This window comes from Aotus nancymaae, unplaced genomic scaffold (assembly GCF_030222135.1).
Source record: "Aotus nancymaae isolate 86718 unplaced genomic scaffold, 86718_ANA_hifiasm-v0.15.2.pri h1tg000064l_1, whole genome shotgun sequence".
NCBI lineage: Eukaryota > Metazoa > Chordata > Mammalia > Primates > Aotidae > Aotus > Aotus nancymaae.
Window position 1 is genome coordinate 19,732,334 of NW_026988479.1, and position 144,179 is coordinate 19,876,512.

At 36.0% G+C, this 144,179-nt stretch overlaps 1 long non-coding RNA gene across 1 annotated transcript; it reads left to right on the top strand.

Moving 5' to 3' along the window:
- Window positions 1–25,130: 25,130 nt before the first annotated feature.
- Window positions 25,131–99,847, top strand: LOC135270645 (uncharacterized). Its single transcript, XR_010338779.1, has 3 exons — window positions 25,131–25,179; window positions 70,488–70,551; window positions 99,791–99,847. It is a non-coding gene; the product is annotated as an uncharacterized LOC135270645 (long non-coding RNA).
- Window positions 99,848–144,179: the final 44,332 nt, after the last annotated feature.

The following is a 144,179-nucleotide window of genomic DNA, read 5'->3' on the forward strand; positions in this document are numbered from 1 at the left end:
TATTCAGTATAGTATTGGAAGTTCTAGCCAGTGCAATCAGGCAAGAAAAAGAAATAAAGGGTATTCCTTTAGGAAAGGAGGAAGTCAAAATGTCTCTATTTGCAGACGGCATGATTGTATGTTTAGAAGACCCCATTGTCTCAGCCCCAAATCTCCTTAAACTGATAAGCAACTTCAGCAAAATCTCAGGATACAAAATCAATGTGCAGAAATCACAAGCATTCCTATACACCAAAAACAGACGGAGAGCCAAATCAAGAGAGAACTCCCATTCACAACTGCTACAAAGAGAATAAAATACCTAGGAATACAACTAACAAAGGAAAGAATGTAAAGGACTGCTTCAAGGAGAACTACAAACCACTGCTCAAGGAAATAAGAGAGGACACAAACAGATGGAAAAACATTCCATGTTCATGGTTAGGAAGAATCAGTATCATGAAAATTGCCATACTGCCCAAAGTAATTTATAGATTCAATGCTATCCCCATCAAGCTACCACTGACTGTCACAGAACCAGAAAAAATCACTGTAAATTTCATATGGAACCAAAAGAGAGCCCTCATAGCCAAGACAATTCTAAGCAAAAACAACAAAGCTGGAGGCATCACGCTACCTGACTTCAAACTAAGGCTACAAAAATAAGAACAGCATGGTACTGGTACCAAAACAGAGATATAGACCAATGGAACAGAACAGAGGCCTCGGAGGCAACGCCACACATCTACAATCATCTGATCTTTGACAAACCTGACAAAAACAAGCAATAGAGAAAGGATTCCCTGTTTAATAAATGGTGTTGGGAAAACTGGCTAGCCATGTGCAGATAGCAGAAACTGGACCCATTCCTTACACCTTACACTAAAATTAACTCCAGATGGATTAAAGATTTAACATAAGACCTAACACCATACAAACCCCAGAAGAAAACCTAGGCAAAACTATTCAGGACATAGGCATAGGCAAGGACTTCATGACTAAACCACCAAAAGCAATGGCAACAAAAGCCAAAGTAGACAAATGGGATCTAATTAAACTTAAGAGTTTCTGTACAGCAAAAGAAACAATCATTAGAGTGAACAGGCAACCAACAGAATGGGAAAAGTTTTGCAACCTACCCATCTGACAAAGGGCTAATATCCAGGATCTACAAAGAACTAAAACAGATTTACAAGAAAAAAACAAAGAAGCCCATTCAAAAATGGCCGAAGGATATGAACAGACACTTTTCAAAAAATACATATATGAGGCCAACAAACATATGAAAAAATGCACATCATCACTGGTCATTAGGGAAATGTGAATCAAAACCACATTCAGATACCACCTCACGCCAGTTAGAATGGCAATCATTAAAAAATCTGGAAACAACATATGCTGAAGAGAATGTGGAGAAATAGGAACACTTTTACACTGTTGGTGGGAGTGTAAATTAGTTCAACCGTTGTGGAACACAGTGTGGCAATTCCCCAAAGACCTAGAAATAGAAATTCCATTTGACCCAGCAATCCCATTACTGAGTATATACCCAAAGGATTATAAATCATTCTCTTATAAAGACACGTGCACATGTATGTTCATTGTGGCACTGTTTACAATAGCAAAGACTTGGAACCAACCCAAATACCCATCAATGACAGATTGGACAAAGAAAATGTGGCACATATACACTACGGAATACTATGCAGTCTTAAAAAACGATGAGTTCATGTCCTTTGTAGGGACATGGATGAAGCTGGAAACCATCATTCTCAGCAAACTGACACAACATCAGAAAACCAAACACTGCATGTTCTCACTTGTAGGTGTTGAACAATGAGAACACATGGGCACAGGGAGGGGAACATCACACTCTGGGGTATATTGGGGGATGAGGGAGTTAGGGGAAGAATAGTAGTGGGTGGGCGGATTGGGGAGGGATAACAATAGGAGAAATCCCTAATGTGGGTAATGGGGGATGGATGCAGCAAACCACCATGGCGTGTGTATACCTATGTAACAATCCTGCACAATCTGCACGTGTACCCCAGAATTTGAAAAAAAATTACCCATAGCTCCATCTAAAAGTCAACAACTCTTAATATCTTGGTCTAGTTCTTATTATTTTTGCTGTATCTATGTTTCATATAGTTTTATCATATGTCATAAAAACCGTATATATATATGAATTTTAAAATAATACATTTTTATTGTCATAAATGAAATACATATTTAATATGGTGTGATTAGGACATACAGAGAGATATCAAAAGGAAAATTAAAGTCATTTAAAATCTTTAAAAAGAAGCATAAAGGAAATAATCAAAAATTTCTTAAGGAAATAAAAGAAAAATTATTCTAAAGATAAGATTCCAAATATTTTAGTCTTTAAATTCATTTAAAATAAGTTCTGGTGACCAGTGTCTCTTACTCACTGAGGAGAAAGTTTGGTGAAAGAACTTGTATTTGACTTTATGATATAGGCACACATGCACACACGTGCATGTGCAAACAAACAGGTAAAGTGACTTAAAAATTTTGTTTTTATTTATTTTCTTTTTATTTTCTAGTAAAATCCCTGGCATAGCCTTTAACAGGCTGAGACACCCAAGCAAGTCACTTAACTGTTTCAGTTTTACTTGCTTCAAAGATTAGTAAAATTTTACCTACTTCATAAGATAATTATGAGAATTAAAATAGAAAACCTAGTACTCAGATTAAATAATACAGTAAGCACACTCCGCCTCCCAAGTTCAACCAATTTTCCTGCCTCAGCCTCCTGAGTAGCTGAGATTACAGGTGCATGCCACCTTGTCCAGCTAATTTTTTGTATCTTTGGTAGAGATGTGGTTTCACCATGTTTTCCAGGCTGGTCTCAAACTCCCAACCTCGTGATCCACCCACCTCAGCCTCCCAAAATGCTAGGATTACAGGCATGAGTCTGTAATTATAGGCACCTGGCTAGCACACTCTATTCTATTTCTTCCATTGATTACAACTAAAAATCCTAGAAGAAATATATAAAGCAAAGATGGCTCTGAAAAACAAATAATAGCAGGCCAACTAAAAAGAGAAAAGTAGACCTGTGGAATGAGACATGTGGCAGTGAATTCTTTGATTACTTCTAATCTCTACTCTCTTTGCTTATATAATTTCTGATGAGATGTCTGCTATGATTCTTATCTTTGTTCCTCTGTAGGTAAGGTGTTTTTCCCCTATCTGGCTTCAAGATTTTCTCTTTGATTTTAGTTTTCTGCAGTTGAAGTATGATATACCTACATGGTTTTTATAGTTTTGGATTTGTCTGTGTTTTGTTGTGGAAAGTTATATTTATCCTACTTTTATTCTCTGAGCTTCCTGAGTCTGTGGTTTTGCATATGTCATTAATTTTGGCATACTCTCAGACATTATTACTTCAAATATTTATTCTTCCCAGTTCTATTTTTCTTCTCTTTCTGGTGTTTCAGTTCAGAAATGGGTATGCCTTACTTTTGGCAATTGTCCCCCATTTCCTGGATGTTCTGTTTTTTAAAAAAAAAACAATTTTTTTATTCTCTTTGCATTTCAGTTTTTAAAGTTTCTATTGACCTATCTTCAAGTTCACTGATTCTTGCTCAGATGTGTCAAGTCACTGACAAGCCCTTTGAAGGCGTTCTTCATTTCTGTTCCTGTGTTTTTGATTCTTAGCATCTCCTTCTGATGATTTCCTACATTTTTATAGTTTTCATTTCTCTACCGGCGTTACCCAGCTGATTTTGCCTGTAGTCTCCTTTTTACATTAAAGTTCTTAACATATTAATAATAGTTATTTTAAATGATTTGTTTATAACTCCAATATCTATGTCTTATCTGAGTCAGGTTCTTATGCTTGCTCTGTCTCTTAAGACTGTTTTTTTTTTTTTTTTAATTTGTCCTTTGGTTTGTTTTTAATTTGGGGGTAAAGTTAGACACAGTTTAGTCAATAAATGGTAGTGAAGTAAATAGATTTTTAAAGAAAGGATTTTATCAATATGGCTAGGAGCTGGGCTGTGTTAAACTTTTTTAGATACAGGTGCCAAAGCCTTCAAATTCCTCTAATTCCTTAATTTTTGTCTCCCTTCCATTCTCTGGGGATTTCCCCTGCACTGCTCTGCAGAGAGAGACTGTCTTGCAGCTCTTTCAGGTCTAATCCGTCATTATTATACTGTTTGGTGTGGTTGGAGTGTGTGGGAAAAGAAGATCTTATAATCTTATTAAATGTTGATTTTTCCATGGGCCTGTGTCACAGAGATGTGACCTTCACAAGTGTTCCCATCCCTACTCCAGGAGTAGACCTGGAGGAGGAATCTCTCCTTTCCTCCTCGTTCTTTGACTGCGTCATTAATCCATTGTCTTGAAGCCTCATTGACTATGGATATTCTCTGTCTTCAGGTGAGGCTGGAAGTCTATAGCATGCTAAAGTGGGGTAAAATTCAGAATTCTCTGCTAGAGAATTCCTTACAATAGAGACCAGTTCTTTGTTATAAGGAAGAGTCTGGGAGGGTCTCAAGAAGGTTTCTGCTCTTGCTGCCACAATACTTCTCAGATCACTTCAGGAGAGGATGGTGGGGTTCCAGGAAATAAAACTTTGTGAAATGAGGAGGAGCTCCTTATGACTGTGGCTTCCAATATTTCTGACTCTCATGTTTAGTTTCCACTCAACTCCAATAAATTCATCAAAACTCCTAGTAAAGTACATGCTTTTAGCAGTTTACAGTATACGATGAGTTCTCCAGGTAAGCAAATCTAAAGCACTGTATCTTTCTGGATGTATCAGTCTCTCCAGATTTTAAGGTGATGGTTTGTCCCAAGACCTTAGTTTTCTGATGGGTTCAACAAAGCACGTTTTTTTTGGTTTGTAAGGATTTTTCTTGTTTTGAGGGTGGTAATGATAACTTGCAAGCTGTTTATATATCAGAGGTAAAACTCAAAGCTTCACAGTTATTCTTTATTTTCATGTGTCTTAAATTCTAGGATACTCAGAATCCTAGAGCTATGCACAAGGCATAAACAAAAAAGTACTCTCTACCTAACAGGTAAACTCTCCCTCTTTATAGCTAGGGAACCAAGAAAAGGGTGTCTATGTGGGACACAGCTTCTTTAACTATTCAAGATTGACCTGAGGGAAGACCCCTAATGAAGCTGCATCTCTGTAGTGGTAGCAATGGCATTGGCAGTAATGGTAGCAAAACCCCTATAGGCTCTTTTATCTTTCTGCTTTGCCCAGAGGCAGTTACAATAATGGGAACTGCACAATAGTACCCGGAGTATAAAAGCTCAGCCTTCTAGCTAGGGCAGGAAGAAAAGTGACTGCTGAAGAGAATGGTGCTAGATAAACGATCCTTTAAGTTTGTACATAAAGTTGATATGTTGTTCATCTATGTATCTGATCAACATAGCAAATGCTACGCTAAAACATATTTTAAAATAACTGAAAAAATGAATAGATATTCCATGTATATGAATTGAAAGACAGTATTGTTCACATGTCAGCACTACCTAAAGCAATGTGCAAATCCAATTCAACCCCTATCAAAATTTCAGTAGCTTTATTTGGCAAGAATGGAAAGTCGTTTCTCAAATTCAAATTCATTTGGAATTACAAGGGACTTCAAATAGCCAAAACACTCTTGAAACAAAAGAACAAAGTTGAAGGACTTACAATTCCTTATTTCAAAACTTACCACAAAGCTACAGTAAGCAAGACAGATACTGGCACAAAGATAGACATATTGATTCATAAAATAGATTTGAGGGTCCAGAAAAAATTCATGTATTTTGGTGAACTGATTTTTTTTTTTTTTTTTTTTGAGACGGAGTTTCACTCTTGATACCCAGGCTGGAGCGCAATGGCGCGATCTCGGCTCACCGCAATCTCCGCCTCCTGGGTTCAGGCAATTCTCCTGCCTCAGCCTCCTGAGTAGCTGGGATTACAGGCACGCGCCACCGTGCCCAGCTAATTTTTTTGTATTAGTAGAGACGGGGTTTCACCATATTGACCAGGATGGTCTCGATCTCTTGACCTCGTGATCCACCCGCCTCGGCCTCCCAAAGTGCTGGGATTACAGGCTTGAGCCACCGCGCCCGGCCTGGTGAACTGATTTTTTATAAAGGAGTCAACACCATGCAATGGAGAAAGGATAATTTCTTCAACAAAAGATGCTGAGATGAAAAGATATTCACATGCGAAAGAATAAAGTTAGACTGCTACCTTATACCATATACAAAATTAACTCAAAATGGTTGTTATCTCATATAACAGCTAAAGCCATGAAACTCTTAGAAGAAAACATAGAGGCAAATTTTCACAGCTTTGGATTTCACAATGGATTTTAAATTCATCAAAGCACAAGCAACAAGAGAAAACAATAGATAAATCTGACTACATCAAAATTTTAAAAATTATGTATCAAAGGATTATCAAGAAAGTGAAAAGACAGCTTTCTGAAAAGGAAAAGTATTTGCACATCGTATCTCTGATAAAGTTCTAGTATATAGAATGTAAAAATAACTCACAATTCAACAACAAAAAGATAAACAATTCATTTAAAAAATGAGCAAAGGAATTTAATAGACATTTCTCCAAAGAAGATATGCAAATGGTGAACAAGCACATGAAAAGATGTTCAACATCATTAGTCATCAGGGAGGTGTAAATTAAAATCACAGTGAGATATCACTTCGCATCCATTAGAAGGACTATTATCAAAGCACACAAAAGTAAGTGTTGGCAAAGGTACAGAGACATAGAAACACTTGTGTATTACTGGTAATAATGTAAAGTGTTTCCACCAATGTGTAAAACAGTTTGACTGTTCCTCAAAAAATTAAGCATAGAATTACCATATGGCTCAGGGATTCCATCCCTAGCTATATATCCAAAATAATTAAAAGCAATTACTGAAATAAGTACATGTGTGTGCATATTTTTTGTAACAATATTTACCGTACATAAAAGGTATAAAAACAGCCCAAATGTCTATCAGTGGATGAATGGATAAGCACATTGTGGTATATAAAAACAGAATTATTCAACCATAAAAAAATGAAGTACTGATACATGTTATAATGTAGATAAACTTGCAACACAGTATGCTAAATGAAAGAAGCTGAAAACAAAAGGTCACACACTGATTACATTTATGAGAAATATACAGAATAGATAAATTTATAGGGATAGAATGAAGACTGATGCTTGCCAAGTCCTAGAGGGAAAGAGGAATTGGAAGAAATTGCTTCGTGGGCAAGGATTTTTACTTTAGAGTGATAGAAATGTTTTGGAACTAGAGATATGTGATGCTTGCACAACATTGTGAATATACCAAATTGTACTCCATTTTACACTCTAAAATTGTTAATTTTAATTTTGATATTATTAAATTATTAAAAGAAAACAAAAAATAGATTATAGATGTAGATGCAATACTTAAAATTGTAAAATAATTAACAGAAGTCTTTGTGACTTTGGATTAAGCAAAGAGTTCTTAGTTATGACATAAAAATCATTGTCTATGATATAAACATTAACACATTGAATTTAATCAAAGTTAAATAGCTTTATCTGCAAAAGACACTGCTTAAAGGATAAAAAGACAAGTCACAGATTGTGAGAAAATATTTGCAAATCATATATTTAGCCAGAAACTTGTAACCACACTGTAGAAAGGCCTCTCAAAATTAAACAACATTTTTTTAAAAGGGATTCAAAAGTGTGAGCAGTCATTTCACAAAAGAAAATAGCATGGCAAATTAGCACATGAAACATGTTAAATGTTATTAAGCAAATATCACAATGAGTTACCACTAGATACCACTAGATATCTATTCAACTGTCAAAAATATACAACAATAATAATAGCTATAAACAGGGGACAATGTTTTGACTAGGAAGTAGAGTAACTGGAAATCTTACACAATGCTGGTGGAAATGCAAAATAGTATGGCCACATTGGAAAATAGTTTGGCATTTTCTTACATAAAGTTATACATATGCTTACCATAGAATCTAGCAATCTCACTTCTAGAAAAATGAAAATGCATGCTATACAAAAACATGCTTAGGGCATCATTACTCCTAATCTCTAAAAACTGAAAGCAATGTAACTTCTTTCAATTGGATACTACTTAGAAATAAGAAATAACCAACTAATACAAGCGACAATGTGGATAAGTCTTAAATGCATTTTGCTGAATGAAAAAAAAACCTCCAAAAAAACTAACAATCTCAAAAGGCTGTATATTGATTCCATGTATATGACATTCTGGATAAGGTAAAACTATTATATGGAGAAAAGACTAGCAATTGCCAGTTGTGAAGGGTGAAAGGAGGGTTTGTCAGGAAAGTGCCAGCCCAAGGGGATGTTTTGTGGAGATAGGATTGCTCTGAATCTTGCTCGTGCTGGTGGTTACATGAATCTCTGCATGTGCTACATCTCGTTAGAATGGTGGTACATCACCTGAAAGAGAAGTGTGTTGTGTGTAAATTTAAAATAATTAAAAAATAGAATAATTAAATGAGAAGATGCCTGTAAAATTGACTTGTAAACCATAGAAAAGTATGTATAACATTTTAGTAATACTGAATCGTCATGTGGATTGGAGATACACATTTTTTCTTCAAGGATTTTAGTGAGAAGTTTTTTGTTTTGAGATGAATACCGTCCAATCTCCTCTTTTTTTTCTAGTAACAGGGCCATGATTTTAGTGTAGGTATTGATCCCATCTCCAGTTTGCTTGTACGTTTCTGGGACACCATCACAGATTGGTTCTGAATGACTTAAGCCCACCTGCCCATGCCTTCCATTTGAGATTGATACATAGCTCTTTTTAGGCCAAAGATACTCAAAGATACATTTGTTCATGGTTTATGAATAAAAAAGCTTTCTTGTTTTTACTCTCCACATCATTGGAGTACTTTACTGTCTCTTTGTCTGGGTAGTGAATATGTGTATGTGAGATCCAAAACTTATACAAGCATCTTTTTTCCATAGAAAAGCCACTCAGATGAGAAAGTGAAAAAAATGGGAGAAATGCTGAATTATTTGCCGAGAAATGAGAAAGGAACCTATTCAATCTGATTCTTAATCTCTCACCCTAAGTCTGGATTATCCAATTAAATGGGTCAATGCATTTCCTTTATTATTAATACCAGTATGAGTTTATTTTCTGCTCGTTTCAAATAATAACATACCAATTGGTGCAGAGAAAATCTTCAGGTAGTTTTACTTTTTGTTTATAAACAGGGCCTACCAAACATTTAAGATCAAAAGAGGATATATAATATTGTCTAATCTATTAATAGAATTACTTAGCCTGGTAGGTACAATGTATAAGTTTAAAATGACATTTAAGAAAGACTACAAAATGACATAGTCAAAAACTAAGGCAAATTATTGGCCTAAGTACAATTTGTGATAATTTATTAAATTTTGTAAGATAAAATAACATCTATTGAATGACTGGCCAGAGTTACCAATTGTATCTATAGTTGACCCTTATATGGGATGTAACATTAGGAGTTTCATAGGTGAAGATTCCTGGTGTTTGATCTTCCTAAATCCAACCAAATTCTCCACTCATCTAAGAAGTGACAGGATATTTTGAGTGTGGGTGACAGGAAGGCTAACACTAACCATGCTTTTAATATGATGTATGCCTTTGAGAAATATTTCCCTTTGTATGTTCAAAGAACCACTTGCTAAACAGGATAAAATAATTTATTTATAACACACAATGTATGTGTAATTAGATATGAAATGATAATGTGAAATCAGTTGTTAGGATCAATAGTAATGCATATACATAATAACTTTTAGGAAGCAATAACAACACAATTATTTAGCCTTTAGTTTTCACCAAATGTTCTTATCCCATGAGGTAATGCGTTTATCTAAATGGATCCCCTATAATTCATGTGATGAAAACTTAGTCTCCAATGCAACTGTGTTAGGAGGGATCTAATGGGAGGTGCTTAGGTCATGAGGGCTCTGCTCTCATGAGTGGATTAATGCATCTATAAAAAGGGTGTGGAGGTGAGTTCACTGTCTTCTACCACATAAGAAAACAGTAGTTGTTGTTTCCTTTGGCCCTCTAGGCTTCCACTGCAGAGCCTGACCAGCAGACTCTGTCTGAGTGACGGATGACAGAAGTACACAGCCACAGATGTTTTCCTGTGTGATTGTGGTCAGGGGACCCCCTGGCTCACAGAGCTCAAAGAGGGAGTCTGGGAGAGGCTAATATTTATTTTAGAACAGATTTCATGACAAAGGTCTAACTCAAACACCATTAGTGGGTAATTAACATTGCTGCCCTCGCCCCCAGGGAGTAGAGGGCAGTTCTGCATGCAGATGATCAAAGGTTGGTTGTGGGGGGTGGGGAATAGGTAAACAAGCTGTTTAGATAAGCTCCTCTACATTCCCTTGTTATCTGCTCTTTGTTATTAGATCAAGGTAAGAGGATTAGGCTGCCTTCAGGCATAACTCTCTCCCAGGACTTTTGCAACACCTTCCGGCATTCCAAGAAGGTTGCATCTTTCTTATAATTTTTCCCACCACCCTGACCAATCTCCTACATTCCACCATATGAAGATGAGCAAGAAGGCCCTCACCAGATGCCAGCATCTGATCTTGAACTGCCCAGCTCCAGAACCATTAGAAATACATTTCTATTCCTCATAAATAAGGATCCAGTTTTGGGGGCTTATGCCTTTAATCCCAGCACTTTGAGAGGCTGAGGTAGGAGTACCACTTGAGGCCAGGAGTTTGAGACCAGTCTGATCAGCAAAGTGATGCCCCATGTCTACAAAAAAATAAAAATAAAAATAAATTAAAAATAAATTAAATAATAACTGTAGCCCTACCTACATGGAAGACTGAGTTGGGATGATTGCTTGAGCATAGGAGTTAAAGGCTGCAATGAACTATGCTCACACTTCTGCATTCCAGCTTGCATATATATATAGATAGATAAAATATATATATATTATATAGTCTCTACTATAGATTGTGTATACATTATATATATATTATATGTAGATACTATATACTGTAATATAATGCATATATATAGTAATATATAGTATATATATTTTATATATACACAGTCTGTAGTATAGACTGTATAATATATATATATCATATATATTATATGTAGATACTATATACTGTAATATAATACATATATACTGTAATATGTATGTATATAATATACAGATACTATAGACTAAATATAATATCTATATTATATATTATTATATATATTATCTATATTAGTATATATATTATCTATATTAATATATATCATCTATATTATAGATATTATATAGAGATAGATATATAGAGAGATATAATTTATATTATATATTATATAGAGAGAGATATTAGATATATGTATGTAAAGTACAGTCTATAGTATTTGCTATAGTAGCATAAGATGAACTAAAACAGACAGGTACTATGATAATAGTTGTTATATTTATATAAACATGGAAATAAACTTCAAGCAGTTGAATCATTTGGAATACTGGGCATCTGTTGCATTTTCCTTTCTAACACTCCTGAAAGCACACTTCTTTCCTTAGGATAGTAATAACATTCTGATTTTCCCTGGGGGAACAAAACCAACAGCATTCTGTGTGGTTTAGGGAAAGATGACTCCACCTGTCTTTAGTATTAGACCTGTAACCCAGGCCTAACCAGTCAGCATTGATACAACACAGACCACAGTGATTGGTGTAGGGCTGGGAACATGTCTAAATTCTAGGGGCACTTTCAAGCTGCTATAAACAAAAGAAATGTATTTTTTCAGCTGAGACTGCTAGCAGTAAAGATGATGTACACAGAAGAAAATGCAAGAAACAGACAGACCAGTTGCTGATGACATCCTTTCAGCCCTTGGATGTAGTCATACCTGAAACAATTTTATCCTCAACCTCTCCTTTAATTGTGTTCATATATTTCCTTAAGTTGTTTGAATTGGAACTCTGCCCCTTCCTTGCATACAAGATTGTCCTGACTAATAGATTCAGTCAAGGCAAGAAGTTAATCAGTGGGAATTGGGATTTGAAGTGAGGTACTGTTTTCAAGTGACTGTATATCAGAAACCGTACATGTCACAACTTTCTTACCAAAGCTTCTCTGCTGAAATTTCAACCAGCAGGTCCTGAGTTAGGAAATTATCTTGCCAACTTGCATGGGCCAAGAGGAGAGGTAAATGTTAAGAAATGTATTTAGTTCTCTATTTCCGTGGGTTGACTCTGGATTATAATTAATTGTGGCTTTGGGCTAATTTGTTGCCTAATACTCTTGTATAAAACTGTAAATGCCATATTAGATTTAACTAGGAGAAGCAGGGGGTTGTCTTCCTGTAAGCAGAGTTGTAGGAACAATGTAAATGAGTAGTCACATAAGTATGCCATGTTTATCTTCCTCATTGCTGCTTTCCCTGCAGGGTAACTCTCACTAATTTAGTAATTAGTGGTAGGAGGCTTGCAAATCTGCAAGCTAATTTACACATAAGCAAACTATGTTTAAAATGACATTAACTCACAGGGTTTCTGTGTGTGGCCTGACACACAGCTGTTTCATCCCCCTGGCTATATCCCCCGTGGTGCTTTGAGATGGGAAATAATATTAGGGACTCGTTTGGAAAAAGAAACACATAAAGGGGGAGGAGGTCAACACAGAAATTGTTCTCTTTGGTACACCTAAAATCCTAACGGGCTATACCACAGAAGGTATTATTCACAGTCAAGCACTAAATAGTAACGATGGTATTTCCTCTCAACGGTTGTTTTAGGCACTGCTGTAAATTCTCTATGTTATCACATTTATTCCTTTAAAAAGCTCAACATCATCTCTGTATTATGGATAAGGACACAACGGTTCAGAGTGCTTACTAACTTGTCTAAGCTCATACACTTACCGAAAGCAGGGTCAAGATTCTTATGTGGGCCTAACATTTTAATTACACAGTGTGCTGGCTACTATAATACTAGACTTAAGCAGAGAACACTTCATACAGGATGTCACCAACATTTACGGTATAGTCAACCCTATTATAATAAAGCCTATTATTATTATCTCAAATCCTATAGACATGCAAACATCTTAATATCGATTTTTCAAAAACTCACTTTTCTGTTTGTGTTCAAAGCAAAAGTCCTTTAAAGAGCCTCTGGCTCCATAGCTTCAAACCCTCTTTTCTCCTTCACCTATTCCAGTAGGACTTTTGTCCTGATAATAAAATGGCTCTTATTAAGGTTATCAGTGATCTTTAATCCTCTTCCTTCTCCTTCCTGTCAACTTCATTTGACATAGTAGATCCTTGCTTCTTAAAACTCTTTCAATACTTGGCTTCCGATATCACACCCTCCTGTTCTGGCTCCCTAAGAAAATCTACCTAATCAATGTCCTTTGCAGACTCTTTTCTTAAGCATTAAGCATTGGAGTGCCACCCTGGGCTTGATCCTCAGACCTCTTCTTTTCCACTTTCACACTCTGTTCCTTAATACCTGTCAGCTTAGTCCTCAACACATGTTTCAAATCCAATTATTTCACATACTTCCTGCCACTTTCGTTGCCCCAGCCACCAGCTCTCTTGCCTGGACTCTTGCTATAGCTCCTTCACTGGTCTTTCCTTTCTTCTTTATTCCCCTAAAATTCATTCCCCCCATATTAGCTAAAGTGAGCTTCCTAAAGCGCACATCAGATTGTAGGTTTTCTCATTAAGGTTCTCCAATGCCTTTCTATGGCACACAGAATTCAATCCAAACTCCCTTTCATGGTGAACAAGAGCTATTTTAGATTTGCACATCTTTCTCTCTCTCTCTCTCTCTCTCTCTCTCTCTCTCTCTCTCTCTCTCTGTCTCTCTTTATTTTACTTTAAGTTCTGGGGTACATGTGCAGATCTTGCAGGATTGTTACATAGGTATACACATGACATGGTGATTTACTGCCTCCATCCCCCGATCACCTACATTAAATATTTCTTCTAATGTTATCCCTCCCCAATCTCCCCACCCCCTGCTATCCCTCCCCTAGCCCCCCACCCACCAACAGACCCCTATGTTATTTTTCATGGCTTTCTTCTTTGCTTCCTGCATTCTTGCCATACTGACCTTGTTCGCTCTTCCTCAAATACTACATTTATATTTTCAAACTATGATCTTTAGCACAGCTAGTTTCTATGTTCAAGTTCTGTATCCTTAGGTTTTCAGATAGCAGAAAGTTTCTTATTATTCAGATTCATTTTTAAATGCCACTTCTTCAGGGACTGTCCCCAAACCCAAATAAAAGATCTTCCAGTTTTCACCTAAACTCTCAGTTTCTTACCTTGCTTGATTTTCTTTATGGTAATACCTCTATCCAAAATTGTATATGCATTTACTTGTTAATTGTCTGTTTTCTCCACTGCGACCCTACCATCTTCTCCTCTATGAGAGCAAGAACTTTGCTATTCACCACAATTTCTTCAGTGCATAGAATGATAATAAACATTTAAATAATTATTAAAATTAAGAAATGAATACTTTTTAATAAAAACAATTTATATGTGTTTCATAATCAGGCCTTCCTGAAATCTCGAATGCCCTGCTTATCTCCTCTATGGTAAATTTCTCTCCCCTCTGTACCATAACATTTTCATCAACCTTCCTAGACTATGCTTTCATTTCTTTCCACCATTAAGTGTACCTATTATATTGCAGGGATAAATGAATGATGGATGAAGCAAACATTTCATGCCGTAAATAAATATTCATTAACTTCTTAAGTTAACTCAGAAGAAGGGGTGGAAAAGGAAGGCAAAATAAAAGGAAATATACCCCGGGTTAAATTTGACCGTTTTATGAATTTCTGAATTTAATTTAAAGGTTTTCAGGACTACTAAATGCTTTTTATTAGGACATTTGTAACATTATGTGCTTACGTGATAAGTAGTGAAAGATAATTCTATTATTAACAAGGAGGGTGGCTATGGAAAGAAAGAAATCATAGGCAGGGAACCCAGGTTGTAAATTATTGTTGTAAATAGGGATTTAACCCCAGAGCTAAAACACTGCTGAATAGAACGAAAATGGAAAATGAAGATTAAGTCAAACCATCTTAGGGGTAAATTGTGCAGGACTTAGTGAATAATTGGATATGTGTGCTATGAATAGAAGATGTTGAGGGAAGCTCTGGGTTTCCAACCTAGAAATTTGATTGCTATTAATCTAGACAGAAGACACAGAAGATGTTATGGAGGGGACTCTTTTTGGTACAGAAATTCAGTCTGACTTAGTTTATATACACAAAGGAGAAATCATTTCAAGAACACTGAGTTTGGCAAGTAGAAAAATGGTTCTCCAAAAATGTCCCTGTCTTCATTCCAAGAACCTATGGACATGTTCCCTGGGAAAAGAGACTTTGCAGATGTGATTATGGGTAAGGACCTTGACATAAGGAGATTGTCTAGGTAGGCCCAGCCTAATCACATGAGTCTTTGAAAGCAAAGACTTTGGGTAACGTTGCGAGTTTTGAGGATGGGGAAAGTGGCCACTAGCCACAGAAAACATAGAGCCTCTAGGAAAAAAGCAGGGTCCAAGAGCCCACAAAAAGGAATACAGCCCTGCAGACACCTTGATTTTTTGCCCAGTTAGATCTTATCAGATTTCCAATGTGGAGAATTTCCTTAGGAAGCCCAAGTATAGGATAGTGACTGGACCTCAGGAGTAACTACAGCCTAGACTGAAAACAGGATTATTTTTCCACACATCTCTATGCATGTGTACTTCATCCTTTTTCCTCTGCAGAAGGAATTTCTTTACTTTGTCAATTGTTAAGTATGAACAATGGCTGCTGACAGTTCAGCAGCCTGTGTGTTTATCTATTAGATGAATTGCCTATTTATCTATTAGACCAATTGCCTAAGGAGAGACTGCCTCTCTTTCTTGACCTTATTTCTAAAACTTTTGTACAAGAACTATAATTGCCTTTGCTTTGACCAATTCAACTGTGGTCTAGAGGGGGGTTTGTTAGAGATAACAGGACAATACCCAAGGTAACCATGTAAATGGAGTAAAATTTGGGAGAGTCTGTCTCAAGAAGAGGAATGAGACCTAGACATAACAGCAATGAAGCAATGTGGAAGGACACACAGTTAATGATTGAAATGGCTTCTTTTTGCATACATGAAATCAGTCAGTCCATGAATACTTATTAAATGTCTACTTTGTGCCAAGCACTGAGATAGTCACTAGTATGTTGTTAAGCGTCACCAACATCAGTCTCTACACTAAGCTTATACTGATACTGGAAAAGACAGTGATTTAACCAGTGTTTACAAAAATAAGGACATAATTATAACTGTGTAAATGGCAGTGAAGAGTGCAAGTTTTAAAAGATATATCTAATTGGGGTGGGACGGTGACTCAGAGAAATTAAACCTACCTAATATAATTGATGCATTAGGGAAATATTTAAGTTGAGATCTAATAGGAAGGAGTTGATTGGACAAAAAATGGGGGTTATAGGTAATGTGGTGTTATAAAGATAGAAAGAAACATGCAGCTTTATAGGAACTAAATGACATTCAGTGTAGCTGATGTTAAAGCAATGAGGACTCAGTAGTGTCAGAGGTTACCAGGGAGATCAGAGCCAGGACATGTTCTTATCAGGTTGTAATGAGCCAGATTAAAATATGGGGCTTTATTAGAAGGCAACATTTTAAGTAGAGGCTACCTCACTCTTTACATCCAGATACTGAGTGTGATGGTTAATATTGAATGCCAACTTGATTGGATTGATACAAAGTATTTTTCCTTGGTGTGTCTGTGAGGGTGTTGCCAAAGCAGATCAACATTTGAGTGAGTGGACTGGGAGAGGCAGACCCACCCTCAATCTGGGTGGGCACCATCTAATCAGCACAGCTAGGATAAAAGCAGGCAGAGTAACATGGAAGGACTAGACTGGCTGAATACTCTGGGCTTCATCTTTCTTCTGTGCTGGATGCTTCCTGCCCTCAAACACTGGACTTCAAGTTCTTCATCTTTTGGACTCTAGGACTTACCCAGTGATTTTCCAGGGGCTCTCAGGCCTTTGGCCACAGACTGAAGTCTGCACTGTTGGCTTCCCTACTTTTGAGGTTTTGGGACTTGGACTGGCTAGTCCGAGTCAGACGGCCTATTGTGGGACTTGTGATCGTGTGAGTCAGTACTCCTTAATAAAGTCCCCTTCATCTATCCTATTAGTTCTGTCCCTCTTGAGAATCCTGACTAATACACTGAGCCTTATCTGTAAACTCCTGAATCAATATATTTTTGGGGGATGGACACTTAGGAATTTTCATTTTAGCATTATCCCCTCATAATTCTTATACATCTCAAATTGTAATAACTACTCTTAAAAGAGAAATGAGAATGATAATCTTTTGTTATATTGTTTTTAGAAAATTCAAGGTGAATTTCATGTATCTATTAAAACTGACATAAGTATAGTGAGGTATATTTTTCCGAAATGCAAAAGATCAAGAGTTAGTGAGTTATAAAATCATCAGACTTCATTGATGCTTCCATCAGTTTATCCTGTTTCAATTAACCTGTTGACCTTTAAGTCAATATCAAAATGAAGAATGCATGTAATGGAATATACTGTATATGGGTGTTTCCAACCTCAGTCCCCAGGAAATACCTGATACTTTGTTTTTATTTATTTTAAAATATAAAAATGACTTTTATACTAGGGAGAAGATAGGGTGTGTGGATTCACTTGTGCTTTGTTGCTCAATTGTACTTATCTTATTTTTACACAGTGTAAATTGATGTGACCTGAACAACTGTTGGTTTTGTCTTCGCCAGTTCCAGCTGCGTTGGCATTCAACTGTAATAAAGACATACACAGTATCTACTGATCACAAAGCACTTATTATCTTAGATGTTAAAATATCATATGGACTTTAGAATGTGTTAAATATCTCCTGCATTTTCATTTATCCATAAAGAGAGGAAATGGGCATTGTAAAAATCCTCTGAACAATTGCCTGGAATCACTGAACATTCTTTACTGAACTCTCTCCTATGTCTCTTGAGCTACATTGAAAGGTGACCCTGCAAGGCACTCCACTTCTTCATGTGCAAGGCAGTAGTTGCTAAAGTTTAAGCATAAAGAAGAGGAGCTAGGTTTTTTGGGTGCAAAAATCTGAGGGCAGGGCTAGAGAGCACAGAGAACTCCTTAGCAACCAGAAAAGCTAGAAGATGGTTAGTAATATATGAAGATTTCTGGAAACTCATCAGCACTTATATCTCAATCCCTGTTGAAAGTAAAGTCCTGATTCTTTCCTGAAAAAAATTTTAGTTCAGCAATGAACTTAATCTTAGTAAAGCTACAATAAAAACCAGACACAGATAAATCACAAATTAGCAACCTGGCAAAAGAAAACGTATGTCCTTTTCTGAGTGTAATATTACTTACTTCACTTCTATTGTTCCTTGACACATAATAACCAGCATTAAATTTTTTTTAACAAAAAAGCATATGGCAGAAACAAACAAGAAAATGTAAAACTTGAAGAAAAAAATGTCAACAGAACTGACAGACAAATAATTTAGATAATGATAATTATAGATAAGGATTTTAATATAACTATGACAATTATGTTAATAAGTATAGTGGAAAAAGTGGACAAAATCTGCAAATAGATCAAGAATTTTACCAGAGTAATAAACTCTAAAAAAGTGGCAAATTAAAATAGTGAAATAAATACTTGATAGAAAAAATGAAGAATTAATTTGATAATCTTAACATACGACTGGACATAGCAGAAAAAGTTAGTAAGCTAAAGTTTACCTAAACAGAAGCACAAAGAGAAAAAAAAAGTGAACAAGAAAAGAACCAGGGAAATTGATGCCACTAAGGTAACATCAGCCAACTAACATATCTAGAATACTATAAAGAAAGGGGAGAGAAAATGGTGCAAAAAAAGTTTTTAAAAACAGCCACAAAGTATCTCTCAAATTGATAAAATAACAGTAATAATTATCTTAGGGCTCAAGAAACATCAAGTACACCGAATACAAAAGCAAACAAATAATCAATCTATATCTAGACACCATACGATGGAAGTGCTTAAAACCAGGTATAAAAAGCAATATATAAATATTTAAAGCCATTTAAGGAAGAAACATTAAAGGATAGTGATAAGAAATATGGCTGACTTTTCATCAATAAAATAAAGGTCAGAGGTTAATGGAATGATATTTTTAAAGGATAAAAAACAAATAGATATATCCACCTTAAAAATGGTAAATAAAGCTGATATAATTCATCTCTAATAGTTCTGCATTACATAAAATGCTGAAATAAATTTATTAGGTTGAAGGGATGATACTAAATAGAATCTTGGACCTACAAAAGGAAATAAGGAATACTAACGAGGAAACATTTAGAAGTAAATACATTAATTTTTCTCTAATTTTAGAATACCAGCTTAAAACATTTATTCCAACGGTTAATGACTAATACAAACAAAATTTATAAAAGTGTATTATAGAAATTATGTATGTAAAAGTAAAATGTATGACAACAAAGAAAAACGATAGGAGGTAGAAAAATGGAAGTATTATATATTCTTATAAGATTTATACAATTTTCACTAAGTAGAAAAATGTTATATGAATATAGACTGAGATAAATTAAAGATGCATATTATCATCTCTAGAGTAACTGCTAGAAAATACGTAGTGAAAAATCAATAAAAAATATAAAATGAGTTTTTATAAAAAATACAGAATTCACACAAAAGAAGATAGGGGAAGAAGAAATAGAGAGTGGGGAAAATAGAAAATAAGTTCAAAAGTTCTTGACTTAAGCCCAATCACATCGAACTTATACTAATTATAAATGGTCTAAATTTCTTGTTAAAGTGGTTGTCACCAAGATGTGCAATAAATCTACAGATCATAACAATATATTGTATACTTGAAAATTGCTAAGAGATTTTGTGTTCTAATCACAAAAAAATGATAAATATATGATGTTGTACACATGTTAATTTGCTTGATGTAGCTATTTAGCCTTTTTTATCAATTAAAAAAAGAAAGAAACTTTGAGCAAAGTAAAATAAAATACAGAGGTTAAGATTAGATAAGAAAGTAAGATCAAGCTATTGCTTTTACAAGGAGCATATATTCTGTACAAAGGCACAGACAGTAAAAGAGTGGGAAAAGAGGCCAAGCAAACACTAACCATGAGAAATGTGGTGTGTCTATACTAATGCATAATTTTAAAAAGTATTACCACAAGAAGGAAAATTTATAATGATACATGGGTTTCTTTTGTATCAAAAAGATGTATAAATTCTAAATATTTCTGCATGTAATCTGAAGCAAACCTTAATAGAAATAAAGGGAGGACTATAGAAATCCATAATCGTATTAAAGATTTTAACCATGTTTTAAATAATTGATCCACTAGTAGATTATAATACAATTGTAATTGTATTAATATAATTAATATAAAAATATAATTTAATTGTAAATTAATATAGCATAAAATATTTTTAAACACTATCAACTAATTTGTCTACTTAATGTTTTTAAAGGCTGCATTTCAGAACTGTAGAATTCACTTTTTGTTTTCAAATGCACATTCAAGATTAGTTATATGATGGGCCACAAATAAAATTTCAGCAAATTGCAAATGATTTAAATAATAAAGATTATGTTTCACATCATAAAAATAATAAATTCAAAATCAATACTAATAAGAAAATTCTCAATTATTTGAAAATTGCAGAAGATCCTGGAAATAACCAATGAATCACAATATAAATCATAGGGAAAATAGAAAATATTTTAAACTGAATAAATAAAATACAATATGCCAAAATATATTTGATAAGATTTAAGAAATATTTGTTACTTTAAATGCTTATATTCTACAAATACTAAAGGATAAGAGGTATTATGAACAACTTCATGTGAATAATTGATAACTAGGATGAAACAGACAAATGTTTGACAAATACAACTTAACAAAATTGATACAAGAAGATACAGAAAACACAGTTTTTCTTTATTTTGTACAGTAATTGAATTCATATACAACAACAACAAACAAAACAGTAACAACAAAATCTTCCTACTATCTTTAGGAATGTGTTAACCAGTCAAATGCAGCAATATATTAAAAGTATCATGACCAAGTGGGATTTATTTCAGGAATACAGAGTTTTTTGTTTCTTTTATAATTAAAAAAGCAATGTATGTAATTTACCACATTAACATAATGAAATATAAAATACGAACATCTCAACAGATACAGGTAAACATTTGGCAAAATCTAATACCAATCAATTCATGTTAAAAACATCTAGCAAACTAAAATATACCAAAAAGGAAATTTTCTCAATATAATAAAGGATATCTATTTAAAAAATCCAATTATCATCATACTTAATGACAAAACATTGAATGATTTTTCTCTAAGACTTTGAACAAAGCAAGAATATCAAATCTGATAGTTGCTATGCAATATTGCCTGGAAGTCTTAGTGTAGAAGATAAGCAAAAGAAATAAAAGTTGCAAAGATTAGAGAAGAAAAACAAACCTCTCATTCCTAGCCGATATGATTGTGCACATAGAAACTCCTATGGAATGTACATACAAATTCTAGCACTGATAATAGTGACTTTAGCAAAGTCTTTAATGTAAAATCAATATATAAAAATTCAAAATACTAACATTGAACAATTGTAAAAATGAAAGAAAACTTTTGTGACAAAATAAAAAGTTGTATAACTTTAAATACATGTAATAAAATATCTACAGGACTATAATACATTATTGAGAGAAATTAAGACAGACAAATAATTAGAGAGATACACTCTGTTCATAGATTGAAAGACTCTATGCTACTAAAATGATCATTATTCCCAAATTGAACTATGGTATCAATTTAATCCCAATCCAAATTCCAGCAAACTTTATATTTAGAAATTGATCAGCTGACTCTAAAATGTATATAGGAATGAAAAGTATGTAGAATAGCCAACATAATCTCACAGAAGAGAGGAGTTGGAGAACTTATACTACCTGATTTCAAGACTAAAAAAAAGCTGTTAATTAATGGAGCATTTGCTGACATAAAGAAAGGCAAATATATTACAGTAACAGAAACAGGATGACATATATGTAGTTGATTTTTAGTTTTGAAGATACCACTCATTTATTTTATCTTATTTTGAATTTAATTACTGTGAAGTTGACAAATAAAAATTGTTTCACCACAAATATATGTGGTTAATTTTTTACCAAGGTGCCACATCAATTCAATGGAGTCTGAGAAGTTCTTTAACAGAAGAACTTTAACAAAAGTTAACACTATAATTGGATAAAGAAGTGCAGGGAAAAAGAACAAATTATTGAGCTCTACCTCACCCCACATTCAAAAATTAAGTTTAGGTGGATCCTAGATCTAAACATAAAATCTAGAATAGAAATCTAGTTAGAACAAAGCAAGTGGAGAATATGTTTGTGATGTCAGTGTAGTTAAGGGTTTCTGTGACAGGACAAAATTCACTAACTACAAAATATACAGCTCATAAATTGAGCATAATTAAAATAAAAAATGTTTGCTCTTCAAAAGACATCATTAAGAAAATGAACCTGTAAGCTACAAAATGGTAAAGAATATTGAAAATAACATGAATTCATCAAAGACTTATGTTAGCATAACTCTTATAAACAATAAAATGACAAAAAATAAAAACAACCAGAAATTTTAAACATGTACTTAACAAAAGAATATATGTGAATAACCAATAAGTACATGAAGAAATGTTCAAAATCATTCATCATCAATGAGTTTTAATTAAAGTCCCAATTTTTTCTCAATGCTCTTGAGGAAAGCAAAAAACTAAGCTCCTTAATATGACCTAAAATGTCCTTGGCTATCTCTCCAAGTTGATGTCATGCTGCAGTTTCCAAGACTTCTTTAAGGTCTTCAGATCTGAGCATATGCTCTTGCCTCAACCTCACCTAATGATAATTCCCTCCCTTGCCTTATTTTCATAGGCTTATCTGGTGCCTTCTCATTCTTCAGGTCACTGTTTAAAAGGAGCCCTTTCAGATTGTTGTAAAATCCAGCCAAATCAGTCTATCTTATGTAGCCCCTCTTCACCCTATGTTAAAGAGTATCTCATAGTCATTTTTTTCCTTATAGCACTTATAATAATGTATAATAATTTTATTTATGTTTACTTCCTCCCCCAGAACATAATTTTATGAGCAGAGATTCTGTCTTTTTGATAGCCACTGTATCAGAGTGCCTCACAAAATATATGGTGCTAGGAGGCACTCTGAAATATTTGTTAACTGAATGAATTAATGAATAAATAAGATGTAAGAGGTTAAAAAACTAAGCAATTTAGGACATCTGTGAATTCTGGACATCTCTGGGGTTTCTGTTTCATTTCCGCAAAACTCTATCAGTTAAAAAGCAATCTTCACAAATAGAGTTTTTGCTTTAGTTTACTATGCTGCTATCTAGCAGTCTCTACTGTGTCAGGCAGGTACCTTCCCAAGGGATTATTGTTGGTCACACCAGATACCCAAGCATGAAAAGCTGCCTCTTCTGTACTAAGCCAGGTGGTTTCTGGTGAAAGCAGTCACTTATTTTTGAAGGGCTTCCAGGAAATCCGAAATGTTGCAAACGTTTTGTTGATAAAGGTTTTATTTTTTTTGTCATTGCCATGGTCTGAATCAAGCTATTGAAGCTCAATCCCTTCACCTGAGTCTCAGTGGAATACTTTGTTAAATAGGAAAAATGGGAGAGACTGTGGCAGCAAAACAGAGCCCAGGTAAACGGCCAGAACGAGCATTTGTGCTATTTGATTTGTAAGTTTAATAATTCTTACATTTTATGAATGCAGTGACTACATCTCACTTTAAAACAAAAATGTCATGTGATTGTAGTTCAAATTTGATTCAGTTGAAGCCAACATTTGAATTTTTATTAAGCTGTCACTCTGGAAAAAAAGGGGTGTGTGTGTGTGTGTGTGTAAGAGTGAGAGAGAGGTGTGAGAGAGAGAGAGAGAGAGAGAGAGACTGACTAAAGTATTCCTTCCCACTTCTCTTTTCTATTTTTACATGGCATTCAACAAGGCAATGGCAAAAGCCCTATAGAAGACTGAGGTCAGAAGCCATCTGCATAGAAGCACCTTTTTTCTTTAGCATAAAATAATACAGACAAATGCTCCCACAAGCAGTAATGAAGGTTAAATATCTTTGACCATCAAACATTTGTGCTACAGCCAACTCAGGGAGCACAAGTACACAAAGTAACAAATTAGGTATTCCAGACATTTACCTCATTTCTCAGGCACTTTCTGCCACCTGATAGTCATTTCAGGGCTGCACGAGTGTGAGTTGATGCTTCTTTGCCAAATTACCTTGTTTAAATCTCCATAAAACATTGCTGCCATCAGCAGTTAGAACTTTGGGAGGCAATTTAGGGTTGATATAATTTTTAAGTAATTTATCATTGTAAGTAGATGGTTTTATTAAACAGCTGCAGGGTACCTGTTTAAAAAGAAAAAGAGAAAGAAAGGTTACATTGCCTCTGTCTGTCGTCCCTCCTGTCCTTTCTTGCTTCCATTCCTTTTGTTTTCTTTTTATGATTTAATTATTTAAACTTCTCCTATGTTGGAGGATGTTGAAGCAGGTAACACCCTAGCAAGTATGGACTAAAAAGGTCCATGAGTGAGTAATGACCTTCCCTGCTCATGAAAGCAGACAGATTTCTGAAAAGAAGAGACTTAACAAAAGCTGGACTAAATAGAGAAAACCTTGCGGGCTTTGAGTTGGTGTCAGAGAAAAACAGAAGCACGAAGAAACTCCAAGGCAGAGGTAGCACATTGGCCAAGGCCTGGGAGCAGGATTGAGGAGGTATCGAGGAGAATTTCTAGTGGAATTTTGCTTATTATTTTTGCTTAATAGTAAACACATTAAATATATATATCTGTACGACTGGCCCTTGAACAACACAGGTTTGTAATGCACAGTTCCTCTTCTACCCAGTTTTTCTTCTACCTCTGCCACCCTTGGGAACACAGCAAGAAACCACACCTTCCTCTTCCTCCTCTGCCTACTCAATGTCAAGATGTTGAGAATAAAGACCTTCATGAAGATCTACTTTCACTTAATAAATAGTAAGTATGTTTTCTTTTCTTTATAGTTTTCTTTTTTTAATTTTTATTTTACTTTAGGTTCTGGGGTACGTGTGCAGGTCACGCAGGGTTGTTGCATAGGTGCATACTATATCTGGCATTTCTTCCCATGTTATCCTTCCCCACCCTTCCCACCCCCGCTGTCCCTCCCCTACCCTCCCCCCAGCTGCCCCCAGTGTGTGCTGCTCCTCTCCCTGAGTCCATGTGTTCTCATTGTTCAACACCTGCCTATGAGTGAGAACATGCGGTGTTTGGTTTTCTGTTCTTGTGTCAGTTTGCTGAGAATGATGGTTTCCAGATTAATAATGTTTTCTTTTCAGTCTTTCTTTTTTATTAAGAATTCAGTATATAATACATATAACATAAAAAGTATGTGTTAATCCCCTGTTTATGTTATCTGGTCAATGGTAGGCTATTAGTAGTTAAGTTTTTGAAGAGTCAGAAATTGCTATATTTTCAACTGTGTTTGGGGCTCATTAGGGTTGCTGAACCCCTATGCTGTTGAAGGATCAACTGTATATTAAATTGGAGAGTTAAAATGTCCGTATTTTAATTGTGAATGAATCTACATGTAACATTTTTTCACTCATTCATTCAACATGCTGTATTTTGGGCAGTGTGTTAAAATTAGTAATACAAAAAAAAAAAGATTGAATTAAATTTTGTAGTAGGTCAACCTACTGGATTTTAGTGTTTTATTGGAATTTAGTGTTACAGTGTAATTTCTGACTGGAAGCTCTATGTGGAACAGATATTGTGGGGCATCACCTTTGGTTGAGTAAAGTCAGGCCTTTGCATTCTCATCTTTTAAATAATTATTTAGATATTAAAATTCCAAGTGAAATTGCTATAGGAATATAAAGGGACTGGGACCAGCTTGAGAGAGTCATGAAAAGCTTTCAGGCGCAGCTAAAACTTAAAAAAGTACATGACTTAGTGACCTTGAAATGGTTAGCATCTACTGCTTGCATGTTATCCACACTTTACATTAATTCAAGGTGTGTTTGATAAGGTCATATGCCTGTATTGCACGGAAACACGTTTGTGTTCTAGATGATTACTTGAACTAAAAATGCAAAAATGAATACATCATAAATTTTCAAATGAGTTATTTGGCCCATAAAAAAAGCAGCCACTGGATAGTAAGCTGCTAACAACATTAATCTGGCTTTGAAGAGAAAGAATTGCCACTACTTAATTCCTGCTGCTGATTTGTGAGCAAAACTACTATTCCTCTGACCATAAACAGCATGGTCATCTGATTTCCCTGTCTGTCAGTTGAGTGTTTGGCTTTTGATCAAATTTTCATGCAGCATTTTGGATCTCGGAGCTGAGGTAGAGACTTTGCTGAAGAACTGAAAAAAGTTTCTATATTTACATATGTAAATAAGGCCCAGTCACTAAACTCATTCTGATTCATAGGCTCTGCTAAATGAAGTGCAGACTGCAAAACCAGATAATGCTCCCTGCTTTAATGGAGATAGTACTCTTGGCCAATATTTGTTTGAAAGGAAAGTAATGATTAAAAGAAATGGGCATGAATTGTTTGAATCTTTCAAGGAAAGCTGGTTTAAAATGTCTTAGTATTTTTTTTTCCAGTTTGTTTCTACATGGGATAAAACCTAGGGAGTTTTATTTATTTATTTATTTTTAATTTTCTTTTTCCTCAAATAAACTCTCATTAAGATTTGTTTGAATATTTTTTTAATGAAGAAACTTTATGCAACTCAATAGTCCATCTTATAATATCACCAAAAGAAAGCAATATACAATCATGTTATCATTCTCTAAGGAAACAATATACACATGCTGACTGGGTGGTTTTTGAGTAAGCTATACCCATCAGAGAACATTGGAGATTCTAGGTATATTGATGCTCAAATTTGGCACTACCTCCCACTCATCACTAACTAGTCAAGTAGCTGCTTGCACTAATACATAGGTCTTTGATTTAACCATCTATACTTCTTCATCAGTATTGGTTATATGTGAGTTTCCTAGAGTCTTAATGCCAGAAATGGATGAGTTAATTAACAAATGATTCAAAGTGCAAGAAAAAGCGCTTTCTCTGGACTGGCTTTCTGATGTCCTCCAGTAAAATTTGTGCCTAGACAACAGTAGATAGTTGCAGGGAGACTAAATTTCATAGCTGGAGCAACGGTGCTGGATAGGGGAAAAATCAGGCTATGCCAGGAAAATAGACAAAATTTGGGTCCTCAACTTTTTCCAGTCTGACCCTATAGTAGTTCATGAGGGCTAACTCCACGGTTGTGGTGATTAAAAAAATTGTACCATAATATTGAGATTATTCTTTTGTCAGCAGTGTGTTACCGTTTTGGTTTTTTTTTCATTTTATTTTATTTTATTTAGTTTTTTTTTTTTTTAATTATACTTTAGGTTCTGGGGTACATGTGCAGATCATGCAGGACTGTTGTATAGGTACATACATGGCAAGGTGGTTTGCTGCCTACATCCCCCCGTCACCTATATCTGGCATTTCTCCCCATGTTATCCCTCCCCAACCTCCTGACCCCCTGCTGTCCCTCCCCTAACCCCCTCCAGTAGACCCTAGTATGTGATGCTCCCTTCCCTGTGCCCATGTGTTCTCATTGTTCAACACTCACCTATGAGTGAGAACATGTGGTGTTTGATTTTCTGTTCTTGTGTCAGTTTGCTGAGAATGATGGTTTCCAGATTCATCGTGTCCCTACATAGGATACCAACTGATCGTTTTTTATGGTTGCATAGTATTATATGTGCCACATTTTCCTTGTCCAGTCTATCGTCGATGGGCATTTGAGTTGGTTCCAGGTCTTTGCTATTGTAAACAGTGCTGCAATGAACATATGTGTTCATGTGTCTTTACAATAGAACGATTTATAATCCTTTAGGTATATATCCAGTAATGGGATTGCTGAGTCAAATGGAATTTCTATTTCTAGGTATTTGAGGAATTGCCACACTGTCTTCCACAATGGTTGAACTAATTTACACTCCCACCAACAATGTAAAAGTGTTCCTATTTCTCCACATCCTTTCCAGCATCTGTTGTCTCCAGATTTTTAAATGATCATTCTAACTGGTCTAAGATGGTATCTCAATGTGGTTTTGATTTGCATTTCCCTAAAGACCAGTGATGTTGAGCAGTTTTTCATATGTTTGTTGGCCTCATATATGTCTTCTTTTGAAAAGTGTCTGTTCATATCCTCCACTTACTTTTGAATGGGTTTGTTTTTTTTCTTATAAATCTGTTTTAGTTCTTTGTAGATTCTGGATATTAGCCCTTTGTCAGATGGGTAGAGTGCAAAAATTTTTTCCCATTCTGTTGGTTGTCAGTTCACTCTAACGATTGTTTCTTTTGCTGTACAGAAGTTCTGGAGTTTAATTAGATCCTCTTTGTCTACTTTGGCTTTTGTTGTCATTGCTTTTGGTGTTTTGGTCATGAAGTCCTTGCCTATGCCTATGTCCTGCATGGTTTTGCCTAGGTTTTCTTCTAGGGTTTTTATGGTGTTAGGTCTTATGTTTAAGCCTTTAAACCATCTGGAGTTAATTTTAGTGTAAGGCGTCAGGAAGGGGTCCAGTTTCCGCATTACAGCATTGTGCTTGTATGATCTCTAATTTAATAAAAATACCTTAAGAAGTACATGTAATACTTTTTTTTTTCTTGAGATGGAGTTTTGCTCTGTTCCCCAGGGTGGAGTGCAGTGGTGTGATCTTGGCTTACTGCAATCTCCACCTACTGGGTTCACATGATTTTCTTGCCTCAGCCTCCTTAGTAGTTGGGATTACAGGTGCGCATCACGACGCATGGCTAATTTTTGTATTTTTAGTAGAGACCGAGTTTCACCACGTTGGTCACGCTGGTCTGGAACTCCTGACCTCTGGTGATCCACCTGATTCGGCCTGCCAAAGTGTTGGGATTATGGGCTTGAGCCACCACACCTTGCCAATATATTTTTTTTAAGTACAGGAGGAAACTGAAGCTTAAGAATAAGCCAGTTACCCTAGAACATACATGAAGACATAGGGCCACCAATTGGACACAGGTCTTTGGAGAGCTGATGCCTTGAGCTTTTTATTATCCTTAAATGGTCACTTTAACAATTAAGTTGGATCTAAAAAGCCAGATCAATCAGGGATTATTGATCTCACCATCGCTTTAAGCCATTATTTGTATGAGGTATCGCTGAAACCTGGGAAGAGGGCAAGTAGGAAAATGTATTAGGTGGATTAACAAAATACTTTTGCCTTATCTGACATGATGCATTAACAGCTAGAAGAAAAAATATTACACTACCTCAAATTAACCCACTCATTAAATATGAAGTATTATAGCAACTTCTGGTTAAGAAAAATCATCAAGAGAAGAGTTCTGAGCAGGAGTTCTGATCTTTAATTGTGATGAAAAACAGTAATACCTGTGATGTTTGATTATTTTTATTTTTACTCTGTGGTCAGTTTCCCATAGGAAACTTATGGATGAAAGTAAGATACTAGTTCAATATCAATGAATTTATTATTACTTTTTTGTGCATTTAAGTCTATGATAAGGTAGATAAACATATAAGCTGTAGTCAATAACAGAAATTAATATGAATTATAAAGTATCTAGGTCAGAACTAAATAAATACATTGCTCATTTGAAAAGAAAACATGTTAGTATATTAAGTCCATATGTGTAGTGACTAGAAACTTTGCTTTTGTGGTCAGATAGTTACAAGCCTTGACACTAGTACCTCTAAGACTTCTCATAACAAACTTTTATAAGCCTCAGTCTTCTTGTGGCAAAATGAGGATAATCATAGTATCAACTGATGAAATTGTAATGAGAATTATAGGGATGCTGCATATACACAGATCCTGATCTGCCATGAGTCTTGATATATTATAGTCATTTTAATGAATTTCATCATTATTACCACTGAAATAGCACAGAGTAGAGAACACCTTTGGAAAATGTAAAATTGTAGATTATTTTACTGGGTTTCAAACTTATTCTTGTACCATAAAGCAGGTTTACAAATGGAAAGGCATTTTGATTATGAGTCTTCCAAAAAGATATATTGACTTTATAAACAGCCCTGAAATTGTAATTACTAATAACTCTATTCAAAAGCTTTGTCATATAGTAAGTACTCAACAAATACCAAGTAAATTGAGTTGATTTCCATTTGTATAATTTGTTCTTATATAAGGTAGGTAAGCATTTAAAATGCATAGTACCAAACTCATTAATTGAAACTTACAGTCCTTGTGAGGAATATGTAGACTTCTAGCATAAAACTAACACAGTGACAGTGATTATATTTTGTCAAATACTGGCACTACAATAAAGTTTAGTGCCAGTCAGAATAGATGCTTTGATGTTATTTTATGACTCAATATTCACTCTAAAATCAAGTAATACAGTCAATTAATATGCTACTAAAACGTCAAGGCAGAAGTATACCAGATGTTTCTAACTTTTGCACAGAAGGCAGCCATTCCTTTATTTGTAAAGCGTCTATTGAGCATGTTCTATATGACAGGGTCTTTTTCAGACATTAGGGATATAGGGATAGACAAGATATGCTTGGCTGTTACTCCTTTGGACTTGCATTTTAGTGGGCATAGTTAGACAATACAAAAGTGATGATACACAAAGTGATATGTGCTAGAAAAATAAAATGGAAAAAGGTAGTAGAGAGTGACTGTGATGGGAGCAAGGGCGAACTCTTTTAGATTGAGAAGTGAAGAGAGTTACTCTGTTTATGTTAAGAGTTTATTAGTCTTGAAAGCATGCCTACATTCTCTTGAAGGCTGGAGAGGGGGGTCTAAAAAACATCAAAATGAGAGTCACTTTCAAAGTTTAGAATGCCTTCATGTGACTGGATTTATTTTATTCCAAAAAGTCAATAGGCATCAAAACCATGAAGCTCCCTCTGTTTTGCATGGCTGTCTTTCTCCAACTCTTAGATTATTTTGGTCCCTTAAAACCCTCTGGGAAACATCCTTGATCTCCCAAAAGTGATTTTGTATTCCTTCTGTGTGTTTCTTTAGCACATTCTGAATACTACCTTTCATAATACTGCACTGAAGAAGTTTATTTACTGCCCACACATAAACCCATAATCCCCTTTTCTCTTGAAAGAAAATACTTGCCTTATTTAAATTTGTTTATACACACCCAGTATAGCTACAATTTTCCTACAAGTTCCTGGTGGGAGGGACATGAAACACAAGACATTTAATTTTCATTATTAAGTGTTAGGACTCACTTATTCAGCACTTTTATACTCAATACATGTTGTGTGTTTTCTCACTGATATTTGACTTATTTAAAAGTAACTATCTTGTTGAACCTCAGAAATAACATTGCATTATTGAACCAGTTTTTTATGTCTTCAGAATCACAAATAGTCATAGATGCCCTGGACATTAACTATTTACTCCTGGAATATAATTAATAAATAGTCATTCATAGTTAATAAATAGAAAATTGCCTACTTTGTGCCACTTATCCATCACCCTCCTCTGTAATGAAGCCAGTCAACTTAATTCCTCCCGTAACTTATCTGACTCCTCATCCCTTACCCAATAGATATCTTCTTCTAGCTCTTAGTTCACATTTGAATTTTCCACTAAAAATACATCTTGCTTTCCAAAATTTCAGTTCTTATAAAGTGTTGTAGATGGGAAGGTATGCACTACAATAAGAGCTGATACTGGAGATCTTGTAGGCTAAGAAAACAATCAGAGGAAAATTTAACATCGAGAGTTTGGCATAATGCCATCATTTCCTGTAAATTAGGATCAACCCTAAAATGGAAATGCTAAATGAAGTCTTGTAATATGTTCAGCTCAGTGGGCTTCAAAAACATTTTACATCAAAGCTATTCATGAAGTTTTGGAATTTTGAACATTTTTGTTCAAAGCCCCAGTGCTGTGAAATGTGAAGATCCAAGAAAAAAGAATTTCTTTGAGGGAATTTGAGGTAAGCTCTGAAGTTTTTTATAGATATTCTCATGATGCTATATAAATTATTAAATATATATATATTTTTCACAATAGAGATGTACTACTTTCTACTTTCTGGATATTCTATTAGAAGATATACAGCAGCAGGTTTAGAGTAGTGCACATTATTAGCTCTCAACAAATGCTGTTCACTCAGTGATGAAGTGTAGGCTACAACCATATGCTTTCAGTGAAGTAGATTGAGCCTGTATAATATATCTGGCCAAGGTTGACCCATAGCACTAGATTCCCTGCATGATGGTTCTTGGCAGTAAACAAGGCTGATTATTTTACAGCTTGGTGCCCTGTTTTCCCAGTGCCTTTGAATCTTGCTATAATCACAGTTTTCTTCATGTTATAGGTAAGAAAAATGAGCTATCACAAGTCTATTTGAGAACATTCTGGGTGTCACATTCTGATTTATATTGCTAATCAATTGCTAATTCTGCTGATTCTATTTGTTGTATATTATGTATACTTGTCTACTTAGCTTGAATCTCATCTCCTTTGCTTTATTACACGCTGTATATCTTTTATCAAATTAGATGACATGTGTCTGGTACATAACAGGTGTTCAACATATGGTAGATTTAATAATTTTTTGAATATCTCTTCTTCTTTTCATCTATTCTGTACATTTCACCCACATTTATCCTCCTAGAGCATTATTTTACTGATGTCACAGCTTTGTACTAAACCTTCAATGATTCCCAAATGTCTGGAGAATAAAGTACAGACTCCTTATTCTGACATTCAAAGCCATCTTAGCCTGGCCCCAACTTTAAACCTCTTTCTCAGCCATGAAGCCTATGTTTCTACATAATGTTTAAAAGCTTTGATGAGGGAATCAGATTCCAACTCTGGTCTACAATTTATGACCTATATGGTGTAGTATCCTTATTGATAAAATTGGGGAAATGATTATTATTATTTTATTGAGTTATATGATAATGATTGAGATAATAAATGTGAAGCTCTTATGACTGTCAGTGTCTTAACTCTTAGCATATATCTGCCATATAGTAAGTGTTCAATTTTTTAGTATTAATTTTTAGCAACGCCTTTGTATAGAGTGCTACATTATGTTTTTATGATGGGAAAACCTGGAAGGCATACTCTCCCCTCAATCTATTGGCAGATTATTTAGTGACAAAAAGGCAGATGTTTAATGGCCAAGCTAATTGAACAGCTTTAGCTTCACTGATAATGTTCTTTCTCTAAGTTTTTTGTTACAATTATGGTCAATAAATGGACAAATACAATTCCCTTGAAGACGGATTATTTTTCTCTACAATAATAATGTCTAGACAGTGTTTGAGAGTAACTGCACTATAGAGAGTGTCCTGTGAATTCCTCAGTGTACTGGAGGAGGACAGCACGTACAGAGGGAACTATAATGTCACTCCAAGCCTCCCCTCTACTTTTCCTTTCTTCCTATTTCTCTTCTTCTACATTTTTAATACAAAACCTCCCTGCCTCCTTCTTCCTCCCAAAGGGGCAATGGAACTGAATGCTATCAATATCTCATTTCCTCTTTCTGAACTGATACCCATCTAACTAGGAAATGTTATGGAAATGCACACAGCAAGTTAACAAGTTTTGAAAACAAGAGATAACCAATATTCTTCACAAGTATGATTAGCTTTACTTCTGTAATTTCTGCCCTCAATTCTTTCTTTGTTTCCTTCTCACCATTTTCCCAAGGAATAACATGTGTGCAACACTTGTCCTTATCTACTTGAACATCAGTCTTTTAATTAATAGGAGGCCCATCACATTGGGCCTCAATCTATTAATTGAAACTACAGGAAAGGTAATCCAAGAGTCAAACCATGTCAGGGGGGATATTGTAAGTAACCTGCCAAACTTTGTGATTATCAGGAAACTGTTTTTAGTATGGAAATTCAGTGATAAACATGTGAAACAAACATGATGCTCTGAGAGCCTGCGTTGGTTTACAGCTCCTGACCAACAAAGCCCCCAGGGATTTCTTATACCTAAATCTGTATACTTTGAATGATAAGGTCCACTCACTCCTTGCCATAAGTTATTGACATCTGAACTAAAGGCTGTGGACTTGCTAACTTAACATGACCCCTCTACATTAGATGGTCACTAATGTACTAGCATATCTACTAAGAATTTGTTAAAATCATTTGATGTGTCATAAAATTATCATTTCTTGAGTACCCAATGTGGATTTTATCAGCTTCTTGTTTATGTATGTCTTTTGCCAAATTTGAGAAATTTGCAGTCATTGTGTCTTTGAATAGTTTTTAAGACCCATCTTTCTTCTGCTCTTTTTTCTGGGACTCCAAAGATACACATGGTAGATATTTTGTTATAGTTCTACAGTTTTCAGTCTATTACCTCTAATGCTTTTACTGGATAATTTCTATTATTCTTACTTAAAGTTCACTGATGGCTTTCCTTCTCCTCTTCATTCTGCTTTTCTGTTTATCTATGTGTTTCTTTTTAAATTGCTTATTTTAAGTTCTTAAATTTTTATTTTACTTTTTATAATATTTACTATATCTTTTTCTGAGAATTTCTTTATTTTCATTACTTTCAAGCATCTTCATAATTACTTATTGGGGTATTTTTTGTTGACTGCTTTAAAATCCTTGGCAGATAATTCTAACATATTTGTCATTTCATTGTTGATATTTGTTTATTGCCTTTTTTCTCATTTAACTTGAGATTGGTCTAGTTCTTGGCAAGATGAGTTATTTTCTACTGAATCCTGTTATTTTGAATATTATGTTTTAAAACCCTGAATCTAATCTAAGTTTTTTGCCTTAGCAACCTAGCATGACCTGTTTACTGTCAGATAGGATTGAAGTCCAGGTTTTCTATGTAGCTCTCTTGACATCCCAAATGAGTCATGACTCATTGCTGCTGGGTTGGGGATGGGAGTTCAGACATCTCATTAGTCTTCTGCTGTGATAACACCATGGTGAGAGGGGTAAGAATGGCTTGTTACTACTCCCGTGATCTTCATTGACATCACAATGTATGATCTTGTTATATATATTGTATGTCATCCTGCACTAAAAACAACTAACGTTTCCTGGAAAAAGTGGTGGATTTCAGGATCATGGGAAGAACAGTCCAAAAGAGCCAAGAATATCTTATTTTATCAGAAACAGGAGAAATGCATGTCAAAAGAATGCAGGAGCCAGCTGAGTGAGCTCCCAGTTATCATGTGGAATATTTGGAGAATGAAAATAAATAAGGATAGCAATTAATTATAACCCATTAGTTAATATAATAATTACATGATCTTATGCCAAAATAGTAAGATGAAAGAAGGAATGAAGGAAGGAAAGAAGGAAGGAAGGAAAGAAGCAAGGAAGGAAGGAAGGGAGAGAGAAAGAAAGAAATGAAAGAAAGAATAGAAAAGAAAAGAAAAAGAAAGAAAGAAAAAGACTTTTCATAGTGGAATCACAACTAATAAATATGAAAATTAAAAAATCATCAATGGAAACTAAAACTTACAGTTTAATAACATACAAAATATGTATAAAATTTCAAAGTATCTTCCACAAATAACTTTTTGTTTACTAAGGTAAAATCAGTAACAATACAGTAAAGAAAATGTGCTGATACCATCTTTATTAAGTGATAGAAGCTAACATATATTGGTACCAGTATTGAGACAAAAGGACATCATGTAGCTCCTGTCATAATTCATAGAAAAGGACACAATGTTCCTTAATTGATATTCCTGTATAAAATGCACAGCCTCAGTCTAATTATGAGAAAACATTAGACAAATCAAAATTGAAGTATATTCTACAAAATAAATGGCATGAACTTTTAAAAAATACAAAGTGTAATGCAGCCAAGAAACATATGAAGAACATCTCAACATCACTGATTATTTGAGAAACACAAATCAAAACCACAATGACATATGCCAGTCAGAATGGTGATTATTAAAAGTCAAGAAACAACAGATGCTGGCGAGGTTGCAGAAAAATAGAAACACTTTTACATTGTTGGTGGGAATGTAAATTACTTCAACCATTGTGGAAGACAGTGTGGCAATTCCTCAAAGATTTAGAATTTGGAATACCATTTGACACAGAAATCCCATACTGAATTATATACCCAAAGGAATATAAGTCATCCTATTATAAAGATTCATTTACACATATGTTCACTGCAGCACTATTCACAATAGCAAAGACTTGGAACCAACCCAAATGCTCATCAATGATAGACTGGATAAAGAAAATGTAGTATATATATACCATGTATCTACACATATACCATGAAATATTAGGCAGTCATAAGAAGGAATGAGATCATGTTCTTTGCAGGGACATGGATAAAGCTGGAAGTCATTATACTCAGTAAACTAATGCAGAAACAGAAAAACAAATACCGCATGTTTTCACTTATAAGTGGGAGCTGAACAATGAGAACACTTGGACACAGGGAGGGAAACAACACACACTGGGGCCTGTCAGGGGAAGGGGGATAGGGGAAGAGCATTAGGAAAAAGAGGTAATGCATTGTTGCCAAATTTTTTGGAAACAGATGCTCAGTGCCACAAAGAAAAATCAGCACAGAGACAAAGGATCTCTTGGCAAGGCAATTTTACTTTCTGCAGAAAGGGTACACTTGCTAACAGTCTTGCCACAAGAGTACAACAAACAGGAAAAGCACACACATTTATCTTTTACACATTTGGGGTCATCTCCTTACTGCCATGTCTGATCTCTGTTGGGTGGTGCCAGACTTCATAATCTAAAACTGAACTTGGTTGGCTAATAAATTAAAACTTTTCTAAATAGGTAAAAGCAATGCAGAACAAAGGAAAAGAAGAAGTCTAAGGAAGGGGCAAAGGCTGCAAGCTGGCACATGCCTGTGAGCACATGTAGTACAGATATCCTGGATAAAGTATAAGGACATAGAATGTACTACGTGCCTGTGAGGATGTCTAGCATAAATATCTTGGTTAAAGTACCAGGACATAGAATGTACTTATTCTTTTATGTCTAACAACTACATAGGATAACGCTTAACAAAAAGTTATTAGCAAAAAGCAAGAAGGCTTTAAAGAAAATTAGTCTTAAAAAAAACCCATTATTTCTAACATTTATGATTTATTCTTTGAAAATTAGTCTTAAAAAAAACCATTATTTCTAACATTTATGATTTATTCTTTAACAAGAAAGGAAACTGTGAAGAGGAATTTTTCTACTTCCTACATGCATGCAGGGCTTAATATCTAGGTGATGGTTTGATAGGTGCAGCCAATCACCATGGCACGTGTTTACCTATGTAACAAACCTGCATATTCTATACATGTACCGTGGAACTTAAAAAATAAAATTAACAGAAATAAAAATAAATTTTTTTATTAGAAATAAAAATACAAAATTTAAAATCACAAAATAAGCTAAAGTAACATTCATTTTATTTTGTTTATTATTTGCTGTTTATTATTTTAAACTATTATTACGTTATATTTTCATTTTTATCTTGTTTTCTTTTTTATTTTAATAGTTTTAGGGAACAAGTGGTTATTGTTGGGTTGAATGAGTTTTTTAGTAGTGATTTCTGAGATTTTGGTGCACCTGTCACCTGAGCAACGTACACTTTACCCAATGTGTAGTCTTTTTTGTTGTCATTGTTTTGTTTCTTTGTTTATTTTGTTAGTTTGGTTTTTTTTTTTTTTTTTTGAGACTGAGTTTCACTCTTGTTGCCCAGGCTGCAGTACAATGACATGATCTTGGCTCACTGCAACCTCTGCCTCCTGGGTTCAAGCGATTCTCCTGCCTCAGTCTCCTGAGTAGCTGGGATTACAGGAATGTGCTACCATGCCTGGCTAATTTTGTATTTTTAGTAGAGATGGGGTTTATCTGTGTTGGTCAGGATGCTCTCAAATTCCTGACCTCAGGTGATCTGCCTGCCTCAGCCTCCCAAAGTGCTGGGATTACAGGCATGAGCCACGATGCCCAGCCATGTGTAGTGTTTTATCTCTTACCCCCCCTCATCCTCCCCCTTGAGTTCCCAAAGTCTATTATATTCTTCTTATGTCTTTGTATCCTCATAGCATAGCTCCCACTTATAAGTGAAAATATGCAGTATTTGGTTTTCCATTCCTGAATTACTTGACTTAGAATTATGCTCTCCAACTCCATGTAGGTTGCCAAAAATGCCTTTATTTTGTTCCCTTTTATGGCTGAGTATACAGCACATTTTCTTTATCCACTTGTTGATTTATGAGCATTTAGGTTGACTCTATATTTTTGCAATTGCTAATTGTGCTGCTATAAATATGTGTATGAAAATGTCTTCCTTGTATAATGGCTTATTTTCTTTTGGATAAATACCTACTAGTGAGATTGCTGGATTGAATGGTAGTTGTACTTTTAGTTCTTTGAAAAATCTCCATACTGTTTTCCATAATGATTGTACTAGTTTACATTCCCACCAGCAGTGTAAAAGTGTTTTCCTTTTTACTACATCTATTACTTTAGCATCTATTACTTTTTAAAACATTTTTAAGTTATGACCATTATTTCTGGAGTAAGGTGGCATCTCATTGTGGTTTAATTCGCATTTCTCTGATATTTAGTGATGTTGAGGATTTTTCATGTTAGTTGGCCATTTATATATCTGCGTTTGAGAATTGTCTATTCATGTCCTTCATCAACTTTTTGATGGGATTCTTTTTCTTCCTCACTGATTTGAGTTCGTTGTAGATTCTAGATATTAGTCATTTATAAGATGAATAGTTGGTGACTATTTTCTCCCATTCTGTGGGTTATGTGTTTAATCTGCTGCTTATTTCTTTTACTGTGCAGAAGCCTTTTAGTTTAATTAGTTCCCATCTATTTATCTTTGTTTTTGTTACATTTAATTTTGGTTCCTGGTTATGAATTTATTGCCTAAGCCAATGTGTAGAAGAGTTTTTCTAGTGTTATCTTCCATGATTTTTATGGTTCCAGGCCTTATATTTAAGTCTTTGATCCATCTTGAGTTGATTTTTTTATAAAGTGAGAGATGAGGATCCGGTTTTATTCTTATACATGTGACTTGACAATTATCCCATTACAATTTCTTGAGTACGATGTTTGTTCCTCACTTTATGGTTTTGTTTGCTGGGTCGAAGGTCAGTTGGCTATAAAATATTTGGCTTTATTTATGTGTTCTCTATTCTTTTCCATTGGTCTACTTGCCTATTTTTATACCAATATCATGCTGTTTTGGTAACTATAAGCTTGTTTTATAGTTTGAAGTCAGCTAATATGATACATCTAAATTTGTTATTTTTGCATATTCTTGTTTGGGGCGTGGGCTTTTTTTTTAGGATTTTTTTTAGTTCTGTGAAAAATTATGACAGGTATTTTAATGGAAATTACACTTAATCTATAGATTGGTTTTGGCTTTATGATTATTTTTAAAATACTGATTCTATCCATCCATGAGCATGGAGTGTATTGCAATTTGTTTGTGTCATCTATGATTTTTCTTAGCAGTGTTTTATAGTTTTTGATTGGCATCAAGTATTTGTTGAATGCCCGACAAAATTTAGCTGTGAATCCCTCTGGTCCTGGATTTTTTTTTTCTTTTTCCAATTTTTAAATTATTGTTTCAGTCTAGTTGTTATTGTTCTGTTCAGAGTTTCTGTTTCTTCCTGATTATCTAGAAGGGTTGTATATTTCCAGGATTTTATCCATGTCCCCTAGATTTTCTAGTTTTGTATGCATAAAGGTGTTCATAGTAGCTAGTTTTGAATGATCTTTTGTATTTCTGTGATATCAAGTGTAATTTCTCCTGTTTCATCTCTAACTGAGCTTATTTAGATCTCTCTTTTTTTTTGGTTAATCTCACTAATGGCCTATCCATTTTGTTTATCTTTTCAATTAACTCACTTTTTTGTTTCATTTATCTTTTGTATTTTTTGTTTGAATTTCATTTAGTTTTGCTCTAATCTTTGTTATTTCTTTTTTTCTGCTGGGTTTGGGTTTGCTTTGTTTTTGTTTCTCTAGTTTTTTGAGGTGTGATGTTAGATTTTCTATTTATGGTCTTTCAGACTTATTGATGTAGGTATTTAATGCTCTAAGCTTTTTTCTTAGCACTGCTTTCAATGTATCTGAGAGGTTTTGAAAAGTTGTGTCACAATTATCATTCAGTTCAAAGTATTTTTAATTTCCATCCTGATTTTATTGTTGACCCAATGATCATCCAGGAGCAGATTATTTAGTTTTTATGTATTTGTATAGATATGAAGGTTCTTTTTGAAGTTAATTTCCAGTTTTTTTCCTCTGTGGTCTGAGAATATATTAATATAATTTTGATTTTTAAAAAAATTTATTGAGACTTGCTTTATGGTATATCATATGGTCTATCTTGGAGAATGTTCCATGTACTGGTGAAAAGAATGTATATTCTGCAATTGTTGGGTAGAATGTTCTGTATATATCTCTTAAGTCCATTGGCTCTAGTTTATAGTTTAAGTCCATTGTTTTTTTGTTGACTTTCCATCTTGATGACCTGTTTAGTACTATCAGTGAAGTATTGAAGTTCCCCACTACTATTGTGTGGTCATCTGTCTCATTTCTTAAGTCTGGTAGTAGTTGTTTTATAAATCTGGGACCTCCACTGTTATGTTCATATGTATTTAGGGTTGTGATTTTTCCTGTTGGCCTAATTCTTTTATCCTAATATAATGCCCCAAGTTATCTTTTTTTTTTTCCTAACTGTTGTTGCTTTAAAGTATGTTTTGACTGATACAAGAATAGCTACTCCTGATACAAGAATAGCTACTCCTGATACAAGAATAGCTACTCCTGCTCACTTTTGGTTTCCATTTGCATGGAATATCCTTTTAAGTTCTTGTGAGTCTTTATGTGTTGGGTGAGCCTCTAGAAGACAGCAGATACTTGATTGGTGAATTTTTATTCATTTTCCATTCCGTATCTTTTAAGTGGGTCATTTTGGCCATTTACATTCAATGTTAGTAGTGAGATGTGAATATTGTTCTATTCGTCATGTTAGTTGTTGCCTAAATACCTTGTTTTTGTTTTTTAATCTGTTATTGTTACATAGGCCTTGTAACATTTATGCTGTAAGTAGGTTATATTTTGATGTATTTGAGGTTCTGTTTCAAGATCTATAACAAAAGCCAAAATTGACAAATGGGATCTAATTAAACTAAAGAGGTTTCCACAGCAAAAGAAATTAGCAGCAGAGTAAACAGGCAATCTATAAAATGGGAGAAAAATTTTTCAATCTGCCTATATGACAAAGGTCTAATATTCGGAATCTATAAGAAACTTAAATTTACAAAAAAAAAAAAAAAAAATGAACAACCCCATCAAAAAGCAGACAAAGGATATGAACAGATACTTCTCAAAAGAAGATATTTAAACCAACCCAAATGTCCATCAATGATAGACTGGACAAGGAAAGTGTGGCACATATACACCATGGAATACTATGTAGTCATAAAAAAATGATGAGTTTGTGTCCTTTGTAGGGACATGGATGAATCTGGAAACCATCATTCTCAGCAAACTGACACAAGAACAGAAAAACAAACACGACATGTTCTCACTCTCTCACTCATAGGCAGGTGTTGAACAATGAGAACACATGGACACAGGGAGGGGAGGATCACACATTGGGGTCTGTTGGGGGGAATAGGGGAGGGATGGGGGGTAAAGAGGTTGGGGAGGGTTAACATGGGGAGAAATGCCAGACATAGGTGACGGGGAGGATGGAGGCAGCAAACCACATTGCCATGTATGTACCTATACAACAATCCTGCATGTTTTGCATATGTACCCCAGAACCTAAAGTGCAATAAAATATATATTAAAAAAAGAAGATATTTATGCAGCCAACAAACATATGAAAAAAAGTTCAACATCACTGATCATTAGAGAAATGCAAATTAAAACCACAATGAGATACCATCTCATGCTATTCAGAATGGTGATTATTAAAAAGTCAAGAAACTACAGATGCTTGCAACGCTGTGGAGAAATAGGCATGCTTTTACACTGTTAGTCGGAATGTAAATTAGTTTAACCATTGTGGAAGACAGTGTGGCAATTCCTCAAAATCTAGAACTAGAAATACCATTTGACCCAGCAATCCCATTACTGGGTATATACCCAAAGGAATATAGATCATTATGCTATAAAGACACATGCACATGTATGTTTATTGCAGCAGTATTTACAGTAGCAAAGATATGAAACAAACCCAAATGCCCATCAATGATAGATTAGATAAAGAAAATGTGGTACATATACATTATAGAATACTATGCAACCATAAAAAAGAATGAGATAATGTTGTTTGCAGGGACATGGATGAAGCCGGAAGCCAACCTCCTCAGCAAACCACACAGCAACAGAAAATCAAACACCACATGTCCTAACTCATAAGTGGGAGTTGAACAATGAGAACACATGGACATAGAAAGAGGAGCAACACACACCAGGGCCAGTCAGGGGATAAGGGGGCAAAGGGAGGGAGAGCATTAGGACAAATACCTAGTGCACGTGGTGCTTAAAACCTAGATGATGGGTTGATAGGTGCAGCAAACCACTGTGGCACACTTATACCTATGTAACAAATCTACACATGCTGTGTATGCATACCAAAACTTACAGTAAACTTTTTTTAAAAAATAAAGTAAATGAAAAACAGCAATGAAAATAAACTTCTAAGTTAGAATTTTATACCCATTACAATATTCTTCAAAATGAAGATTAAAGACATTCTAGAAAACAATGATTTCAGAAATCCAGCACTTGCAGATCCAGATGTACAAAGGAAGTCATTAGGACTTGATCTGACTCCATATCATGGCTCTACCTTCCTTTCTGTTGACTTTTTCATATCGTTCGTTACTAATAATGATCCTAGGTAGAATCAACCTTATGTTTTTATAATTCTGAGTTGAATCAATAAACACAGATTTCTTGCAACAGTTCAAAATAGAAGTTGGTTATACCTTCAAACTAACTGCTAAAGCCTAAGGACTCAAGATTATGATTTTTCAGGCATTGGTCACATGGCGCATCTAGTTAGGGGTCATGAAATCCCATGAAAGTGGTAGTTCCTCAAAAGAAATTGGAATTATATTATTTACAAACTGAGGAAAGGTGGAAAAGCAAAGAGAGTGTGTGACCATTTATTTTTAACCTGTGCCACATTTGCAGTTTCCTCTGGGTCCCACACATTATGTTACATAAATCAGCATCTCTAAAAAGGTTTGATTAGTTTTTTAAGCCTTGGAGCCTCAAAGTCATGTCTCAGACACAAATTCAAGGAAGATAACACAGCTTACTCTTATTTAGTCTGTGTAAGTTTTTCACATGGCCACTCTTGGTAGGTGATAAGCTACTTTTCCCAGCCCACATTCAGCTGACTCTTTCCTTCCAGCTTGCCTGCCTGTGCTGCCTTCCTGCCTTCTTGCCTGCCTGCCTTCCTGCCTTCCCTCCTACCCTTCTTCCATCCTTCCATTCCTTCTCCTTCTCTATTTTTTCCTTCCTTTCTCTCATTTGTGTTCATTTATTCCAGATATTTTTTCTGTATTTATTTGTCCAAAAAGATTCCCTCTTAACCCAATGTTTTCTTCTAGAAACTTAGAAAAAACTTAACTTTTTCCATCTTTATTATTTTGTATTTATCCTTGATTGTACAGTTCTCTCGGTTTTTAAGTGTCTGTAACAGTCTTTGATTTTTTATATAATTTTAAACTCCTCATATTATTTAATTTTCTCCATGGACATATGCCTCTTTCACTCATCAAGACTATTCAAGAAACCTCCTATTTACCTTCAGTGGTCAGATCAAACTTCCAATTTTTGAAGAAGATTGTTTCTAAAGCCCTAGATAATAAGTTTTATACGTAAAACTTTCATTTCATTTAGGTGCCATTGCAATTATGTGAGATATCTCTTCCTTAGCAAGGTAATCTCTTCCTTGGTTACCTTGATGGTAAAGACTATGTTATATTAAATATTATATCCTTAGTTTGCCATGGTACCTAGCACACATTACATGCTGAATATATATTTGCTGAGATGCATGGAAAAGAGAACAAACAAAGGATTTGGGATTAACACTGAGAAGCAAACATTCTTCTTTCTCTAGATCATTTTGACATTATTTTATCTACCTTCAACTATCTCCTCTTTTTAAAATTGCTTTATAATTTTTCTGGGAATATAAATTTATGAAACAGTGTAATATGATAGTGAAATCCTTTTTACTATCAGATCTTTAGACCATTTAAAAAGTAATTATATCAACTTACAGTGTTATTAATTATGTTCATTGAATTGGCATTTCCATTATGAATCCATTTTTAATTACATTGGACACATTTCATCAATATTTCTTCTGAGAGAAGCAGAACGTGTAAAGATACTTGCAAAAAAATTATATACTACATGAAATGCAAAACTTCCATACACAGTGATGCTAGCCATCATTGAAAATCTGATAAAGCTTCTGAAATTTCACCAACTTAAATATGGTTTTCTCTAGCAAAGAAAATAGATAATTCAGTGATTCTCTTTATCTGCAATAGCCAAAAAATCTAGAAAGTATATGAACGGTTGACTGTGTTGCTCAGTTTTCTTCTCCATCAGGTGTGTGAGGGAAAAAAAAACTGAAGGAAAAATTCTCAAGTTGAAGATTTACTGCCATCAACGGACAAAGAGCTAGGAAAGAAAAGCCATGTTGCCATGGTAGTATAGGATGTTGTTATCAATCAAGACTCTTGATTGCAAGTATCAGAGCCCTAACTCAAGTAGCTTAAAAAAGCAAGGGAGATCTGTGGGCTCATATAAATGCAAAGAAAGATCTTCTTGCTGGATCTAGAAGCTGAAACAAAATACACTTGACTTTTACTAGTATTCTAGGCCAAAAGTTAACAAACTAAATTAGACAATAAATACTTTAGGCTGTGAAGGCCTTATTTGGTCTCTGTTGCATATTCTTCTTGCTTTTACAAACTTTTAAAATATAAAAATCAATTTTAGTTCATAAACCATACAAAAACAGGCCATGGGATTTGGCCTACACAACATAGATTGCCAACTCCTGATGAATTAAAATCCACATTTAAAATTGTATTAATTCTTCCAGTGACATTTTTAATTGCCATTTTTCCAGTTGTTAGACCTATTCATAATAACTTACTGTATTTAGTTATCATGAATCTTTAGTTTGTTTTAAAATGCATATTAGAGTTTTTTCCTTTTTTCTCCCGGAAGATGGTAGATTAGAGGCTTTTAGCATGCCTCAACCACTTGAAAATAGCAAGATAGTAAAGATAATTTCTGTGGGCTTTAATTCAAAAAGGAAAATGAGAATCCTCCAGGATCATGAAGGACATCCCAGATTCAGGAGAGGAGAATGCCAGGACAGAATCCCCATGGTGACAGACTGAAAATAGTATGCGAAGTTCCCGTAAGTGAGAGAGGCAGAGAGCCTCCCTCTGTGTATTACATTTCCAACAGGGATCTGAGAAACCCAGGCCAAGGGAGAGCCTTTGTTTCTCCTTAGAACCTGGAGCTAATCTAAGGAAAGTTTTGAAGATGCTGTGAGGAAAAGACACCAGGAAATATTGCAGACATTTTCCCAGACCTGGGACTGACTGCAGAAAGCCATTTTTTCTTTATTTTATTATGTTTTGCATTAAGTTCTAGGATAAATTTATAGAATGTGCAGGCTTGTTACATAGGTATACATGTGCCGTGGTGGTTTGCTGCACCTATCAACCCCTCGTCTAGGTTTTAGTGTCTGTCTGAATTAGGTATTTGTCCTAATGCTCTCCCTCCCCTCACCCCCTTACCCTGGACTGGCCCCAGTGTGTTGTTCCCCTACTTGTGTCCATGTGTTCTCACTGTTTAACTCTCACTTATGAGTTAGAACATGTGGTGCTTGGTTTTCTGTTGCTGTGTGGTTTGCTGAGGATGATGGCTTCTGACTTCATCTATGTTCCTGCAAAGGACATTATCTCACTCTTTTTTAAGGCTGCACAGTATTCCATAGTGTATAAGTACCACATTTTCTTTGCCAGTCTATCATTGATGGGCATTCCAGTTTGTTCTGTGTCTTTGCTATTATAAATAGTGCTACAATAAGCATACGTGTACATGCGTCTTTATAGTAGAATGATTTATATTCCTTTGGGTATATTGAGATTTCTGGGACAAATGGTATTTCTGATTCTAGATCCTTGAGGAATCTTCACACTGTCTTCCACAATGGTTGAACTAATTTACATTCCCATGAACAATGTAAAAGTGTTCCTGTTTCTCCATAGCTTCGCCAGCATCTATTGTTTTCTGATTTTTTAATAATTGCCATACTGAATGGCATGAGATGGTATGTCATTGTGATTTTGATTTGCATTTCTCTAATTATCAGTGATGTTGAGCTTTTTTTCATATATTTGTTGGCTGCATTAATTGTCTTCTTTTGAGAAATGTCTGTTTATATCCTTTCCCCACTTTCTGATGCAGTTGTTTTTTTCTTGTTAATTTGTTTAAGTTTCTTATAGATTCTGGGTATTAGACCTTTATCAGATGGGTAGATTGCAAAAATTTTTCTACATTCTGTAGATTGACTGTTCACTCTGATGATAGTTTCTTCTGCTGTGCAGAAGCGCTTTAATTTAATTATATCCCATTTGTCAATTTTGGTTTTTGTTGCAATTGCTTTTGATGTTTTTGTCATGAAGTTGTGGTGGATAAGCTTTTTGATGTGCTGCTGAATTTGGTTGCCAGTATTTAACTGAGGATTTTTGCACTGTTGTTCATCAGAGATAATGGCCTGAGCTTTTATTTTTTTGCTGTGTCTCTGCCAGACTTTGGTATTTTGGTAAAATTAGTTAGAGACAAGTCACTATTCAATTGTTTGGAATAGTTTCAGAAGGAATGATACCAGCTTCTTCTTGTTTTTTTTTTTTTCCTCTGGAAGAATTTGCTATGAATTGGTCTGATCCTGGACTTTTTTTTGGTTGGCAGGCTATTAATTACCACCTCAATTTCAGAACTTCTTATTGGTTTATTTAGGGATTCGACTTATTCCTGGTTTAGTCTTGGGAGATTGTATGTGTCCAGGAATTTATCTATTTCTTCTAGATCTTGTAGTTTATATGCAAAGAAGTGTTTATAGTGTTCTCTGATGGTAGTTTATATTTCTGTGGGGTCAGTGGTGATATCTCTTTTATCATTTTTATTGTGTCTATTTGATTCTTCTCTCTTTTCTTCTTGGTCTATCTACTGGTCTATTTTATTTTTTTTTAAAACAGCTTGATTCATTGATTTTTTTGAAGGATTTTTAAAAATTATACTTTAAGTTCTGGGATACATGACCAGATCATGCAAGTTTGTTACATAGGTATACATGTGCCATGGTGGTTTGCTGCACCCATCAACCCATCATCTACATTATGTATTTCATCAAATGCTATCCCTCCCCTAGCCTGCCAGTCCCTGACAGGCCCCAGTGTGTGATGTTCCCCTCCCTGTGTCCATGTGTTCTCATTGTTCAATTCTCCCTTATGAGTGAGAACATGCGGTATTTGGTTTTCTGTTCCTGTGTTAGTTTGCTGAGATTGATGGTTTCCAACTTCATCCATGTTTCTACCAAGGACATCAACTCATCCTTTTTTATAGCTGCACTGTATTCTATGATGTATATGTGCCACATTTTCTTTATCCAGTCTATCATTGATGGGCATTTGGGTTGGTTCCAAGTCTTTGCTATTGTGAATAGTGCTGCAATAAACACACGTGTGCATGTGTCTTTACAGTAGAACAATTTATAATCCTTTGGGTATATATCCAGTAATGGAATTGTTGGATCAAATGGTGTTTCTAGTTTTAGAATGTTGAGGAGTTGCCACACTGTCTTCCACAATGGTTGAACTAATTTATGTTCCCACCAACAGCATAAAAGTGTTCCTGTTTCTCCACACCCTCTCCAGCATCTGTTACTTCCTGACTTTTTAATGATCTCCATTCTAAGTGGCATGAGATAGTATCTCACTCTGGTTTTGAATTGCATTTCTCTAATAACCAGTGATGATGAGCTTTTTTTCATATGTTGGTTGTATAAATGTTTTCTTTTGAGAAGTGTCTGCTCATATCCTTCACTCACTTTTTGATAGGGTAGTTTGCTTTTTTTTGTAAATTTGTTTAAGTTATTTGTAGATTCTGGATATTAGCCCTTTGTGAAATGAATAGATTGCAAAAATTTTCTACCATTCTGTAGGTTGCCTGTTTGATGATAATTTCTTTTGCTGTGCAGAAGCTCTTTAGTTCAATTAGATTCCATTTGCCAATTTTAGCTTTTGTTCCCATTGCTTTTGGTGTATTAGTCATGAAGTCTTTACTCATACCTATGTCCTGAATGGTATTGCCTAGGTTTTCTTCTAGGGTTTTTATGGTGTTAGGTCTTACATTTGTCTTTAATTCATCTTGAGTTAATGTTTGTATAAGGTATAAGGAAGGGATCCAATTTTATTTTCTGCATACAGCTAGCCAATTTTCCCAACACCATGTATTAAATAGGGAATCCTTTCACCATTGCTTATTTTAGTCAGATTTGTCAAAGATCAGATGGTTGTAGATGTGTGGTGTTATTTCTGAAGCCTCTATTTTGTTCCATTGGCTTATATATCTGGTTTGGTACTCGAACCATGCTGTTTTGGTTACTGTAGCTTTGTAGCATAGCTTGAAGTCAGGTAGGGTAATGCTTCCAGCTTTGTTCTTATTGCTTAGGATTGTCTTGGCAATACAGGCCATTTTCTGATTCCCTGTGAAATTTAAAGTAGTTTTTCTATTTCTGTGAAGAAAGTCAAGGGTAGCTTGATGGGAGTAGAATTGAATCTATAAATTACTTTGGGCAGTATGGCCATTTTCCTGATACTGATTCTTCCTATCCATGAGCATGAAATGTTTTCCCATTTGTTTGTCCTCTCTTATTTCCTTGAGCAGTGGTTTGTAGCTCCCCTTGAAGAGGTCCTTCACATCCCTTGTTAGCTATATTCCTAGGTATTTTATTCTCTTTTTAGCAATTGTGAATGGGAGTTCACTCATGATTTGGCTCTCTGTTTGTCTATTATTGATGTATAGGAATACTCGTAATTTTTGCACATTGATTTTGTATCCTGAGACTTTGCTGAAGTTGCTTATCAACTTAAGGAGATTTGGGGCTGAGATGATAGCATTTACTAAATATACAATCATGTCATCTGCAAACAGAGATAATTTGACTTCCTCCCTTCCTATTTTAATACTCTTTATTTCTTTTTCTTGCCTGATTGCTCTGGCCAGAACTTCCAATACTATGTTGAATAAGAGTAGTAAGAGAGGGCATCCTTGCCTTGAGCTGGTTTTCAAAGGGAATGCTTACAGCTTTTGCCCATTTAGTATGATTTTGGCTATGGCTTTGTCATAAATAACTCTCCATCAATACCTAGTTTATTGAGTGTTTTTAGCATGAAGGGGTGATGAATTTTATCAAAGGCCTTTTCTGCATCCATTGAGATAATCATGTGGTTTTTGTCATTGGTTTTGTTTATGTGATGGATTACATTGATTGATTTGTGTATGTTGAACCAGCCTTGCACCCTAGGGATGAAGCCGACTTGTATTGTGGTGTATAAGCTTTTTAATGTTCTGCTGGATTCGGTTTGCTAGCATTTCATTGAGGATTTTCACATTGAAGTTTAACAGGGTTTTTGGCCTGAAATGTTCTTTTCTGTTGTGTCTCTTCCAGGTTTTTGTGTCAGGATGATGCTGAGGAGTCCCATAAAATGAGTCAGGGAGGAGTCCCTCATTTTCTACCATTTGAAATAGTTTTAGAAGGAATGGTACCAGCTCCTCTTTGTACCTCTGGTAGAATTTGGCTGTACATCCCTCTGCTCCTGGGCTTTTTTGTTTGTTTGTTTGTAGGCTGTTAACTACTGCCTCAATTTCAGAAGTTGTTATTGTTATTTGTCTATTCAGGGATTCAACTTCTTCCTGTTTAGGTTTGGAGGGGGAGTGTGGTGTATGTATGCAGGAATTTATCCATTTCTTCTAGATTTTCTAGTTTATTTGCATAGAGGTGTTTATAGTATTCTCTGAAGGTATTTTGTATTTCTGTGGGATCAATCATTATATCCCTTGTATTATTTTTTATTGCATCTATTTGATTCTTCTCTTTTTTCTTCTTTATTAGTCTGGCTAGCAGTCTATTTTTTTAATCTTTTCCAAAAAGTCATCTCCTGGATTCATTAAATTTTGAAGGCCTTTCATGTCTCTATCTTCTTCAGTTCTGCCCTGATCTTAGTTATTTCTTGTCTTCTGCTAGTCTTTGAATTTGTTTGCTCTTGCTTCTCTAATTCTTTTAATTTTGATGTTAGGGGGTCGATTTTAAATGCTCACAGGAGAAAGTGAAAACACTTTCTCCTGTGGGCATTTAGTGCTATAAAGTTCTCTCTAAATACTGCTTAGGATTCTGATATGTTGTGTCTTTGTTAACACTGGTTTCAAATAACTTACTTATTTTTGCCTAGTTTCATTATTTACCCAGTAGTCATTTACGAGCACATTGTTCAGTTTCCAGGTAGTTATGTGGTTTTCAGTGAATTTCTTAATCCTGAGTTCTAATTTGATTGCACTGTGGTCTGAGAGACTGTTATGATTTTTGTTCTTTTGCATTTGCTGAGGAGTGTTCTACTTTAAATTATGTGGTTCATTTTAGAATAAGTGCTATGTGGTGCTGAGAAGAATGTATATTCTGTTGATTTAGGGTGGAGAGTTTTGTAGATGCTATTAAGTCTTCTTGGTCCAGAGATGATTTCAAGTCCTAAATATCTTTGTTAATTTTCTGTTTCATTGATCTGTCTAATATTGACAGTGGTGTGTTAAAGTGTCGCACTATTATTATTATTATTATGTGTTAAGTCTCTTTTTAGGTTTCTGAGAACTTGCTTTATAAATCTGGGTGCTCCTGTATTGGGTGCATATATATTTAGAATAGTTAGCTCTTCTTCTTGCATTGATTCCTTTATCATTATGTAATACCCTTCTTTGTCTTTTTTGATCTTTGTTTCTTCAAAGTCTGTATTATCAGAGTCTAGGTTTGCAACCTCTGCATTTTTTTTTTCCTGTTCATTTGCTTGGTAAATCTTCCTGCACCTTTTTATTTTGAGCTTATGTATGTCTTTGTATGTGAGATGGGTCTCCTGAATACGGCACACTGATGGATGTTGACTCTTTATCCAGTTTGCCAGTCCATGTCTTTTAATTGGGGCATTTAGCCCATTTATATTTAAGCTTAATATTGTTATGTGTGAATTTGATCCTGTCATTATAATACTAGCTGGTTATTTTGCCCATTAGTTGATGCAGTTTCGTCATAGTGTTAATGGTCTTTACAGTTTGATATGTTTTTCCAGTTATTGGTACCAGTTTTTCCTTTCCATATTTAGTGCTTCCTTCAGGAGCCCTTTTAAGGCAGGCCTGGGTAACAAAATCACTCAGCATTTGCTTGTCTGTAAAGATTTTTTTTCTCCTTCACTTATGACATTTAGTTTGGCTGGATATGAAATTCTGAGTTGAAAATTCCTTTTTTAAAGAATTTTGAATTGGCCCCCACTCTCTTTTGGCCTGTGGGATTTCAGCAGAAAGGTCCACTATTAATCTGATGGGTTTCCTTTTGTGGGTAATCTGACCTTTCTCTCTGGCTGCCCTTAATATTTTTTCCCTCATTTCAACCTTGCTGAATATGACTATTATGTTTCTTGGGGTTGCTCTTCTTGAGGAGTGTTTTTGTGGTGTTATCTATATTTCCCGAATGTGAATATTGGCCTGTCTTGCTGTGTTGGGGAAGTTCTCCTGGTAATATCCTGAAGTGCATTTTCCAACTTGGTTCCATTCTCCCTGTTACTTTTTGATATATCAATCAAACATAGGTTTGGTCTTTTTACATAGTCCCATATTTCTTTGTTCATTACTTTTCATTCTTTTTTCTTTAATCTTGTCTTCTCACTTTATTTCAATAAATTTATCTTCAATCTCTGATATCCATTCTTCCACTTGATCGACTCAGCTGTTGATACTTGTGTATTGCTTCACAAAGTTCTTGTGCACTGTTTTTTTAGCTCCATTGGGTCATTTATGTTTTTCTCTAAACTGGTTATTCTATTTAGCAGTTCCTATAACCTTTTAATAAGGTTCTTAGCTTCCTTCCATTGGGTTAGAACATGCTTCTTTAGCTTGGAGGAGTTTATTATTACCCACCTTCTGAAGCCTATTTCAGTCAATTTGTCAAAGTCATTCTCCACACAATTTGTTCCTTTGCTGCCGAGGAGTTGTGATCCTTTACAGAAGAAGAGGCGTTCTGGTTTTTGGAATTTTCAGGTTTTTGGACTGATTTTTCTGCATCTTCGTGAATTTATCTACCTTTGTTCTTTGGTGTTGGTAACCTTTGGATGGGGTTTCTGTGTGGATGTCCTTTTTGTTGATGTTGATGCTATTACTTTTTGTTTGTTAGTTTTCCTTCTAACAGTCAGACACCTCATCTGCAGGTCTGCTTGAGTTTGCTGGAGGTCCACTGCAGATGCTGTTTGCCTGGGTGTCACCAGTAGAGGCTGCAGAACAGCAAAGGTTGCTGCCTGCTCCTTCCTCTGGAAGTTTCATCCCAGAGAGGCACCTGCCAGATGTCATCTGGCACTCTCCTGCATGACATGCCTTTCGACCAACCACTGCTGGGAGATGTCTCCCTGTTAGGAGGCATAAGGGTCAGGAAGCCATTGAAGAGGCAGTCTGTCCCTTAGCAGATCTTGAGCAGTGTGCTGAGAGATCTGCGGCCCTCTTCAGAGCCAGTAGGCAGAAATTTTTAAGTCAGTCATCCCTTCCCCAAGGTGCTCTGTCCCAGGGAGACAGCAGTTTTATCTTAAGCCCCGGACTGGGGCTTCTGCCTTTCTTTCAGAGATACCCTGCCCAGAGAGGAGGAATCTAGAGAGACAGTGTGGCTAAAGAGGCTTTGCTGTGCTACAGTGTGCTCCACCTAGTCTGAACTTCCCGAGAGGCTTTGTTTATACCATGAGGGGAAAACCTCCTACTTGAGTCTTAGTAATGGTGGATACCCTTCCCCCCACCAAGCTCTACATCCCAGGTCAACTTCAGACTGCTATGCAGGCAGAGAGAATTTCAAGCCAGTGGATCTTAGCTTGTTGGGCTCCATGGAAGTTGGATCTGCTGAACAAGACCACTCTGCTCCCTGGCTTCAGTCCCCTTTCAAGGAGAGTGAATGGTTCTGTCTTGTTGGCATTCCAGGCACCACTGGGGTACAAAAAAAATCTCCTACAGATAGCTTGCTGTCTTCCCAAATGGCCACCCAGTTTTGTGCTTGAAACTCAGGACTCTGATGGTGTATGCACCAGAGGCAATCTCCTGGTCTGTGGGTTGTGAAGACCATGGGAAAAGCATCCCTCACAGCACAGTCCCTCAGGGCTTCCCTTGGTTAGGAGAGGGAGTTCCCTGATCCTTTGGGCTTTCTGGGTGAGGTGATGATTTCCCCCTGATTCTGCTCATCCTCTGTGGGCTGCAACCACTGTCTAACCAGTCCCTTTGAGATAAACTGGGTACCTCAGTTAGAAATGTAGAAATCACCCACCTTCTGCATTGGTCTCGTTGGGAGTTGTAGACCAGAGATGTTCCTATTCATCTGTCTTGCCTAGGAATCTGATTTTTTGAAGTTTTTTTTTTGTGTGTGTCTTTATCTCCTTCAGTTCTGCTCTGATCTTAGCTATTTCTTATCTACTGCTAGCTTTTGGATTTCTTTGCTCTTACTTCTCTTGCTCTTTTAATTGTGATGTTAGGGTGTTGACTTGAGATCTTTCTAGCTTTCTGATGTAAGCATCTAGTACTATAAATTTCCCTCTTAACACAACTTTAGCTGTGTCCCAGAGTCTCTGGCATGTTGTGTTTTTGTTTTCATTGGTTTCAAAGAACTTCTTGATTTCTGCCTTAATTTCATTATTTACATAGGAGTCATTCAGGGGCAAGTTGTTGAATTTCCGTGTAGTTGTGTGATTTTGAGTGATTTTCTTAATCCTGAGTTTTAATTTTCTTGCACTGTGGTCTGAGAGACTGTTTGTTATGATTTCAGTTCTTTTACATTTGTGGAGGAGTGTTTTACTTCCAATTATGTGGTCAACTTTAGAATAAATGCCATGTGCTACTGAGACTAATATGAATTCTGTTGATTTGGCGTGGAGAGTTCTATAAACATCTATAAAGTCTACTTGATCCAGAGCTGGGTTCAAGTCGTCAATATTCTTATTAATTTTCTGTCATGTTGATCTATCTAATATTGACAGTGGGGTGTTAAAATCTCCCACTATTATTGTATGGGAGTCTAAGTCTCTTTGTAGGTCTCTAAGAACTTGTTTTATCTTGTTTCATGAATCTGTGTGCTCCTATATTGGGGGCATATATATTTAAGATAATTAGCTATTCTTGTTGAATCAATCCCTTTACCATTATGTAATGCCCTTCTTTGTCTTTTTTGATCTTTGTTGGTTTAAAGTCTGTTTTGTCAGAGACTAGGTTTGCAACCTGTGGTTTTTTTTTTTTTTTTTTTGCTTTCCAATTGCTTGGTAAATTTTCCTTAATCTTTGCATTTTGAGCCTATGTGTGTCTTTGCATGTGAGATGGGTCTCCTGAATACAGCACACTAATCGGTCTTGACTCTTTAACCAATTTGCCAGTCTGTGTCTTTTAATTGAGGCATTTAGCCCATTTACATTTAAGGTTAATATTGTTATGTGTGAATTTGATCCTGTCATCATGATGCTAGCTGGTTATTTTGCATACTAGTTGATGAGATTTCTTCATAGTGTCATTGGTATTTATGTTTTGGTGTGTTTTTGCAGTGACTGGTACTGGTTTTTCCTTTTCATATTTAGTGCTTCCTTCAGGAGCTCTTGCAAAGCAGGCCTGGTGGTCATGAAAGCCCTCAGCATTTGCTTGTCTGTACATGATTTTATTTCTCTTTAACTCAGATATGAAATTCTGGGTTAAAATTCTTTCCTTTAAGAATGTTGACTATTGGCCCCCCAATCTCTTCTGGTTTGTGGGGTTTCTTTTGAGAGATCCACTGTTAGTCTGATGGGCCTCCCTTTGTATGTGACCTGGACTTTCTCTCTGGCTGCCCTTAACATTTTTTACTTCATTTCAACCTTAGAAAATCTTCTGATTATGTGTCTTTGGGTTGATTTTCTTATGGAGTATCTTAGTTGTGCTCTCCGTATTTCTGAATTTGAATATTGGCCTGTCAATATCTTGAAGTGTGTTTTTCAACTTGTTTCCATTCTCCCCATCTCTTTCACATATTCCAATCGATTTTAAATTTGATCTTTTTACATAGTCCCACATTTTGGAGGTTTTGTTCCTTCATTTTTATTCTTTTTCTAATCTTGTTTGTGTGCCTTTTTTTCAGCAAGATGGTCTTCAAACTCTGATATGCTTTCTTCTGCTTGGTTGATTTTGCTATTGATACTCATGTTATGCTTCACTGAGTTCTTGTGCTGTGTTCTTCAGTGCTATCAGGTCATTTATATTCCTCTCTAAACTGATTATTCTAGTTAGTGACTCCTATAACATTTTATTAAGGTTCTTAGCTTCTTTACATTGGGTTAGAACGTGCTCCTTTAGCCCAGCTGGCTTTGTTATTACCCACCTTCTGAAGTCTACTTCTGTCAGTTTGTCTATCTCATCCCCTATCCAGTTCTGTGCCTTTGCTGGAAAGGAGTTGCAATCCTTTGGAGGAGAAAAGGCACTCTGGCCTTTTAAGATTTCAGTGTTTTTGTTGTTATTCTTTTTGATTCTTTAGCATCTTCATGAATTTGTCTAGTATCGATCTTTGTGTCTGCTGACCCTTGGATGGGGTTTTTGTGGGTACTTATTTTTTGTTGTTGATGCTATTGTTGTTGCTTTCTGTTTGTTTTTCTTCCAATGATCAGATCCCTCTTCTATAGGGCTGCTGCAGTTTGTTGGGAGTTTACTTCAGGCCCTGTTCATCTGGTTCACTCCCACACCTGGAGATGTAACTCAGGGAGGCTGGAGAACAGCAAAGATGGGTGCCTGCTTCTTCCTCTGGGATTGCTGACCTCGAGGTGCATAACCTGATGCCAGTAGGAACACTCCTGTATACGGTGTCTGACAACTGCTGTTGGAGGGTTTCACTGAGTTGGGTGGCCCAAGGAGTAGGACCGTTTTAATGAAGTACTTTGTCCCTTGGTAGAGGAGTTGTGCTTTGCTGGGTGAAAACCCACTCATCTGGGCTGCCTGGATTTCTCACAACTAGCAGGAGGCAAGACTAAGTCTCCTGATCCTCAGAAACTGGCCACTTCCCCCCCTAATGGCTCATGCCCATGGAGAACAGAGTTCTGTCCCTGAGCCCCTGGCTGGAGTTGTCAGAGTTCCTGCAGTCAGGCCCCAGCCAGTGAGGTGGGATTAGGCCTAAAGAGATGCTCTATTTGCAGTCTGCCACAGCTGGTGTGTTGGGCTGTGGGGGATGCCTCTTGGAACCAAGACTTCCATCCTCCCTGGCTCCAACAGGGGCAAAACATGGCCTGGAGCTATAGAGATGACTGCCACCCTTCTCCCTGCCCTGGGAGCTTAGTGTGTTAGGCAGCTATCCCTCCCAGTGTTGGCTGTCGCTTCGCCCCCAAGGAGCTCACATGGCTTAGAAAGCAGGCAGCCACAGTTGTGGGGCTTGTTGCCCCTCCCCTCGGTGAGCTTGGCAGGCTTAAGCAGATTCTAGCTGAGTGGTTGTTGAGAATCTGCACAGCTCTGTGGTTGGGACCCTAGGCCCCAGTAGCATGGACTCACGAGTGGGATCTTCTGATCCATTGGTTGCGCAGTTCTATGGAAAATGCATGTTTTCCCAGGCTGAGTAGCACGCTCACTCACCACCTTCCTTGGCGGTGAGGTGTGGGCTCCCTCTGCCCCTTGTAGCTCTCAGGTGAGCCACTGCACCACACTGCTCTTCCTTCCTCTCCGTGGGTCACATCAGCTAGCTAGTCAGTTCTGATGGCAGAACCTGGATACCTCAGTTGCCAGTGCAGGATTTGCATGCTGTTATGGTTCTTTTTGATGCGAGCCTCCACTTACCGCTGCTTCTGGTTGACTATCTTGGCCCCACACCCCCCCGCCCCCATTTATTTTCTTTTAGCTTGTTAGAAATGTCATTCCATCATCTTATTGTTTGTATTATTTTAGTTAAATAAAAATCTGTTAGTTTTATTTTAATGATTTAAAGCTTCTATATTCTCTCTCCATTTTAGATTCTTTTTTTTTTCTTTTTTTTCACACTTTGACTATTGTGTGCCTGGGTGTGGTTCCCTTGTATTTATCCTGTGTGTGATTTGCTAAGCTTCTTGAAACTGTGGGTTGATGTTTTGGGGTTTTTAAAATCAGTGGTAGAAAATTCTCAACCATTTGACTTCAAGTATCATTTGTATCTCATTTTCTTTCTCCTCTACAACTGCAATTACATGTATGTTGTACATTTTCCATGCATTTCTTATGTAACTTTCTCTCTTTTTTAAACATACTTTCTATTTGTTTGCCTTAGTCTATTTTTTCCCTGTCCTACTTTCACATTCATCAATAATATCAGTTTCATATTTTTTAGTTTTATAATATTTGACTTTTAAAAATTGAGTATAGTTTTCTGTTGAAACTCTCCATCTTGTCATCTATTTTCTTGCACATATGAGTCATAATTTTGTTCAAATCTGTGTCTGATAGCTCAAATATCAGGCTTACCTATAGACTTTTTTTTTTGTTGCTATTTTGTCTTTATCACTTTTCGTGTCATTCCTGGTAATTTTTGATTAAATATTTGTAGGAAAAAAATGTAGAGGTTCTGGATGATGTTATAGTCTTCAAGAGATTTATTTACTCTCTCCTCTGGCTGTTAGCTCGAGTTGAGCATATACATTTAATACAATTGAGAAGATAGGTTTTTTCAAAGACCAGTATAATGATCAATAATCCTATGGTGTAGGTCTCCAGGTGTTCCAACTGAGAACTTGAAGTGCTTATTATGACTCTTTCTCCTTAGTGGATCCTGAACTCCAGTTTCTATTACTCAGTATCACTGAAATGCTGAAAAGTCTGTCCTGTTTAATAAACATAGAATTCTTGTTCCTAAAAGGCAAAAATTGTTTGGTACTCGGTGACTCCTTTCTTCTTTAGATGTAGCATACACTTTCCAGCTCACTAGAGATCCCACCATTCAATATTGTTTTGCACCCAGCTAGCCTTATTCATTTTCGTCACCCATAGTCACCTGTAGTTATTCGATTTCGACATCCTGAAATCAAGTAGGGCAATAGGATATTCTCTATTCTTCAGACTGAACAGAGGAAGAAGCTTCTGAGGCAATAAAAGGGACTTGTGTTAGGCGTAAAGTGAGGCACAGCTTAAGAATTTGCAAATACTTCTATGGGAAACCTACTGAGTTTTAGAATTGTATCTTTCCCCTCTCTTCTCTCAGGAATCTTCATCCCTCTCATATTAGCAATATTGGTACCCTCAAACTTCAGTTTTGTCTCTATGGTCCTGGAATTGCCAAAACACTCTGCTGACTTTTCTACCTTTTTATATCTGTCTCTTGACTATTGGCTTCTTAACCTCTCTTCTTCTGCTAAAAATGGACAAATTCTCCCAGTAGAAAAGTAATATTCACTACATGCAACTCATCTCAATGAGCTTCACTTTTCTAAGATACTGGCCTCCCATATCCTACTTGCAATGTCATTTTTACTGTTTCCAAACAGAGCGTGTGTGTGTGTGTGTGTGTGTGTGTTATTTGGCTTTTTAGTTGCTGTCAGTGAAAAATCCTTCAAGTTCTCCTGATTTGAAGCCAAAGAATTTTTACCTGCATATTATTTTAGACATTGGTACATTGCATATAAAGTTCAGATTTTTTCTCCTGAAAAATAATAAACTATGGCAACATAAGATTCTTATTTAATTCCCCAAAGCATGCATTTTCAAAGACACACAATCATCACACTTCTGTATTGTCTTTCACTCTGCTAGCTTCACGTATTTCCATTATCTTCATGCCCCTCTTTAATAATTTTATTTTGCATCTCTTGAAGTATATTAAGGGAGTAGTATGTTTTCTGCCCTTCAAGCTTCAATAGAAGAAAGGAACTTCAGTGGCCATAAAAGGAATTTTTCTTAGACATAAAGCATTTCTACATTGTAGGTACCGTCCAATATAGGCAAAGCATTTCTAAAGTATGTTACAAATAGACTAGACGCTCCATCCCTGTAGTGTTGATGGGACTATGTTAAGTGGATTTGGTGACTGTAGCTTTCTTAACCTCTGGTACAATGCTTAAAAAAAAAAAAGAATATGTAATAATTATTCAGGGATTTGGTATAAATGTCCATCATCTTTTCAATCATTCCTTTAGTCAATATTTAACGCATATCTACTATAAGCTGGCCTAGTTTTTCCGGCACTTGGAATCAACATAAGCTTTGGTTTTGGCAGGATAATAAAGATAATAAACGAATAAAGAAACCAACAAATATGATAACTTGAGATAACCTTAAGTACTTATGATAAGAATAATGGCTCTAAAAGATATCCATGTTCTAATGTGTAGAATCTGTAAATATGTTACTTTACATGACAAAGGGGACTTTGCAGATGTCACTAAGGTTTAGACTTTAAAATGGGGAGATTATCCTGCATTAACCTGAATCTGAGTCTTTAAAAACTGAGAATCTTTCTTGGCTGCAGTCAGAAGTAGATATAACTATATTTAATTTAAAAAAAAGGTTCAGAGAGATGCAGCACTGTTGACTTTTAAGATAGAGAAAAGGGTCTGGAAGCCAAGGTTTGTGGATGGCTTTGAGGAACTAGTCAAGAGAAGAAAATGGCCTATGACCCAAAGCCTCTAAAAAGAACTGAAGGCTTGCCAATGCCTTGATCTTAACCTTAGTAAGATACTTGGACTTTTGAACTACAGAATTGTAAGACAGTCCAGTTGTATCGTCTTAATCTACTAGGTTGTAGCAATTTGTTACAGCAACAACAGAAAACTAAGAAAATATTATAAAGAACATAATATAGGTTAGTGACATAGAAAATGGTGGTGTTCGTGAGATGCCAACATCTATGGTGATGATAGAACAATTCTATGGCAATGATAGAAAACTTCCCAACAAGGAGACATGACGAGTAAGTCAGGAGACAATATAGGGAATCTTTGCCATTTAGGGACTGGAAAGAATATCAGTGCAACTGGAGGCTAATTGAAGAGTGAGATGTCTGTGTTGTGGGTGGGCATAGAGACTAGAGAATTGGAGAAATGATGGACAGAGAAGAAAGCAGGTGCCAGATTGTGTAGGACCCAGTAAAGTATTTGAATTTTGTTCTCATTTTGTTTAGAGGGTTTTTCGCAGGAGAATAATATAATTATATTGGCCTTTTAGGCCCCATCTGCAGAGAATCTGGTTTACTCAACTTATGAAGGGATCTCAGGATCTACATTTGTGTAAGTATTCCAACTATTTCTGAGGCAGGTGGTCTTTGGATCACCTGTGACAAATGCTACTTCAATTTCTGTATATCTTTTGGGATTCTGCTCCCCTTGCACCTCCCCGGCTCATATATATGTATTTCCTGTTCCTGCCCCCATGCTTTTTCTACCTTGCAGACACTTTCCAAAACTATACCTTAATCTTAGGAGCACAGAACATTTTTTAAGTTCCTTCCATGTTGCTCATGGATCCTAGAGTGATGTGGAGCACACAAAAGGCAACTCTGTATGCATTTTTAATTGAATTGAGCGATGTTTGTATAATGTCACAATTCTAGGTCACCACTTTCTCAGTTTCAATATATACATTTTAATATGTACTTTTAATTATACTTATACTGTGGAAATTCTACTTTTTCTCTTGCTTTCACTGCATCCTTTAGGACTATGCAATCTTTTTTTTTTTTTTTTAAAAAAAAAGAGAAAATTGCTCTTGATAAAGGGAATAGGCTGATATCTTTGAAGAAGCAATAGATTGTTTCATTTGTGGTGGGGTGGGATGTGAGTAATATAAAAGTGGAGAGATTGGGCTAGGGAAAGGATGCATCCCTAAAATAATCCAAACCTATAAATTGGATTTAGAAAAATAGACCACGACTTGGAACACCATGGAGTTTGGAGATGCCTTTACAAACCACCATACTCTTATGCCTTTTATTCTCTGTTTACGACCATCACATTTGATTTGACCTTCTTATTCCTTTAAAGATAACCCCACAGAAATCTCAATCACGCTTATTTGTGAAAGCAGTTCCTTATCACTTGCTATAGAAACTCAAGCCAAGTAGGGAGCATGGAGAGGAGTCTCTTATTTTAAAGAGGCAGCCAACTTTATCTGTCTTAATTTACTTCATTTAGTATGATTGAAAGCCAGCAATATTTTTTAAATTGGTAATCTTTCTTTCCTCATAAATTTGTGGGGACTGCTGATTGCCACGCATACTTTCTGTTTAAAGGCACCCATTTCAGGGGTTTCAAAATCATCTTTGATCTCATGCAGAACTCAGCAGCTATATGTGGAATTATTTTTTGACTCCTTACATAATTTTTACTTTCCTCTCTGACTTTGGTTAAGGATTGTGCTTGCATTTTTTACAGAAGAATTATCTTTAATTGATAGCATTAAATAGATATGAGTGAATATTCTTGTATAATTGTCCTGAGGATGTGTCTACAAGGAGAAGTGAGATAGCTGTCTTGCTAATCCAGGACCCTTTCTGTTTTTTACTGGTGTGACCTGAGTGTTCTGTGTCCTCCTCTGTCCATGATGGCAGCTGTGTGCATGCCTACCCATCAACTCCTGTTCCTGAATACATGAAGGACATGAGAATGGGAAAGAAAACTAATACCAAATTAGACCTAAAGCCCAGTTACCCATAGACTGTGCTTTCTGCTTTCTAATTTATACTCTTCACTACAATAATCTTCCAAAAATATAGATCTGATGTTGACAGTTGCAAGCTCAAAATCTTCAACAGTTTCCCTTGTGTGTGGAAGAAAACATAAATGTTTTACCTTTAAATAGGGCAATCACTTAAATCACTATCAAAACTGAGGCATTTGTAGAGTAAAAGGAATGTTATGAATGACAATACTGGGTGACAGAATACCCATACTGCTCTCAGCAAATTAGACAAAGCATCTTCAAACTCAGTCTCTGTCTCTCTCAGTCACTGTGCTCCAATCAGAGTCCTCTTCAGATCCATAGAAATGCAAAGCTTTCCTGCCACATGGCCCTTGCTCATAGTATCTATGCTCCCTAAAATATCTTTCGTGTAGCTCCTTCCTTGGCTGGCTCCTCATCCATTAGGTTTCAGTTAAAAAATTTCTGACCATCATTCTCATGACTTACGTTCACTTTGTAATGTTCTTTCATGGGTCACTGTTTATTTTTCTGGTAGCAATTATTAAAATCAGAAACTCTGTTTTCTGCCTATCTGCAAACTTTTCAGTCAACCAACTCTCCCTCATAGTCAGTCCATGTGGAAGGCACACATTTCCATATCCTCTGTTGTTAATTTTTAGGATTTCAGTCACACAATGAGGCTGATTTTTCTGGTCTCAATTCCAACTCTCAGAGGGGTACATATTGCCTCAGGTTGGTTCAGGTGACCTGCTCTGGTACAGTCAAGCATGGTAAGGGCATTGTTCAAGGTATATAAACATCCATACCAATAGCCCACCTTTTGGGATGGGAAAATTAAGAAGGCATGGGGGAAGGCATGCACTCTAAACGGTGTCTTAACACATCCCCAGATGGTTTCCTTTCCTTATGTCTATGGTTTGCCGGGATAGGATTCTGGTGCTGTGCTCCCATTCTTTTGTTTGTTCTTTTAATTTCCGGCCATATCTAGTTACATATTACATTCAATTATTTTCAAAAGACCAATTTGGAATTGTTTTCTCACTGATTTATCCAATTTTACTGAATTGAATGGTTGTTTTGGCATTTTTTATAAGAAACTGATTCCAACCCAATGAAACATTTGTTTGATCAAAACACGTGCACCATACCAACATTCTGAATTTGACCCCTACCATTAGGCCAAGGGGTTTATTTTCAAATTAGCCATTTTTCTTTGGAAATTGGAGGGTTTTCTCTTTGTTAATTGTGTGTGATTATTTTATCTGCATAGGCAGATTAAAATCAGATGCATATTATGATTCTACTGTTTCTATAGTTCAATGAAACAGTTTTCTCCCCTTTGACACAAAAAGCTAATTAAATACGAACATTCTGCTCAGAGCTAGGAGTCTCAGGTTCTAGGTTGCGTCCTGTCCCTAACAGTGTGATACTGGGACAGTGGTTGGCCTATCAAATTGTTCCTTATCTTTGAAATAAAATAATTTATTAAGATTATTTCCAGGTTGCCTTCCTGCCCTAAAATTTTGAGATGCTGTGACTGCCTGAGAAAAGATAATTTTATTTTTGGCTAGCAATTAGTTTTGAACAAACTTTTGGATAAACTACTTTTAAGATAAACTCTTTAGGGGAAGTTTGTGTGTGTGTATGTGTCAGTGGTGTTATTATATTTTAAAGAATTAAACATCTTAAGAGGAGTGACCCAAGTCCTAAAGTAGATAAGTTTTTCAGAATCTGTTTTCTCTATAGAAACAGAATTCACTGACATTTTACTGACATTTTGTCTAGGGGTAAAAACAAAGAGACAAAGTGACTGCAATGCCTGCTGACCTGATTTTTGTTCAGAAAACTCAATTAGATGACAGGGCCACGAGACTGGCCAAAGTAAGAGTCATTATTTTTTACAGCAGATTAATGAGGATAAAGTAGAGAAAGCTTTTTACTCTGTAAAAGTGCTACTTATGCTCCATATTGAACATACAGCTCAATACAGAGTGAGAGAAGTTGAAACGGTCATTGGATGACAAAGGCCAGAAACAATGATGCAATCTCAAGGAGAGCAAGGGACACTCTGACCCACTTCCTTCCCCACTTGGCATTTCCAGTAATGAGAATGAAGATGCTTTGTCAGTTGCAGAGTGACTTTCCTATAACCTCTCAAAGAGGGTTCACAGCATCTCCTCACCACACACTAATGACATGAGCAATATTGCTCTTGGCACAATCCGTCCCATGAGGAAGGTGACATCCAGTCCTTCTTTCTAGAAGACGTTTGACAGCACTTAGCAATTCTCAAACATTTAATAAATATGTCTCGGTGAAAGGATTGCTATTAGGACATCCAGTGGCAGCTCAGTTCATGGATTTCTATGCCTCTAAATCTTCTGTGTGTGCTTTAAACATTGTTTGGGTTGGCTTCAGGTTTCTATTATTTTTCCTAATGGAAGGGAATGGTTAATTTGATATAGAATATTTTTCAAGAATAATCTTGGCATTGGTATAAGTTTTGATACAGAGATTTTAACAAGAGTTTGCCTGATATTTTATAAATTCAGACCAAGACTCACCCTACATAAAAAGAGAAACTGTGAAAAGTTGAATGTTTCCCTTTAGAGTCTCCTACCTCAGAATTATTTCATCTCCTAAATTCATTGCTAGAAATAGAGAATCGCATCAGAGAGAGGAAAATTACTGGCCTAAAGCATGGCTAGCTTAACTCTACCATGGTCTTTGTATCTTCCTAGTCATATTCAATTTAACATACATTTATTAAGTACTGACTATATATGAGGCATGGAATATGAAGTGACACTGTACTCTGCCCTCAAAGAGCTGACAGTCTAGTGGAGGATACATGCACCCAGGGAAATAATCATAATGCATTGGGGCAAAGGCCATATGGAACTTAGATGCAGAGATAAAGATTCAAGGTAGGAAGGTCTGGGAGAGTTACAGAGAAAATATAACATTTAAGCTGGGTTAGAAGATTCAGTAAAAAATTTTAATGTAAACAAGGGAAGGGGAGGTATGTTTCTAAGATAAAGGAACACTATAAGCATAGCCATGGAGGTGTGCAAGTCAGTGACTAGTGAAATGACAGAGACTAAAATCTTTAAAACAAACAAAACAAAACAAAACCCAGAGACTAATTGGATGTGAATTAAAAACAGAGACTAATTGGATGTGAATTAAACCAAAAGGAGTGGTGTGAATAGGATAAATAATGTTGAAAAATCTGTAAGCAGCTGAGTGAATCTCAATCAGTCTTGCTTATTCTTCTGGGCTGTCTTGACCCTAGACTTAGCAAGGACCAAAGGTCTGTATGAACCTGGAATTCTGCTTGTGGCAGAGCATGTCTGCATACTTAAGGGTGCACTTGGACTATGGGCAGCTAGCACTGTCCTTGCTTAGGCCATATTGTAGGGAGTCTAGAAATTTCAAACAAATTTCCTTGCCTGTACCCCGAGAGAGAAGATGCCTATCAAATATGGCGTTTGCCACTCTTTGTCTAGTGCTTGCTAATATATACAGCTCTGTAATCGGTGTTATAGAGGATTCTGCTTCAATAACTTACTGGATCTATGACCCAGAGAGTTATTTAATTTCCCTAGGCTTTAGTTTCCTCATCTGTAAAATGGGGTCAATCATACCAACCTCATGGAATTATTATGAGCATAAAGTAAGTTGACATAAGTCCATAGGACAATGCCTAGAATCAAATGGTCCTTGGTTGTTTTTACTCCTTACTATTATATGTTATTATTTATTCCATTTTCATTTTAGACATTGTACAAGACCTATCCATGAAGAACATATAGACTAGTTCAACAGGAAAGACATAGGTACATTAGAGAGCTAATAATTAAAGACAATAGATAAGTGCAGATGAGACCTACAAACATTAAATGCTGTAGATATTATAAAAACAGAGGGGGCCCTGGAGGATATCCATGGAGAAGAAGGAGTGGGAGATAAAACTGAAAATGAGAATGCAACAAAGAATTTACAGAAGGCCTTCCCTTCTTGAAAGAAAATAATATCACTCCTTCACTTCACAAGCTTTCAAGTTGTGATCAACTTATTCAGGTGAGGCTGTGGCTGTTCATTTACACAGCATTACTATGTTCTCGCCTCACACACAGAGAACGCCTAGTTTTAAAAGCAATGCATATTGACTATAACAAACAAACAAAATATAGAACATAAAGAAGAGAATAAAAAAGTATTCATCATATACTCTCCAAAGAAAACTTGTATTAATATTTTTGTGTATATAATACCATATTTCATGCATAGTATATATATTCTCACATTTAACATCTTTGAAAACAAATTTAGAATTATTTATAAGTACATATTTATACTCTGTTTTCCAGTTAAGTAGTGTAGATATCTTTCTTTGTCAGTAAGTATGCATAACATCATTTATAGTGGTTGCTTCATACTCTGTCTTACCATATTCCATGAACCATGGTAACTTTAACCTTTTTATGAAAGATATTTAATTTGTTTCAGTTTTTAAAACCTGTATACCAGGTGCTCTGAGTTTTTGGTTCAGCATGTAAGAAGCTTAAAAGGCACCACTTTGCCCTAACACAAAGTACAAAGCTGAACAAACTGAAAATTCAGCTCTTGTTAGATCCTTAAGAGAAGTGAGGTTACAGGGCAAACCACTGTCCCCAAAATCAAAGACACTGATAGGTGAATATAGAGAGTGTAACAATTTACCAGAGCAGAAACCCAAGAGCAGAAACCTCTTTGGGTGCCAATGCCAAGTCAGAGAAACTTGAACTGTAATTGAAAAATTGCTTGAGGCTCAGTGTGAACAAGACTACATGCTATAAACTCCAAGGAGACCCAATCATCAGGGGAGAGGGGGCACCCTTTCATGAGATTTATGTCTTAGAGCTCTACAAAGTTCTCACAATGAATATCAGAGAAAAAATCCTTTTATGCTTCTGGTAGTGGGAGGGAAAAAGGAGTCATCTGAAATACATCAGAATATTCTTTTCTTCCTCTCAAGTTTTTCCCTCAGGAAAAACTGTTTAACCAGTGCCCAACCTAATGGGATTTTTTTTTTTTTTTTTTTCTAGGATAAATTTATTTTTTATTTATTTATTTTTTTTTAATTGCATTTTAGGTTTTGGGGTACATGTGAAAAACATGCAAAGTTGTTGCATAGGTGCATTCATGGCAGTGTGATTTGCTGCCTCCCTCCCCCTCACCCATATCTGGCCTTTCTCCCCATGCTATCCCTCCCCAACTCCCCCCCCCCGCTGTCCCCCCCACTCCCCCGCAACAGACCCCCGTGTATAGTGCTCCCCTCCCTGTGTCCATGTGTTCTCCTTGTTCAACACCCTCCTATGAGTGAGAACATGTGGTGTTTGGTTTTGTGTTCTTGTGTCAGTTTGCTGAGAATGATGGTTTCCAGGTTCATCCATGTCCCTACAAAGGACGTGAACTCCTCATTTTTAATGGCTGCATAATATTCCATGGTGTATATGTGCCACATTTTTCCTGTCCAGTCTATCATCGATGGGCATTTGGGTTGGTTCCAGGTCTTTGCTATTGTAAACTGTGCTGCAATGAACATTCGTGTGCATGTGTCCTTATAGTAGAACGATTTATAATCCTTTGGATATATGCCCAGTAATGGGATTGCTGGGTCAAATGGAATTTCTATTTCTAGGTCCTTGAGGAATCGCCACACTGTTTTCCACAGTGGTTGAACTAATTTACACTCCCACCAACAGTGTAAAAGTGTTCCTATTTCTCCACATCCTCTCCAGCATCTGTTTTCTCCAGATTTTTTAATGATCGCCATTCTAACTGGCGTGAGATGGTATCTCAATGTAGTTTTGATTTGCATTTCTCTAATGACCAGTGATGATGAGCATTTTTTCATATGTTTGTTGGCCTCTTGTATGTCTTCTTTTGTAAAGTATCTGTTCATATCCTTCGCCCATTTTTGAATGGGCTTGTTTGTTTTTTTCTTGTAAATCTTTTTTAGCTCATTGTAAATTCTGGATATCAGCCCTTTGTCAGATGGGTAGGCTGCAAAAATTTTTTCCCATTCTGTTGGTTGCTGATTCACTCTATTGACTGTTTCTTTTGCCATGCAGAAGCTGTGGAGTTTGAATAAGTCCCATTTGTCTATTTTGGCTTTTGTTGCCAATGCTTTTGGTGTTTTGGTCATAAAGTCCTTGCCTACGCCTATGTCCTGAATGGTTTTGCCTAGGTTTCCTTCTAGTGTTTTTATGGTGTTAGGCCTTATGTTTAAGTCTTTAATCCATCTGGAGTCAATTTTAGTGTAAGGTGTCAGGAAGGGGTCGAGTTTCTGCTTTCTGCATATGGCTAGCCAGTTTTCCCAACACCACTTATTGAACAGGGAATCCTTTCCCCATTGCTTGTTTTTATCAGGTTTGTCAAAGATCGGGTGGTTGTAGATATGTTGTGTCACCTCCGATGCCTCTGTTCTGTTCCATTGGTCTATATCTCTGTTTTGGTACCAGTACCATGCTGTTTTGATTACCATAGCCTTGTAGTAGAGTTTGAAGTCCGGTAGTGTGATGCCTCCTGCTTTGTTCTTTTTGCTTAGAATTGACTTGGCTATGCAGGCTCTCTTTTGGTTCCATATGATGTTTAAGGTGGTTTTTTCCAGTTCTGTGAAGAAGGTCATTGGTAGCTTGATGGGGATAGCGTTGAATCTGTAAATTACTTTGGGCAGTATGGCCATTTTCACGATATTGATTCTTCCTAACCATGAACATGGAATGTTTCTCCATCTGTTTGTGTCCTCTCTTATTTCGTTGAGCAGTGGTTTGTAGTTCTCCTTGAAGAGGTCCTTTACGTTCCTTGTTAGTTGTATTCCTAGGTATTTTATTCTCTTTGTAGCAATTGTGAATGGCAGTTCTTTCTTGATTTGGCTCTCTTTAAGTCTATTATTGGTGTATAGGAATGCTTGTGATTTTTGCACATTGATTTTGTATCCTGAGACTTTGCTGAAGTTGCTTATCAATTTCAGGAGATTTTGGGCTGAGATGATAGGGTCTTCTAGATATACAATCATGTCGTCTGCAAATAGAGACAATTTGACTTCCTCCTTTCCTAATCGAATACCCTTTATTTCTTTTTCTTGTCTGATTGCTCTGGCTAGAACTTCCAGTACTATATTGAATAGGAGTGGTGAGAGAGGGCATCCTTGTCTAGTGCCTGATTTCAAAGGGAATGCTTCCAGTTTTTGCCCATTCAGTATGATATTGGCTGTTGGTTTGTCATAAATAGCTTTTATTATTTTGAGGTACGTTCCGTCAATACCTAGTTTATTGAGAGTTTTTAGCATAAAGGGCTGTTGAATTTTGTCGAAGGCCTTCTCTGCATCAATTGAGATAATCATGTGGTTTTATTAGAGCTTAACTGACCTAGGGGAAGGAGATTCCCAACTCCAGCCCCCTCCATCCTTCCATGTGAAAGAAAGGAAAATACTCAACACCAGACCACTCCAGCCATCCTGTCTCACTTAAAGGGAGGACAAAACATTGAGAAGCACTTGTATGGTTCATAGTCCAAATGAAGTTTCACTAAAAGACAAGACCGAATTACAGAACTACGTAGTAAGCTTCCCCTCTGCCCACAACGTACCACCACGTAACTAAAGGCCTATTGCACCAGTGCTTTCATTTCTAATTTTCTTTGCATTTTCTCTGTTTTCTTAGTTATTCTAGCTAAAGTTTTGCCAATTTTGTCTTTTTTTTTTTATAAAAGGACCTCAGTTTTGTTCATTTTTTTCTTTTCTCTATTTTGTTAATATTTGCTGTAATCTTTGCTATGTCCTTCCATATTCTATCTTTGTACTTAGTTTATTCTTTTTCTAGTTTCTTAAGGTATAAAGATCTAATGATTATTTGAGATCTTTCTTTTCTTTGCAGACATTTACCCCTATACACATCTCTCTTAGCACTGCTTTTGCTGTATTCCATAGGTCTTGATGTGTTGTTTTTACTTTCATTTGTCTCAAGGTATTTTCTAATTATCCTTCTGATTTTTTTCTTTGATGTGTTGGTTGTTTAGGAGAGTGTTGTTTGCTTAAATATATTCGTGAATTTTCAAAACTTTTTTGCTATTGATTTTTAGTTTATTTCATTAAAAAGGTATTTGGTATTATGTCAATCTTCTTATAGTTAAGTCCTACTTTGTGGCCTAACATGTGGTCTATCCATGTGTTTGAGAAAAATGTATGTTCTGCTGCTGCTGGGTAGAAATTCTGCACATTGGATGGTTATTTTTGTCTTCCGTTTTCCTCCTCAGAGAGAAGCCTGGAGCTGGGATTTGTCTCTGATCATGCTGCCTTGAGCTGCGGGGAGTAGCTAGGGTAAGTAGGTGCCATACATTTTCCTACTGGCTTAGATGGGTTGGTTTTGCACTGAGAGGCAGGGACATCTTAATGGTTTTCTAGATTCCCCACAAAGGGAATTGATCCTTGTACTGTTGTTGAATAGTGTTTTTGAAGGGGTAAGAGGCTTTCTGTTTTGCCATCTTGCTGAAGTCACCCTGAGTGTCACCTTAAATCCTTATTATTGTGGGTTCTTAGGACTGGGCTTATGTACAACTTATCTCTGTGTCCTGTGGCTGCTGCATAGTGAATGCTTGTCAAATGTTTGATGGATGGATATAAATAGTGATCAAGCTAGGCATAAAATGGCCAGGTACAACTATTTCTTACATGGGCTTGGGTAACATGAGGCTTGGTTTTAATAAGTACTTAAAAGTGATATTTGCATATTAGATTTATGTAATACGCAAAGTGATGTATACTATTTTTTTCCCCATGTTTATCCTTGCAAGGAAAAATAAAGTACAGAATTCTCCAGGTTGATTTGGCAAGAGCAACTCAATAGAACTTACTTTTTCAATGCTCATGTCTTTGACATCCTTTTCAGAGGTAGAATCACAGGATTATTTGACCTGCAACGTAGAGATCATCTAGCCAACTTTTCCCATCATTAATTTTATATATGAGGAGATCAAGGCCTGGGGAGTTTAAGAGTTGTTCAGAAATTCAACCAGTAATTAGAGGAGGAGCAAGTACTAGAACTAAAGCCACCTCGAGTTTAGCTTTCTCTAGCATACCAAACCATGTTTCAAGTCTGGAATGATTAAGAAGCGTAAGAAATGTCTCAAAATGTTTGAGTACAAAATGCATTTCAAAGGTGAATTTAGTATTCAAAGATCATTATTTCAGATCTCCTGCTGTTAGAGAACAAGGCTGCCTAAAATCCCAGTGTTAACAGATGTCTGCTAATACTACTAATAATTGAAATAGTAACAACAGTGCTACAGTTAGTCAACAGGAACTTAACACACACACACATAGAGTGTGCACACACATTTTTTTCTATCACTTTCTTTTGTGAGTATTAATGCAACTGCATAACACTTAGAATAAATATTCTTATAGAAAGTTGAAGAAAAAAGCTCAATATAGAATATACACTGGGGATATTAATTGAAGCTATTTAAAAATAGTTAGCGAGACAGTACATTTTGGTTAGAGATTTAGGGGAAAATATACTTGTGAGAGCAAAGAAATAAAACAAAGATAATTCTAAGCAGGCTGTTTATTTGCACGGAAAGATTGGATGACGGATCTAGCACTAGGGAAAGAAAATGACATAAAGATGACGTGACCAAGCATTTTCCTGTTTTTTCTCTAATGCTCCTTCACTATTCAGCACAATTTGGAATAAACTGTGGTTCATCTCTGAGGTTAGATATTTACTAAACTGCTTACTCAAAAGCCTTAGTTTGTCCATTTATTGACTTAGTTTGTCCATTTGTTTATTCATTCATTTGACAAATATTTAAAAGCTCTGTTATTCTCTGTTACATATAAGAAAGATAAACACCTGATCTGATCTTATGGAAATTTTCTTTTAAAACATAAATAAAAATAGCATCAAGTGCTTACTATGTGCAAGCATTTTCCCTACATAATATCTTTTTAATTCTCTAAAGCAACCTTATAAATAATATTCCATAATTGTCCTTTATTTTTATTGACAAGAGAACTGACATACAAAGAAATTATGTAATTTGTACAAGGTCAAAAAATTAGTATTTTGGAGAGTAGAAATGAAACCCAAGAGTTTGAGTCCAGAATATGTTATTTTAACCACTATAAGATATAGCCTCTTATAGATAGAATTAGACAGTGGCTCTTAATATTAGAGCAGTGGGGTTGTTATACATTCTTTTTAGAATCCAGCAAAATAAAACTGTTTTCCCTTAACCCAGAAAAAAAATGTGGTAACGGACATACACATATATTTAAAATATATATTATCAGTGTTTTTATAACCTTTTGAATTGAATTCAAAGGCCTGGCGTGGGGTGAGAGGAGAGGCAATCCTTAGGTCAAAGGTTAAGTCCACCTGAGGAAGAAAGCCACCTTTGAGCTCATCATTTTAACTTCTGTGTTGTGATAGGTGAGGAAACTGAAGCATCAGAAGCTCTAACCTTTGTTGCCCAGGGAGACTGTAATTAATGCCCTCCTTTGTTCAACACTGCTGTCCTGCCTGCATATAACGAAATGGGAATCTCTATTCCTAATAGATAGATCGTGACCAGTTCTCTTTAGGGATGAAGCAAATACAATAAGTTTAGGGATGTTGTCAACAACTCTTAGGCTCCTTGAAAGAGGGAGTTAAAATATTAAAATTATTTTTATACTGATGGATTTCTATTATTTAATTTTAGATATTATAGAAATCCCAAGTAGGAAATCAGTCTCCAGATATTTTTAATAATTTGAATTGCCTCAGTTTACCTCTAAATTCAAATAACCCAGGACTCAATGGGTTCTCACCTTTCCCATTTCAGTCTTGGAAGAGGAGAATATTTCTATTTCTTAAACTTTGTCCAATCCTGAAAATAAGAACTTAAAAGAGAATCTTTCCTTTTCCTTGCATTAAATAATCTGTAAATATATTATTTATTATAACATTTAGAGACTTTTGAGGACCTTGAAAGGAAATCTGTACATTCTGACGTTAACACACGGAAAATCAATTTGATAAACGTAGGATTTGGAGTTGCTTTATTTTAGGGTAAAACATACATGTGAAATATAAGCTCGTGAGTTTTATTAATCTTTTTATCCTTGGGGCCCAAATGCTGACACTTCACCTTTAGGCCCTTGAGAATTTATGGTGGTGAACAATCTCTCAGTGAGCCTCAGGCCATGGCCCTTTCCAGCAGCCCAGTGGTCTAGTGATCAATATGAAACAACCTAGTGGAAGCTCTTGCCACTCTTGTCTTCACATTGTGACTTGCAAATCATACAAATCTAGCCAGTCTGATTTGTTGTGATATTTATGTGTTCTCAGGCTTGTTATTCTTGGAGCATATTTTTTACCCCAAATGCCCGATGAAATATCATGTAAAGTTCACTTAACACAACATAGCAATTATTACATCAGTGTTTGGAGTAAAAAAAAAAAAAAACCCAGATGTGTGAACGTGGACACATTACTTAGATCTATCTGAGTCTCTCTCTTTCTCTCTCCCCTCACCTCCCATCCCCCAATCTAATAATAGGATTTAGGATTTACTGGCATAAAGTTATTGCAAAGATTAAATGTGCTAAAGCAAGTAAAACACTTAATGCAGTGCTTGGAGCTCAATTGGCATTCAATCAATGTAATCTATCATATTATTATTATTTATCAATTTTCAAAATTATTTAAATGTTGTTAGGAGAACTCTTGAAATGAGATAGAGACAATATGTGTGATTAAAAAAAAAAAAAGCTCTTGACTTTAAACGAGAAAATTGGGGGTTTTGCCTCTGCACTATGATTGGTTAGTGGGCCACAGACTCCCAAACTTGAAGAAGATATATTAGATCTGTTTATTGAAAAACATTTATGGAGTCTTGCTATGCATGAAGTGCTGAAACTAATCACTGTAGATTCAACTGTGAACAAGACAGACAAGACCTTTGCTTCATTGGATTTCCCATTCTAGTTTGAAAAGCAAGGGAAAAGATATAAACAAATATATTAATAAGAATTTTCTGATGGACAGAAGGTGATAGCTACTGTAAAAATAAATAGAATAGAAAACTGGCTTGGAGAATAACTAGGGGTGGGAGAAATTTCCCTTAAGTAGGATGGGTAGAGAATGCTTCTGAGAAGGTGAAATTTGAGTCAATGCCTGAACAGTAAAAATGGTCTAGCCATGGAAAGCTCTGAGGAAACAAGCTGCCAGGCAGACTGAATGGCAGTACAGGCAAATAATTTTGTCATACTCAAGAAACATAAAGATCAATGTAACTAGAATGTGGTGAGAGCAAGAGACATGTGAGAAATGAGGCCGGAGACATGCCAGGGGTCTTTTGATGATTCCTAGGATCCTTTCCTGATTTAATTTTTAAAGTTTCTGACACTGGACATTCATTCTGACCTTTTCCATAGCTTAGAAGAGAACAAGACAGCATATTTACTTATTGATAATAATTCTGGGCTAACTCACAGAAAAGAATAACCATTTTGAAAACAGATTTTGGGGGGTGTGTGTGTTTCTGTTGTACTAAATTATAATTATTAAATGGTTCAAATATTTTTAATATCAAAAAGATTAAGAATGAAAAGGATTGTATACTAGACTTGCTAGAGCCTAAGGGTGAGATATAACCAGAGTCATTCTATATTTTCTACAGAACTAAAATATATGTCTTCTAAATAAATTAAAAATAAAAATGCTTCATGAATGTAAGTACTTTCTGCTATCGTGGTGTTGCTTCTTTTACACTAGGAGATTAATCTAGTGATGCCTATAGATACAGCAATAACTTCTTAATGAGATATTGATTTCTAAAATTAAAACTTTACTAGTATCATATTTTCAATCTATATTAATGCTTCATTAAACTAATTAATAATATAACAACAGGTAGAACTTTTATACATTGTAATTAATCATAATCACACAGTATTCTTGTACCAATTTATAGGTGTAATGTAATCTTTTGGAAGTCAGAGATTTTTTACATATACTTAAAGTAAGCTAAGATGTAATTTTATTTTACAGAGTGTAAGATGCTGGACTGTATTTGGAGAGATGAATTTTGACATATTCTCTCTGCAGCTTACTCTCTACATGGTCCTTAACAAATCACTTTCCCTCTCTGGAAAAATAGTTTATTCATTTGAGAAATAGGAGAATTGGACTAAATGACTTCTAAGATCTCTTATATTTCTAAAAATGTTATTTTTGGAGTGCTCCATCCCTTAGGAAGAAGTGACTTCAGGTGTTCCTATTGTTTATGTTAATAGCTGTATGCCTGGAGCCCCAGATCTGCAGCTCTATTTTTTTTTCCTTACTCTCAGCCTTTCTATCTAATAATCAGCTGGGCATTTCAACATAGGTGTGTTGCAGATGCCTAACCTAGAACTTGACTAAAACTGAACTCTTTATCTTCTTCAACCAATTTACTCCTTTTGAGCTTCCTGTTTGAGTAAATTATACCAAGATCCATGCAGTCATTCAGGTCAAAATATATGGTCATTATAGCCCATAAATAGTTACTCAGACTTGTAAGTTATAACTTCAAAATACCTCTCTAACCTACCCATAGTTCTCTATCTCACTGCTGTAGTATTAAGCTATGATAGTAACTGCTCTTACCTGGGCTACCTAATGATCATCTACGTGCTTTCATAACCCTCCATTGTTATCCCCTGTTCTGTCGTTCTCTTCACTGCCTCCAATGCAATATCTCTGAGAGGTGAAACCAGTGATGTTTCCCTGAGCTTAAACTCCTTCTCTAGCTTCCCACTATGCTAAAGCCCCAACTATTATACATGCTTTTCGAAGCCCCCATGAGTTGATCTCTGCCTGCTGATTGAGTTTTATGTTTTGCCACTTCTTTTTTTTTTTTCCTGTTGTAATCCATCTACCTTCTCTCTTGTCTGAGACTACATCACGGCCAGTCATTGGGAAAGCTATTCTTCCCAATAAGTTCTTTATTGTGCCTGGGCTTACTACAACTCAACTTTAAAATCAGGTAAATCCTATCCTATATTAACCCCTCCAATAGCTTTCAGCTCTAATTAGAATAAAATATGCATTCCTTTTTAATATGTGGTATCTCTGTGCATTCCGAACTATCAAGGTATTGCTAAAGAGTAGTTTGAGATTGGCTTCTTCAAGTTGCTGCAGATAGTTTTACTAACATAGGTTTTATGCTAATTTCTTGGCTTATTGACCCTAAATATAATGAATTCTAAACTTAATACTAAGTCTGAATTTCAAAAATGTGATTGTTGTTTAAAACAAAAAGTAGTTCCATATTTTTCTTAACATGGTCCGAATAGCTATGTGGCCTCCCTTTCCCTATATTTTGGACCTCCTTAGTTCTTTCCTACCCCTGGCAGCTTCAGTCTTTAGTTATCTTGCTACTTCAATCTTTAGTTACATACCTTCAAATTTTTAAAACTGATCTCTAACTGAACCACGTAATCTTTGAACCAGTTAGCATTAACACCAGTCATGAGTAGAAGAGTATAGCAGTTGAAAGTTTAGCCAAATAAATATGACTCACATATTATATGCCACGTAAAATCCATACTCCTATTAGAGTCTTGTCTCATAATGTGTTTTCCCTTAACTAATATTATATACTGTACTGGACATACCAGGACACTTCTGAGAGTGAAAGGGGATGTCAGAATGGTTAAAAGACACGATTTTAAAGTGTTAACTTATTGACAAACAAAATGAGTTTGTATATTTGAACATTTAAAATAGTCTAACTCAAAAAACTTTCAAAAATAAAAATTTTGATGGACAGGACCCCGGACAACAGGGATGATTACTAGCTCATGTTTTCTAGTCATACAAGTCTTTTAAAAAATTAATTCTGCAAATTAGCTTCTTATGACTGTCAGGTGCTCTTCTAACCACTTGGAATGCATAAATGAAAAGAGGTAGTACTAATTCTTACCTTCATAGATTTTCAAGGGGAGAATAAAATAAATGAGTAAACAAATAAAACCTGGTGATGACAAGTGCTCGGCAGGGAATAAAGCAAGTTGGAGAGGCACTGCCTAATAAAACTTTCTGCAATGATTGAAATAGCCTGTGTTATCCAATATAATAGTTACATGTGATTATTGAGGATTTGAAATGTGGATGGTGTTACTGAAGAATTGGACTTTTAATTTTATTTATGATTAATTTAAATGAAAATAGATACTCGTGACTAGTGACTATCATATTGGGAAATACGGGATTAGGTTAAACAGTTCCTTTGAGATAGCTGGTATTTTACACATACTGGCCATAGAAGGTTTCTCTGAAGAGGTGACATTTCAACAGCATGTATAAATGAAGTAAAGGAATCGTTCCTAGTTGGGGATGGGGGGATGGCAAAACAAAAGAGAACAGCACATTTCTCAGGCAAGAAACTGGTGGTTCTGTTTGAGGAAATACAGTTTAACACAGTTGGAATGTAGAAAGCAAGTGGGGAGTGTTATTTGAATGTGTTAAGCCTGTTTTGGCTGGATAGTTGCCAAAGGTCTTACCTTTACAAAAATGTTCTTACCTCACATCTTCACTTGGTTAGCACCTATACATCATTCTGGTCTGAGTATTAGAAATAATAGTTATTGTCTCTTTAATATCTATAGAACACATTTAAGGGCATCTTTACTATCTCAATAACACAAGCTCACAAAAACTGCCTTCAGAAATATTGGCTGAGTTTGCAGCCCATTCAGCTAAGTGGGTTTACCCAGTGTCCTCCTGCTTGGCCCCATGGCTGCCAACTCTCAGAAAGCACTAGCTGCACCACTGTTATACTCTGGCTCCTTCCACTTTGAATTGAGTGTTTCCCACTGAGCTTTAGTTTATGACTTTCTGTGTATGTATGTATGTATGTATGTATTTAATATTTTAGGCACAGAGTCTGCTCTGTCACCCAGGCTGCAGTGCAGTGGCACCATCTCAGCTCACTGTAGCCTTGAACTCCCAGGCTCAAGGGATCCTCCCTCAGCGTCCCAAGTAGCTAGGACTATAGGTGCATGCTACCACACCCAGCTAATTTTTTATTTTATTTTACTTGGTTTTTTTGTAGAAACGGGATCTTGCTATGTTGCCTAGGCTGGTCTCGAACTACTGACTTTAAGTGATCTTCTTGCCTTTGCCTCCAAAGATTCTGGGTTTATAGGCGTGAGCACTACTCCTGGCCAGTTTGTGACTTTTTAAGAGTTTTTCTGATAGCTGTAATCCAGCCTTATAACAACTGGTTAGCAACCAAAACTAATATTTTCCTTTAAGTACCTTTGACATCTATAGCGGGTTCTCTTTAGACATCGCAAGCACTTTGCAGATAAAAGTTATTTTTTTTTGTCAGTTTTCTTAGCCTAGGCAGAAGTGATCTCTCGATGTCGGACAGAAAAAAAAAGTCAGGAGATAAAGACAGTGAATCACCCAGCATCGGATAGAACCAGAATCAGAAAGTTTATTCCAACCTGGTAGGTAGTTTACACTAGCTCCCAAATCCACACTTTATCTGTATACAAGTTAAATGCTGGAGCTCTGTGGTCAAGTATCACCAATACAACCTAAGCATTGTCACTTGGGAGAAATAATGTAGACCCTTAAACTTGATTGTCCTCATTCGTGAAATGAGGGTAATGAAAGTAACTGTCTCATAGAATTTTTGTGAGGATTAAATGAGATAATGTATGTAAATCATTTGGCAAGGTGCCTAGTACAAATTAAGTGATGTGAAATATTTCCTACCACTGCAATAGCAGTGCGTAGTGTGATGAATCGTTTATAAATGTTAAGTCAAGTAAAATCAATTAGTAATGTTTAGTTAATTGCCTATTCCCAGTGCCTTGTTATATGTCTTGGAAAAATGCAAAAGAAATATGTCAGCCTTTAATTTCATAATGCTAATAAAGTACTTGGGCAGAAAAAGTTACCTGTGAAAAGTATTCATTAAACAAATGCTTGTCAAGTGCCTACTAGGACTTTTTCTGATGAAAACAAACATTCTTACTCTGGTAGACATTACATTATACCTGGGGGTCGGGGGGACTGGCAATGATAAATAGTCTTAATAAAGAAGTTATTGTAGAAGATGAGAGGAAAAGATTTTTAAAAATAGTTTGAATGAGAGCAGTTTGAAATAGAGAAGTCAGTTAGACCTCAATGAAAGATAATATTTGAGCACAGATTTGAATATGGTGGAGGAGTTTGCTAGGCAATCATTGAATTGAAGACTCCCTGTGTATTAGAATATCTGATCTGCTTACTTTGCATCCTGAAATAAGTAAAGGACTCAAAGGAGAATTGGGATATGGCATTCCAGGTGAAAAACAATAATAAGGTGGAGTCCTTAGTTTATTAATACATTCATTAAACAAATCTTTATTGCATAATCACTTAGTGCCATGTAGTAAAGGAGGATTTAAAGGATTTATTTAGAACAAGAGTAAAAGAAAAAGCAGCTCACGTAGCACCGTACCTCCTTCCCTTTCTACACCAATAATAAAAATTGTTAATGGAGTATATCAAGCATACAAGCAACCTCAGAGTTCCTTTCGACATATCGCTCCAAGAAAGCTAAATCGGTACATCAGAATTGGTTTCTGAGATAAGTCTAATTTCCAGCCTGTGGTAAAATACTGTGAGATTTTACTCACATTTAGGATAGATCTGTTAAGAGTCTATTGACCTTCTGGTCCGTATGTAGGCATTTTCATCCTTCTTAGTATTTTTACACCTATTACATTTCTGAAACCCTCTCCACTAGCCACTTGCCACAGCACTCTTAGACAATGAGTATTTTTGTTCATTACAGAGCCTTGGTCATAAATAAATACAGTGGGTAGTGGGTAGAGACTTACATGGTGAGATGAAGAATACTCATACCAAATGATCTGCACTGTGGATTTGTTATGATAACCACCAATTCAACAGTTATAGTTCTGTTTATTGTCAGGAGTTATGGCTCTCACCTGTAATCCCAGTTACTTGGGAGGCTGAGGCAGGAGGATTGCTTGAGCCCAGAAGTTTGAGGCTGCAGTGAGCTATGATCAAGCCACTGTACCTTAGCATGGGTGACAGAGTGAGTGTCTCAAGAATAACATTTTCAATAAAGCTAAAAATAGTTCTATTTATTTATATTAATACATTTTCAATATGGCTCAGTACCTGTACAGTTTGACATTCTCTCCATCATAAACCTGACCTTGTAATATTGTTCTTTCTCTCCAATTACTCTGAATCTAGAAGCTTCTTCTGGTTCCTAAAGTGATGAAGTTTAGAATACTGGTACCTTGTTATCTGATTTCTTTTTCTTGTCCACGATGGCTTCCTTTATCCGCAGTCTATTGAGTTAAAAGGCAAGCAGCTCAACTCCTGTACTGCCTAAGTGGTATGTTAAATTACAAGTGTTCCCACTCTCTGTAAATAATTGTTTAGGACAGAAAATGCAGTCCTGTATTATTGATTCAGGAGCAAGGGCTTTTTAAGTACAATATAAAAAACTAAAAGTGAATCAACGCCAATTGCTTTGGAATGAAAAAAGAAAAAGCGAGTTGCCTCATCATTACAGAACATTTTAAAGGAATTGAAAAAGCTTTTTCCAGGCTAAGATAAAGTGTTTGGTTCAGGAAAAAAAAAATGTTTGCCACCAAAAAGCTATTTTTAAAAAAATGAACATCAAATTTGTGGAATGAACTGAGTTCTTGGAGCTGTTGCCCTACTTCCTGCAAGTTGGATAATGGTGCTCTAACTAGGAAAGCAGGGCCCTATGACCTGTATCTCCCATGTCCCACATGGCCTTTTGCTATGGTGACAAACCCAGGAATCATGCTTCATGGAAGATGGAGGTAGGATGAAGAGCAGTGCATTGAAAAGCACTTTGGAAAACCTTCAGGTACCCATTTGAATCAGGCTTGTAAGGCGAGGCCACCAGAGACTTAATCACAGCTTTATGGTAGTCATGGTGTTCCTGTGCTTAGTAAATGCATAACCAGGAACGTGCTTTCAACTAGAAATAATGCACACACGAATCCACACACAGGTTGAAAGAAAGAGAGAGAATTCTACAGGCAGAACACAAAACAAAGGGGTAATGGTTATATTTTAGAGAAATCTGAAAAACAGGAAATCTGTGATTAGCTGAGCAGAGTAATTCGTTTTAAGGCTAGCTGAGTGAAGATTAAAATGTGAGTGTGTATGAATGTGTGGGTGTGTGGTTTTCCAGACAGGCTCCAACCTGCCATTTGTCTTTATGGGGATGATTAGTGTTTTGGGTTTGTGTCTGCAGGTTCTGAAAGGAAGACCTGGCAAGTCAATGGAGAGCTCACTGAATTTGAAGGTTTTGGGCCTGACTCTGCTTCTCCCATCATCAGGATGTACTATCTTGAGCCAGAGTCTTTTTTACTCTGATCTTCAGTTTTACCATTAATAAACGGAGAGCTTATGGTTTTCATTATTTTTTACAGCTCCACTATTAGGCTGTATTCAAAAACACGTGTTCATACACACATTTATATATTCATGCATTTAGGAAAAGCTTAATATTCCTGGAAGAAGGCCTTTTAGCATTTCTTTATTTAGTTTCCACAACAACCTTTTGGGGTTTGCTATTATCATTCCCATTCTATAGGTTTGGGATCAAGTGTGAGCAGGCAAGGTGACCAGCTCATGGTCACTCTATTACCAGGGAGGGATATTGGAATACGAAAGCTAAACCTTAACATAGGAGCAGTGCTTTCAACCACTACGTAATTCTTCCCCTCCAGTATTCTATGCTGCTGTGAAACTTTTTATATGACACAAACCTCTAAAATAGTTTATGGAGTGCATTGAGGTATATAAATTGATGTAGACTGGGCCTATGTAGCTGTGGTGAGATTGAGTCCTGCCAATTTGAATCTCTTAATTAATGAGAAGAGTGAGGGAGTAATGGTTTTGCCATTCTGTAGTGACAAAACTTGAGGAGGGGAAGCTGTCTTTAGTGATCAGAGAAGATAGATTTTCAATCATTAAGCCAAATCACAAGAAAATGACTCCATCTAGATATGTTACCTATGCCTTTAAGCAAGTATATTAAAATAATCTCTCCACGTAGGTAATGATGCTTTGCATATATGAACTCAACTACATTTTTTGCAATTATATTGGCAACACAAGAAAATTGTGGCTAAAGACTGAAGAGTAGCTTTTTGTTTTAAAGGAAGCCTCTTCTAACATTGCTAGTGAATTTTTCGCTCTTGAAAACCATGCCACATCCTATCATCAAAACAGAGGTTTCATACATGTATTGGTGATAAGTCTCTTTGTGGTAACAGAAACCTAACTGTTAGTGGTTAAAGCAAAGCAAGGAGAATAAGTGGTTCACAAATATTGAGGATCCAAAAGTATAGTTGCCTGTAGACGCTGCTAAACCTAGGAGTTAAAATAATGAGGTTTGGGCTGTTTCTCTCTTTTGCTATCAATCAGCTCTGCTTCCTTCTGTGGATATCGGCTTTATTTACCTGAATTATCTGGTCATATCTTTTCTATGTTGTGGGAAGGAGCCACCAGAAGCCCATGTGATTATAGCTCATGATCCAAAAGAGAGACTTCCCTCTAGTGCTTTTGCATTTATCAACTCATCCTTAGGCTAATCTCTTTGCCAGGGATCTGAGATATTAATTAACTTCCAGCGTCATGTGTGCATTTTTTTGTCTGGTGATTGATCCAGCATCTATGATTGACAACATTATAGAGAGTATGACAGAGAACATTTGTTCTTCAAATGAAATGAAATTTGGTTGACAACAAAAACAGTACCCATATAGTAGACGCTACATATAAACAGTGTCTATTATGCATATGCAGTTATTTGTAAATAATTTACATAGTTCCCTCAAAAGTGTTTGAAGAACCTGGGAATAAAGAAATGAAGATAAATAAGTTCAGGTAAAGAAATCAGCCTAGGCCCGGCATGGTGGCTCACACCTGTAATCCCAGCATTTTGAGAGGCTGAGGCAGGTGGATGACAAGGTCAGGAGATCAAGACCATCCTGGCCAACATGGTGAAACTTTGTCTCTACTAAAAATACAAAAATTAGCTGGGCATGGTGGTGTGTACCTGTAATCCCAGCTACTTGGGAGGCTGAGTCTGGAGAATCACTTGAACCAAGGAGTCAGAGGTTGCAGTGAGCCAAGATCATGCTACTGCACTCCAGCCTGGCCACAGAGTGAGACTCAGTCTAAAAAAAAAAAGAAAGAAAGAAAGAAAAAGAAAGAAAGAAAGAAAGAAAGAAAGAAAGAAAGAAAGAAAGAAAGAAAGAAAGAAAGAAAGAAAGAAAAGAAAGAAAGAAATCAGCCAAACTAAGTATAAAGGTGAGACTGAGCTTATTTGCAGGAAACCAGAGTAACAACCATGAAAACTGAAAGGATGAAACAAATTTGTTTATAGTTCCACCTGTTGAATCAACTGACTGGAGACTACTAACTGTTAAGGGAGAGATATTACCAAGTTAACTTGAATCAAGTAGTAAAATGTTACACATTCTGTCCTTAAAGTCAACAAACTCATTCTCTTCCTCTAACTCTACCTGTTTTCCCTACTCTGCCCCAATTATTTTCTTTAAACTTACATGAATACTGGTATAGAAATACCTATTATAGAAACTAGTTTGTGGTCTTGTGTAAACCACAGGGCAGAAAATCCAAATGGTTATGTATTAGTATCACAGTTAAGATTGAAATACTATCACAACTTTGCTTTTCTACTAGTAGCCAACCAATTGCTGCACAATTAATTTCCTCCTAGATGATGAGGATGGTAGCTGTGATTTTTCAGGGATAAAGATCTGGATGCCTGTGAAGTCAGAAAAGCCAAGTGAATGAAAATAGTTCTGAGTTTAGGCAGTCTTATTAAAAAATCAGCTTTAAAAGCTCTATTACTTAAACAAGTTTCCATTGTTAATGCTGTTATGTCCTTTGCAGAAATGCTGTTGCTCCTAATTTGAAACAAGTGCTTCCTTTAGGGCTAATTAAGCAGATGAATGGCACTTCTGAGGACCACATAGTTAACATGTTCAGTCTACAGCAAAGCCAGGGATACTGGATATGATGACTTAGAATCTGTACTCCAGAAACAACAACTCTCTTTACTCTGGGAAGACACTGATTGGGTGAGAAAGGAAAACAGCTTCATTGATGTTTAAGTCTCATTTTATTTTAGCATTTACCCTTTTCCTGTCCCTCCCTCCTCCAAAGTTAGACTTGTAGAGGTTGTAGAGGGCTCGTTTGTTTGTCAGATCACCGGCATTCCTTATTTTCCTCCCAAACAGCAATTTGTTTTGCCATTAAGAAGTGTACCGTACCCTACTTTCAGCAGTGTAGTTGCATGAGATTGATTGCACAATGCACTCCAAGGATGGGTCCCAATTGGCTTAAGACAGTCCAAGTGTCCCAGGGCCATTATAATTAGACCAGGGATGGACACATGACCTAGATGGATTTAAAGGGCTAGGAAGAGTTCTAGTGTATTTAATGACTAAAACTCTGAGGAAGAAAGTGAAAAATAACCCATAACCCACTGACCCAAATATATTTATGATTCCAATATTGATGAGAGCTTAGGAGGTTGTTTTGGGTTTTTTTCAGATGAATTAGAGAAAATGTTAGGAAATTATTTCTGTTCTCTTGGGATAAAGGCAGACTTCCTAAGTATTTCACCCAAGCTAGAAACTGTAATGAAAAATACCAGTCTCACCTCAAAGAAGTTTTAACATTTTATGTAGAAAAATAGTAACAAAGTTAAAATATATGATAAACAAGAAAAAACATATGCAACAGTGTGTTAAAGAATTAATGCAATTGGCCAGGTACGGTGGTTGTCACTTGTAATCCCAGCTCTTTGGGAGCCGGAGTCAGGCAGCTCACCTTAGCTCAGGAGCTAGAGACCAGCCTGGCTAACATGAGGAAACCCCATTTCTACTAAAAATACAAAAAATTAGCCGGGTGTGGTGGTGTGTATCTGTAATCCCAGCTACTCCAGAGGCTGAGGCAGGAGAATCTCTTGAACCTGGGAGGCAGAGGTTACCATGAGCCAACATTGAGCACTTCAGCTTGGGCAACAAGAGCAAAACTTCATCACACACACACACAAAGAATTAATGCAATTAATGTTAATGCTACTACCATATGACCAACTTTTCCAAATTAGTAATTAAAAGTTGAATACCCAGTAAAAATATGAGCATGGACATTAAATAGACAATTCACATGAGAAGAGATAGATAGATAGATAGATAGATAGATAGATAGATAGATAGATCTATTGATCTTTGGTGTGTGTGTGTGTGTGTGTGTATGTGTGTGTGTAAACACCAAATAGTCGGTCTTACCCCTGACTAGGTTTGAGATCTATTGATCTTTGGCGTGTCTGTGTGTGTTTGTGTGTGTGTGTGTGTGTGCACATGTGTGTAAACACCAAATAATCAGCCTTACCCCTGACTAGCTTTGAGACTTTGAGCAACTGACTATACCTCTCTACTGAAACTGCTGTTTTCTGATTATTTAAAACAAGATAATATTTAGTTAAAACAGATATAATGCTACTTCACAGCATTCTTGTATATTTAAAATGTATAAAATTGTATTTGCTTGAAGAAAGATTGTGAAAATTTCTGAATATGAGGAATTGGATTTAGTAAATGGCCTCTAGATTTATTCAGATGATTGCCTTATCTTTTTCATTTATTTTGCTTGTGGAAGAAGAAGGAAAAACAGTCCCTGTGATTGAGAAAGTTAAAACACAACATTAAATAATTGCTAACTGGCATGCTTACTTCACAACATTCTACTTGGATCAATAAATTCAATGACCAAAATAATGTAACTACAACTAAAACAATAAGATTGCCATAAAAGTTATTCATACATTGCTGCAATGTGCTCATGGCTAGGGCTGAGGAGGAAAATTATTACAATTATCAGGAGTTTATTCTGTTAGATAATGTAGTATTTTAAATATCTTACAAGTTTTATTTTACCTAATCTTCATAATGAATACAACGGTATTATAAAATCTATTTCTTGGAAACTGGGATTCCTAGAAATTAGGTACCTTGCTCAGCTAATAAGGAGCAGAGCCAAAAACGTGAGCCCAGGACAAATTCACATGCTTATATTGCTCATTTTTAAAATTCTTATTTTATAGTTAGATAGCCATTTTGAGATTTTTAGAAATTTGAGAATAGTGTGAGGATCATACACGCAGCCTTTTTCTTTTCTGTCTCTACTTTTAAGTATATACTAGTGCTCCAAACTCTATTTCAGACTGGATATTGAGCCAGTATTTGAGAAGCCAATGAATGCCAAGCATTGCATTTGATGTAAATGATTTTTTAAAATGAGGTTATGCAGAGTTTCTGCCCACAGGAGAACATTATTTCTTTTTTCTCAGCTCGTAACACATGCTGCTGCTTTTTGTAGGTACTCATTGAATGCATCAACATTTTTAGTTGCCTTACTAGCCTTTCTAAAAGTCAAGGCTTTTTGAAATTTAACTCTTAGGTTCAAATCCTAACTTCTTTAAATTGCTAATGGTAAAACTTTTGTATTTTCTCACCCTCAAATTGGAAATAATAAATATCATTTGAATCAGTGGCATTTGAATTATTTGAGATGCCTTATATTAATTAATTCAACTTATCAGGGTGCCTGGAACACAGTGAACACTCACCAAATGATGAATTTTAGAACAATCTTTATGGCTGATTCCTGTATTGAAGTCTCAAGTTTCCACATTTGAATGAAAAACCTCAGCCTGTTTTGGCTTCCTAGAAAGTGACAATAAATAGAACCAATGTTATTCAGTAAAGGAAAAGATAATGATTTTTAGTTTGAGGACACAGATATCTTTAAAAATTTTTGGTTTTCATGGCATTTCCACAAAGAACATTAACATATTTAACTGAGATCCATCACAGACTTGGAAATCTTCAGGAATGCTTGCCGGGGCTAAAATATGTGCCCATGGATTTCATCTCAGGGCAAAGTATGCAGCAACAACAGCCACAGTTGGAATAATCCTGTATCATAGGATTTTAAAGTATTTTCTATGGCTCACTAAGTTACATATTTTTATTTTCATATCAAATCCTTTGACCCAGAGACTTCCATCAAGGATAAAATAGCATTACATTGCATCTCTCCCCAAAATGAAAATACTATCAATTATTAAAATTACATCGACATGACATTGACTAGATTAGAATATTTCAAATACACACACATTTACACAAGGTTAAGGAAACCATTTCCCAAGACGCATAAAGTTTTCCATCCACCTCTTTTATTTATTGCTTTGTTGAAGGGTGATGTCCCTTAACAGAAGAAACCTAGTGTGCAAGTTAAATGTAGCAGTCCAGCAGTTGGAGTCTTTAGTGTGGGCTTTAGATCTGGCTAGACAGAAATTCTATTCTGCCTGGGACGATGATAGGAAACTCTTCATTTTCTATAACTCATTACATTTTGTGAATTTTCTATTTATTTTCACTACTCTATAAACGTTTGGCAGGATTCACCAGTGTTTTAAAAATTATTTTGTCTTGCTTGTGTTTGTGGTAGATGTTCCCTTTGAATTAATCTTTTAAGGATTTTGGTTTAGATATCTGGTATTTCTCTTCCAGGTTGTTTTTCTTCCATAGTGGAACTGCTTCTATATATGTTCATTGAGACTCCTGGGAAACAAACCCAGAGCCAAAGTTAAGAGTGAAACAAAAAATTTATTGGGAAGAAAGGCCTGTGAAAGAAAAGGGGAAAATGCAGAATTGGGAAGGGAGACCTGTCAGACCAAAATATTGATCTTACAAAGTCTCTAGCAGTGCAATGAGGTGCCTCAGAGCAAATATTACCCATTAGAAGATTCCTGTGTTGGCAGAAACAGCTCAGCCCTTGTATCAAAGCCTTTCCAGTCACTGACTTGAGCCAAACATGGTTGAAAAACTGAGGCCAGCTCATAAGAGCTAGTAGCTGGAGGCTTTCTGCTGGCCAGAGTCCTGGAAGCTGAGCAGCAAGGGCTTTCTTGAAGTGGGATCTGAGTATACATTATTGGGTTTGTCAAGTTTTTTCCATCCAGCAAGTAAAAAGCAAAAAAAGCTAATCATTTTTCCTTAAAGTTGGAGGCTTGGAAGACACAAGGAGTTATATGAAAACATGTGACTCTCTTTCTGTTCTAAAATAACCTGTATAGCTGCAACATCCTGTCTGCCTAATTTCCAGATTTAGAGAAAAAGACTGATTGCCACTGGCAGATTGCTAGTTTTCTGGAAGTACCTCTGGTATAGGCAAAAGTGTTAAATTTTCCTTTTCGCCTTCAACCCTAAAAGCCAAGCGGAAGCAAAAATGAGTACATCTTATTCTTCCAAGCGAGCTGGCCAGAAAATTATTTCCATAGTACATTAAGAGTTCACTGCAGAGTAATACTCATATAATGCCAGAGATACTGAAATTGCTACCATTGGCCCTGCATTTCAGAAACCAGTTAGCCACGCTAACCCAATCAAGAATTTCTGTTGAGCAGGAATTGAATGCAAAAAAGCCCCATTCATACTTATTCAAATGATAAAAGTACATGTTTCTATGAATGCTTATAACTTGTGATATTTCTCTCAATATGTCTCTTCCCCATCTTAATCTTTTGCCCTAAGTAAGAAGTCGGTTCTGGGTGTGCTTGTTACTCAGTGGATCACACTGTGGGCTCAGTGTTCAGTGACTTCAGGAAGTATTGAACAATTTTCAACTACATTTTCTGCTGGATTAATGTCTCCTAGAATATTTCATTAGGTAAATTGGGCTGACTCCCTGACTGATCCTTTATAATTTGTAATGTTTTATTGCTTAACTATAGACATAATTAGGGATGCCTAAAATCTTGATTTGGAGCTAAGAGTAGTTTCAGGCATAACACCATTACCTCTTGGGCCATCTTCTTTGATTGGAAAGGGCTTAACTAAGACCCTTAGAAAAAATATGTGCTTCTGTAGAAAAGCCTTTCCACCCAAGGGACTCATTCTTCATCTGTAAAATGATGGAGTTAGGCTAAGGGATCTTTAATGTCTCATTTACGTCTGTGCCCATGTGTTTTACGGGAAATGACTTTCCTCCCTGAAGACTAATAAGAAAGAATGACTGGTCTGATTCTGCTAGACATACTCCCATTCACGGGAACAGGCAGAATATGGTATCAGGCTCTAGGAGGGAAAGAAAGCACCCTTATCTCCAGAGGCCTCAGGAGAGTTTGGCAGTGTGATGCATATAATGGAGCCTGGAAATAATAGTACTTACTTCTCACTTAGTGCTTATAATGTGCCCATAACTACAACCAGTGTTTTTTATTTATTATATTTATCACAGCCTCATGAAAGTGGTATCATTGACTCTATTTTATAGATAATGGGAATTAGTCTCACAAAGAATAAACAACATGGCAATTGTCACTGGGCTTTTAAGGAGTTGACATGGACACAGACAAATTCTATCCATCTCAATAATCATGCCATTCTGTCTGGTCATTGTATCATTTCATTCATTCAATGTCTAAGTATTAAGAACTTGCTTTTTACTGGGATTGATCAAAGAGAGTATGAGTGTTGGTGGGAGTGGGTCTGCATTGGGATAAGGAGGTTCTCTGTACCCCTTATGGCACTGGCTGTTTTGTCTTTTCATGGTGGCTCTTCTCTGATTGTGACACCATGAAGCATTTCCCTTTCGACAACCCTGAAGCCAGTGCCTCATTAAGAGGAGCTCTGGAGTGCTAGGTTGCCAATATCTTGATCACAGCTTTTAATTTGCTAATTTGTTAGCTGGAAGAAAGCGTTAGGAATTGCTAGTAGGCATGATGAGAGCATCAGTTTCTCTCCCTGAAACTTTGTAAAGACTGTAAGTGTGCAGTGTAGGGTGAGACAGGAATCTCTGCAGTAATATAATAGGGAGAAAGGTCATATTATGTAAAAAAACAAGTAGGTCACATTTTCTCCTTATTTTGCAACACTGTTTCCCATTCACTATTTCAAAAAGCATAGAGTTTCCTTGTGGTTATCTCTGTCTTTAAACTTTTCACGTATTAGTTGATTTTTTAATTTTCTAAACAAAACTGAACCTCATCTCTCTTGTTTACTTTGATGTTTTTGATAAGTCAGATCTCGGGTTAAGAATATTCTAGATAGTAGAAAAGATAAATAAAGGCTGGAAATAGGGATGAATTTGACCTTTTCAAGGAATAAAAACAGGTTATGCAATGGCATAAACTAAAAGAAAATGTTAGGTGAGAATTCACAGTGATGAGGTAAGTAAGCAGAACTTTCATAGAGGGCCATGAGGCTATGGTGAGGAGTTAGAACAAATTCCTGCTCAATGGCTATTTACCGAATATTGACTATGCAACAGGCATTATTCTAAGTGCTGGAAATATAAGTATAAATAAATAATATGCATTTCCAGCCATCAGAAGCTTACATTATTGGGGGAAAGACAAACATTACATTATATTTTAAATATATATATATATATATATATATATATATATATATATCTCATACGTACATGCATATTATTAATGAGTGATAAGTGGTTGAGAGAATAAATTGAAGTAGGAATGAATGATATCAAGTATTGGGACAGAGTGAAGGAGGGTTTTGAAAGATGGAGAGAAACTAAAAGAAGTGAAGAAAAAAGCCGTGTATTGCCAGACAGAGGCAATAGGCAGTGGAATTCCAGGAGAAGTGAAAGGCCAGTGTTGCTAGAATGGTGGGAACCAGAAAAGTAGCAGGCTATGAATAGTAATAGTATGAAGTGACTGTCAGATAGAATAGAGCCCTGCAGATTATGGTAAAGACTTTTTTTTTCCTAAGTAGAAAGGAAATCCATCTTTAGGCACAGTATTGCCACAATCTGACTAATATTTCAACAGGTGGCAGATTTGAAAATAGACTGAAAGGAAGCAAAGGTGTAAGGAGGGAGACCGGTTAGAAAAGCACCATCCAATAGAAATGTATTGCAAACCACAAAACAGAGCCACATGTATAATTTTCAATTTTCTAGAATCCACATTGAAAGTAAAAAAAAAAAAAAAAAAAAAAACTCTAGATGAACTTAATATTAATGATGGCTTTTATATAACCCAGTGAGATATTTTTCAAAGACTTACATCTAGTCTTTGAAATATAGTATGCTCTTTACACTTCCAGCATATCTCAATCCAGACCAGCCACATTCTGAGCATTCAATAATCACATGTGGCTAGTGGCTACTATACAGGATGTCACAGTGAGAAGACTGTTGCAATCAACCACGTGGTATAAGATGACAGTGCACTGAGGAAGATAAGGAGGCAGGTTTTAAAGATAGAGCTAGTAGAGTTTGCTGAAGGAATGAATGAGGAAAAGCATTAATTGAAATAAAGGAAGTTGTAGAAAGGAAACTAAATCATAAGAAAGGGTATTTTTTAAAATTTAAAAATATCCCAGAGCCATTTTATACTTAAGCTATTAATATATATTGCATTCTCTTGCCCCATCCTTAGTTTTGGAGGCCTGCTAAGAGTAGTTTCAAGTTGCTAAGGTATGTGGCCTCCAGAGCAAGTCAATGATGTTCTCATGGGAAAACAAAGCATGGAGGGCAGCAGAGGTCCATGATGTGGTTCTCATGGTGGCTTTCTTTTCCAGTTAACAGAAAGAGCACTGTGACATTACATATCTTCTAAGGTCTTGAGTTACAAGGTTGCATCAGGTAACCATTGATCTGATTCTGATATTTCCCAAATAACAATCTCAAATTATTGAGCTTTATCTAATTTCAAAAGTTATAACACCCTAGAGAGGGTTGCTTTTACTAATTCATCCATTCAAAATGGTTACGTGTTTGTGATTTACACAAATGCTCACATCTATATTACTTTTCACACAAAGGCATGGTATGTGCTAGAGTAGCTCAGAATTTGACTTGAATTTTTTTTTCAGTCAGACATTCAGTGTTGTGAACTCATGACTTGAATGCTCTTAGGACATACAATCTCTATCGAATGCTCCTCAGCCTCCACTATTATTTATGTTGTTATGCTTGGTCCTTGGTACCTTTGCATTCATGATGGTACTGTACCTTGTTTTTTTCTAAACTGAAATTCTTCCACAGACCATAGCAAAACACTTCGTACAGTACCTTTTATTTCTACATAGGCTCTGTGGGATATACTAGAAAGAACCCTGCAGCAGGAGTCAAGAAAACTTGCAGGGAACTGCTCTTTACTTGAGGGAGTTTGGAGAAGTCACTTTGCCAATCTGGGTTTTATTTCTCCTCTCTGTAAATTAAATGTGTCAAATCCAAACATTGGAAACAGGGAAAGGAAAGAAGTAGAAGAAAGTCTCCATGTTCTGAAATGACATCAATAAGTGCAAGTAGCTTCTTGAGCAGACGGAGCTGAACTTTTTTTTTCATCAGAGTCTTCAATAATGTTACATACATGAATTCCTAAAGCCTGATTAATTTTGGTCTCAATAGTGAAATCCAAAATCCTTTGGTAAATCTATGTGGAAGCCAAATGATGAAGGGTTTGTAGCAGGAGAGGGGAATGTGGAGGGAAATGTGGGGTTGGCATTATATGCACAATAGTCACCCGGAATTGCAGGTTTGTTATTTGGAAAATCAACACATCTAAAACAACAAACAAAAAATATGGCAAAAATAGTGCATCTGCTCAAAAACTGAGGTCTGAAATAAGAGAACATAGCTCTGGTCAAGACGTTAGCAATCTTTCTGGTGCTGTAGAGAGTACCTTCTCAACATCTTTCAAAATATCTTTCACAAAGGGGTGAAAATTGGATCTTTTACGGGAAGAGTAATAAAAAAAACCCTTAGTCTTTACATATCTAAAGTATAAATGTGCATACAGTACATTAACACATATATTAACACATATACAGTGTGTCTGTGGAATTAGAATGTCATAGGGCTACTAGAAAAAAAAAGTCTAAAAAGTTTCCTTAGAGAGGAATAATGAAAAAAGTGTTGAGAAACTGCTATAGCATTACCCATTTGTAGGTGGAAGAAAGAACACGTTGAGAATGTCTTGGCACGTACAGAAATTGAACACTACACTTCGTGCTACAAACTATTCTTCGTAAAAATATGACTAATTTCATCTCTGGGTCAGGTGATACCTATTCCATGAATACTTTGATTTATCAATTCCAGCTCTTGTTTCTCTTCTCCTCTCTCATGGAATTTATAATCCAAATTATTCAATTTGACCCTTAGAGGTATTACTCTTTATTATATTAATTCATTAATTTCACAGATGATATTGAGTGTGTGCTATGTGCTAGGCATTCTTCTATGCAGTAATGGACTTAAAAGGTCCTTCTGCTCATATAGTAAAAATTCTAAAAACAAAATAAAGAAATAAGGAAACAAAGTAATTAGATAAAATAATAAGGCCTATATGGAAATTCTAGAGTTGCAATAGAGAATGACTGGGCATTGGGAATTGGGCATTGTTGGTGAATTTATATGCAGTGGTTAGGAATTACTCTGTAAACAGGAGACATCTGACTAATTCTTATTTCATAAGTAATTTTTATTCCTTTAAATACATTAAATTTAGGTCTGAGGAGAAAGGAATGACCTAGAATTCAAATCATGCCCTGCCATTATTTCATTCTTTTATTTACTCATCCATTTGTTTAAAAGCATTTATTGAATTCCAAATTTTGTACCAGCAACTATGCCAGGGAGTAGACATTTATTCATTAATTCATTTAAACAAGGAACAGTTATTGAATACCTAGTAAGTACTCCATTCTAGGTATTTGTAGCCATCAGTGAAAGAAACAAATACGACTAATGATGGACAAGGATACAGTTTTGATTATGTCAAATTGCAATGTTTATTGATCATCCAAATGCAGATAATGAGTAGGCGGTTATATGCTGGCTAGGATTTGTGAGAGATGTATGGCTAGGAAACCCAAATTTGGGACTTACCAACATGGAGATAGTATGTAAAGTATCAGCTTGGATGGCTTCACCAAGGGAGTGAAGTGGATTCATGACTGAGAAGTCACAGAGAAGTGAAGAGGATTCATGGCTGAGCACCGGAGCACTGCAATATTAGGAGGTTAGGAAAAGAGAAGGAACTACGAATATATGAAGGGGAAGACAGTGGCATAAGGGAAAAACCAAGGAAGTGCGTTGTTGCAAAATTTAAAGGAAGAGAATATATCAAGGGAATAGAATAAGCAACTGTGTAAAATGTTGCTAGTAAGTCAAGTAAGATGAGGACTGAGAATAGACTATAAAAGTTAGCAAGATGGAGGTCACTTGTGACCATAATATGCCCAATTTCAACAAAGCCAAATTAAAGTAATTTTAGGAGAGAATGTGAGGAGAGTACCAGAGACAGTGAAGACAGACGTGTTTTTAGAAGAGTTTTGCAACAGAAGATAGTAAAGAAATGGGCTGGAAGTTGACAAGAGAAATTGAGTGAAGAGAAAAGTTGTAAAGATGGGAGTAATAGTAGCATGTGTATAGTAATGAGAATGATATGACAGTGAGTGAAAAAATATTGATAATGTAGAAGGGTCAATTTCTGCAGAATTGTTCTTAGGTAGATAACAGAAAGTGAAATTTAGTATGCAAATAGAAATATTAGCTTTGGAAAGGAGCACGGATGTTTTATCTATGGTTATAGGAAAGAAAGAGTATTTGGGTTCAGATGTTGGGGTGGGGCAGGGAGTGATGGGGATGTTTATCTGTGGAAGGTCTCCTACTGCTGCTTTAATATTCCCAGTGATGTAGGACACACAAAGAAATAATCAGTTTCCATATCACTTATAAGGTCTATACTTTGAAGTAAGCAATTTAATGTCTTTGAGTCTCAGAGTCCTCATCTGTGAAATGGGAATAAAAATATTTGTCTTTATGTTCAGTAACAATAATTAAATGTGACATTTTGTCAAAAAATACTAGTCTGGTACCTGTATCACCGATTAACATTGGCCAAAGTTGACCTCCACTGGAGTATAAAAGGATTAGCATATTAAATAGCATATGCCACCTGGATTTCGGTCAGGTTAATGCTTCAGTATAGAGAGACAGCCCAGAACTAAGAGAAGCATAAAATGAAGATGAGGCTAGCTTAATCCTTAAGAAGTACATTTATAAAAGAATTGCTCTGTTTGTCATCTGGTCTTTGACCAGGGAGAACTCACCAAAGTGTTTTAACCATAATCTTTGCCAAACACCTGTTGATACCCCCCAGCTTGGAATGACAGTGATCCACTGAACATGGGAGAAAACAAATGTCAATGTTCAGTCTCCTGTCCCAGACTAAGTGTTCCTGGCATGTGAGATATCACCCTGATTAAAGTGTCAAATGGCCCCTAATCACATTAAAATGAAATATGACCCAACAGTACCAAGAAATGGGACATTCCTGTCACCTTTTCTCTTTTCCCATAATAGCAATATCTATCTGCTCTATTCCAGATAATACAAATGTCTACTCATATTGTGGGGACAATGAGATGACTTGCATTTGACAGGTCTTATTATGCGAGAAATCAGCTGCTCCAAAATTAACATAGACTCTTATTAAAAGTGATTATGCATAACTTCTTTAGTGCCTAGGATTTTAGCCAAACAAATCTCTTTCTCATATCTTTCCTTACTCCTTTTCCTCTTCATGAATATTTTTAAATTGGATCATGATATAAGGATCTAGTAGAAACATATGCAATGCCAGAAAGGCTAAAAGATTTATTCACTGTAGGTATTTACTATCACATAGCTGGTGCTGATAAAACTGCAGCAGTCAATACTGAAACTATAGCTCAGGGCCTTTGATTCTTCATGAAAAAGTCATATTCTCTGTCCTTGAGCCTAGTAGAAAGTCAACTTTGTGGAAGTAGCGACTTTACACTATTCAAATGGTTATTTTCAGTTTCCCAGAATTTTCTTTCTAATACACAGAACAGTATCTATGCATAGTAAGTACCCAAAGAATGTTTGTTGGTTGAACTAATGTTAGTTGATAGTTATCTGGGAAAGTTATTCCTGCCATTAAAGGCTGTTTATGAATAGTTACAGAAAATTACTGCCCCTTGGATCAGAGTTTTTTTTTCTAAAACTCACCTTCAATGCATGTCTCAAATTAAAATAAATAGCCTAGATTCTGTACAACAATTATAACTTTCTCTCTGTTGAAATCATAGATTAGGAATAGTTTCCCCCATTTTTCAACTGATCTCTGAAGAAGGTAAATGTAAAAGGACAAAATTTGTCCAAGAAAGAACCAAAATCATGATTTTTAAAGTGTTTGTGGCCAATCAGTTGCTCTTGCATGAGACTTAAATTTTTTATTGTGGAAAATTAGGTTTGTCCCAAATTGAAATACAGAATAAGTTCAAAATAGTCAAAGTAAAATAAGGAATCTAGTTATTTCAATTTGAACACAGAAAGTTGTGATGTCAAGTAAGACCCTCAGATGCCTGTCAAGAGGATAATCAAATTTATTGGTCATAAATCAAATGTCTACATAGAATACACAGATGAATATAAAAACCTTGAGTACAAGAAAGTAGTTTAGGTTGGAAATGTGGTGAACTGACACATGCCTTATGTAAAATAATGCAAATTAATTTTTTTTTTTTTTTTTTTTTTAGACGGAGTTTCGCTCTTGTTACCCAGGCTGGAGTGCAATGGCGCGATCTCGGCTCACCACAACCTCCGCCTCCTGGGTTCAGGCAATTCTCCTGCCTCAGCCTCCTGAGTGGCTGGGATTACAGGCACGCACTACTGTGCCCAGCTAATTTTTTGTATTTTTAGTAGAGACGGGGTTTCACCATGTTGACCAGGATCGTCTCGATCTCTTGACCTCGTGATCCACTCGCCTTGGCCTCCCAAAGTGCTGGGATTACAGGCGACTGTCTATTATTTTTTAGTGTCTGTCTTCTACCTTACAAGTGTATGCATTTTAAATTGCCTTGGCACCCACAACAATCCTAGGAAATTATCATTGCTAAATAATTGGTGTATACCTGAATTGCTGTCTTCTGTTTAATTATTAATGGCAACCAGACAAATTCTACAAGCTCACATCTCCTTTGAGAGGCCACAGTTCCTTTTTCTCTATGTCTTAATAAATATATGGTTGAGGGTGCCCATTAAGTAGTAAATATTTACAAGTTGGAGAAGTTAGAATTGTTAAGTGGCTAGTTGAATGTCATTGAGCATGGTAATTTGTGGAAGGATGGCCGAGGCGAATGTCCCTGTTACAGACTATCTTTTAAAATAGAGTGTTGACTGGGACTTGCCAACTGAATGCAAGGAGAAAGAGTAAATTCTCATTTTGAGTTGGCAGCTTCTCCTGAAAGTAAGAAAGAAATTCAAACCAGAATCACCACTGAGGACAAATCAGATCAGATACTTCAAAACAAAGGCAAAGGACCTTCCTCATGTATAATATCATTTATCTGCTCCCTTACCTGACCAACAAAAGCATGGGAGCTTAGGATACCTGAAGTTTTCTGACACTTCAGGTTTGTATTTACTTCCCAATCCACATGTTAACCATTTGGGTAACTTAGACTTAAGAGTATGTATGATTTTAAAACAACAGTTTTTTTTTTTTTTTTAACTTGGGGAAAGCCAGAGAAATATTATACCAATATAAAAAGATATTTCACCCTTGACTAGATTTTAACGTTGTGTTTTTCAGCTCTAGGGAAGTAACTGCTCCATTTATCCACATGTGCTCTCACATGCCAATTGACTTGTATTCAGCAATGTTGTGATAATGACATGTGTATGTTTGCAAACCTAATTAGGTTGTGTTCTACTGAATTACATGTTAAATGGAATTTGATAATCCTCTCCAGGCTGTAGAAAGTGGTTTATCTCCTTAAAACTAGATTGCCTTTTTCCCTCATCTCTTTCTCTCATGTTTACATTGTTGTTTCAGGTTAGCAATAAAATTGAATTACTGAGAACCACCCTGATCACATTTGCCAAAGGATAAAAAAACCTCATAATGAAGGAAGTGTTTCAAGCAAGGAATGCCTAGTGCAGCTATATTCAGTGTACTGTGATAGATGGTCTCTACTAGTCCAGGCCAGGTGGTCTAGTTTTAAGCCCAGTTGTGGATGATGCAACTAGACTACCCAGTATGGATTTTTTATAACTAAAGATACAAAAGATACATTCACTTACACTTATAAGAATAGAAAGTTGTGAGAAGTAAGCCAGGAGAAGTAAGCCAGAAAAGGCACAGGTATGTAGGATTCTTACAGTCTATTTCCACCAGATGGTGGCTCTGCTCTGAAAACCTCTCTCAAAATTAAGAGTTAATAGTTAAGGACTAGGTAAGCCACTTCATGTTCATTAGGAAATGTGCAGTACCTTTTATTGATTGAGGCCTATGGGCCAAAGACAGAGTCCGGGGACAACAGAAATTAGAGAATCTATGAGATATCTCATTGGACTCAAATAAATACAAAGACCGAAGAATAATGATCCAATTTCTAATACATACTGAAAAAGCCAAACAGCCAAGCAATTTGGATAGCCAAAAAATCTGACACTTTCAGTCAAAGTATGAGTGGACCAGGGAAAACTATGAGGATCCACAGGCAAAGATTGTTTTAAGTGCATCAGTGATACAGCATCTGACAAATCGCCAGTGACTAGAAGCCACCAAATACAGCAGCACTTGGTATGATTTCCATGCTGGACCTATGGATAGCCTAGGGGCCACCTACAGTCAGAGTGAAGAGATGATGAGAATAAACATCTTTGTGACTGAGAGTTCGTAATGGGAAGTTGAAGAGTGGAAAGATTGGTAAATGAAGAATTAGTAGATATGAATTACATGACATTGGAAAGGCAGTTAACCTCTGAGGATGTCTACTCTTAGGAGTTATAATGCTTGTGCTGTACATTCAAGCATTGAAATCCACAAGGAATTGGTCCAGGACCTCTGTGGCTGTTAAAATCCATGAATGCTCAAGTGCCGATATAAAATAGTGTAGTATTTGCGTTTAACCTATGCACGTCCTCTGTATACTTTAAATCATCTCTAGGTTATTTATAATACCTAAGACAATGTAAATACTATGTAAAAACTGTTTACATTGTATCTCCTAAGGAATAATGGAAAGAAAAAAATCTGAAATATTCAGTGCAGACATAACCATCCATTTTTTTTCCCAAATATTTTCAATCCATGGTTGTTTGGACCCACAGATATAGAACACCAGTTATCTTTCTTAGTATGACTAGTGAAAATCAAATTGGAAAGCACAAATACATGATAAAATGCAATTTAAAGGTAATTTATTATCTTTTGTATTATTGTAGTTAAATAAAGGTCAAATTATAACTTAGTTTTAACTATTAGCAAATTGTAACTTCTTTTGCTTGGATATTCCCCTAAAACACTTGAGAAATTCAGTGAGCTGCTTCTTCCAACAACAACTTATATCTTTTTTTCTAAAACACTTGTTAGAAATATTTTGTTCTCTTCTTCTCCCACAGATCCATCAAATGTTTGAAAAATATTAGGACTGGAGCCAACCACACAAATGTAAAAGGTAATTATAATCATTATTGTTATATGAATTTAAGACCTAAAACCTGCTATTGGTCTGTTCGGAATTTCTATTTCTTTCTGATTTAATCTAAGAAGGTTGTGTATTTCCAGGAATTTATCCAGCTCCTCTAGATTTTCTAGTTTCTCTGCATAAAGGTGTTTATAGTAGCCTTGAATGAAATTTGAATTTCTGTGGTGTTGGTTGTAATTTCTCATGTTTCATTTCTAATTGAGCTTATTTGGATCTTCCTTCTTTTTTTGGTTACTCTTGCTAATGGCCTATTGATTTTGTTGGTCTTTTCAAAGGGCTATCATTTTGTTTCATTTACCTTTTGTACTTTTTTTGTTTGAATTTTGTTTAGTTGTCCTCTGATCTTTGTTATTTATTTTCTTCGGCTGGATTTGGGTTTGGTTTGTTCTTGCTTCTCTAGTTTTATGAGGTTTGATGTTAGATTGTCTATTTGTGCTCTTTTAGACTTTTTGATGTAGACATTTAATGCTGTAATAAACTTTCTTCCTAACACTGCTTTCACTGTATCCCAGAGGTTTTGATAAGCTGTGTCACTATTATCATTCAGCTCAAAAAATTAATTTCCATCTTGATTTCATTGTTGACCCAAAGGTCATTCAGGAGCAGATTATTTAATCTCCATGTATTCGCATAGTTTTGAGGGTTCCCTTTGGAATTAAATTTCCAGTTTCATTCCACTGTAGTCTGAGAGAGTGCACATGATGTGAATTTTTAGGTTCCCCAGTAGGGTTGTGTGCTTGGTGGAAGATTTTCTCACTCTCACACTGTGGGATCTCACAGCTTTATATTTGTCTCATGGAATTTGCAGTGGCATGCCACTTCTTTCAAAGGTTCAGTGAATTTCAGTTTTCCTGATATGTTCCTGTGGTGGTTCTTGGAGCAAAAGTTCACCATATGAGTCTCCACACACTGCTCTGTCTGTTCAAGTCGGAGCTGCACGTTAGCCCTGTCTTCCATTCACCATCTTCCTACCCAACCACATTTTATCCTCATCAGAAAATTGCATGAGATTTGGTACCAGATTATAGCACTACAAATTTTAGCTTTAATTTAAATAGAAACTCTAAATTAATTATCCCCAATGGATCTTTCATTGAAAAATGCATTTCAATAAATATTTCTGGCATTTTATATTTTACTATGGTATCTTCACATATAATTACTTTTCTTAGGTTTCTACTGTTAAAAAGTTGCTATTCTTTTTTGAAATCATGTCAAGTTTCTTTCATTCTTTTGTTTTCATTATAATAAATTTTACCTTACTCATGATTATAAAAATAATCTATCATGTCAAATGCAACAACTTAGTAATCAAAATATAACATAAGTTTTGCCTGAGTCTCCTCTGATAGGAGAGTTGACTTGTTAACTTTTTCTATCTCTAACAGCCATTTATGATTTTGTGATATTTGCAAATTAGTAGAATGATACCTTCTATTTTTTTTAAAAAAACAATTTATTCTATAATCTGAACTTATCTCTTGGTTCAGATAATTTTATTTAAAAAGGTAGATATACACAGGCCTTTCACTGTTCAAACAATGAACACTAAAATGTTTTAAATTAGTCAACAGTAGAAGTATTTTTCACTAAGTAACATTTTCCTTTTCATGTGTGTGAATATATCACCTCACGTATTCCTGATAGAGTAACTCAAATAGCCAGAATATACCTTAACACAGGAACAAGTTGGCTTCAGCGTTACAATGGAGGGAGGAAATTACGGTGAATCTAACATTTTATGCCTGTCTAGAACCAACGGAGAATCATGTTTTCTCTCCTGGTTCTGTTTGGGATCTACTTAGGAAGCAAAGAACTCCTCATGGATCCAATATATCCATTTGAGGTTTTGCCTGTCAAATAGATTATAGAATATCTTTCTCAGGGACCCAGCAATGTCTTTGTCTGTGAACTCCTGAAGAGTAGTCTCTTTTTCTACGTCTAAAAAATAAGTAGTGTTTGGCAGGAGGCAGCCTTGCTCTTTCTCATGATACTTTATTCTGAATCATTTTTATGGGCCAGGAGTCCTTTTTATTTCCTCAGAGCCTGTATATTTGACAATCAAAAGTCAGGAAAATCTGTTTTATCCTCTGCTTTCTGCAGCAACGTCCTGTCCTTAAGGCAGGAAAAAAGACCTGCTCAGATGCCTGCATATGAGGAAGGACAATGTGGGAAAAGGGAACTTTGTCATATCCAAGATATTTCCCTGTCACTGGATGGTATCTCTCTACTAGCTGTCAAAGCAGCCTGTATATGCTCTGTTACAATGTTCATGTTTCATTTTAATTAATATTCTGGCTTGTTCATTATATATTTTAAGTTCTGTGAACGCAGAGACTGTGTTTTTATTTTCACTCTTTAACGTGGTAAATTCTTAATAAATAATTGATAAATTAATACATAAATAAATAAGCCAATCATACCACTATTGAAGCCTCTTAGTATAACTTATTACAATATCATTATAATATTTGGGAAAAAACCCACAATTTTGAATGAGATGGACTAATCCAACTTATAGTCATTCCCTTGTTTGCTGGCTCTGGTCCCTGTAGATATTTGGATCTAAGGGTGATTTCTCCTAGTTCTACATGACATTCAATGGAATGGAGTGAGAAACCATACAGACCAATGTGGTTTCCACATCCATCAATACTCTATTATGTAGATGAGCAAATAGTCTTTGTTTTCAGGAGGGCTACAGAGAAGTTACAAGAAAGGGTACATAGTGATAGAAATAGAATATTCACTCAAAGGATAGTTAGGAAACCCACCACGTCAGAACTATTCCTACAGCTCCTGTTTTATAATTATGTGATGCATATACCCCATGAAACACAGAAGATATACAAATTAATAATTTATAGGGTACATGCTAGAATGACTGCTATTTTGTACATTCCTAATTTCATAAAAATGCTGATATTAACATTAAGGCCTGGTGAGATGGCACATATCTGTAATATTAGCATTTTAGGAGGCTAAGGCAGGAGGATTGCCTAAGTCCAAATGTTGGAGACCAGCCTGGGTAACATAGCAAGATCCCATCTCTGAAAAAAAAATAGTCGGGCATTGTGGTACATGACTGTAGTTCTGGCTACTCTGGACACTGAGGCAGGAGGATTACTTGAGCCTGGGAGGTTGAGGCTGCTTTAAACCATAATCGCATCACTGCAGTCAGCCTAGGTGACAGAATGAGATTCCACCTCAAATAATAATAATAATAATAATAAACAACTAACATTTATTGTTTGCTTACTCTCTTTATGATATTCTGGGTACTTCGCTGAACATTTTATGTGCATGATCTCATTTAATCCTTCAAAAAATTTTATAGTATAGGTTCTGTTGTCATCTACACTTTACAAGAAAGAAACTGGGGATCAAGGAAAACGAATGACTTTGCCCAAAGTCATAGAGTTAGTACAGACTAATCCAGTACTCAAACCAATTACTTGATCTCAAAGCCCATGTACTCCATCACAAAGCCTGGCTGCCTCCATCATATTACTGAGGAGTAGGCAAATATCCAAATAACAGTAATTCAAGGTAATATATTGTACATGTCATCAATATAGAAGGGAAAGATGGCACCTGCTTAGGGAAGTGTTTAATTTAGTGAAAGCAAGTAAATCACCCCTGTTTTCCTCATCTTTTTCATGAATCTAGATTTCACATGTTTCTGAAGAATGTGCGTTTTCAGTTTAGAAATGCACTTAATATTCCCTATGTCCTGTGGATTATTGGCTGACATCTACATACCTAATTTCCTCTCTTCCTTTTATCTTTGTCGTTGCTTTTCCCACATAATTTATATGGATCTGAGTAAATCTGAAGGCTGACTTTCAGCAAAACCCACCACTTAATTAGGGAAATAGAGGTAGAGAATAAACTAACCTAAGGTGCTGCATTGTAGGGATGCAGCCAGCCTCAGATGTGGCTTCAGTTGGCTGGATTCATCATTCTGAATGAGCCCTGAGTACTGGGAATTATAGTCTTTTTTCTCTCTGAACATGAACTGAAGAAAAATCTGAGCCAGACATTGCCTCTTAATCAATCAGTATCAAGTAGTATTGTAATCACTTTTTGTTACTAGTCTTACAGTGAAAAACTCAGAGAGACTTTTGTATCTTACTCACATCTGACATGTTTATCTCGAGAAGTAGTTTTCAAGTTACAGGCCCCCAGACCCAGACAAAGATATGCCAGGCCTCGTCTCCTTAGAGAGATTTGGTGGCTTTTCCCATGAAACTAAATGCATTAACTGGACCATCTTGCTTCAGAGATCCTTAAAAAAAATTCAATTTAGCATCTCCTAAAATCAGCATCAGCATCTTGGGAAAGTTTTGCAATTTTTGTAGAATTTCCCACGTGGAGCTCTACACATTTGTAAAGGCATTTGTAGCCCTGATAATAGGCTACTTGCCAAAGTGTGAATGAAAAGATTATTTGCTCTAAATTCATTCCTGCAGTAGCTGTCAGAGAATGGCATAGTATTACAATGGGAAGTGCCTAAGGAAACTCTCTAGTCAGTAAAAAGGGGTGAAGAAGAGCAAAGTGCTGCAGTCAGATACAGTCCAGCTGCAGGACATTGGCGAAGGTACTTAATTTTTCTGACCCTTAGTTTTCCTATCCATAAAATGGCAGTAACTGTCCTTATGTTACAATGTTACTGCATTACATTAGATAATATTCCACACAATACCTGACGTATGGTAAACACTCAAGAAGTTTTAGCTAACTGCTTCAGTACTATCATCATCATCTTGTCACTATCATTTAGACCAGGGATGAGCAAACTATAGCAGACAGCTGAGTCTGCACCACAACCTGTTTTTATAAATTCAATTGTATTGGGATACAGTCACACTCTGTTGTTTATATGTTGTGGATGGATGTTTTTTTCCTCTAATTGTAGAGTTGAATACTTGCTGCAGAGACTTTTATAGAAAGAGTTTGCTCACCCTAATTAGTGGTTCTGAAGCTCCTGGAAAATAAAGGAAAAGACAAGAAGCAAACCCCGATTTCTGCCCTTATCCATATCATATATTAGAATTTTGTTTCTGATTCTGTGGGAGGAAAAAAAAAAGTAGGACAAAAGCTGAGTAAATTAAACTAGTGAGTTTTTTTTTGTTTTTGTTTGTTTGTTTTTGATGTAGGAAAGTCAAGCCCCTCTGAGCTGGTAGGGAGGAGTCAGGAAAAAGGGACAAGGACATGTCAGATAAGTAAGATTGCCCCAATTAAGATCCATTAACAGAAATTACATGGAGTGTCTGTGGGACTATAGGTGGTTCTCATTGATGAAGTCTTGAGTATGGGGTTGGTAGCATAAATTTGGAAGATGACATTGGGCAGCTTGGTGACAGCCAGAAGCTGCTAAATCTTAGGTGTTATCTTGAGGAGTTGGGACTTTGTCTTCTAGGAAATCGGAAATTTTGAAGAGTAGAAGATAAAAGTGAAATTCTAAGTTTTTGTTTTGATTTGGATCCCTATGAAAGGGAATATGCTGAAATAAATGACAGATCATGAAATACAGGCAAGGAGAACAGCTGGGAAGCGGTATCAGTGGTGCATATAATGTGTATTTTTCTAATTGTCACATGCAAATTAGTCAAGTGTTGCCAGGATTGGGAACTTTGGAAAATTCAGGCTGGCTAGAAAGTCAATACAATTTTTCCTTCTGAATTTTGAATTAAATAGTTTTAATTTACAAAAATTCAAATAAAAATAGGAGAAATTTGTATAAAACATTGAAATGCTGCTTGACATTTATAAAACTTGGTGAACATTTTTCTATCTGAGCCTGGTATGGGCAAAGGCCCTATCTCACTCCAACATTGTGAATATCCTATATAATTATCTAATAATTTTCCATAATAATGTTTTCTTTTCTTTTAAAGGACTGGGTCTCACCATGTTGCTGAGGCTGGTTTCAAACTCCTGAGGCTCAAGTGAGTCCCCCACCTTGGCCTCCCAAAGAGCTGGGATTATAGGTAGAGCTACCATACCTGATCGGCATTTTTAAAAGAGGTAGAGAAACAGGTAACTATCTTTTTTGAAGATGGTGGATTGAAGCACGGCTATCTTTTCTCTCTTTCTATTATATAAACTTTTGCAGCCATGGCTATTAAGCCAGACTCCTTTCAAAAGGAGAAAGTGATGGAAAAAATCAAATTGTTATCTGTAAGTAAGTCAGTGATTTTATAAGAAAATATTTTACTTAATTGGAAGAGTAATTGGGAACATTAACAACTACGTGTAAGATATAGTCTTAGATTAGATACTGGTTTAGATAAATAAGTTATAAAGGATATTTGGTGTCAGTAAGAGGAAATAGAAAGCAATCTAGATATACATGACAGTGTGTACAATATGGCCTCACTTTAATAAAAAACAACTGTGCATGTCAGTAAATGTGTGTGTACCTGAGCATGCTAGAATAGAGAAAATCTAGAAATATATGAGCTGAAGATATTATCAGTTGAGATCTGCATTGGTAGAGATGTAAAGTTTTTATCATTATTATTATTATTTTTAACAATATCACTTGTCTTTATTTTCAACATTTCTACCATGTACAAATACTGATGGTGTGCTAATTAAAATGATTATTTTAAATATAAATAAATATGTAAGGATATTTTAGATTAAGGTATTCAGCAGCACAAAGTATTTGATGGTTGATTAATGCAAATGAACTAATAATAACAGTGGCAATTAAAACAACATTAATTAGCATTGATGAAGTATGCCAAACTTTTGTAGAAACATCATGTCAGTTGATCCTCATCAAATCCCTATGAAGCAGATACTATTATTATTTATAGTTTATAGATGAGGAAACTTAAGGTCGCAGAGGTTTACCAACTTGCCCAGTGACACAGCTAGCAAATAATGGAACATAAGACTAAGGCTAGATCTTTCTGAATGCAAATAATTTTTACTTAATTACTGTATACACTGCCTCTTATTATGCTATTACCAAAATCATCATTATCTCATTAGCAACTCCATGATGGTTTCTCTATTCTGGTAGATACAGAGATCATTTCACAAATTGTCAGTATCTGTTACATTTAAAAAAAAACTGCTAAGTTCTTGAATACAGCAAATTGGAAAGTTGGAATAAAAATGTTTTAAGAAGTGGCTGTCCCTGCATTCAAAGAGTTCATAATGTAGAAAGAGATCATTGTCCTGTAGAAAAATAATTTGAATTTATTTTTAAGAAGTCAGTTTTAGTGCAGAGTAAAAACAAAAATAAAATAAAAACATTTTTCTGTAGCCTATGACTACCCTAATAAACTGAGGTAGAATATGTAACACTATTTTATATAGATCTTTATCTAAAAACTAGTAGATACTTATTTAATAATAAATGTGTGGATAGAAATTTATTAATGTTTTTATTAGATAAGAAAAAATTACTAAATTTTAATTAAATACTTTCATAAATGTGCCTTAGATACACTTAAGAAAATTTCAGATATTCCCTTCTGGTTAAAAAGAATTGTTCCAGGAGACACATTTTGCAGAATCACATATATTTGATGTGTGTGCCGAATTGCAATTAAAAGTTCACTGGAATTTATATTGCAATTAAATGTAATTGGACAAAATAAAAGTATACAAAAAATCAGCAGAGTAAATAGCTCAGGAAACAAATGATTTAGATTGGGTTTTTTTTTTTTAATGACATTAAAATGTCAGACTTTTCCAGAGAAATAAGGGCTTTACTGATGTGATTGAAATTTTTAGTATAAGGACAATTAAGAAATAATAGAAAAGAAAACTATTTCAAGAATGGACAGAACTAATCAGTTGGTATAAGGACTTCCTCAACTGGTGACTTTAGGTAGGCAAAACAAAAATTAAGAAAAAAAGCAAAAAGTTCTGGAAACCCTTAGAACTACTTTGAACCATTCATATTTGGGCTTTAGTAATTTTTATTGATTGCATGGAGATACGGAAAAGTTTACATTTAGGATGCAACTTACTAAATTATATTCATACTTTAATTTCTTCCCACTGCCATGTCAAAGAAAACAGTACATGTTTTGCTCTTTTATCCCTAAATATTTCAGTTTGTATTTCATAAAAATAAGAAATTCTGTTATGTAACCACAGTATAATTATGAAAATCAAGAAAACTGATACTCAAACAATATTATTATATAATTTACATACCTTATTGATATTTTGTCAGTTGGTTCAATAATTTCCTTTACAGCAAAAGGAAATTGAAATTCTGACATGATTGTATATCTAGAAGACCCCATCATCTCAGCCCCAAATCTCCTGAAACTGATAAGCAACTTCAGCAAAGTCTCAGGATACAAAATCAATGTGCAAAAATCACAAGCATTTCTATACACCAATAACAGACTTAAAGAGAGCCAAATCAAGAACGAACTGCCATTCACAATTGCTACAAACAGAATAAAATATCTAGGAATACAACTAACAAGGAACGTAAAGGACCTCTTCAAGGAGAACTAGAAACCACTGCTCAATGAAATAAGAGAGGACACAAATAGATGGAGAAACATTCCATGTTCATGGTTAGGAAGAATCAATATCATGAAAATGGCCATACTGCCCAAAGTAATTTACAGATTCAACGCTATCCCCATCAAGCTACCAATGACCTCCTTCACAGAACTGGAAAAAACCACCTTAAACTTCATGTGGAACCAAAAGAGAGCCTGCATAGCCAAGTCAATTCTAAGCAAAAAGAACAAAGCGGGAGGCATCACACTACCGGACATCAAACTCTACTACAAGGCTACAGTAATCAAAACAGCATGGTACTGGTACCAAAACAGAGATATAGACCAATGGAACAGAACAGAGGCGTCGGAGGCGACACAACATATCTACAACCACCTGATCTTTGACAAACCCAACAAAAACAAGCAATGGGGAAAGGAATCCCTGTTCAATAAGTGGTGTTGGGAAAACTGGCTAGCCATATACAGAAAGCAGAAACTTGACCCCTTCCTGACACCTTACACTAAAATTGACTCCAGATGGATTAAAGACTTAAACATAAGACCTAACACCATAAAAACACTAGAAGAAAACCTAGGCAAAACCATTCAGGACATAGGCGTAGGCAAGGACTTTATGACCAAAACACCAAAAGCATTGGCAACAAAAGCCAAAATAGACAAATGGGACCTGATCAAACTCCACAGCTTCTGCACGGCAAAAGAAACAGTCATTAGAGTGAATCGGCAACCAACAGAATGGGAAAAAATTTTTGCAGCTTACCCGTCTGACAAAGGGCTGATATCCAGAATTTACAACGAGCTAAAACAGATTTACAAGAAAAAAACAAACAAGCCCATTCAAAAATGGGCGAAGGATATGAACAGGTACTTTACAAAAGAAGACATACATGAGGCCAACAAGCATATGAAAAAATGCTCATCATCACTGGTCATTAGGGAAATGCAAATCAAAATTACATTGAGATACCATCTCACGCCAGTTAGAATGGAGATCATTAAAAAATCTGGAGAAAACAGATGCTGGAGAGGATGTGGAGAAATAGGAACACTTTTACACTGTTGGTGGGAGTGTAAGTTAGTTCAACCATTATGGAAAACAGTGTGGCGATTCCTCAAGGACCTAGAAATAGAAATTCCATTTGACCCAGCAATCCCATTACTGGGTATATATCCAAAGGATTATAAATCGTTCTACTACAAGGACACATGCACACGAATGTTCATTGCAGCACAGTTTACAATAGCAAAGACCTGGAACCAACCCAAATGCCCATCAATGATAGACTGGACCGGAAAAATGTGGCACATATACACCATGGAATATTATGCAGCCATCAAAAACAATGAGTTCGCATCCTTTGTAGGGACATGGATGAACCTGGAAACCATCATCCTCAGCAAACTGACACAAGAACACAAAATCAAACACCACATGTTCTCACTCATAGGAGGGTGTTGAACAATGAGAACACATGGACCCAGGGAGGGGAGCACTATACACTGGGGTCTGTTGGGGGGGAGTGGGGGGGACAGAGTGGGGGTGGGGAGTTGGGGAGGGATAGCATGGGGTGAAATGCCAGATATAGGTGAAGGGGAGGAAGGCAGCAAATCACACTGTCATGTGTGCACCTATGCAACAACATTGCATGATTTTCACATGTACCCCAAAACCTAAAATGCAATTAAAAAAAAAAAAGAAATTCTGCATTGCATTTTATTCAGACTCATGTATTCTAGTCTCCTTTTAATCTGTGTCTTTCTCTACAGTTCTAGGTTTTACTTTGTAGTTCATAACATTGACATTTTTGAAGAATGTAAGTCAATAATTTAGTAAAATGTCTCTCAATGGATTCTCTCATGTTTCCTCATGAATAGATTTAAGTTAAGCACTTTTGGCAGTTGCAGCCAGAAGGCAATACTGAGTTGTCCTCAGTGCATCATATCAGGAGGCACATACTGCTGATTAACCCCACAACTAGCCATGCAACTTTTGTTTTTAATTTGATAAATATTATTGCATGTATTTATCATGTACAACAGTTTTTTTTTTTTTTTTGAGACGGAGTTTCACTCTTGTTACCCAGGCTGGAGTGCAATGGCGTGATCTCGGCTCACCGCAACCTCCGCCTCCTGGGTTCAGGCAATTCTCCTGCCTCAGTAGCTGGGATTACAGGCACGCGCCACCATGCCCAGCTAATTTTTTGTATTTTTAGTAGAGACGGGGTTTCACCATGTTGACCAGGATGGTCTCGATCTCTTGACCTCATGATCCACCCGCCTCGGCCTCCCAAAGTGAACATGTTGTTTTTAGGTACATGTACATCATGAAGTGGTTAACTCTAGGTAATTAGAAAACACATTATCTCATACAGTTATCATTTTTGTGGTGAGAGCACTCAACATCTACTCTCTTTGCATTTCTTGAGAATGTAATATATTAACTATAGTCAGCCCGTGATACAAATAAATCTCTTAAATTTATTCCTTCTGCCTAACTGCCATTGTGTGTCCTTTGGCCATTTCCTCATCTTCCCGCCACACTTTGGTTACTGGTAACTACTATACTATACTTCTATATGATCAACTTTTAAAATTTCCCCATGAGTGAGATCATGCTGTATTTGTTTTTCTGTGCCTGGTTCATATTATTTAACAAAATGTTCTCCAGGCTCATTCATGTGGTGACAAATTACAGAATTTTCTTGCTTTTTACTTTTTAAAGCAGAATAGTGTTCCATCCTGTACATATACACCACATTTTCATAATCCATTCATTTGTTGATGTACATTTAGGTCCATTCCATATATTAGCTATTGTAAATAGTGCTCCAATGAAAATGAGATTGTAGATATCTCTTCAAAATACTGATTTCATTTTCTTTGGATATATACTGACTTGACTCTAGAGATTTTAGGGAGACAAATTTAAAAATAAAAAAGTTTGGAAATCTTCACCCCTATTTTGAACTATTGTGATTTGGAATCTAGGTACTTCTATTGAATGCATGTAGACAGAGAGACAGAGAGATAAAAGTTTACATTTAGGGTACAATTTCTTAACTACTAGAAAAGAATCATAAGGGAAAATCTTCATGAGATTGCTCTGGGTAAGGAATTTTTTGGATAAGACCTCAAAAGCATAGGCAAAAAAAGTAAAAAATAGACAAGTGGAATTATATCAAGCTAAAAAACTTCTGCACAACAACAACAACAACACAAAAATAATCAATATAGTAAAGAAACATCCTACAGTATTTGCAAACTATATTATCTGATGAGGTTAATATCTAAAATATATAAATAACTCAACTCAATAGCATATAGACAGATAACCTGATAATAAAATTAGCCAAAGACCTGAATAGACATTTTTCAAAGAAGATATAAAAATGGCCAATGGGTATATGAAAAAAAGTTCAACCTTACTAATCATCAGGGAAATGCAAATCAAAACCACAATGAGATATAAAATGGCTATTATCAAAAGGACAAAAGATAATTAATGCTGGCAAGGATGTGGAAAAAAGGGAATCCTTACTCCCTACTGGTAGGAATGTAAGTTAGTACAGACATTATGGAAAATAGTATAGACATTCCTCAAAAAATTAAAAATAGAACTACCATGCGAAACACTAATTCTAATTAAAAGTGAAAAAGCTCCATATCACTGAACATTAAAAAAATGTCAAACCATGATGAGATACCATCTCACACCAGTCAAAATGGCTATTAAAATTGAGGAAGAGGGACTCCCCCCTAACTCATTCTATGAGTATGGCATCATTTTGATACCAAAACCTAGCAGAAATACAACCACCACCAAAAAATTCAGGCCAGTATCCTTGTTGAACATTGATGCAAAAATTCTCAACAAAATACTGCCAAACTGAATCTAGCAGCACATCATAAAATGTATCCACCACAATCAAGTGGGCTCTATCCCTGGGATGCAAGGTTGGTCCAACATATTCAAATCAATAAATGATTAATCACACAAACAGAATGAAAGACAAACCACATGCTTACCTTATAGATGAACAAAAGGTTCTCAATAAAATTCAATATCTATTCACGTTAAAAACTCTCAATAAACTAGGTATTGAAGGAAAATATCTCAAAATAGTAACAGCCATACATGACAAACTAAAATCCAGCATTATCCTGAGTGGGCAAAGGCTGGAAGCATTCCCCTTGAAAACTGTCACAAAACAAGGATGCTCTCTCTTACCACTCTTATTCAATATAGTGTTGGAAGTCCTGGCCAGGGCAATCAGGTAATCAAAGTAAATAAAGGACATCTAAAAAGGAAAAGAGAAAGTTAAAATATCCATTTGCAGACAGCGTGATCTTATATCCAGAAAACCCCATAGTGTCAGCCTAAAGGCTTCTTGAGCTGATAAACAACTTCAGCAAAGCCTCAGGATACAAAATTAATTTACAAAAATCACTAGTGTTCCTATACAACAACAACAGTCAAGCTGAGAGCCAGATTAGAAACAAACTGCCATTTACAATTGCCACAGAAAGAATAAAACACCTAGAAATACAGCTAACCAGGGAGGAGAAAGATATCTACAAGGAAAACTACAAAGCACTGCTCAAAGAAATCAGAGATGACACAAATAAATTTTTAAAAATCACATATTCATGGATAGGAATAATCAATATCATTAAAATGACCATACTGCCCAAAGCAATTTCTAGATTCAATGCTATTTCTATTAAACTACCACTGACATTTCTTCACAGAACTAGGAAAAAAAAACTATTTTAAAACTCATGTGGAACTGAAAAAGAGCTCAAATACTCAAGGCAATCCTAAGCCAAAAAAAAAAAAAAAAAAAAAAAGAAAGAAAGAAAAAGAAAAAAAAAAAACAACCAAAAAAACAAAAACGAAAAGGTGGAGGCCTCACACTACTCATCTTTGAATGATACTAGAGGGCTGCAACAACCAAAACAGCATGGTACTGGTACAAAAACAGACACATAGGCCAATGGAACAGAATAGAGAACCAGAAATAACTCTGCACACCTACAACTATCTGATCTTTAACAAACCTGACAAAAACAAGCACTGAGGGAATGACTCCCTATTTAATAAATAGTGCTGGAATAACTGGCTAGCCATAGGCAGAAGATTAAAACTGTACCCTTTCCTTACACCATATACACAAATTAACTCAAGATTGATTAAAGCCTTAAATGAAAACCAAAAACTACAAAAACCCTGTAAGACAACCTAAGCAATACCATTCAGGATATAGGCATGGGCAAAGATTTCATGATGAAGGTGCCAAAAGCAATTTTACCAAAAGCAAAAATTGACAAATGGGATCTAATTAAACTGAAGAACTTCTGCATAACAAAACAAACCATCAACAGAATAAACATCCTATAGAATGGGAGAAAACTTTTGCTAACTTTGCATCTGACAAAAGTCTAATACCCAATATCTATAAGTAACTTAAACCAATTTACAAGAAAAGCATAACCCCACAAAAAAGTGGGAAAAAAACATGAACAGGCACTTTTCCAAAAAGGATACACATAGGCAACAAGCATATTTAAAAAATTCTCGACATCACTGATCATTAGAGAAATGTAGATCAAAACCACAATGAGATATCATCTCACATCAGTCAGAATGGCTGTTATTAAAAAGTCAAAAAATAAGCAGATGCTGGTGAGGTTGTGGAGGAAAATAAATACTTAAACATTGTTGGTAGGAGTGTAAATTATCTCAGCCATTGTAGAAGACAGTGTGATGATTCCTCAAAAACATTGATCTAGCAATCCCATGATGGTATCTCATCATGGTTTGACATTTTTTTAATGTTCAGTGATATGGAGCTTTTTTACTTTTAATTAGAATTAGTGTTTCGCATGGTAGTTCTATTTTTAATTTTTTGAGGAATGTCTATACTATTTTCCATAATGTCTGGTATATACTGGGTATATACCCAAAGGAATATACATCATTACATTATAAGGATACATGCATGTGTATGTTTATTCCAACACTATTCACAATAGCAAAGACATAGACTCTGCCAAAATGCCCATCAGTGATAGACTGGATAAAGAAAATGTGCTACATATAAACCACAGAATACAATACAGCCATTAAAAAAAAAAAAAGAACAAGATCATGTCCTTTGCAGAGGCATGGATGGAGCTGGAGGTCATTATCCTTAGCAAACCAACACAGGAACTTGACAGTGGAGTATGGGAGTTGGAAGAGGATCAGAAAAAAAATAAATATTGGGTGCTAGGCTTACTAGCTGGGTGACGAAATAATCTGTACAACAAAGCTCTGTGATACAAGTTTACCTATATAACAAACCTGCACATGGACCTTTGAACTTAAAAAAAAAGTTTAGAAAAAAAATCTAAAACCTTAATCCCCAAAAATATAGTTTCAAATATATTCCATTAGACTAGTAGTATGCTGTGAACTTACTGGTGATAGTAATTTTCTGAAAGGACAAGGTCAGTTTCAACACAGAAAACAAAGAGCTCATCCTTTCTTCAAAATGTTGTACATGCAAGAAAAGAAAGGTAGCTGGAAAAATGTAGACGCTAGAAATTTTTTTAAAATAACAAACAATTGTCTTCTTGTGGGACAGATGTACCCTTTTTCATTGTCTTTCCGATCAGACTGAGACAATTATCAAAGAAGTTTCTAATACAACTGTGATAAATTATTGGGCATTTTAGAGTTATGGTTATCTCAGAGCAGGTCTGTGCCCTAGGAATGAGCAGTGGAGATAGTTAATCTATTCATTTCTTATGTGTAGATAGCATTCCTGAAGCTAATCATGCCCTCAGCTGTCACCTGTAGGAAAGAGTAGATTATCTCCACTACATTTGTATTCAGCCTCCTAGGCTGTTTAAATTTTTTTTCTAAGTTAAAGGCATTCCCTATTTTATAGAAAATTATGTTTACACTAAAGCAGAGAATTTAATGCTGCTCATTTTCTCCTAAAGATCCCCAGAAATAGTCTTTTTGCCACCACTGTGGCAATCAGTTCATGCATTTTATGAGCAAATGCAATGCTCTGGTTTTGCAGAATCAGAAAATCACAAACATTTTCTCTGATGAGAAGAACATGGACAGTGAGGACAATATGCAGTGAGGCAATATGCAGAGTGCAAACTCTGGATTCAGAATTCAGGAGCTGGCTCCACCGGCTCACCTGCTGTGGGATCTTGGGCACGTTCCTTAATCTTGCACTGTTTATCTTCATCATAAAATGGGATAATAAGAATATCTATTTCATAGGATTGTTTTAATGATTAAACGAGTTTAGAAGCACTTTAGAGTAGCAAATAACAAATAGTATGTTTTCTCAAAACATTAGACATTTTCACAAACATTCATGTCTATTAATACATAGCATTTTAACAAGTAAATATATAATCATTGACTTTGCCATTTAATATCTCTATTTGATGGATTTCCTTGTAATTAGATTAACTTAGTTTAATTTATTAGTTATATTTGCCTTGTGGTATATCAGAATTAATCAGAAATGAAATGCTCAAATTACAAAAATGATTGTATTTCCTTCTTAAGGTCTTTTACCCATTTCATTATATATATTGTCCTTGTTTTTTTTTCAAACACACAAACAGAAGTAATCATAATCAAGAGAGCCCTCTAGACAGTCTATCTGAAAAATGTTCCTTTTGTCCAAAATATTAGTAAATTGTGCCATGACAATAAAATATTCCCATGATAATAGTTAATAGTCAATGTAACATTTTCAGTGAGTCACTTTACCTTAAGCTTGTGGAATGATATGAACTCCAATTATAAAAAGTAAACATTTCCTCTCATTGAAGGCAGAGAACTTACTAATAATATTATCTTAAAAAAACATTGATTAGACATAAGGTACTAGGGATGTGAATAAACTTGATCTATCTAGAATATGAATCTATGAACATTTGTTCTGCAGGCACACCACTTTAATAAATTATTACATGTTGTTAATTTACAGAAAAAGCTCTACATTTAGTAATTTGTGGATATTTCAGAATTTGTTAGGTTTCCATCTTTATACTTTAGAAAAAGGTTACATGTTCTCACGTAACAGGCCAGATATAGTAGATTATTAGGAAGGAAGCCTCAACAGAGTTTTTGAGCTAAGCACTCTGGTTAATAAAAGTGCATGTTTTGTCTGTAACCCAGTTGTATAGTGAGGGCATATACAGCAGAGGACTAGCCAAATGTCTGTAAGTTTAATAAATTTAGATGCCAAGTAATAAGGTTTTTTCAACTGAAAGAATTGTCTCCAAATTACTAAAACTATTTTTTTTTCAATGTTTGTATCACTTGGCCTTGTTAGTCCAGTTTATATGAGTTACATTAAATAGACTGACATAGACACAGCCAGATCCTATCAACCATATTAACTGGACAGTGATCAGTATCAACAATTACAATAATCTACACCAAGTATTTCCACTGGGTTGTGCTCTAGTAATCGAACCTAAAATAAAAGTAATAAGAGCCAGAGACAATACATTGTCATCTCCTTCCTCACATACAATTTAAAAGAGAAAGTGGAAGAAAATGTTTAAGAAACAAACCTACAGTCACTATAGCCAGGTATGAGGTTTAGGAGACATGAAGAACAACCCCTTAAATAGAATCTGAGACTTTCATGTTATTTTCTCCCCCTCACAGGAAAAGATGGCACTAAAAATATTCTATCCATTGTTCTTAAGGTATGAGTATGTTCTTAAGCTGAGTTTCTGTGCCTCACCCATAAGACAGGCTGTCTCTCGCTCATTGTGCCCATTGGAAGAGAACATATATTGCATGGAAATGCTGAAAGTCTCTGTGATGAAAAATTATGCTTTCTTATGCTTTCTGCTTTGTAAGCATACATATAAATTATACACACACACACACACACACACACACACAAATGCCTTGTATACTGAAAAATGCTGAAAGAAAGCAGTGAATATATAAAATGAAAGACCAACAAATTCTGCCCTAAGGAAAGTAAAACAAAAGGTAAAAACATTCCTCTCATTGTTCTGGAAAAGTCTCTCCTTAGTCCATATTAGGAGTTAGTACCTGTGCTAAATACCCTTTTATTGAGCATCCCCCCTTGCCATATCTGGGCCTAGAACTGTTTATATAATTGAAAATTCCCACCTTCAGACAGACAACTAGGAGTGATTCTGTTAACTTGTTATTGCTTGGTCTGAATTTAGTAAGTGCTGGTGAAAAAATGTTTTTTAATCTGGAGCCCTTGGAACACCGGGATATTAGGTTTTACTTTTAGGTTGGGGGATGCCAATGTGACAGATTAAACTTGTTTAATTACCCTTGAAGATAAGCAAAACCATTGTCCAAAACCACCGTCATAGTCACATTATTTACTTGCTGAGGCTTGGCCAGACAGAGCAGCATAAACCAAGCTCATGCAAAGGCCCACTGGAAGAAGGGAATAGAATTGCTAAAACACTTTTGAGTCATCTTCAGCAGCTTCTCCCTTGTGTTTAGCTGGAAGAAGTCCAAATTCTATTGCATGTCAATAAGCTCACACATAAATATGATACCCAGGCAGATGGGAAGGTGCCTTTAATTCCTGAGAAATTGTGCTGACAGCTCATAATGATGCAATGCTTGGCAGTGAACTCTGAAGATATCTCTAATCACTAGTTCTAGTTAGCCAAGGTTCTTTGGCTATAAGCAACAGAAAGAGGTAATACATAAGCAAAACAGTTTTATTGTTTTTTTCTTAAGAACGCATACTTACTGTAATGACTTGGGTATCATAACAAGAAATGAAACATAAAGAACTAGGTTCAAAAAGAATGAAATAAAAGAGCAATTATGTCATTTTTGAAGACATATACTACAGGGATTAATAAGATTAATATATTATGTTTTGGGGGCATCGATGTTGGCATGAAATCACTGTGCTTGATTCTGTACTTATTTCACATAGGATTCAAGGTCTTAGAAGAGAAGGAGAGCCCAACTAGGCTCACTTAGGTGAAATAACAAGCATTCATCCAAAGTTTGGGCAGGATATATTTTTTGGTAATCCTATCAAAACTGAAGTCAATATTTTCAATTGTTTTAAAAGGATATCAGGGAATTTCTACTAGAACAATAGGAGTAGTTAATGGAAAATAAGCCAACAAAAATCCATTTTACAAACTGTCTATCCAATGTTTCCTTTGATTAATCAACATCTCTGTAAGGGATACCAAGGCCACCTAAAATACTCAAATTATCCTGCAAATATTTCTTGTGTATTGCTGATGGCCCAATGTGCTGTTTTACCAAATTTATCAAACTTGGGAAGATTTAACTCCAAACACCGAAGATCATGCCATTTTTATTGAGGCTTGGTTTTCTCTCTGTTCCTAGAAATCCAGAGTAGACCTTACCCTAGAGCATGTTCCTTCGTCCTAATGTCTGATCTGGTGTCTCAGTTGGATGGCTACGGTGTTAACAAGGTCTATTCATTTGGCATAGTCCAGAGCTACATTATCTTTCATCATTACTTTCTTCATTCTTTTATTTCTATTACGTCCCTAACTCAATAGCTGTAACTCCCTAGTAAGCGTCTAAACTGTAGCGTCTGGGAAATAAATGCTTTTAGCTTCCTTCCAGACATCTAGTGAAACTCCCTCCTCTCTAGTGTCCTGCCCTACAGTTTTTAGACATTTCAGCCTGGAACTGTGCTCTCTGCCGTGTCAGCTTGGCAGGACTACCATTTTCTGCTGGTGTTCCATGTCTGTCTGCAACATTCTGGAAACTGTTCCTATGTGGAAAGAAGGGACAAAATAGGAATTTATGAGTTTTCTTATCTCAGGGAATGTTGTCATGTGCTGCTTGTGCATTGTTGTCATGTGCCGGACTATCTGATGCCTGAAACAGTTACTTCAAATATTTTTAATGAGTTTTAGATATCGACAACAGAAAGGCTGGTCTAGTACCAATTATTCCATAGTGGCCAGAAATCCAGCAATATAGAATAACATTGTATGCTCTGAAACATAAATATTCCCTGTATATTTTAGTAACAATTTAGAAAATCTTGAGAAAATAATATTTGGAGCTCATATATAGAAGACATTACCCTGAAAGGTAATCAAGTTAATATACCCAGGATTTAGAATACTGGTTAGCACAGATAGACAAGGTAGGATTTCAATCTGCCTAGGCAGAAAACATAGATAGATGTGAGTTGTTGCCAAGATTCTACCTTTTGAGTTGGATGGCAGTTTCATAGATGCTTACTATATTATTAAAGTAGAGAAATAGAGAAAAATAAATAAATCAATAAAAAGGGGCCTTGCATTTATCACTGATAAGATTGTATCATGAACAGAACAGTATAACTTCTCCAATTATCTCCTTGCGAAGCCATTTCTAAAAATTGCTTATAAACTGGACCACAGGAGCTGTCTTTTTTTTTTCTAACAAAGACAAAAATAAGACCAACAACTACTATATAGAAGTTACTTTCTGAGAAATTATGTGGTATATTCTGAGAGATACTGAGATGCTCCCTGAGTAACAGGAAACTTTTGTATTGTTTGATAAAGCTAAGTCCTAAAAATAACCACTTTAGATGACTTAAAATATTTTCAGCTATTCTCAGCATGTGGGGACTGAATTTTATGACTATGTAAGAAAGTGGCACTATATAATAGCCTCAAAATAGAAATAACCCAACTTCTAATAAGTATTAAAATAGATAAATAATATGTAGTAGATTTAAACAATGTAATGCTTGCAGCAATTAAAAATGTGCTGCTACTAAATGGAACAACATAGATAAATTCTGTAAACATAATATTGAGTAAAGCAACCAGCCACAGAAGAACATTAACTATATGATTAACATTAACATATTAACTATATGACTCCATGTTGTGGTGGTTAATACTGAAGGTCAACTTGATATGGGATTAATGGATACAAAGAATCAGTCCTGTGTATCTGTGTGGGTGTTGCCAAAAGAGATTAACATTTGGGTCAGTGGGCTGGGGAAGGCAGATCCACACTTAATCTGGTGGGCATAATCTATCATGATAATTCAGTAGTCTGTACACTTATAATTACTGCACTTATATTTGTACATTATGCTTTTATGACCAAATTTATTTTTTAATATTAAATAGTGCTCAGGAATTAAGCACATGATTTTAATTTGTGAGATTCCTTTCTTTACATAGTTTCAAAAGTATAAAGAATGAAATTATAACTAAGGAGAGTTAGATGGAAATAATTTCATCTACTGTTCAGATCCATGTACATGAAATCTCACTACTTTTTGACTGTGAAGAGTCCCTCTTTATTTTTTCGTAACCCAGGAAGATTACAATAATGCCATCCAATTCAAATGTTCTGTTGAAGTTTGGATTATTCAGAAGCAAGCTATCTTCATTTTCTAATAGTAGCATTACCATGTGGAAATAGTAATATTACCATGTGCAAAATTCTTAAGCTATACTATAAAGGAAGATATAAAGATACTATAAGGTATATTGTCGAGTCAAAATGAGGAAACTGAGGCCAGTGTGAGAAAATGAGAATCCAATTTATTCAGCTCCTGGGCAAGGTTCTGTGGTCCTGGAAGGGGCCAGAGAAGTCACGCTGGGCTTCTTAGGGTGTAGGGTTTTATAGAGAGTGGAGGTAATTGATTGGTCATTAGGGAAACAAAGAGCAAACAGTTTCATTGGTGAGGGGGTTGATTGATTATTAGGGAAACAAAGAGCAGACAGTTTTATTGGTCAGGGGGACGTGTTGATTGATTATTACAGAAACAAAGAGCAGACAGTTTTATTGGTCAGGGGAAGTCAAGGTGCTGATGGGGTGAGCTGCCATTGGTTGCCAGGCAGGGCTACTGGTGGGTTGACCGGCTGGGGAGGTCAGTGTTAAGCTGCCATTGGACAAATCTTTGGCTGGCTTTTTAAATTTTGAAAGGGTCGAGTGAGGAATGCAGGAGTGGGTGTGTGGAGCCTGCATAGAGAGGCCTGATAGGAGTGGGTGTGGGGAGCCAGCATGGAGAGGCCTGATAGGAGTGGGTGTGGGGAGCCAGCATGGAGAGGCCTGATAGGAGTGGGTGTGGGGAGCCAGCATGGAGAGGCCTGATAGGAGTGGGTGTGGGGGAGCCAGCATGGAGAGGCCTGATAGGAGTAATGTGTCTGGAATGATGACTTCATTATCCAGCATGGGGAGAGATAAGTGTGTCCATTTAGCTCCCGGCGAGGCAGCCGGCCTTACAGATACCTCATATTTTCTTTCCATACCCTTGCTTTACCTAATTTAGATAATCATGTGGCAACAGAATGACACAAATCTTTTTTTTTTTTTTTTAATGGAGTCTCAATCTGTCACCTAAGCTAGAGTGCAATGGCACAATCTTGGCTCACTGCAACCTCCGCCTCCTGGGTTCAAACAATTTTCCTGCCTCAGCCTCCCAAGTAGCTAGGATTATAGGTGCTTGCCACCATGTCTGGCTATTTATTACTATTATTATTATTTTTAGTAGAGACAAGTTTTCACCATGTTGACCAGGCTGGTCTTGAACTCCTGACCTCTGGTGAAACTCCCACCTTGGCCTCCCAAAGTGCTGGGATTTATAGGCATGAGTCGCTGCACCTGGCCACAAATTATGCAATAGTCTATTCTCCAAATACCAATTCAGTAAGAACACCTGTGGAAAAGTGGTGAAAGCACTATTATGGCAAATATTTATGGCCTTACCTTGACAAGGAAGGCCTTACAGGGGCCCCTGATACATATGACCAATTGGAGATGTGCTTTCTGGCCCTGATATCTCCTTCTATTGAGCTAACTTGTCTAGAATGAAATATATAAGTCCAAACTTTTCTTGTACTCCAAAGTGATTTATCACAGAACAGAAACTTCAGTTTGACAGTTTTTTAACTGTCACTCAAAGTGTCTGTTTTCTCTGTAGATGACATTCCATTATACCCATGCACAACAGATCATCTTGTCAAGAGGTGTATTGAAGCCAAATCATGACTTGCTTTAATTATTTGGTCTCTAATAGAAAAGAAAGGCCCCTTGTTAGTACATAATTTCATGTCTTATTGAATAAAGCAAGAATGTTCTTAGGGAAGATTTAAGCCAAGATGCACTTGCTCAAAGATATGATACATGGAAATAATAAGTTAACACTAGTACAACATCCACTACACTTTACACATCTCATTAATCTGTACTTAATCAGCATAAAAGATCCACTATAAGTATTATGGAACTAAAACTAGAGTTCATGTAAATGGGGAGAGGTCTGGGAGAATAAAAATATGGGAAATCACACTTGGAGGGCTGCATAAATGATCACTACACGTCCCTAAGCACTGCTCGTGGAGAATAAAGTCACCAGTCATGAGCACATCTGCATAGCATCATGACCATGAAGGTTAACTTATAAAGAGATATGGAAGCCTACCACTTCTGACTACCAGAGCCTTCAAAAATAGTAGCTTCTGCCTCACTTTGCCTGTTGAATCTCACATGACTTCCTTTCATTCAAAAATTCAAAACTGGCATGTATGGCAAAGGGGATTCTGGAAAGTATAGTCTGAAAAGGAGTGATGGTTGTGATGGTTAATTTCATGTGTCAACTTGACTGGGCTAAGGGATGCCCAGAGAGCTAATGAAATATTATTTCTTGGTGTGTCTCTGAGAGTGTTTCTGGAAGAAATTACTGTTTAAATCAGTAGACTTTGTAAAGATTCCCCCTAACAATTTGGATGGGCATCATCTGACATATTTTTGTCCTGAACAGAACAGGAAGGCAAAAGGATATTTTTACCCCTAGTAATAATATCCCATGGAAGCAGATGTCTTCTTCTCTCTCTCTTTTGCTCTCTCTCTCTCTCTGCTCTCTGCTTGAGCTGGGACATTCATCTCTTTCCCTCAGACATTTGTGTTTCTAGTTCTTGGGCCTTTGAACTTAGACTGGGAATTACATTGTTGACTTTCTGAGTTCTTAGGCCACAGATTTTCCTGGGCCTCTAGCACACAGACAGCAAATCATGGAGCTTCTCAGTCTCCTTAATTGCATAAGACAGTTTTTCATAATAAATATATTTCCTATTGGTTCTGTATCTTTGGAGAACCCTAACTAATGCAAAAAGGGTTGGTGGTGATGTTGCCATGTGGACAGCAATTATTCATCCATTTAATATGCTGCCTTCTGTCAATTTAGCATCTTTATCTCCTCTTATTCATATTTAAGTTGCAAATAAAATTAACAATATCCTGCTTCTGTTCCATATAATGCCACTATCCCATATACAAATGTGCTCATTTCACATGAAACTGAAGAAAAATTAATCTCACCCTGAAAGAGGAAGCACTAATCTAATGGACTTTATCCATCTTTGGAGAAATTTACTGCTCTTTCACTTGAGTTTCACTCCTTCCTTGATATTCTAATACTTAGACATTGAGATGTGGGGTGAAATGTGATTGTCACATTTACATTAGATAGTATGGGACTGAGAGAGAAAAAAAAATAATCAACAAATATATGCAAATATGTTAATAGCAGAGAATACACAAAATTCATTACATGATTATAGTTCTTGTTTCTGAACTGGTCTCATGATTCATATTTATGACTTCTTTCTTCCACTTCTCACTCCATTTTTCCTTTGCCCTTGGAAAGGAACTCAGCATGTTGGTTTGGCATAAATCAAATCTTTGAATTAAAACAAGTGAAATAGTAGAAACCAAGATTGCAGAGTTAATGAGAAATTTAGAAGCTCATTCTGTTTAATAATGATGGGCATATATTAGTTTTCTATTGCTGTGTAAAAAAATAACTACAAGCTTGATAATTCAGAATTCTTTTCCTTAAGGATGAAGATGTCATAGTAATGTCCTTTTTCAAATCCACCAACACATGAGAGAGAGAGAGAGAGAGAGAGAGAGGGAGAGAAAGAGAGAGAGAGGCAGAGAGACAGGGAGAGGGGAAGAGAAACTATTGATATTCCATGGGATATTATTAGGGAGATAAAATCATGGGACTCATTGTAAAGTGTTGTATTAATTAGTAGTCTCCAGAGAAACAGAATCAATAGGTTGTTTGTATGTATGTATTTTTATTTATTTATTATTTTTAAGGAATCGGCTTATGAAATTATGGATAATGACAAGTTAAAAATCTGTCTTATGGACCAACATGTTGGAGACCTAAGAGAGCAAGTTGTGGTTCTAGTCTAACAACAGGCAGGCTAGAGATCCAGAATTGCTGATAGAGCAGGTGAAGTCTAAAGGCAGTCTGCTAGAGAATCCCCTCCTTCCTTGGAAAGGCCAGTCTTTTTCTTCTAGTCAGGCCTTCACCTGATGGGTTAAAGTCTACCCACATTATGGAGTACAATCTACCTTACCCTGAGTTTATCAGTTTGAAAGTCAATCTCATCTAAAAATACCCTTCATGTTGACACATTAAAACTGACCACCACAAGCATGCCCACTACTCCTAAAAAAGAGTCTTATGAAGGAAAGTACTGTTTTATCTCTTCTTTACAAATAAAGAACCGAAGAACAGAGAAATTAAAAAGCAGTTAGTTATCTAACTAACAGTTAAACAGACTTGTGACACAAAATCCCTGCTGATATTTCTGAGGAAATGGAAGCAGGACTGAGACGTATTAAATACATTCCCTATGCCAAGGATTGTGAAGGCTTTTTAGCTATGTTCACATTTTAATTATCTTGACCACCTAACAGGACAGCAATTAAGAATTCTTAATTTATGGGGCAGAATGTCAAAAAATGACTTGTGAAAAGTCCTGCAGTTGGAAAGTGGCCTTAGAGGGAACTGTTTGTGACATTTCTTTGAAGAACATCTTTTTTGTTTATTTCTTTTTATTTTTTCTTTGACCAACATCTCATTTACACACACTCTAGTATATAAAATATATTAAATATTTTTATATTTAATATTTTATATATTTATCTATTAAATATCTTTATCTACAGTGTGCTTATTACTGAAAGGAATGTTTCTGTTATGAGTGATCCAACCAGAAATGACTTAAGCAAATAGTGATATAATAATTTTATTACAAATAGGCACAACACAGATAATGCTATTTAGTGATGGTGTCATTAATTTTTCTTATGTGCCTTTTCCAAAGTATTTTCTATCTTCTCTACAATTTTGGTCAATCACTCATAATATGTCTCTGCAAATATGATAAGCCTGTTTTTTCTTATTAAAATCTGGTTTCAAATACATACTTAGCAAGCAACTATCTTGAAGTAGCTAGGTATCAAATTTAAGCTTTTACAAGTACCTGATTGCCTATCTAAAACACAACTTTATATGTTGTTTTAAATTACCAATTTTTTTTTTTTAGATGGTGTCTCACTCTGTTGTCCAGGCTTGAATTCAGTGGTGTGATCTCAGCTCAGTGCAACCTCTGCCTCCCATGTTCAATTGATTCTCCCGCCTTAGCCTCTGAGTAGCTGGGACTATAGGCACATGCCACCACACCCAGCTAATTTTTTGTATTTTTAGTAGAGACAGAGTTTTGCCATGTTAGCCAGGCTGGTCTCAAACTCCTGAACCCAGGTAATCTGCCCACCTTGGCCTCCCAAAGTGCTGAGATTACAGGCATGAGCCACTGTGCAGGCCTAAATTACAGAATTTTTTGACAAAGACAATAGAACAATTAAATTCACAAATCAAAGAGTACTTCTAGTGAAAGTGGTCACAGAAACACTTAATTTAAATCAAATTTATCAACCAAAACCAATTTCTATGTGTTTTTTTATTTATTGACTTAGCAGGATAGGAAGTTACATTATTTTGTAAACGAGTTAGGTGAGAACCTTTCTGGAGTGTTTGGTCTTTATAAACTTTCAGGGTTTCCTGGTCAGTTTCCTATAGCAAGGTTTGTGTCAAAGGTAACCAGTTTGTAGGATTCCACATTTTGTGTTCATGGCTTTCAAACCTGGTTTTGGGGTTGTCTCTGTAGATAAGTCCTAAGGACACAGGTGTGTCTACGTATTCACTTTAACTTGAACATACTACCACAAATGAGAACACTGTCTGTATATCAGTTTAATAGACTTTCTCTGTCAATGCTTTATTTCATTCAATGCTTTTGAAATAAAGGCTTAAGGTTAAATCAGTGTAGATGATATCTTTTCCATCAACTTACTTTATATTTCAGGATTTTTAACATAAATAACAACCATTTCTCTGTGTGAATATAGCAGGCAGGTGTGGTTGCTCCACCCAACATCCATTCCTAATTCCATTCTCCTGGCCGTCTCCAACATGAAACCCAAAAAAACTAAAGTCACTCTCCTGGTCTACCTTGGAGGCTATTTGACATAGTTTTGTCAATGAAGCATCTGTGGATGTCTTGGAGCAGTGCAGAGATGGTCTTCTGAGGACAATTTCATTTTTCTGATGAAAGGAGCAGTCACCACTTTTACTGCCTTTTTGTCCCTTTTATTCCTGTCTTCCTAACTTGAATACAAGTGTGGATCTTGGATCTCTGGAAGATATCCTGAGACTTCTAGAATTAAAGAGCAACAAGCTAAATGTAGTGGAGTAAAAAGATGGAAAGACCTTTGGTCCTCGAGGGTATCATCAAACCATGAAACTTAAGGCCAGGAGCTGCCTTTTTCCACCTCTAATCACATAAGGAAAAGCTCTGTTACTATTTGCTTAAGTCACTTTCAGATGGATTTCTGATAGTCTAAACTGAAAGCATTCCTTTAATGCTGTAAGTAACAATAACGATAATAATATAAGCACTTAGAAACCTAGATTAAGGAAAATAGTGTTTGCTAGTACGTGACAGCAAAGGTCTAAGTGATTTAGGGTTATCAACCCATTGAATCCCCTTAGCAAGCCTATAGCTATTAGTGTTATTAATATGCCAGTTTACATCTGAGCAAAGAGAGTTACAGTATGGCAGTAAAATAGGATCACCCCAAGCAAAGGTGCCAGAATATTGGACAATGACCTAGAATGAGAACTTTTCATATTATCATGAGAGATTCACTCACTTCCCCAGTGTACATAGGGCCATGATGTCAATATGGTAGACCAATCAACAATATGGGCTATGAAGTCAGACACATCTTGGCTTAAATCTAACCCCTGTCACTTATTAGATGTTTAATCTTGGGTTGTATAGTAAATATCTCTAAGCCTCGGTTTATACATATCTTTGAGTATGTACCTTTTTATTTAAGATAGAGAATTAAAAGTATCCTGTAGTATTCTCCAATGTGTTTCTGAGCTAAAGTAGCTTGTCTGTCTTACTGTCATCATGACTCAGCTTTTACTGAATATTCACTATGAGTTAGGTACAGAGCTATACATTTTATATGTAAAATCTATTCATTCCTCACATCACTCCCTCATCATATCACATCATGTCAACACAGTGCTGTTATTTTTACCTCTTACAAATTGGGCAAATAGTGACCACACAGCTTTTAAGGAGTAGAGCCAGGGTTCATACTCATTCTAAAATGTATATTTTTAATTACTAGGCCTTTCTCTCCCAGGAGGCACTAGAAACATAAATAACAATCATAAAATGTTCTTATTCCCTAGGGAGAGTCTGTAGGGAAAGACCAATAGGAAATAGTATTTTCTTTTCTTTTTTCTTTTTTTTTTTTTTGTGAGATGGAGTTTTACTTTTGTTGCCCAAGCTGGAGTGCAATGTTGAGATCTTGGCTAATTGCAACCTCCACCTTCCAGGTTCAAGTGATTCTCCTGCCTCAGCCTCTTGGGTAACTGGGATTACAGGCACCAGTCACCAGACCCCACTAATTTTTGTATTTTTAGTAGAGATGGGGTTTTGCCATCTTGGTCAGGTTGGTCTTGAACTCCTGACCTCAGGTGGTCTACCTGCCTTGGCTTCCCAAAGTGCTGGGATTATAGGCATGAGCACTGCACCCAGCCAGAAGTAGTATTTTTGACATAATGAGAGGGCAATGCAAAGGATTAAAAGTGGCACCATTTTAATGTCGGATTTGTGCCCTGATCTCACATTTTGCTAAGAGGATATTAAAATTGTGTGTGTGTGTGTGTGTGTGTGTGTGTCCTTTCTACTGTTGTTGCTTCTTATGATATGCTGCTCTGTGATTTTTTCTAGATCACATTTGCTGTAGACTACTGGGTGCTGCTTTTTTTTAGCGAGGATAGCATGATAGAGAGCATGTAGGCTGCCATGGGGAGGAGGAAAATTAAGTCCTTGTCTCCATATCGACTCCTCCCTACCCTTTGAGAAATGGAGTCACACTGGTTGTGTCCTTGAAGAAAACAAAGGAAGAGTTGAAACCATTAATATTAAAGATTTTACTAGGGACATATGCTACCCTTTCCAGAAACTCTGGAATGAGTATTGTTCAAGTGATTTAAATTCCCTAATAGATCATTCTACTATGTTAGTTCAAGACTAATGAGCTGAGTATGAACAATAGGGCAATGGAAAGAAGAAAAATAAAATACATTCAAAGTGTATTTCCTGGATTTCAGCCCCAACCCCTTTAACTGAAAAATGACAGTTGTCATCTATATTTTACTATGCCATTCTAACTCAGATCATGATGCCTTCATGTATTTCAACTGTGCAATTCAATCACAGAATAGAAGATTCTACTTGCAAAATTTAGCAATTACTTTAAAAATTACTTGGCAATTTAAAACATTTTAGACAAATAAAAGTGAACATTATGCCCAGGCAAAATATTAATAGGAGACTGTGGAACAATCCATCTTTGCATAGCAATTTGTGAACATATGGTGAAACATTCAAACAAAAGGCCACGTTCAAGGTTGAAACAGCCTTTGTGCAATGGGGCCAGGCAATAACTCATGGCATTGATTACATAAAATGTAGCTCCAGGCACCTTTCCTGGCTTACTGTTTAGTAGGTCCACACTGGGCAAGTAATAAGGAAAGCTGGATATGTACTTAAGGTTTACAAGGCAAACTGTACATCGCTTGGTCATTTAATTACTCGTTTTGTTAATTTCTTTTTGCGCTCTCATCCTGTAAGAGATAACATGTAGTGACTTAATAGTCCACCATAAGTGTGAGATTTGGAAACAAAATCTTCTTTATCAACACGATTTATTCATTGCCAAAAGAAGGAAAACATTGATTTGAGGTAAATTATGTCTTTCTAGTGTTGGGAAAAATACTTGAGTGTGTATAGAGGCTTTTAAAATCATTGCTAAAAAATGGTTATGGAACTGTAACTCTTTATAAACATGTCCATAATTTAATCATAACACAATGAGACTTAAGTTCACCAGCAAAGATGTAACTGAACAACTACCCTGTGCCAAAGACTGAAAATTCAATTTAAGATGGAGACCATGGATGTTCTTGTCCACAGATGTGTGCCACATTGGAAGAATTGTCTTGAGCCCTACATGAAATATACTAACACTAACGATAGCTAACAAGCTAAACAAAATCACAAAATAGTCTCATAATGTTTTAAGAACGTTTACAAATTTGTGTTGGGCTGCATTCAAAGCCTTTCTGGGCTGCATGTGGCCCATGGGCTGTAGGTTGGACAAGCTTGGTATAGACCTTAACCACAAAAATCTTATAGCTTAATTAGCTAGAAATCTTTTTTTCTGCTATTATCTTTGATTGTTGGAACTTTCCAAAATAGTTTATTCCCAGCTTTATTAGGTAGAATATACTAGAAATAATTTCATTGTTCTTGGGTGAGAGACTTTAAACTGGCTTATATTTATTATTCATATTTGATCATTTATGGATACATTTAATAAAATATTCACCAGCACAACCATGTACCAGGCATTATAGGATTAAGAACTGAAGACTAGGCATAGTGGCTCATGCCTGTAATCCTAGCACCTTGCGAGGCTTAGGTGGGTGGATCACCTGAGGTCAGGAGTTCAAGATCAGCCTGGCCAACAAGGCAAAACCCCATCTCTATTAAAAATACAAAAATTAGCCAAACATGGTGGCATGCACCTGTATTTTCAGCTACTAGGGAGGCAGAGGCAGGAGAATAGCTTGAACCCAGGAGGCAGAGGTTGAAGTGAGCTAGATTATACCACTGCATTCCAGCCTGAGCAACAGAACAAGACTCCACCTCAAACAACAGCAACAAAGACCTGAAGCAGTGAATGGGTTAGGAATGGCTGCTACTCTCATGTAACTTGCAATTCTAGTGAGTAACCTATAATACAAAATACCAATATATATGTTAATGAAGCTATAGGATACTAGAAGGGCTTGTGGAAGATCCACCAAATCCAAGTGTGGATGGTCAGAGATGCTTCACAAGAGTTGTTTGAGATGAAACCAGATTTAGTAATGCAGAGCGAGAGGCATAAAAGAAGCTCAAAAGGCAATTCCAAGAGAGAGAAAGCAGGGTTGGGGGGATGGGGAAGTAAGAGAGACTGCTTTTCAAGTACTGAAATACTTTTATTATAAATGGACTGTTGATCTCCAAGTGGGCATGAGCATTGAGAAGGTGAGAAGGGTAGCAGGAGACCTTAGTGTGTAGGGCCTTATAAACCATGGAAAGAAGTTTAGACATTATCCTAAGATAAAATAAAACCCTTTGAAAGATTTCAAACAGAGGAGTGGCAGAGATAAATTTGCGTGTATCATTCCTGCTTTGGCTGTATAAGGATGAGAATTTGAAAATAAATATGGACATATTACAGAATATGCCCAAGAAAATGAATTACATAATTTTCAAAAATAATTTTTACTTGTATTTATTTGTATACATTTATGGGGGATACATGTGCAATTTTGTTGCATGCAGAGGCTGCATAGTTGCCAAGTCAGGGCTTTCCAGGTATCCATCACCTGAATACCATACATTACAACCATTAACTAATTTCTCATCATTTTCTCTCCCCACTTTCTCACCCCTTTGAGTCTCCATTATCTATCATTCCATTCTCTACGTCTGTGTGAACATATTTTTTGGTACCCATTTATGGGTGAGAATATGTGATATTTGTCTTTCTGTACCTGGCTTGTTTCACTTAATATTTGTTTTTTAAAGACTTACTTCTTTCTCTTTTCTTCACCTCCATCTAAAATTAGAGTGCCATATTAATTTAAGAAAAAGAAGACTTATGTGTGTCATTTTAGAATGAAAAACTATAGCCAAGCTAGAGGAAAGAAGATTTCATCTCGAACTTGATAAATAATTATCTGATAATTAGAGTTGTGTGAGTATCAAATAGGAAATCTTGTGAAGTAAGTTGCCACTCCTGGAAATATTTCTGCAGGGGAGTGATGATCACTGATAAAGGGATGTTGTAGAAGGGATGCCTGTGTTGCTGGAAGGTTGGATTAAATTGCATCTAGAGTTTCTTCTGGTTCTCAACTTACTCGAAGGTTCCACTTGGCAGAATTATGGTTAACCAAGGTTCTAACATTATATTTAGATTGCTGCATTGTCTCAAATTTTTAAATCCTTCCCACTCTTTTTTTCTAGACTTACAGGGTATTTTTTTCAGACATTAAGACTCTGAATTTCTTACTAGAAGACATGAAATGAAATAAGTTAGGAAATGAATTGTTTGTCTGCTGCCCTGAATGTTTATAGACCCTGATGCCTGGCACAAGGATTGTTTTCAGGGCTGCAGGTAGTTATATTTTTTGAATTTTCTGCTCCATTTTGAAAACATCTTGGAGAAATAAAATGAGCCACATTGTTCAAAGACATAATCCAGAACATAACATTTCCAAAAACCTTATTATACACATTTCGGCACAGTAATGCTTATCCAATTAACTATATTCACAACCAAGGCACTCTCTCCTCTTCTCTCACTCTCCAAGTGAATTCATGTATGAATAAATGAACAAATGTACTGGAGATTCACGGTTGATGTAACAGACAATTTTGGAAGATTTTTCATAAGCTAAAAGGAAGATATAGGGAACAAAGGTTTAGCAGTCTCTGAATTGTCAGCGGTATTTAGGACTTCAGTCTTGTTTTAATACTGTGTCTCTTCAGGAGTTTCAAATTCACTGTGCATAACTGGAGGTGGTGTTACTTCCCATAAATCAGACTCAAGGTAAAGTGAGTTAGGGTAACTTATCGTGCACATGATTTTATTTAAAAAGGTCTTTACATTTTCAAGGAGTATTTTGCATATTTTGCTGTGACTTAATTCCTTTTGGACTTGAGAACAATAAATATAGAGGTTACTAGCCACCTTGGTAAAATCTTAGGACAGGAATTTTAGAATCAAATATAAACAATTACTTCTTCCTCATGTAACTCAGTCTAATGTTGAAATTTGGGATGATTTAACTTACATATGATTCTCAGAGGACTTAATACTTCTATTATAATTTCTATTGTAAAGAAATTTTTTATTTTGAAGTCTTGTTTTTTTGTAGTTGGTATGTTCTGTGTTGGTTATTAGAATATATCTGGGAAGATGACCATCGGAGACAATTTACAATGAAAAATTTATAAACAGTAATTGCAGAGATTGTCCTCACCACTTGCTGATAGTCCACTAATGGACTACTAGTGAATCCAATAAGGGCAACCAGATTTTCTCGGTTACTTGAAGTTTATTATGTGGGTATCTTACCTATGCCTTATTAGATAACAAGAAAATTTATAGAAGTTCTGTTTCCTTTAACTCTTGTCCCAAAAGAAGGAGGTGAAATCACCTAAACGCATTGTTTGAGATAGTGTTTTTCTGTTGCAAAAGGTCCAGGTGAGATTATGGGAAATGTGCAGAAAGATTTCTGCTACTTGTATTTAGGGGACAGGCTGTTAAGCAGCCTCTCAAACCAAATGATGGAAAAATAATCATATTGATTTGTGGTTGTAAATTGTCGTCCTCTTAACTATCAAAATCTTTTTTTGTGGGGGGTTTATGTATCCATACACATACCTTATGAAACTCAAAAAATTGGAATCCAACGTCCAAAATCGAGGGTTTGGCTGACTGATCTTAGGGAAATGATCCCCTTTGATGAAGGTTTATTCAGTAATAAGAATTCACACCAATGAGTTGAAAGGAGCAGACTTGGGGGAATTCCTATTAAAATCTTCCTTTCTTTTCTGAGAGGTCATTCAGAAATGGCTTTCTCTTGGTATTCATCTGGATAGGCTAGGTTATTAGTGTATAACAAGAGGTGACATTTATATACTTTTCACATTAATTTCTAACACAAGTGTGATGGGAGTTCTGTGCTGTCCTCTCTCCAGGACATAGGCCAGCAGAGCAGCCTCTATCTAGAACATTGTTCATCATTGCAGTGGAGAAAAATGTCCTTTAGAGTCCATACCCAGGATAGACACATATCAATTCCATTTGCATTGCACTAGCAAAAGTGACCACCTCTACCTTCAAGGGAGCAGGGAAATGCAAATGTACATATTCCTTTCAAGCTCACCCCAGAAGGGACCTTGTATTAGTTTTATGCACATTGTAGTAGCAAAGGTGATCATCTCTAACTTCAAGGGAGCAGGGGTATGCAAATCTGTATATGCTGGGGAAGAAACCAGAAATATTTGTTGGTCAATATTAATGACTATCGCAGACTTTCTCTTAGCATTATCCTCTGAAGTACTAAATACCACTGTTGATTCAGAGATTGGTAAGTCCTTTTTCCCTATATCTTCTTCTTATCCTGTTTTATATCTGGATTTTCAGTCTCTCAAGCTGATCAATTTCCACAGTGTATAAAGCAGTCTCAGTTGAGTTTTCTGTAGCTTGCAGCTAAAATTACCTAACTGATACATATGTATTATGAAATGCTCTTTGAGTAAATATCACCAGTCAGACCCAATTCTAGAGAGAGGATACTGTTGTTTATGATTCAGGCCAAGTCCCTGCCCTTGGGACCTTACATTCTAATGAGATTTACTTCACTACCTTTGGGTAATAAAAGTAAATGGAAGCTCTGCCCACATGCAGTGTACAATTCAGATATGCTTCTGTAGAGCACATTTTCCTTTTTGTCATATATAAAAATCCCTAGAAATAAACAAGAGAGAACTTGTTATATCTCATTCAGAAACTACCTAGAAAGGTAGGTGCCTGCTGTTTATTTCCTGGCTTTGGACTCTGGCCTATGTGGGGATTGGTCTTTGGGGACCTGGCTATCTCTTCAATTTCTGCTTTCTTTGAGTGTCACAGAGAAGCAATCAAGTTTTAGAGGAAGCTTATGCAATATTATAAACTCTATCTGGGGTATATTTTTGATCCATTCTGAATTATGTTTTACAACTTAAAGTCCAAAAAAAGTCAAACTGAAGGTTATTATTTTTGTTTTTTAAGAACATAGAAATTCAGTACTGTGAGTTCAGCAAAGAGTAAGGATGGAATGAGTCAGGAAGTAGACTTGAGTGGAGAACCAGGACTCCCTTGCATTTTCCAGGTCTACTGTGCCAATCTCTACAGATTCCTACCTGATTTAATAGTACCACCCTGGCCTCAACTTCCTTCAAATACATCAGCATTCAGAGAAACAGGAATCACGAATTCATCTGTATTCAGCTCTCCTTGTGTTGCCATAAAGGAATACCCAAGGCTGGGTAATTTATAAAGAAAAGAGGTTTAACTGGCTCACAGTTCTACAGACTGTACAAGTATGGTGCCCGCATCCGCATCTGCTTGGCTTCTGGGGATGCCTCATAGCTCAGTGCTGTTCTCCGGATAGTGAGTGAATTCAAATGAGATCTGGTTGTTTAAAAGTGTGTGTCTCCTCCCCGTCTCTCTCTTGCTCCCGATCTGGCTATGTGATATACCTGTTCCTGCTTCACCATTCATCATGAGTAAAAGTTTCCTGAGTCCTGGAGGGGTAAGGGTTATGCTTCTCCTAACATCCATTTAATAACTCTATGCTTTATTTTATCACAGCAATTTTCATACTTTGAGAATGAAATGATTCACATTTCTCAGTCCCTGTAGTATTGGGAGCCCCTTGAGAGGGTAGATTAGGTGTGCTTTGATTTTCACAATTTGGTCTAGAGAAAATTTAAAGTGACTTATAAATGTGAATCTATGAAAGATAACACAAGTCCAATTTAGTATACAGGAGAAAAAAAAACAGAAAAATGTAAAATATTGCTAGAAATGAGACTTAAAATGCAAACCACAATGCACTGTTCTAAGAATGCCAAATGGATTTTAGCCATTGTTCCAACTTTCACAGTTTGGTAGCAATTTCCAGAAGGGCTATGTTGCAAAGGATTCTGAGGTCACATTTCACGGACAATAGTACTGTGTCTGATTTGTGGCATCTGCACTGGATACTGAAGGAGGATTTATGACTCATAATTTGCCATTCATGGTCTATATATTTTCTTATGGATGCATGAAAAATTTGGATTTAAACTCTTCGTAAAATAGAAGAAAAATGGTCAATTGTACAAATTTGAGTTCCCACAATATAAAAACACACATCGTTTAGAGGGAAGCACGGGTTTTTCTGGTAGTCTCACTGAGATGGAATCTTTCTTGACAATCATCATGAAGTGGACATTTTGGTATAATGAACATCATACATGACAACATTCTAAAAGGAGATACAGTTACAAATTTATAGTGTTATTTTTTTCTCACTGGTCCTAAATAATGGTCAGGGAAACTCTCTCTAGTATAATTCATTAAAAATAACCCTTGGTATGACCAGTATGCTATAGTATATGCATTCTGTTCTCCATCTATCTAGGTAAATTCAAAAAATATATGGAGGAATAGAGAAAATGAATATACTTCAGTCTTCCATGAAAACTCCTTCTTCCAGATAATTTATGATACATAAACAATATTTTGATACAACAAGCTTAATATTACATGTCAAGAGAACTAGTACCTAAAGTTCAGCTATTCTATGTGGCCAGATAATCATAGAAAATAACAGGCCAGGTGTGGTGACTCACGCCTGTAGTCCCAGAACTTTGGGAGGCCGAGGCAGTTGGATAATCTGAGGTCAGGAGTTTGAGACCAGCCTGACTAACATGGTGAAGCTCCATTTCTACTGAAAATACAAAAAATTAGTTGGGCCTGGTGGCTCATGCCTGTAATCCCAGCTACTCAGGAGGCTGAGGCAGGAGAATTGCCTGAACCCAGGAGGCAGAGGTTGCAGTGAGCCGAGATCGCGCCATTGCACTCCAGCCTGGGTAACAAGAGCGAAACTCTGTCTCAAAAAAAAAAAAAAAAAAAAAAAGACTGAAACTCCATCTCAAAAACAAGCAAACAAACAAACAAAAAAAACCCACAGATAATAACAATAATAATAAACCATATTGGGTTTTTCAGAACCAATAGGAGATAGATAGATAGATACGTACCTACATATATACATAGATAAATAGATAAATAGAAATATAGATAAGAAGATATTTATTATAGGAATTAGCTTATTTGGTTCTGGAGGCTGAGAAGTCCCATGGTCTGCTATGTGCAAGCTAGAGATCCAAGAAAGCCAGTGGTGCATGTCATTCTAATCCCAGTCCAAAAGTCTGAGAATCTGGGGAGGTAATGGTGTAAGGAGTCTATGTCTGAATCCAATAGCCCAAGAACCAGGAACACCAAAGTCCAAGAGTAGGAAAAGATGACTGTTTCAGCTCCTACCCTTCCCCCACTTCTTTGTTCTATACCGGACTTCAGTTGGTGATGTCCACCCACACTGAGGAGGGCCATCTGCTTTACTCAGTTTATCAATTCAGATGCCAGTCTCTTCTAGAAACACCCTCGCAGCCACAACTGGAAATAATGTTTTAACAGCTATCTAAGCATGCTTTGGCCTATCAAGTTGACACTTAAAATTAACATCATCTAATTATCTATCATAATAAAAATTATAAAAATATCTGACATCTATTAAGTACTTACTCTGTACCACAAACTCTGCTCAGCTCTTTACCTACATTACATCTTATCTAATTTTTATAAAAAATTACCTTATTATAAAGTAAATCACTCAATAAAGTGACCTTTTTCAAAACAGAAAATTACTAGTGTTAAGATGAAACAATTTGCACTAAATCTCAAGTAGGAAGTGGGGGGACCCTTTGAGTTTAAGGTCTATAATCTTGACACAGCCAATTCTACCAATAAACATGCTTCAGCAAAATAAATGCATAAATGCATAAATAAATGCATAAATAAATAAATAAATAAATAAATAAATGAGCTGTAAGTACAATTGTAACTATCTTGAGAAATATCAGCTGCCTAGTTGGAATTATTTCAAAAGACAGTCATTCCAGCTCCAATGTAGTATGGGTCTTTGTTTTTTCTGTTCCATCTTCATGTTTCCAGTACAAGGAAGCACTCAAAAAATGGTATTGGAATTAATTATGTTAGTAAGTGAAACAATTAAAGACCCGACATTTTCGAGAACCATTCTTGTGCAGAAAACGCATTTGACTGAATATTCTTTCAGTCAAACAAATTAGTTACGTATTGTATCTGCCCACTTTCTAAGGTAGTTTCCTATATGGGTGATATATTTAGTTTTATTAGTTTTGAAACCATTGTCTAAACATCGTTTTTTGCCTCAATATTTGCAGGGAAAAATATCTACCTCCTCCATTAGATTATAAGGAGTTTAGTTAAAGACAGAGGGAATTTCATACAAGGGGTATTTTTATTTATAAGCACAAGGTGTCTGCTTTTTCTCTTCACTTGACAATTAGGCACAAAACCAGAATTAGTGCCAACATTAAAGTGGAATTTTTTTTTCCACATACTAATCTGATGCAGACAGTTTAGCATGGTGCAAAACAAAATCATATTTACTTGATCACTAGGCTTCTCCATCTCCATCTCCAATAAAGATTCTAGGGACGAGAAAAATTATATTTTACTTCACAGAAGTTCACTGGTGAGAAATTAACTAAAAGTAGTTGAATGCAATCAAAAGATGAAAAGTTGATTAAAGTGAGTTAGGAGACCACCCCTGATCTCTAAGGATGACATTGTGACTAGCGGACATTTGTCCTAATTTTTTTGCATGTGCCATCTTCAGAGATAAAATTCTAGTTTTATCCACCGTGGATTGACCTAAGATGGTACTTTTATTTCCTCACATTTAACTTGAATTTCCATATAAATATTTCAGTGGTTATTTGATGTTTGCCTCTTTAATAATCATTCCCTCTTTCTTCTTCCTAGCAGTACTCCAAATTTCCCAGCCATATAAATGAGTGGAATTGATTTAACTGCTAGTTTTATAATTTAATTGAAATTTTCTTAAGTTAATCAGCATTTTTTTATCTTCCTGGCAATAGCGATAAATTCAGACTTGGGCACAGGACACCAAAATAGGTTAATCAAAGTCAGTGAAACTTAGTTAAAGGTGTTTAGTTAAGCTATGAAAAAAAAAATAATTTCTTCCCCATATGGACTTGGTCAAAAAAATGGAACTGCTGATATGCTGATAGTCATCTTGAGATCATGTGGAAGAGGCTTGCTGAGAAGGAAGATGGTTCTGAGAAAGTGTTGCTGAGAAATGGTGAGGATGGGGATAGGGAGATAGTGAGAAAATCCTTTTGAGTCCTTTTTATGGCCACACTGAGGCAATTTTCACTCCTAAAATCATCAGCTACTTAAGCCAGTTGTATGTATGTGTATATTGTCTGTGTCTAGGAACTTCAAGCCCCGAGCTCTCCTTAATGGGAGTTGGCGGGTTTTATTTTCAGCTCTTACGTTTATTCATTAGTATCTCAGAGATAAAACTTCAGAATGTTGGGGAGTCAACTACATTAAATCATCCCCCCAAATTTCCATCAAATAAGTGATAAAAATAAGGTTAAAGGTCTTATTTTATTTCTTCTGTTATCCTTTAGAAAGATACTCAAACAGGACAAAATAGAACTGTGGGCACAAATACACCAATTAGTCCAATTTGAAATAAACTGAAAGAGCCTAGCAAAGAAAGTGTGACTGAGATACAGAAAATTGGCTGCCACAGCCAGGACTTTGCCATACTCAGAACTTTGAAGTCATTTTGAATACATCTGCATATGGAAAACAAAATTACCTAGGTTAATTTAATTTATAAAATGTATTCCTTTCTCAATTTTACAAATTTTTGCTTAAATAAAAATTACAAAGCTTGTCAGTAAAATAAAGTTGAAACAGAGATCATGGTCTGATGGAGTTCATAGTGTGTCTATTTTGTATATGGGTAAGCTGTACAAAAGGGAGCAAATCTGGAAAAGTGAGAACTGAAATAGTCACCAGTGCTGAATTCTATATATGGACCAATAGTTCTATTTCTAAAGAGGCAGCAACACAGAAAAAAGCTTTTTTTTTTTTTCTGAGATAATATCTCATAGTACTTAGCTTCACTCATTTTGGAGACAGAGAAAGCAGGGCTTGAATCTCCACACTTGCTTTTCATATCTGTGTGACCTCTCTGGTATTTTGCCATTTGTAAATTGTTATACACACACAAACATATAGGTAAAAGAGTATTAAACAACTAATAAAAAGAATAACATTAGCAACTGTGATCCATCAATCAGATTACATATTAAAGCATACCAGTATATATTCTCTCTCTGTGTCCCTCTCCAATTATATAGCTCATCTCCCTCCTCAGAGGTAATGAATAACCTAATTTTATACATTTCTTTTATTTGCTTTATAGTTTTGCTTCTAACATATCAATCATGTATTATAGTCTGTCTATCTCTATCTATAATCTATCTACCTTTCTATCTATATATCCCCTCTAATGTGTTGATTATATATTAGTATACCTAATCACTATATTATTCATTGTTTCTACTTTGAACTTTATGTAATAGTGTATGTAGTTTGCTAAAATTTGCTGTACTTCTATTTTTGAATTTTATTCTTGTAGATCTATGAATGAAGCCATATTTCATTAGTTTTCACTGATATGTAATATTTCTGTATATTAACAAAATTGTATTTTATGTGTCTATTCTACTGGATAGGCATTTCTTTTTTTTTGTTTTTAGCTATTATAAACAATTATAAACAATGCTGCTGTGAATATTCAAGCACGCGTCTCCTGGACACATGGGCAAAATTTCTCTAAGGTCTACTTGGTGGCAGAATCATTGTGTCAGGTATACTAGTTAATGCCAAAACTATGCCAAAGTAGTTTAACAAATGACTTTTCATATTCTCAGTGTATAAGAACCTTGTTTGCCTTAGCCTCACCAATACCTGGTATTGCTGAACTTGATTTTTTATATTTCTGATGGTGTAGGGGAGTGGAAGGTGGAGCAATTAGATGAGTATTAAATAATACCCCAATGCAATTTTATTTTCATTTCCTAAAAGCTAATGTGGTTGATCATCTTTTAATATTGCCTGAGTCATCTATGTTTCCTCTTCTGTGAAATACCTGTTGCTATCTCTGTTCATCTCCCAACAAAAAATCAGCTGTTCTCTGCTAAGTTTTGTGGCATTTTGCACTACACATGCGTATCCCAATCAAGGACCCATGGTAAGTACCCTTGCGGAATTCTGGGGTTCCTTTTAGTTATCTCCCCTTTTTCCTGTAACCATTTTTAAATTCCAGCTGATCTGTTAGTCCTGAACCCAATCTTCAATTTCTTAGTTCATGTGCTACTTCCTGTATTACAGTAGGAAAAGTGAGACTTACCTATATGTTTCCCTTTTTCTTTGTCAAGGACCATAGGGATTATATTTCTGCTTTTCCTGTACCTGTTATCCAATGGCTGAAAATAGTCATTTGATTTAGTGTTAGAGTTGTTTGTTATGAGATGGTGAGTTCAATACTCATTCCTTTATTATGGTTGGACGTGGAATTCCTAAATTTCAATTTTAAGTATTTCTGAATTTGTACTATGATTTCCTCTTTGGCTTATGAGTTTCTTAAAATTTTCTTAAATTTTCAAATATGTGGGGTTTTTAAAAATTCTTTTTGTTGTTACGTTCTAACTTCATAGCATTATTATTTTTGAAGATGATCTTTACTGTAGCAGTCCTTTCAAATTTTATGAATTTAGCACGAGAGTAGAAGACATAGTCAATTTTCTTAAGTGCTCGAGAAGAATATGTATTTTCCACTTTTAAGTGTAATATTCTATTCTATCCCATAGATCAAACTTTTTATTTTACTCTTAAGAACTCCACTAATCTTTCTAGCCTTTCTATTTAATGTACCATTTATAGAGACATGTTAAAATATCTTACTATGTGGGTGAATGTTCTACTTTTTCTTTATAGGTCCATTAACCTTTTCCTTCGTATAATCCAAGGCAATAATATCAGGTCCATGTGAGCTTTAAATTGTTCTTGTGGAGTTTGGGAACTGGATATTTATTAGAGATTGACACCTGTAAGAGAGAGAGAGGAAGGATTGTGCAAAGAAAATACTCAAATTGCAATGCAGGACCAACAAAGCCTAGAAGAAACTGGCAGCAAGCATGTCCTTTCAGAGTGTCCTATGTCCGATTAAAATGGCCAAGCCTTTAAGCACCACCGTGTTCAGTCACCGAATGCAGGCTGCCCTGAGGCAAGAAAGGCTGTTTGGATCTGAGGTACACAGGTCACTGAGTGGACTCCACTGACTGCACTTGCTACAGACAGGCAGCAAGTCCCTCTTTGCTGTGGGGTCTGGGAAGTCTGTCTCTGTGTTCTTGTTACTGTGCATTCAAATTCACTTCTCCATGTATTTTTGAGAAGCAATTTCTTTTCCAAGACTCGAGTGGGCTTTCTTTCTGAGGAGAAACTTAGAGAGAGCCATGTTGTGACAAACTATGGCTTCCATAGCTTCAGCGAATCTGGTTTCTGGACTGCAATGGATATTCCTTGTCTCCTTTCTTTAACATCCATTCTAGATTCACCTTGTCCTCAGTGCCCACCTCTGTTGAACTCATTGGCTTACCTGATGGAGGTGGCTCAGACCTCATTTTTTTTTTTCTTTCTTTTTTTTTTTATTTTTTTATTGCATTTTAGGTTTTGGGGTACATGTGAAAAACATGCAAGGTTGTTGCATAGGTGCATATGTGGCAGTATGATTTGCTGCCTCCCTCCCCTTCACCTATATCTGGCATTTCTCCCCATGCTATCCCTCCCCAACTCCCCACCCCCCCCACTATCCCCCCTCCCCCCCAACAGACCCCCGTGTATAGTGCTCCCCTCCCTGTGTCCATGTGTTCTCCTTGTTCAACACCCGCCTATGAGTGAGAACATGTGGTGTGTGATTTTGTGTTCTTGTGTCAGTTTGCTGAGAATGATGTTTTCCAGGTTCATCCATGTCCCTACGAAGGCATATATCCAAAGACCTCATTTTTGAGGTTTCCAACCCCCAGTCACAGTGTTCTTCTTAGGGTTGTTGCATGTCTCCATTTACAGTCACAAATGTGTGGGAGAGTGGCAGGAGGTAAACATGTGGGTCACTTGCTTTATTACTCTATTCTTTCCCAGTTGGGTAAAACTATGTCCACTTCCTCCTAATGATCCCATCTACCACCCTTTCATGACAGTGACTATTTGCCTGTCAGTCCCTAGACACAAGGAGCTTGTAGAGCTCAGGGGGCAACCATAGCTTTTATTCAATGGAACTCTTACAGTGTTTGCAGGTAACAGTGTGCCCCCTTGGGGGACCAGGATCTCTAATCCCACTGATACCTCAGTTTAATGGAAGTAATGGAAAAAAGAGCCACATTGGCTTCCACTCTTGCTTTTTGGATCCATGCATTTGTTTTTCCAACTGTGTTCAGCTCTGTACAGATATCTTGGTTTCATTCATATACTGCATCCTGGAAGATAGCAGCTGGAGGATAGCATTTACGCTTGCAGAGTTTGACTCTTTAACTAGTGCTTCAGCTGTTTCTTCAGTAGCTTGTTATACCTTATTATATAACTTATTATCAGTTATGGGTAATGTGGTACATGATGCATTTAGGGAATCCATGATCATGGGCTTACCCCACACCTCCTTGGCAGTGAACAATGAATACCCTGGTCCAATGCAATGTTACATTATAACAAATATAACTGGAGCCTACACACAGAGACACAGACACACACACACACACACACACACAAACACACGTATATTTTTATGTATATATGGAGTCTCAGCCGCATAGGCTGAAGTCCAGTGGTGTGATCTCGGCTCATTACAACCACCGTCTCCTGGGTTCAAGCGATTCTCTCATCTCAGCCTCCCAAGTAGCTGAGATTACAGACACCCACCATTAGGCCTGGCTAATTTTTTTTTTTTTTTCATATTTTAGTAGAGACAGGGTTTCAACGTGTTGGCCAGGATGGTCTCGAACTCCTGACCTCAGTTGATCCACCTGCCTCGGCCTCCCAAAGTGCTAGGATTACAGGCATGAGCCACCATGCCTGGCCTGGAGCAAATATGTTTAAGCCCTCAGATGGTAGTGGTGGCTCAGGTCTTTCATGATAGAACAGAAAATCTGTATGTGGAACATGTCTACTTCTACAAATTATTGACACCTCCATTATGTACATACCCCAGTGAAGTCAATCTGCTCCAAGATGTACATGAGTCTCTTTGAGTCTGAAGACTCACTATTAGTCTGTCTTTTGGCAGTTTGGACATTTACCAACAGCTATAACTAACCCAGTCATAGTAATCAGAAGTTCACGTTGTTCTGACTTCGAAAAACTCTCATCTCTTTTACTGTGGGCACTTTCATTCACATGCCCATTAGATTAGTATTGGTGGAGAAACGTACAACAAAATTGGTTGATGCCAACAGACTAGCATAATTTTTTACTTGGTTGTTTAGTACCTGCTTCATTTTACATCTGGAAGGTGT